General features: G+C 38.1%; 4 long non-coding RNA genes across 10 annotated transcripts; 1 reads left to right on the forward strand and 3 right to left on the reverse strand.

Moving 5' to 3' along the window:
- Positions 1–1,368: 1,368 nt before the first annotated feature.
- LOC135295410 (uncharacterized) lies at positions 1,369–76,894 on the forward strand. The gene is made up of 3 exons (XR_010357492.1): positions 1,369–1,496; positions 11,485–11,570; positions 76,450–76,894. It is a non-coding gene; the product is annotated as an uncharacterized LOC135295410 (long non-coding RNA).
- LOC135293896 (uncharacterized) lies at positions 29,199–43,130 on the reverse strand. Of its 6 annotated transcripts, none has more exons than XR_010356007.1 (5): positions 42,944–43,130; positions 40,325–40,548; positions 33,911–34,125; positions 31,684–31,826; positions 29,199–30,364 (listed from the first exon to the last, which is right to left on the reverse strand). It is a non-coding gene; the product is annotated as an uncharacterized LOC135293896 (long non-coding RNA). The 6 variants fall into 6 exon arrangements; XR_010356008.1 differs by lacking the exon at positions 42,944–43,130 and adding an exon at positions 41,651–41,787; XR_010356004.1 differs by lacking the exon at positions 42,944–43,130 and adding an exon at positions 41,477–41,553.
- Positions 49,318–55,419, reverse strand: LOC135293897 (uncharacterized). Of its 2 annotated transcripts, none has more exons than XR_010356010.1 (7): positions 55,363–55,419; positions 55,054–55,149; positions 54,630–54,692; positions 52,381–52,577; positions 50,577–50,746; positions 49,956–50,059; positions 49,318–49,543 (listed from the first exon to the last, which is right to left on the reverse strand). It is a non-coding gene; the product is annotated as an uncharacterized LOC135293897 (long non-coding RNA). The 2 variants fall into 2 exon arrangements; XR_010356009.1 differs by having other exon boundaries at positions 50,577–50,800.
- On the reverse strand, positions 61,223–64,577 carry LOC135295409 (uncharacterized). The gene is made up of 4 exons (XR_010357491.1): positions 64,338–64,577; positions 63,980–64,083; positions 63,535–63,613; positions 61,223–61,322 (listed from the first exon to the last, which is right to left on the reverse strand). It is a non-coding gene; the product is annotated as an uncharacterized LOC135295409 (long non-coding RNA).
- Positions 76,895–144,179: the final 67,285 nt, after the last annotated feature.

A 144,179-nucleotide genomic window follows, 5' to 3' on the forward strand; every position in this document is an offset into this window, starting at 1 on the left:
AGGACCTGGAATAATCTTAGGAGAGTATTGTAGCCTGTGAGATTGAAAATATCAAAAACAATAACATATGTCTAGAAGAGGAAAAAGAGGGATGTATCTCATCTTACGGTCTTGCTGCCACTCAAGGAAGATTATGATGGCTGATGTGGTGTCTCTACATATCCCTTCCCAAACCCACTCTGCTTCTCTAAAATGGGAGATTCCCACAGCAGTCTCCAATGCCAGCTAAAAGGGATGGTGCAGGAGCATGCTGTGTGTTGGCACCCACATCTACTTGTAGGGACAGAAAAGGGAAAGCAGGAACAGTCCTGAAGCCCTGCGGCAGCATCTCTGTATTTTGGGATCTTCCACTAAGAGACATGTCAAGGAAGTCAGCCTTTTCTTCTGACTTGAGGAGTCACTTGGAAAACAGCCCCCATGGAAGAAATTTTGCTAAGCTTAGGGCCAAAAACTGCAGTATGCTTTGCATTCAGTGGACTGAAGCGGCTCTTGTGCATGTTGTCATGTTGTCTGCCTTCCTTCTTTTCTCTGGATCTTCCAGGACTGTCCAATCTGACAGTAAATTGTTCAGTTCCCTTGATAAGGAAATCCTTAAGATTCTTTTGTGGCTTCCAGTTTAGGTGTCAATACACATCTCCAGGAGAGCTGTGGGATCCTATTTTCTGTCCACAGCTTCTCTATGCTTTATATAGAAATCTTGTAAAGAGCTTGGCTTTACAAGTACAGAAAAGCAGCCCTAGGTACAGTTAGGAAAAGAAAGATTCTAAGCCTGCACTGAGTGACCATGAACATCCATGGTGGTGTGTAGCACAGCTGGAACACTCACCAGGATGCCCTAAAAAACTAGAACTTCAGGCAGAGAAGTTTGTGTAAGAGAATTTTCAAGAAGGGCTTTTACTTAGAAATTCACCACAATGACAGGAAATGTCCTCCAAGTTATACTTTAGGCTTTTGGAAATATTTTTATTTAAATACATATTATCCCTCATAGCTTTTCAATCTTCAGGCATCATTTATCTTGAAGTTTAACTTCCTCCATATGTTTATCATCAGCTAAAGCACCAGAGCTGATGAGCAGCTTGGAAATGTTTTTTCATGCGGTTTATATAAGGTTTTTTGCTTTTCAGCTAAATGTTTTTACATTTAACTTGAACCCCTTCTGAGAAGAGCTAAATATTGAACATTAGTACTGTTATTTCATACTTACATAATAGCTATTCATTTGCTCGATGAGTGAATTTTTCCATTAAGGATTTTCAAGCCCCACATCACAGAAGTCTGGAGCTGCAATTGCAATTTGATGCAATCTTGGATTGCCCATAATTAGTGCAGAATGGTGCATGATGCCACCATCTTCCATATGATGAAAGCTCTGTCTTAGATGGTGCAGAGCACTTCCATTTGACCTAAACAAAATTGACTCAGTTTAGCAAATCAATCTCACTAAAGAGCGTTGTGGGACTTAATAACACGCACAAAGTATGATAAAATGTTTGGTAAGTGCAAGGGTAAACAGGGATCTTATTACAGAAAGCTATTAGATAAATTTGCAAATGGATTTGTTTGTTTATCTAAGTTTATAAAAAATTCTGATGCAGTTCTATAGTTGAATGATCTATCACTATACTTCATAATTATATTCATTTGACTTACATTTTGCTTCTTACTGTTTTAGAATTTTATCAATTAAATCTAGGAAAGCAAAATCAGAAAAAAATTCCAATTTGATTGTATTAAGCATAATTCAGGATAGGGTTAGCACTCAATCAATTCTTTTGACCTCTTATAAAGTCACCAGATAACATTTATAGTCTCTCATTTTTTACCAAAATCTTTTAGAAAGGCATGGGAGTAAGAGAAGAGTAGAAAGGTTGCCTGTGTGATTGTAGCTCAGGACATACACGGGGATTATTTTCTGGTACGAGATTTGTAATTAAAAACCAAAGAAAGTTTGTGTCCCATTAGAAATTTTATTAAATGCATGGCTGTTTGAAAAATAGCAATTGAGAGCACTTTCCAGAAGCCTTCAATTCCCCCTCCAATCTGGAGAAAGGTTCATTTACTTTGGCCAACATTGCTTGCACAAGAGTCATGTAAATTCTCACAGCCTTTCCCTTCTCTATTGATTTGACAAATAGATTTTCAAAATTTTCGTCTTTGCTTTTATAATAATTTCTTGCTATCCCTTCAGGTTTTTCTATGTTATGTGCATTAATAACTCACAACATTTTAAGTGCCCTTTGAATATTTGGTTTTGGTTCTTACTTACATTTAGTTCTTCTTCTCTTGACACCTCTTGTGACAAGCTGTTCTGCCTTTTCTGATACTAACTTGATGTGTTAAAAAACTTTGTCTCCTTTTAATGTGTTTTATTGGAATATATTGGTTATAAAAGGTCATAGATTACTGGTGGCTTGTTTATTCCCTAGAATGGATGTAAGCAGAAGCAGGAGCTCCTTTAGAGTGAATTCTGTCCTGATCCAGAGTGCTCTGCCTCTTAGTAGCAGGGAGACTTCTCCTATTTGTTGCAAAGTTTGGTAAAAACACCATACATTGAATAGGAGCACAAGTCATTTCACAGGAGCTAGAGGTCAGTGCCAACTCTGTTTTTCAAGATGTCCATGCGTTCCAGATCCCAAAGGCTGACAGGGCAGGTAAAATGTTCCATTGCCTATTTCTGAACATTCTCTTGCTTAGCAGGACTGTGTATCACCAGTGATCAAACAAGATTAAACTGGGCTTTCTACTCTGTTTCTAGAACAAACAGATTTTTCAGTCTCCATTCTACAGCTTTTATCATTCACTGCAGCATCAATTGACGTGTGCTCCACAAGTTCAGCAGCCATCCTGCCCAGTCTCTTAGTGCTGCAATCAAGCTTCCAAATGCACTCAACTTCATTTTCCTCTAGATGGGAATTCCCATCAGCTGCTTCTCTGTGGTGTCAAGAGCCCCAGCTGCCCTGCTTGTTGTATGCCATTAATTCATTGAGGCATCCATCCACCAAAATGCTATATCTCATGTCTACTGTAAAATGCAGGAAACCCATGGTGCACCTTTGAATTCAGAGTATTAGGGGAAGCAATTTAGGATTTAGGGAGAAGTGTGAGCAGGGACACAAAGTTTGACAGCTATCCAAATTCACATGAGTTTAACACAAAGCTCTGTGCCAAAGGTAACAGCTCACATGCTCTAACAGTGAACAGTCAGACACATAAATATTAACACATAACTAAATTAATTTAACCAACCAACAACACAGAATAATCAAACAGGGAGACCAGATTACCCTTAGAAACAGGTAAACTGAAGAAATTCCAAAGACTCTACCTAAATATTGCTGTATTGTACCCTCAATTCCTTGAAGCCCTCACAGGAATCCATAGTTCTTAGTCTAAAAACTTGTTAGCAAAGAATGATAGGCTGAAAAGACAGAAGGAAAATCTTAAAATACCATGAATTTAAAAAATCTAAATGAGAAATTATATGCTTATTATCAGCTTCTTTTTTTTTTTCAGCTGCAGTGCTGGACTAAACATAATACTGTGAAAATTTCTGTTTCTTTCCTGGACTAATAAAAATAGGAGCCTCTATAAACGCAGAATATCTATCAAAACCCATCAAACAGACATGATGATTTTTTTTCAGTAGGGGCAGATTAGCTTTTGCAGAGTAATTTCCTAATACTTTCCCTAAAACCATACTTTTGAAAGCAATATCACAGTTTATGAAACTTTTGAAATGAGACATTTCATTTTGTGCTTTGGTGCTTGCAGTTATTTAATGTTGTTTACCAAAGGATGTTTGTAATAAGTGCATTTTGCATTTGAATGGTGCTGTATGATCTATGTTAAAACACACAAGTTTGCAGATATTAGGCTGTATTTCTGACTAAAGCTGTCTAAATCCTTGTCCTTTATTGCCAAATCAGGGCTGGGATAACCTGACATGCTCAGTGAAAAGACTTTTGAGAATCTCAAGTGTTTTGAATCCAGTAAGCACCAGATTACTCATTATTCTGTGGAACATGATATCAAGCATTTTTGTTGGGTTGATTAGGCACGAAAAGTGGAAAATCTTTCATATCAGCAGGAATGATCTCTTCAAGATCTTCATGCCATAGTTCTTCCATTTTCAGGCATGGATCCAGACTCTTCTTTCCATGTGAGTCCCTTGAACAGGAAACAAGAAGTGCCTTCTAATATTCTGGGTTGATATGCTTTTTAAGTACGACCACTTTTTTGCAACATTGAGTGATAAACACCAAGATAGTGTTGCAGACAATACTTTCTCTTCCCTATCTTTAATGAAGGTTTTTACAGCTAGTCTTCTTTGTATTTCTGATACAGCCTGAAAAGTTCAGTAAATTAAATAATGAAGCTTTTTTTATGCAGTATTTAGCATTTTCATTTTTAGTACAGAAGCTCAAAATTGTAAGGCAAGCTCTGCTACCTTTTGCATAATCCATGGAACAAAAGACAGAACAAATCTAATTCCCACCACAATCTTAGCAGATCCTAAATCCTTCAAGGGTACTTGTCCTGGATTTGATTACATCTGGAAAAAACATAATCCAATTTTTTTATTGCCACTGTATAAAATTGTTTGTTGTTTGACTAAACATTGTTTGCCATCCCCAGATCCTCATGTAAATTGAAAACATTGCCCACATCACTGCTATATATGGATGTGTTGCTGCTGGTAGATAAATGACTATGGAGATTTTTACAAAGTTTTTATCAATCATAATTTGCCTCTGAAAATATGTATTTCCATTACCCTAGGAATATATAGGTGTGGTAATATGTGGGAAGGCAGAAAGAAGAGTAAGGCATTATTTTTCTTCTGAGTCTTTTTCAGTGCAGGCTTACACAGAATTCCCAGGACACATTGCATTTGAGACAGCAAAAAATATTCTTGCAAACTTGCAAAAAGTCTACTCTATATTCAGATGGAATAAAGTCAGCATAATGAAAAAGCAGTGTGGGGTTCCTTCTGAACCTCTGGAAAAGGCACAAGTACTGGCTTTTAATTCTCTGTTGCTTTGCTATTCAAACAGACTAAAATATCAGTCATGTGCTTTTTTTATATGTCTGAATGAGCTCTCTTGACATTTCAAGGCTTGGTGGGCAGTGGGCTGGTTACTTGAGTCTTAAATTTCCTGTTCAGCTAAATGATACAACTTTCCATGGTCCCTCTTCTCCAGAAACCCTCTAAACAGTCTTTGAAAGAACTTTATTTTTTACTTTAAGTATATCTTATGCCTCAGTATTTGTTATACAAATTCTTCATAAATTCTCCACTGGCAATAACTTTCACTGGGCCAATAGGCACACAAACATTTGTTAGATTGTGGACAAGGGTGTTTTTGAAGAAACAGTGTTAAATATTTCTCCTTGAAAACAGCTCTAGGCAGCTCTGGTGGATATTATGTCATTCTCTGATACCCAGGGGAACTAACTTTTAGCTCTGACCCCAAAGGAGACCTCAAAGACCTGTCTCAGCAATCAGAAAGCTAACAAGGTTACTTTGCACTTGCTGCAAGACGACAAATTCTGTTTTCAGTGGTGTTAGGAAAAATATTCTTGAAACATTTCTGCTTGCCTCCTACACATGACAAGTGTTTCTGAAAAAATGCTTCTTGGTGGCTACACCTTAGTAGGTAGTAACAAGTCATCTGACGATCTGTTGCTCAGAGAGAAATGTTCTGTTATCTCTCCCCAGACAAGCTGCCAAGACTTCCTCACAAAAAGACTCTTGTTTTCACATCCAAATATTTTTCATATTTCTTTAGTCCTACAAGCAAGTGGCTTCACTGATCCTAGTTAGAAAAAGGAAGCCATGACAGGGCTGCATGTGCTGCTTGTAGCTCTTGAAGGAATCTGTGTGGTTGCTACCTGCTTGAGAAGCTTCCTCACGTACTCCTGCCCTGCTGGAGCAGCGATGATCCCGCTGAGCACCTTGTGGAGCAAGAGCTCCCTGTACACATGGAGGCAGCTTTGCAGCACCTGCATGTCTTCCTTCCCTCTTCAGAGACTGGATGCTCATCATAAGAAATGGATGCCACATGGCAGTCAAAAACCTGCAGACAGCCAAGGCAGGTGTAATCTGGTTTGGGATCTGGAAGCAGCAGGATAAAATTAAGCGTGGGTTAAACACCACCTTGGCACTCACCCAAGGTCTGGGGTAGGTTCTGCTAAGTTTTCTGTTGCCATGGTTACACGGGTGGTTCAAACACACTCAAGGGTTTCCGTCTGAATGGCAGATTGTCTTTGACTGCATTTAGATGTATCTTGTGTTCTGTCACTGGGACCACGAAAACTTTCTGCTGTAATCCTAACCTCCCTCTACCTCAAAACTGCTTTGCAGAAGTAGGTTGTGCACTACTGAATCTCCTTTTAAATAAAAATTAATACAGAAATTCAGGAACCATAAATTTCAGTGCTAATATTAAAATAGTTTTCATTATTTTAGGGAAATACAGTACTCAAATCATTGTTCGGTCTATGCTTTTGAAATGCACAGCTGAGGCTAAACTTTCCTGCATTATATTTTCATACCAAAATTTAGCTCTGAATAACCATTGGGTTTAGTTTTGTACTCACAGAGGCCATTCCAAAAGGGATTTGATTCCTATGTCTTTGGTGAGAATGAAATCTAATGAAGCAAATAATGTTTGCTTCACAAGTGAATTAATTGGTTTATTGAATTGGGTTATCTCACACTTTTGTCCTCAGCCAATTTTCCCTGTCCTGCTAAGTAATAAAAGATTTGGGTCAGATTAAAGTAAGACTATATACACAACGCAATGCAAAATAACTGAAGTCAACCTTAAATTTTTTAGTGCAAATTAATTCACACTGAGACACTGGAATCTGAAAAACTGTCCAAAAGGAAGACTGTCTGAAAACAGATTTATATACTTTTATGGGAGATGGATAACATGTTCTGCTTGGCAAGGAAGTCCAGGCTTTTACAAAGCCCAGCAGCCTTCTTTGAATGCTAACAGTGTGTCTCTGTTTGTGGAAACACAGCATTCTGGTTTTGTCTCCTCCATTTTGAGCTGAGTGCAAGTAACTTTTTCCTATTGGATGTCTTTGTGTTATAAAGGTCAGTGGAGCAGTTTTCACTTGCCTTTGCAGGTAAGAGCCAGGTTACTGATGGCTGCTGTGCTCCAGCATCGCTTCTTAAGCTGTGCTCAGCAAAAGGACTAACAGCATCAGCAGAGGATTTTTCCAGTATAAGGGAATCAGGAGTATGCCCAAGACTAGAGAAAGAATAAACTCTGAGCACTACTTTTCATAGTTACTATCTGGTTTACAACATTAAATAGAAAAAGGCATGAGTTTGCGCTTCTATTTTGATATAGTCATTTCTTTGCATTGACTTTCAAAATCAAATCTTTCAAAAGATGAAATTTCCGACATTCTGAAGCCACAAAAGTGAAGTTAAAATATGCAGACTTCTTACAATCACAGTGACTCCAACACTGAGAATCCATGCTGATATGGAAGAATGTGTAATGATTCTTACAGATGTGGAGCTTAATTCAGAGCAGTTGATGCTGTAGTGGGTGTGACTCTGTGGACACTGGTATGCCTTGAGCACTGGGAATGTTTGTAATATTCTGTGAGATCTGTCATAGTGTCAGCTCCACCTCATTTTCACTTTGTTTTGCTTTCCTTTTCATGGTTGTTTCCAGACATATTGAAAACACATGAGTGAGGTTAACAGCTGGGTACAGAGGAATAGGATCAGGAAATGAAACCCCCACAAGTGTCCTAGGAAGTGGAAGGTTTGAAATGCACTATGGTATATGTCAGGAAATTTTCTCAGCATGTACACAGATAGACAGTAGTTATCCACTTTATCTGACCTTTATTTTCTCCATCTTCAGTGCAATCATGCACAGTTATTTATGCTCTTGGTATTAGAATTTCATGCTGTTATATCCGCATGTGTGTATTTAACCATACATATATCTCATACAAAACACCATTACTACAGCAGAATACACAAAGGTATCTTCTACTATGTCCACACACACTGTTAAGACCTTCAATACTTGACCTGCCAAACTACCTTACATGTTTTCCTCTCTTTCAGAAAAATTCACCTCTTTTATTCTGTGACAGCAGAGGAAAACAAGAAACTGGATATCAGATATGTAATCTTTTGGTTTTCCCTCTTCTGAACTGTTTTTATCTTGTACTCCCGATTGCTGTTGTTGGTCAAGAAAAAGCTTTTGCCTGGCTTTGCAAAACCTCAGAAATAGCATTTTTTGGTTTTCTATTCCTTTTTCTTCTCCCATTGCCAAATAAATATTTCTACATAGAAATAGATATGCAGGCATCAAAGCATAATGGAAAACACAGTAAGTCAAGCATTCACATTTTAGAAAGGAAATAACAGGCAGAACGGGCTAATGTTGCCACCTTTTCGTCATGCAGCTGGTAGCCTACTAACTCTCATATCTTATGGGGACAGATTATTTTAGGTTCCAGAAGCAGAGAGAGAAGGACCAAGCAGAAAATAGATAGTACTCAGCCTTTTCTTTCTGCCACATGAAGACGTGCTGTGTCCTTGCACTGGGGTGTAATTGCTGCTGGAAGTTGCAGTCATTTTCAGTTTCAGCTGGGAACCTTTAGAGCTGAGCTGTCAGGCTGTCCCTTCTCTCCTGACAACAGCCTCATACAAAGAATTTAAGTGTCATGTGGGGGTCAATCCCATCTCTCAGGGTGACACTGGGGCAGCTGCTGCCCTCTTGCCATGCTGCAGGCTGTGAGAATTTTCAGTTCCCGAGTCAAACCTCCATCCTGAAATTGAACAAGCCACAATTTTTAAGGCCTCCTCTGAGTTCCCAGGTAGATAGCAGCAGGGCATATCCCTGCAGATAGCGCAGAGCTGAAAATCTTCAATACGGTTATGGCACTGGAGTGATAAGGCCAACATATGTACTTAAAATAGGAAAGGTTTCACAGATGGCTAAAAAGTGGAATGCTGGCCTTTAGGCTGAAGTTTGAAGTTCTTGTTTCATTCCACTCACCCAGGACTGAAATAGAAACAATTAGTGAGAAAGAGGAAGAGGTAAAGCCCAGCATTCAGGGATGAGCAGTATGTGGCTTGCAGCTCAGCTTGTAGACATTTGTTCCTTGAAATATGGCAAAAGAAAGGAGCTGAGAGAACTGAAGAAAGAACTAATTTTTGTTAGAAAACGTTAGTCAGCTTGTGATTAAAAATAAAACCTTATATTTGTATAAGATTTACAAGCCACCCTCATCTGGGATATTATAACAGGAGATGCCCAAGAATGCAAAATTTGGTAGCTAGGACACAAAAAGCAAAGCCACGACAAGAAGGACTAGGAAATACCTTCTGAAGACTTTTTCTTTAAAGTTTGAAAAGTTACAATGTCTGATGATTTTTTCTCCCAAAATTTTGTGATTAAGTTCATGCACTTTATTACAAAGAAATTTTTTATTCTTGCTTGAAATGCATATCTCTGTAACCCAAACTCTAGTGTTATGATAGTCTGAGCTTACTGTGTAAACTGATTTCCTTTCCTTAATTGCCCTTGCATAATTTCCCATTTTTATGGTGTTATTGTTCTACATAACTAGTATTCTGTATTCTTCTTTTGAGTAGTAGAGGATGCCATAGATTCTTTAGACAGAAGTCACCTGTGAAATTCATTTATTTACATTAATAGAAAACAGTGAAATTGAGTGATGCTTTTGCAGTTATATGTCTAGAATAAATCATTTATTTGTCCTCTGTCTGTGACAGTCTGCAGTTTAAGCAAATTATTTGCTGACACAAAATGTAACCGAAACTGTAGGTTCAGAAGCTTTGCTGTCCTCTTTTATCTGCTCCCATTTCTTCATGGAGCATTTTGATCTCCCCTGCAGAAATACTTTGAAAAATACAAGCCTTTTTTTTAAAATGTGCTGCATGCTGGGTAATAATATGAGGACCATGTTATAATTGAGCAAAAATGACTTCTTCTTAAAAACAAGAATTTTCAAAGTTTTTCCCACAGTGACTAGATTTTCTTCAGCCGTGTGCACAGAGGGATTTTTCCTGGTGCGTGCTTCAAACTCCTCCTTCCCACAGCGTGGCCTCCATCCCCCATTGTATTGTGCTGTTTCCTGTGTGGGCAGTTTTTAGAAAAAGATGCAAAAAGCACTTTTAATTTCTGCCTTTCCAGTAACCAAATAATTAATTGCAAAGCCAGTAGCAGAATGGTCTGATTAGAGCTGACCTGGCACAGCAGCACTCCACCTTATGCAGAGTATCCATTATTTCACTACATGGAATGTTGTTTTTGCTCCTGCTGGAGCCAGTCTTGATGTGACAGAGCAACTCTAACCTTCAGAAAGTGGGAAGTAACACACCAGCATGACTGCCTTCTGCAAGTTCTTACCTCCTGGAGATGGGAAGTCAAGCAGGGCTGCTGCCAGAGAGAGAGATGCCCCCCTCCCCTTCTTTCTCAGTGCTGATCTAAGGTCGGCAGGAGGAGGTGAAGGTTGGGCCATAATGGGTAGGTAGCCCTTCTCTCTCCTTTCACCTGCAACTTTTGGGCTTGGGAAAGAGCAGAGGCAAGTTCTTCAGAGCGTCATGGGCAACACCATGGCCAGATTTAACTTCTAGGGCTGAGATTACAGAATTAAAATTTTTGCTCAAATCCAACATGATTCATTGCCCAGAAATGAGTGGAGGAATGACTCAGAAGTTGCGTGCTCAGTGGGAATTAATATCCAATGACCAGTATACTTGGCTGCAGTGGCAGGATATTCCTGGAATATAGAATTGTCTAGGTCCAGCCTGTTTAGAGTGACTTCACCAATCCCCAGCCTCCTACCTCTTTCTACCCTGCTACCCTGCGCTCCAGTGTTGCATTATTTCCCCCAAAATGATGGCAGAAAACCCTGGACAACTGGAAACGCCTCAAATAGCCTTTAGCTTCATGCAAGTGGTAGATAAAGCTCCAATGCATGGGGCATAGTCCTTATCTACTGAGATAGCAGTTCAGGGAATGTCTTTTTTTGGTACTTCCCCTTCTCCCTCCTTCTTCTACCCAGTGCTACAGCCGGTTAGTGCTTTCTGGCAAAATTAGGGAAGTGTCAACAAATGGAGTGTGTGCAGAAAGCTTCACTTCTGGTGCTGGAGAGGACAAATGTCTGGCTTGTAAGAAAATAAATGTGCTGCTATGTCTGCACCCTTTTGACTCAGACTCTTCCCTTTGTCTGCTATCCATTGTAGTTTAACTTCCTTCTGCATCCAGCAGCACTGCATCATTTCTATCTTTCTCTCTGTATTGAAGCTTCCTGTAGTATTCCTTGTAAATCAGCTTTTATACTCTAGCTTCAAAGTTAGAGGCCTGCTTTGAGTGGGATATGGACCTGATGGCCCCCAGTGGTCCCTTGAATCATAAATGGTTCCCAGGTGTATGATTCTGACTTCACTTTTACATGTTTTCATGGCAGGCCACTTTCAGGGATCTGTGCCAGAAAATGAGGTTGTCTCATTGCACGTTTGTTTGGCGGATTGAACAGCTGCATCTCTTTGAAAGGTAATGTAAACTACAGATTTTGTGTTGTAAACAGAGGTGTCAGACATGAATATCTGTTCACCTGCATGTTACAACTGGAATATGGTTACTGAAATGGAATATGAACAACAGATTTGGAAATTTTACTTAGAATGTGTATTCCAAAAAAGAAGGACATCATCAAATACCTCTCCCATGTTAAAGAGAAGCAGATTTCAGGATGAAATCTTGAGGACACACATGCTATGAACTAAAAGTTGCTCAGCTCATAGGCACAAGGTCTGAAGGTTTTTCAGCCAAAAAGAGAGAAGAGTCCCAGGGCAAAGGAAGTAGAGAAGGAGTCTAACCTCCCAAGAATGAATTCAACAGACATTTTTCTCTTTTCTTTGTTAATGTTTTTATGTGTCCTATAAACATAAGAACTATCATAGAGGAATTAATTTTGTGAAGGAGTTGAGCATCTGGCTGTCTAACAGTGTTTACGGTGCAGATTTGTTGAGCCTGGGTCCCATCATGATGACAAATAATTCTCACTGCTCTCTTTGACTGTCCCTTTCTCTCTGCATGCCTTGTGTGTTTCATAATTTACTTAGATTGATTCAGATTATCAAAACTTTATGACAGAACGGTGATGTCTTGTTCCATGGTTATGAGATACTCGGTACAATTAGGGGAACATTTGTTGGATCACTGCTTTTTAACCTGCACTCGTGCCATGGACAAATGCATCTGGGAATTGTAGCCCTCCTGAAATTTGTCTTTATCCAGCTAGAGAGCAGCTGTGCTACTTTAAGTGACAGAGGAGGAAACAGGAGAGCATTTTGAATTTTAGGAAGCAGAAACTTCTGTGGTCAGTGGGAAAAGACTCATCTTCCGTGTCTCTCTTGGCAAAAATATGGTGACTGTGACTGCTTTTGTAGTATTAACATATCATGAGCACAAGCTGTTCTTGTGGCATTTTTGGCTTGGCTGTCTCATAGGAAAAACAAGAGATGAGAGGGAAGAAAAGGAAATATCAAAAGGACTCTGACTATCTGGTCATGTGTGTGTGTGTGTGTACATGCATGAGGTGGGAAGAGGGATAGAAATAGTAAGGGAGCAAAAATAAAAAGGGTATGAAAGGTGGGAGGGAAATAAGCAGAGGAAAACAAACCTAAAAGAAGCAGATTGCAGAAAGACAGAAATTATGAAGCTGCTGAAAAGGATGCAGGAGAGAAAAACCCCCAAACCACCACCGTGGAAAAGTAAAAAAAGAAAATGAGGAATTCTTGGATTACTTCCATCAGTTTTGTCAGAAATTGAATTAAGCTCTTTACCAGCCATTTGTGTTCTCATCTGATTTAAGTGGTAAACATATTACTGAACTACCACATAGAGCTGGTTAAGCATCTCTGTGAAGTCCTCAGGAGTTAAGACTGAGGAAGAAATGTGAATTTTGTTTTTCTGCTTATGCAGTTATCTAAAGGGTTTGATTATTTTTAGATTTTTGTAAATAAAGTATCTATGAGTTCCTTTACTGTTATGACCAGCTATTGAGGGTTATCTGAGAGAGCAGGCAAGGAGAAACTGCATGAAAGTTTTTTTGTAGCTGCTCCTCTGTCTCTTCCACTTTCTGTCCCATTTCACTAAAGAGAAAGGTTTTATAAATGTGGACTGATATCTTACAACCCATCTTTTGATGATGGTATTTCGAAACACAGTATTCAGCACTGATGTCAGAGTTATTGGCACAGCACTGGGCAAGCTGTGGCTTTTTTGAGCCTTTGTGCCTGTGTGGAAAGAGCAGGCTGCTGAGGGCTTGTGTGAAGAAAAAATCCCTTGTAAATGCTGAGGAGACTGTGCTTAGGTATGCCCTAAAGGGTATCTCCTCACCCTCTATGTCAGCTGTACCTGCCATGACCCACTGGTAGGGTAGAGCTGCTCAGTTGACAAATTGAATCTGCTTTTAACGAGCAAGAAGTCAAGGCAAAATCAAGAACACGTACCAGCAGAAAAACCATCACCTGAGGCTGGAAAATGGAGGATGCAGGAATTTCCAGCAATATTTAAGTCATATCAAGGCTGAGGGGAGCTGAGTATCCCTGACACTCATTGGTATCCTTGGAATAGATGGGTTTATTGGTTTCACATACAATTTTGTGTTTGCTTTTTTATTACCCATTCTATTTCCAATTTCAATACTTAGATTTTTCACTTTTTCGTCTGTGTAATTTTAGTTAAATAATTTAGTTTTTAATTTTGACTCAGTGCCTTGGGACCAACCTATTCTTTCTTGTTGTTATTTCTGTCCATGGCATAAGCTCTGGATGACATATGTAGTCTGTCTAAATATCAAAGGTTTTTGAAAAAGGGACAAAACGAGGGAAATGTCAGGAACAAACATCACAGACTAGCTCTGATTTACATGGAAAAACATTTTTAAAATCAAAGCTGATTGCCAAGATAATGTCTAATATTGAATTCGGACAGAAGTCCCCATTGCTGCAAAAAAATGGATGTGGTTCTTTGAACAAAGCCACCTACACCTAAAAAAAGTGATTTTATCCTGGGAGCAGATGACTGCAGTGCAGCTCTCACAACTTGATTCTTTACCACAGTACTTCCATGGAACAACAAGTTGACACATTTCCTGACTCCATGACAGGGAAAGTATTACAAAATCTAATGCAGCTAATACAAATCTAACCCACATTTCATGTTGACCAAACAGGTGTTATCTGTCCTGTTTGTCTTCTTGCACACTGCTTGTAAAATGGACATAAAGATACCAGTTCTTATGAGATAAAGTCTCATGTGAGAGGTAGGATCTTTCTGTCTCACTCAGGTTAACTCACTAATTAAGCAGATAGCTGTAAAGCCCAAGCCAAAAATCTTATAAGAGAATGTCAGTGAAAATAAACAATATTTCTAGCCCTTGAACTATTGGGGGATAAAAAAAAAAAGTCTATTTTCAGTTAGAGTGAGAAATCACTTAGCATCAATGATTAAGAATTAGTACTTTCAAGAGCAAGAAATTGTCATTTCACTCTTAGTCACTGAAGAGATAGGCAGGGAAAAGACAGGAGCAGTTTTCAAAGAACTTGGGAAGAGAAACACAACTTACAGAAGTCTCCAAGAAAACATGCTGTACTGTATTTAGCTGGAGTGCTCCCTGTGCCTACCAAAAAGGGTTTTCTTATAGAAATAAGTAGGCCTGTTACTTTATAATCCAGCATGTGCTTTATGAGACATATGGTCAGGGGGCTAGTGAAACTCTCAGCAAGGAATAAAATCTAATTAAGAAGCAAACAAAGCTGAGTAAGGCATGTGTGTGGCAGAAGCATCCAGTGGAGTTGTGTGCAAGGATGCAAGCAGTGTCTGACTTGAGAAATGCAGCTACTAGGGATACACTGTGCAACTGAGATGGTACCAACAGGAAAACACAAGTTTCTTGTTCACAACAAAACATTTTTGGAAGTTTTCTAGCTCTTCTATGCATTGCATCATATCACATATTTTACTACAAAGCAAAACTGAGAGGAAAGAGTAGAGTTAATTCAGGTCCTGTTAGGAATTTTCGCAGTGCTGATGTGAACATGATGATGGGGAAGTAATGAGATTACTGGCTAGCCAGCAAAGAAAAGGATTTATACACTGATGAGTGGACGATCAGTCCTATAAATGTAAAGAAAACTTTAAAACTTTTAGAACAGCCAGAGTTTTATATCAGAAGCTGATATTTGCATAAAATTTCTGAACAGAATTCCCACTGTCAAAGACCAAATTTGAATTTAGTGTATGTCCTATGAAACGACCATACTACATGGTGATGCCACAGCAAGGCAGACTGTAACACTGCAAAGCAAATGTTCAGGGTGAATATTGGACCAAACAGGCATACTGAGGCTGAGGAAAACTTAGATCCTCTTAATTAGGAATCTGTTGGCTTCTGAAGAAACTTGGACAGTCCCAGGGAAACCAAAACTTCAAGGGAGTATCTAGATCAAAATAAATGAAAGACCCAGGGATGCTGTGAGAGATCTGACAGATCTTAGGTTTTATTGGAATCTCTCAGATTCTGTTATGTTCTGCTCTAGAAATGTTACTTGATGGCAGCATTGAGACTCAAAACTGCCTTTTTCAATAAAAGCAAAACTAAACAACCTTCTTCACCAAGCTGTGGAGCAGCTGGAGCAAGAGAATAATACATCTGAAAGAGACTTGAAAAAACCAGCTTTGTCATGAAGGCCCTGAAAAAAGGAGAAGAATAAGTTTGGATTTAAAAAGAGGCACTTGTTGCTGGCTTTCCATTATGGAACAATTCTGTCTTTCAATCTTAGCTATTTCAATGGTACAAACCCCTCACAAACCACTGGAAAACATAATGTAGAGGTTATTGGACAAATATTATCCAGGCAACATAGTCCCTATGACAGAAAAGCTGAAGAGGGTGTATTTTCCTGGTTCTTAAATGCCTGGGAAATATAATAACATCATACTTGAATTATTTCACTCTTATGGCAAGAGGCTCTAGGTTGAGGACCATCCCCTTTGGCAAATGAAAGGAAAAGAAAACTGTTTATGCCCACAAACTGTCCAATCCATAAGGAGACAATGTCACAGGGACACAATTCTGTTACTGGTTGGAAGGTAATCAATGTACATTAATGATGAAGCAGTAAATACAGACAATTCATGCCTAGGATATTAAAAGGCATTTGGTGAAATAAACATACTGTGGAGGAATGAACATCCAGTGAACCTTATGAAATGTGTTAAGACTATAACAGTCAAGAAGAACAAAGAATATTTTTGGAACTTCCAGCCCACCTATCAGAAAAAATCAGATAAGTTGGTTTTTACAAGAGAAAAGTGCTGCCAAAAATTATTTCTCTATTCTCTGGAACATGAGCTATCCTAGAGAAGCTGAAGCCAGGAAATAGAAGGCATATGGAAGCTGAAAAGCCCATAAGGATGTGTAATTCTTTCACAATGCTTCAGTATGCTGTAGCAGAATTTAAAAAATTATCTTTGCTGTGTTGTTCTCAATGTCCAGAAAGGTTGAGGAATAAAAGTATTACTTTTCTTAAGGCCTAAAAATAAAATTTACTTGGAATCCAGAAGAATAATTTCTTACACCTGTGAAATGAAAGTTCTTTCACACAGAAATAATTGAGTCCATCTTTTTGCATAAAACTTAATAATACATTAAATGAAAATCATGACCGGAATCATACACTTCCTTTGAGTCTGAAATAAGAAACCAGCAAAGACCATTCAATTTAAATTACTAGCATTGTTTTCCTCAAAACATTACTGCCTCCCAAGGCTCTTACAAAGCCACATAAAAGGAGTGAAAAATAAAAAGAGCCACCAAGGAACAGAGGTTACCCATGCACAGCACTGCTGCTCTGCAGAGAGCAGAGATAGCAGAAGTAAGTCAGAAAATCAAGCCTCTGCTTCCTGGACTCTGTTTCAGCAAAAAGTTGTTTACAAACAGCTCAGACAACACTCAGTGAGCAGAGACCGAGCTGCAGTAAACCAGACAAGACAGAGAGACTGCTGGGCACCACGTTAGTCATCCAAAGCCCACATAAAATAATGGCAAAGGAGGGACCTGAGATCGAGGTCAGATGAGTAGGTTATAAACTCAAGACAACACTGAAGCTGTAAATAAAAGCAGCTTCAAAGTTGGGGCAGACTATAAAAAGTTGATTTTTTTTTTTTAAAATTAAAGAAGACTCCCAAAATTGGGTAAAAAGCCAGCAAGCTCCTTTTCCCTTCCAGCAGCTAGAGGGGAGTGGAGTTTCAATTTTATATATTGGTAACTAATCTGGAGCTAATATAAACTACTAATCTCTTACTTGTGCCCCAGGTCTAACATCTTCCTCAGTCCTGCATTTCAAAGTGTCATTCAAAATGTTCAGGATATTGAAGTTTCAACTTTCCTGGGGAAATGAAGAAATAACTGTAGTTTCTGAGGAATATTTCAAGATTATTTTCTACTTAAAAAGCTGTTGCTACAGCTAAATTTAAAAAAAAAAATTAGGAAAGGATTTCCAAAAAGTCAAGATGTCCAAAATAACACATGATAATTGACTGTCTGGTACATCATCACTGTTTCAGTTATCCCAAATAGTGGAGAATCTCCACATCCATATAATTAGGCTACTGAAACAATCTTGGCTCTGCCCCATAGTCCCATGGTGCAATAGCCATATGATTAAGATTGTGATTGTGATTAAAGCTTCTCAGTCTGAAGTCCCAGGGCACTATAAATTTCTTTTTCATTTTGTGATGTTTTATTTTCAATTCTCTTATGCTAACCTCTCTTACCTTTGCTGCAATGAGTAGAATTTTGAAAAGGTTTAAGACTGCATGCCATTTGCTGCCAAGATTAGCATAGCTAAAAATTCATCTGCATATAACTATTCCCATCAGTGAGGCTATCAAAGAACTCCTCTTTCAAAAAGGTTTCCAATCCTGTTTCTCTAAATGGGACTGAGGGCAAATGTTCCCTCTTGTGCTGTGGTGGTCAGCATCTTGTCCTGCTTCCAACAACATGATGCTGACAGCAAGTTAAACCCCCAGCTAAGCTGCCCCACAGGGGCACCTAATTGGCAGAATGAATTTGCTCCTGCTCCTCTGCTGCCAGCTGATCTAAATCTCCACTTTCTGATGGTGCATTGCTGCTGTGAACTAGTTGAATTTTGTCTACACTCTCAGAAACCTGGAGTCCTTGGTAGGGCAAGGTAGGTCCTGTTCTATGAGGGACATAAATGCATATTTTCTTCAAACTCAGGTAATGGGCCTCATGTTTTTGTAACAGAATTATTTGAGTTCAATTTTCCTTTTGAAAGTCCAAGTATAATGGCAAGGTTGACCACACATTTGTTACATCTCCTGTTTTGGATCATAAAAAATCAGTTCACATCCTTACTGGTAGCTGTGTAAAGTGGTAAAGCTGTCTGTTTGTTTTTGTGCAGGACAGGTTTTAGCTGGCTTGCTTTTCCAAGTTTCTAATAAATTCATTCTTGCTCCTTCCCATTTCTGAGGCTTGTTAGGTTATGAATTTTCTTTCACTTTGTCTGCCTTTGCTAACAAGTGTTCTCATTGCAGCTAAGTCCTTTCTTTCTGTTGCCATGCACAATTTTTTTCCCATTGGGTTGCTAGGTATTATTAAGTTTCTACTTATTTTACTATTCATGTGACTTCTGCTCACTGTCCCCCCAACATTACTTCACACCTTGTATTCATTACCATCTCTGCTCTCACATACAAACCTGAATAAAATTTTAAAAGTGAACACTGTAAGAGGCTTAAATGAAGATTCTTTGCCATGGCTAGTCATAAAATGCAAAAGAAAAAGCAAAATTCAAACTTTAAGGAATGGGATTTCATATTCCCCCTGAAGAATGCCTTTTAATAAAGCCCAAATTTAATGCAAACAATTCTGGTGAAATGAGTAAGTCCTTGGCTGAAATGATCTAATCTATTGTCATGCTCAATAAACATAGCATAAATGATCACTGAAGTTAAGCTACACTTGACTATGTTTGGTTAAAAACACATCATAGACTCTCTCTGGGATCTAATTTATTAAACCCCCTTCAGCAAACAGTGGCATGAAGAAGAAATCAATTAGTTTTCCTCCATCAGGAAGAGGAACTAAACAACTGGTATTCCATACCAGGTATTTCAAATAATAAATTATAGATGTTCTGTCCCAGATGACAGTATGGAAATTACCTTCTAAAACCTGTGAAATATCTAGGGGGTCTTTGAAATTTCCTCCAACTTTGTCTTCCACTGATGGTGCAGCAATGATTATAGTGCTCCCCTACTGAAATTGCTTCTGTCATACAACTTAAGCGTTGGCTTGAGTTCAAAGTGACACAGCATGGAAGGTATGTGTCATTGTCAGAGCCAATAACTCAAGATAAGAGTTTACCACAGCCTCTTCTGCACCTAACTTAATCTTCTTCTATGGAAAGTTGCTCATGTTGTCCTTCTGGAGCCCACTTACTTCTCTTTATTATCCAAACCTCCTATTCTGCAAGTTTCTTTCTGAATTCTCCTCTCCTGTTACTAGAGCCCAAGGACCAGCCCATGCTTGCCAGACTTTGACTTTTCTCCACTCATGATGAAAACCCAGGCTAAAAGAAGTCCTGCCAGTGGTGTTTGTCCATTTTTCCTCTCTACCTTACCCTCCATGCACAGCAGACCTTGCTCTTCACTGCTTCTAGAGATGGAAAGAGCATCCCTTGGCCACAGCTGCCCTTTATGATTGCTCCCTTCATCTGTGGGAAAATCTACAAGGATAAATGGTAGAGTAAAATAATAAACAGAGGTGATACAATAATGTAATGTTAAAAAAAAAAACCAAAAAGCCATAGTAATCTAATAATCTATCTGGTTCAGCCTTATGTGATGATGCCAAGACACCTTTTACCACTCCTCTAAAATGCTGTGCCACAACATGGCCTTTGCTGGGGTTTCATTCAAGCCTGAATGGAGGGTCACACCAACCTGTTCTTTAGGAAGGTTTTACTTTGTTACCCGCAATAGCATCACTGTCAATATCTCTTGGTACAAGAGGAAAATAAAACTGACTTCCTGCTCTTTATTGAATAGAGACCTCTTTTCACCTCTTTTCACCTGCCAGAAAGTTTCAGATCCTCTCACGTATCAGCTCAATAGAAAGAAAAAAAGTCTGTTTCTAGGTATTCCTTGAACAGGTTTTATATTAAAACACTAGTGTAAACTCTCAATCAGTATAGATTAAAGTAATATCTCTGACTGCAGAGCAGATTTGTGGCAGCCAAAATATATGAAAACCTTAAAAACCAAATTGAATGGGCTTCTTTTGTGCCTCTAAATTCCATCTCTAGCAAATGCAGTCTATTTTGCCAAATAACCTATTTCATAAACCAATTACACTGTTTGGTTTTGATATGTGAATATTGCTTGCTTTGTGATAATAAAGCAAGTATTTTCATTTTTATTTTTTGGGGGGAGAGAGGGAGGAAGTGGGGGTTTGCAGGGTGGGGAGAAGCAGAATGTATCTAAAAGAAAGCCATTATTGTGCTGAATATGGAAGAACTCTTTCCTTGCCAAAGTAGTAGGAATGGAAAATGGACTAAAAAATTTCTAAATAATCTAAGGCCTCTTTTCTGAATCTTGCTTCAGCTAGACATGGCTGCCAATAACATAAACTTAAAACTTCGGTACAAGGATGACCTATGCTACAATGTTTGTTTTCTGTACCCTGCATATTGTGCAATTAATGTGGCCCAATGTCCAACACTACCTGAACTGTCTTTCTAGAGTACATACAAAAATTCCATGTGCTTCTGAGTCCTTTCACACACATCAACTCCCATACAAGCTTGATTCAGTAATCTCCATTTCAGGAAATGCTACCAAGTTCAAGTCTTGTAAAATACATGTTCTTTGGCAGGCCCCTCGAGGATCAAAGCACAGTAGTGTCCTTCCTTATAAAGTTAAAACCTAATAGTGAGAAGAGCCAACAACATTGTGCAAGAGTAATGAAGAAAGAGAGTCACAGGTCTCAAAAGTAATACAGCTGTTTCACTGTGATGCCACTTCTGCACCAATAAATGTCAACATTCAGCTGCCTCTCAGTCCAGGACGAGGCAAACCAAGCAGTATCTGCAGACTCCACACTGATGAGGTTACAATGTCCTCAGAGCCCAGCTCTGTCCTGAGGGTCTTGCTGGGAAGGGGGAATACATCCTGCCTCTGCAAGACCTTCCCCACTGTAGTGTGACCCATTTTGTTTTGGAAATTTGAACAAGGCCCAGTATAACCTTGCCTACTTTTTGAAACATATGGGTGGTAAAAGCCACTTCCAAGAGAAGTTATCTAAAATAAACTGTCCTTGGGAAGTTTTAGGAAATTTTGAATTAGCTTTACACCACTAAATGCACCACTAAGCTATTCTGTAATCAAAATAACAGCTTCCTGTTAATCTCTGTTGGTAAAATGCCTCCATTTCAAAATCCTGATGTGTTAGAAGCTAGATCCCATGGAGCTTCCTTTACAAGGCCAGATCTTGATATGGTATGGCTGTGAGATGAGATTGGGGCCTGAAGGATGATGGCAGCTGAAGAAACAGCTGCTGAGTTGCAGGGCAGAGGACCCAGAGGGGAACAGCACTGTCTAAAGTGGCATGGCACAATCCAGACCTTAATTTAAAATATGGGACACTCCCTTAAGCCAAAGGCTTTAAAGATAAAGTAGAAACCGGAGGGAGGTCTGTTTTGTACTAAAATATGTATTTCTAGTTAAACTAGCTATTAACTGAAAATAGAAACCTGTTTGTGAGACTTGGTATCTTTGGTTCCTGTTCCTCTGAGTCTACTATTTTTGGAAAAGGATTTCAAAGAAGTGAAACTCCCCACAAAATCCTGTGATAGTGCAGGAATTTATAACTGTTCCAATGGTTTATGTTATTTCACTTGGAAGGTAGGAGTAATCTACATGTGGTCTCAAGCATGGGCATGTGTGAAAAGGGACTTTTTCTAAGGCTATATCCCTGTATATGTTTAGACATTAAGAACTCCAAGAAGAGTTGAAAGTGACATTTGCTTTCCAAAATGAAGTCTTAGATTATCTACATTTGGTTGGTAGTACTGCCTAGATGTGGAATGAAGCAAAACATGGAAGAAATTGAGGGCTTGAAAAATGAAGGACTTAACTGCATTTGAGAGGAGTTTAAGATGTGACCAAGTGGAGAATTTCATCTACCATGCTCTCTGATAGTGGTTGTTTATCAGCTGGTAAGCAGCATCTTCCTTCATTCATTGTTTTTCCTTTAGCTACTGTTGCATCAGGCTTATGTACATCTGCTGGACCCAAATGATTACATGAACAGTAGTGTTTTTGAACAAGTGTCTCAAATGCATCTTGACAACAAATACCCACTCAATACCAGCAATCATATCATCCCTCAAACCTCTTTAAACTCTAAAGACTTGATGACACAATCAAATGATTTCTTTACAGTGCTGGTGCGTGGAGGTTTAGAAGCATTTTTTTGCTGTCCCGAACCATCCCAAACAAATTCCTATCCAGTCAAATGTTTTTTGTAAACCAGTGGGAAAATTTCAAGTCATCAGGCTGCATTGCATTAAGTCATCATTCGCCAAGAGCTTTGTTGGAAACTACTTTTGCTAAAAGAATTGGTGAAGTATGTGTGTCATTGTACAAAATGCTGTCCTACTGAACGGAAGAGAACTTTGAAACGCCTTCCAAGTGAGAAGGCTATAAGCCAGAGCACCTGGAATGTAGGTTTATACAGTGTATTTTTGGAGGCTGAAAGAAGGAAGACAAGTAATACCAAGCTGATTTTCTTCTTCTAATGACACTGTTAGTGCATTTCATACTAAAGTAGCAAAAGTGCTGGTCCCACCATCTGATGACACCTAGGATAAATTAAAGCTATTGCACTCATATTAAAATAAGGGTGAGTTTTACAATGCAGTGAACCATCTTCACTCGCTGAAAACATTAGTCCAAATTTACAGCTCTCATAAGGAACTACAGCTCAGCTGGGCTCAACAGTCTCACACCCTCTTACATCAGCAGTTAAACTCAGCCAGTGTTTCTCTGAGATATTTTTGTACTCTGTTCCCAAGCACTTACTTGTCTTCCTGGGCCAATGTCATTCTCTTAAACAAACAAAGTGACAACAAGTTAGCCATTTAGGTAATTTTTGTCCAAAGGAAAATACTTCCAGTTCAAATGATCTTTCATAAAAAGCCTTTTTTCAAAGGAAAAGTCTGTGTGATTTGGCTCTTGTTCCTCTCAGTGGGAATAAACTGCATCTGAATATTGAGAAAATCTTAATTCATGTGAGACAATGGTTCTTGCTTGCATTATGAGCATAAGGTCACACCCTCAGCACTCTAAGGGCATGAAGGCAATACAGCTCCTAGATAAGATGTTAGAGTTTTGTGCTGAGGATCTCAGTTTAGTTTTGCTGTGTTGGCTACCATGCCATGCAATAACTGTGACACCAGTCTTCATATAATTCAGGGTCTCTGGCGGTCTGGGCAGGTTGTGATGATGCCTGAAAAAGTATGGAAGTAGAGTGGAAGGGTACTGCGAGTGTGAGTCTGTTTCTGTGCTGCCGTCAGACATCCTCCTGCAGGGGCATAACCTAATTCTGGCTGCAGACTTGCACAGCTCTGGCCAGCAGTGTTTATAAATAGGAGTGTGATCTACTAAAAAGTTTCTAAATTCAATTATTGCTTTTTATTTCCTGTGCCATTGCAACAATGATTTTTTTTTTATTTTGCTTTTGCGTGATACCATTCAGCACAAGCTTTCCTTGTACAGGTTTTCTTTAGGGTCCTTTTCTCCTCTTTTCCCTCCTACCCTCACATTTTGTGTTTCTATTCTGCATTTGTAGATTAATTTGTAACTGGTAACTTAAAACAGATCATCTTCTTTTTCACCAGGTCTAATATTGAAACTTTATCAGGAAGAAAGAAGGATGAGTTCATATGGTGAGGAAAGGGAAGGTTACATTCCTGCTGTGCACAAAACGTAATGTCCACCATCAGTAGCACTGAGTACCTACAGAAAGGGCAAACATTTCACAAGCTAGTCTCCAGTTCATGCTTGTAATAGTTCACTGTTTTCCATAGGCTTCATGTTGCTGTCTCCCAGCTAGGGGCTGAGAACCCCTCTCTCTTCTCCAGTAGCCATGTTTTGCAGGGTCCCAGGGTAGTGCCAAGAGGCTGAATATGGGTTAGAGGCTGAGAACACTCTGTGTGTGTGAGTGTGTGTATTTTTGTGGCAAACCCATCCCAAAGCCCAGCTGGAAGCAGTTCTTAACAGCAGCCTCAGTATACAAAAGCCAGCTGTCGTGCCTTTACAACCTCAGGTGTTGGAGATACCAGCTCCAGATGCCCAGCACTGCCTTCAAGACGCTGATGGGAGCCCTGTGTCACTTTCAGCCTGTGGGCACAGTAGCAGAAGCTCTGAGAGCTGGGACAGATAGTGCTGAGAGGACTTAGCAGGGCCAAAGCCACAGTCCTCCTGCAGGGACCATCCCCATCCCCTGCTGACCTTCGGCTGGAGCTTGGGTGGCTGGTCTCACTGTGCGTCATGGAGGAAAGAGCAGAACAAATGGCAGGCAATAATTTTCCCTGTAGGACTGGCAGAATGAGAAAAAATTTTTCTTCAATATTCTGTTTGCACAATGTGTCCACTGAGCAAGCGCCTCCCAGGAAATTGGTCTCTCCTGCAACATCCTACACCCAGCCCACACAGCAGCCAAAAGTCATAGGACTGCTTGTGCTGGGGCTGAGTTCACATGCCAGAAGAACCCATAAATGCTGCCACTTTGACACATAGACTTTACAACTCACCACAGAACTGTGTGAGAACGTTAAAGCTTTTTCCATCCACAGTTTTGAAATTCACATTGAAAAATTTTCTATATTAGTGTTCTCATTTCACATACTTTCTGAGAAATGGTGCTCATTTAATCCAAATATGCAATATGGATGCATTTATACTAACATAGAGCTGTTCATTCAAACCAACTTCATTTTGCACATATTGCCACAATTGATTTTTTGTGATTTACTAGTGCCCCAAACTCAAAATCAATTGAGCCATTGTGAAAAATCTGCAGATATCCAGGAACTATTTGCCTAGCCCTGGCAATTTAACTTTCATCATCACCAGCTATTTTACTGCAGAGCATTTTGATGGAAGTGCTCACTTGCTCCCACTGTTTTAAGCTTTGCTGGCATTTCAAGTAGTGTAACTATTTGCTGAGGGGGCAGGTGGTTAGAGGTTTATATATGTGCTTCTGGAGGGATAAAATGGGAGTTCATCTTCTCCACACCTATTCACAATCGTTGGTAACAGGGTGTGGTATTAAGAAAGGGAAATGAGGGCACACTTGACACCATTTTGCTGCCTGCTTTGTAGTGTGAAGCCTGAAGAAAATTGACTCTGTAGACTCTAAAGAAAAGAGACTAATTCATTGCTGTGTGCAATATGTATGCATTTTTACTGGTTCCTACTCTGACACCTTTTTTTTTTTCCCTAGTTATTATTATTGTAACTAAAACGCTTGTGTACTTGATGAATCTCCTATTCAACTTAGGAATAGGGAGATGGGAAGAAAAGACACCTGAGCAGCAAAGAAGTCAGATAATGATGGGACAACAGAAGGGATGTGTGCTATGGTAGCTGCCATCAGTGGTCCTGTGTGGGCAAGCAAACCCCAAAGGAAAATTGTTTGTCAAATTTTCCAAGTTAATTTCCAAGTACTATTTTTTTTCCTGAGACATGATGGGAACTTTGACTTTTCATCTCAGCCATGACATACATGGCTTAATCTTCAGTCTTTTTTTGGAGTAGATTCAGATGTTTGGTGCATCGCTGAGATGCTCCTAGGATCACCATAGGAAATCAGGTGCTGGTGCTCGTGCTGAATGGAGATGTCCAGAAACTCGTGGGACAATCTAACCCTGTTTTGCTAGTACAAAGTGTTTCTGTCCTCAGGTGGTGTGAGACAAAACAAAAACCAACAATTTAAATACCTTGATTTAATAAATTTCTTTCACAGACCTTCTTCCTTTAGATTACATGCAAACAGTGTACTAAACAACACAGTAGTTTGCTATTAAAAGGAAGACATCCTTCACGTCCTGCTGCATGTTATGAGCACAGGATCCCAGGAATGTGCTCTGATCAACACACCTACAAAGATCATTTCCAACTTCAGGGTCAGATTTAGCAGCAGGAATGAGAAACAAAACTATCACATAAAGGGAAATATAAAGTAAGATGCAAACAGTTTATGTACTCTAACACAGCATGCATGAAGGTTATATAATTTCTTTTGTTAAAATGACCCAATCAGTAATTTGCAGCCTAAAAAATACCATATATATATATATATATATATATATATATATATATATATATATATATATGATGCCTTTCATCCTGTGCACCCTGAAACTCATCTGAGATACTAGAAGAGATTTTAAATGGGGGCTTTTACTTTTCTTTAGGCAGTTGTGCACTCAGATCTACTCAATATTTGCTCCACTTATACATCCTCACTCTCCTGGGGTTCAGTCTTCAGTCTTCACATGGAAAATGAACTGTATTTAACTACAGTCTATGCCCATTTATGACACTGGTTCCTGAGGTTTGGTAAAATGAGTTGCACTGGGGGTCTGTAAAAGGCAGTATACACTAGCAAATAAATTCCTAGAGTCAAAAGGAGTCCAACACCTTGAACAGGATTTTTTCTTCTAGATCTTCATCACATATGGCAACTGACTTACCACAAGCTCCTGCTTTCCAGCAGTAATCACCCATCTCATCCGTGTGATGATGGACACTATGTAAACCTCTACACTTGGGATTTTTATGTGATTATAGAGGAGATTGTCTGCATCACAGTGCACCTAATAACTGTCCCCTTTGAAAGACTAAGGGACGGTTGCGATCCCTGCATTATTCTGTTTTAAGGAAGAAAATGTAATGAGCTTTAAGCCTCTCCAAAAATCAAATGCATCAGCAACAAAAAAACCAATGAGGTGATGAGTTGGGTAGCTTATCAGGACAAAGAAACCAATAAAAAGCAAAACTACAGTAGGTCATTTTGAATAGTTCTAACCTCACTAATTAAAAGCTCACATCCCTCAGAAATGTCATGTCATACCTTTCTGTTCTTTTATCCTGGATTGTTTTCCAAATGAGACTTCCTTGTTGTAATAGCTCGCTCTGAGGATGTTGGTAATGTAATAGACATCCTAGAGCTAATCTCTGCATACTTCTGCTTGTAATTCTTTACAGAGTAAAAGCTATCGGTTTCTGCTCACCAACTAACTGGTGTTTGAAAACTTGCCAGGAAAAAAAAGTGCACAAATAATTGCAGATATTGCCACACAGAATGAAAACTGACCCCAGCAGGAATGGCAGGTTAGCAGGTCCTAAATTATTTATACATTTTAACAACCATACATGCCAGAAATCTAATAAACTGGCAGCTGCCGGAAAATTGCATCTTAGAAATTGAATACAGAAAAGCTGTTTGCAGATAGTAAAAAGGAAAACAGCAGTCCTAGACTATACTAAATCCTGGGAAATAACTAAGTTTAATACTATTCCTCTTGGCTATGGGTTCCCTGAGTCTTGCTGGTCTTGTGTCAGGATCCATCTCTCTTTTTCAAAGGACTGCAGTCTCTAAGTGATCAATTTGATAGATCCAGCCTGCTGTTGTTATCTATCTTCCCTTCCCAACCTTTCCAGCCCTCCACAGAGAAATTCAGCCCTTGAATGCTGTCTGACATGGTTAATGCCTTCCCTCTCAAGCCACTTCTCTGGCATACCTTTAATATTCCTGATATTTCATATATTCCATGATGTGTCTATCCTTAATCACATTTCCTGACTTGCTTTGTCATGCTCCAACTGGTTTAATTTCTTGCTATTGAGGTTGTCGCTAGAAGAGTTTTCTGATAAGGGGAGGGGAAAAGCCCTAAACACTCCAGTGCCTTTGAATCCAGTCCTCTGGATTTCACAAAACTGGCCCACCTATGGATTTTAGTCTCTTTTATGAAATTGCTTTCATCTGAAATACTTCTACCTTCTTTAAGAAAGGGTCTTACCCTGTGATTGTATAGTACCACCATCCACAATTTCACACTTCACTCCAGTGAACAGTAATGGTTTTTTCTCTGTCCATACACCAATCCGAAGAGATATATTTTATAAACAGTGAGTACTTCGGCACATTTAAATAAGCTTTTGGGAGTACTTAGAAAGAAATAAGCTGATTTATATGGAAAAGAAAAAGATGAGGCCAGTGGTGCAGGCTGAATCCTTAAGCTGTGTAGGCTTATTTTATTTAGCTAAACCACAAAATGTCTAGAATATTTAAGTACATATTGTAAAAATGAGCATAACGTAACATTTGCTAAGAAGTCAGGAATAATAAAAACTGCTACTAGTAGAGAGGATGTTGTTCAAGAGAAATTTTCAAGCAACAAAGCAGATGGACAAATGTATAAATGCCCAATTTTGTCAAGTTGCTTGAACCAAGGAGAACTAATCCTGAAATAATTGCACAAGATTTATACATAGGAAAACCAGAAAAGGGAAGCTAAAAGGAGAAGGGTAGAACTGAAGCAGAAGATGGCTCTATAACACATACAGATTGTGTATTTCACCACTGGATTCAGACAGATGAAAACATCAAGGCAGCCTGAGGACACCCAGATTATCTTGACAGAGCTAAGCTCTGTGCCTCGCCAGGAGCTGATAGAGAAATGATAACAGCCAGTGGGTGGGTACTGATTTAAAGAAAAGCAGTAGCAGTTTGTTTAGAGAGCAGATGAGGTGCGGAAATTATATTTGACATCGGTTCAGTATTTTTTGACCTCACTTGTCTTTGTTTTTTTTAGCATCTCCTGTGCTGGCTGCATCATGTCATACTTGCAGAAGGAAATTCAATAAGCACTACCGGTATTAGTGGGTATTTGTACCTCCTTTATGAGAAAACAGACTCTAGTTTAATGGCAGCCCATGTTTTATGATAAAGTCTGAAAAAGGGCATCAGCCATTTGGAGTTACTTACTAACATGACTAACATTATGCAGACTTTTCAGTGGTGTTTTGCTCATTTTTCTTCAAATGCCTCTTTGAGAATTTAAATGAGCTTCCAGTATTTCTACAGAAATTTGTACTTCCACAGACTAATTACATGAAAATATTTATTAATAACTTGTGTTTCCAGTTCCTTTCTTAATTTTTTTAAATATCCAAGCAAACAAGGATGACTTCATTATAAACAAGACTCGCTTCAAATACAGCTCACATAAGTCTGTACAATTTTCTTGTTTTCTCAGTGAGACTGATCTTTCACATACAGACATATTGGCATTAAATTCGATTTACCATGTTTGAAAATAATTCAGCAGTGGAATTACAGGAGTTGATATTGGGATGTGTCTTTTTTTTTTGTTGCTCCATTCTGACACAAATGTGATTTCCTGCCACGTTTAACAAGATTAAGTGATCTTTGTTCAGTTTCTCTCCTTCCATTCTTTCTGTGCAATTTAGGAGTTATAATTTGAAAGAAAAAGAGGTGGCAATGGTAGCGTATTTGCCTATTTTCCAGCAGCAGTAAGAGGGAGAAGACAAACACAGTGATAATAAGCTCATAAGGGTGGCATCACCATGGTAAATTGTCAGAGTAACTCCTCAGTAGGGCACAGAACTAAATTTAGAAGACTACACTGCTGGTGAGTCATTGATCACTGCACAAGAAGCATGGTCTTCTGTTGTGGATACATCTACTGCATTTTGCAGGCATGGCAATGCGGGTGGGCAGGGATTGAATTATGCAGTTGTACAAGTTATGTCTTAAATTGGCACAGGTGAGATGGAGCAAGCAAAAATGCATGGTGGATCTGGATATTGGGGTTTATTTAAGAACCCCTGGGATTTAAGCTTTTGCTCTGCCTTATTTCCTCACACATTCATCCTCTGCCTCCCCACCAGCACCATGTTCCCCAGGTCTCGGTGTCCCTCTGCACAGGGAGATGTTTTTGCTGGCTAGGAAAGCACAGGCTTTCAGTCAGATGATGCTGTGCCACTGCCCACAGGTACCAGTCTCAGATGTGAGAGGTCTCTGGTCCAGAGTGTCTGCTCATCCCCCAGCACTTGTCACCAGGCAATGATCTGATCTCCAGGGTCTTCTGCAACTTCCAGGATCTTTTCTCCAGTCGTGATCTTCACCGCCTTCTTTTGCAGCCCCCAGATTTCCCCATCTAAATAGTCAATGTGCAGAAGCAAACGCATGATCAGCTCCTAATTGGTGGTTCTGTCTTACATTTTGTTATTAATTGGAGGAATCAGAACATGCCAGACTTATTTAGTCCCAGTGTTATCAAAATTTAGTCAGCCTGTGCCATTTGCAGCTAGCAGGCTGCACACTCACAGCTCGTGCTTGCTTATGAGTTCAAAAGTTCACTTTCAGATGATCACCCACTCACCCACAGACACACAATTATCTTCTGCTCTCAGTGTTCAGTCTAAATTATCTTCACCTACAATAGTTATTTTAAAAAAAAATCAGCTAAATCTTGATGGAAAAATAATTGGAAAATAAAGCATCTCAGTGACTCTGGAGCATCTATGGCAGTGACAGCTATTAGGATTGCTGTCTTAGTGGGATACCAGGTACAAAGGCATGCACTAAAATTAGCTTGTTGTGGTAGCAGTGCAATGACTCTGAACTAGAAAACAGGCTTTTTTTTTTTTTTCTCCTACCACAATATACACTGTCCTGAAACAAATTTCAAATTTTTGTGTTTAGGCTTAGATAAAATCAATAGTAATTTCAGGTAACATTTAGAAGTTGTTCTTTCTTCTGAAATTTGTCATATTAGAGCACAGGTTAGACTTTTCTAACAGACTTCCAGGGACCATGGCTATCTTATATGACTTTTGGAAAAGGGCTTGTGTAGTACATTGGCTTTCTGGAAAGACCAGAAAAGCTGACTGAGCTCATGTCCAGGTGGGGAAGAACTGGAAAGGGCAATGCTTTTTGTACTAACTTTTTTTTTTTTTCCTGATAGCCTTCCTGTGGGACACCCAGAGGAAAAAGAAGGAAAGAGCCAATGTTACTTCTGAAAATGCACAGTGTGCACAGTGGCAGGGTAGATAGCAGGGAGACCACTGCCTAAGGTACATATCACGTACATTAAGAAAGTTTACATATATCTTATACACAGCCAGCAGGGAGCTCAAAAGTGGCCAGTATATCTATTCCATTATATTTTAGCTTTGTGTGTTAAAAATACTATGAAAATAAAAGCTGTTTTACAACAGATCTTTTTTCAAAAACTTCTGCATATAGTCACTATTTCAGTACTGGCTATGTGAAATGATAGAACGAGATGAAAATAGCTAGATTATGCTCTTAGCTCTGCAAATATAAATCTGGAATAGCTCTGCAGAGGTTTGAGGAATTATTTCTGATTTACTGTAGTATAGCTGTAAGACAAATTGGTCTAAGGAGTATAGCTGTCTAATATTTTCTTCTGTATACTGCTTTATTACTTTGAACACAACAGCAGTAGACAACCTTCTGTTACAGGGTGATTCAGTAGTTCCCCAAGACACTGTGATACCATTATAACCACACAGCCAGCCAGCTGCATCAAGCTGACAGCTAAACAGACTCTTCTTTCAATTCCTTGGTGTCGGTTGCCTTCCAGTGATTTACATCTGGAAATGAACATAAAGAAAAATACTTTGTGACAGCCCACCATTTGGATGATGTCTTCATTGATCTAAAACCACCACGTGTTAAAGCAGAAATTAAAAATTTGTCAAGAGAGTAGTCTCTGTGTCCAAAATGTCTGTGATTCTAACAGAACTGACTTTAATTTGTTATTACCTTGAAAAAGGAGGAAAATAAAAACAGTTAGAGATTGCCAGCCACATCACAGATGCCAGGGAGCCATGCAGATAAACATTTCAAAAACAAAAGGTCCAACCACAGTGGAGGTCTAGTAGAATGACTGTTTGCTGCAGAGTCTTGCAGCAAGGACCTTGAGAATTGAAACCATGATTCTGAGCAAAGGAGACAACTCCCACTCTCAATACTGCCGAGATTCATGTTGCCTACAGACTAGCATTGGGAGAGGAAGGATCAGGAAGGAAAGCAAGACTTTGAGGTTCCTTTGCCCAATTGTTGCAAAGATTTACAGGGCTCAAATACTCTAAGAAAAGAATTTGGCTTAGAAAAGTTGGGTAATAAAGATTGTAGGGGTGGTAAGAGTTTCAGCTTCTTCAGAGGGGATGAAAGTTGGCCCAGGAAGTTGGGATAGGAGAGAGTGGTGTAGTTGTTGAGGGAAGAGTCCAGGTGAAGCAAGGGTGTGTGGAAGGTTAAGGAAAACAAAGCTGAGACACAAGCTGGACAGATCTCACACTGATTTACAATGATAAAAAAGCTCTTTTAGCAGAGTTCATAGTGTGTATGCTGTGTATAGTTCATTACTGAGGTTTATAACATTTCATTTGTAAAATTACAGGTTGATTAGCACTGATATCAGCATTGCTAATGCAGTAGTGAAAATCAAAACAGCTGCACTGGTATATGAGACTCGGCTTGTTTGGCCTATGGGTCTCAGGCAAACTCAGTGAAGCTAAAAAAAAAAATTGGAGCTAAAAAAAATTGGACATGAGCTGTGCATCCTCTTTCACAAAGTCTTGTTTGATGCCCTGAATTTACCAGCACCTCAGAATGCATAGTTGGAAAATGCTGCTTGCTGTATGCTTCCAAAAGCCTGATGTAAAAATCTTCTCACTACACACAATTTAGCAAATATGGAAATTTTCACCCAAACAAAGTAAAAGGGTTGATCTGGGAAGGAATGCAGCCATGTACAGAAGCATGCCTATAAATCTTATATTTGAAAAAATGGAAGCACTCAAGCAACTGTGTAATTGTAAGTTTATGTGAAAAAAACCAAAGGTTCAAAGGAGAGGAAAGAGTTGCTTGCCCCAAACCCATGGAATGTTGCTGCTTTGGCAACATCCCTGCATGAATGAGTCAAAGTTTGTAGGGAGAGAAAATGTTTTTAGAAGTGGGAAACCAGACAGGCTTTCAGACGTGTAATCCCTTATTTATATATGACATGGAAACAGAAAACTTTAAACATGGGCTGAGAACAACTACTCTGAACAAAATGATAAATTTTTATAGAATAATCTGATAAAGTAGTTGTAGTCAATGTGAAGAAGGAAAGTTGTTAATTTATTACTTGTCAAAAATGGTGGTATGTGAGAAATGGAATGTGAGAAAAATAGATTGTGTTTCTACAAAAGCCATGATTTCTAATATTTAGTAATTTTAGTTCCCAAGACCATCTTTTGGAGGCACTTTGTAAACAGAAGAGATGTCTCCCTTGGTGTTGATAGCAGGGAAGTTGGCACCCAAGGACCCATAGGGTGAAAAATGTTTTCCTTCTGGTTAACTGGATATTTTGACCTTTTGTCCATTGTCTGTGTGTGTTCTTTTTGGTGTGCAGTGACACCTTAACTTCAGCTATATGTTCACACGTGGGCATCTGGTGCACTTTATCTTCCTGCAAATAGAGGAGCTGGAGATTTTCATGGTACTACTACAGAAGCATTAATTCTAAGATGTGGTAGTATAGTGGTTGGTTCTTTGCTGGTTTATCCATGCTGGTCACAAGAAAAAGCATGTCTTAATGATGTTTTTATGCAGGAGGGACAGACAGATGTCTGAAGATTTTTTCCTATAAAAATTCATAAACAACATTATCCATTTCTAGCAGGCTTACCTTCCTCACACCCTTCTGTTGCAAGGGCTGGACCAGTATTTCCCACATCACTTTTCTTTCTTTCTTTTTCTTTAAAGAATCAGAGAGGAACCAAATGTTGGGTAGGGCCATGCCCAGTTGTGTTTTAGATAAGTCACTGCAAAAGGCACCACTGCCTTGAAGCTCTGCTTCCCTAAATTGCTTGTACCACAACTATTCTGTTCCAGGCAGGTGAGCTGTTGAGATAGAGAGCAGAAGACATATCTCATGCTCATGTTTTCAAAATGGAACTGAATTACAATTCTGCTGAAAAATCTAACATTGCATTATTCTAACAAATAAAATAGTTTTCGCCCCCAGGAAGAAGCTAAGCAAAAATAAGATGATACAGGACAAGAAAACATTCATGAAGCATACAGCTGAGTACTGCTTAAAATTCAGGGTCATGTTCTGCCCTCAGGTACACCAGATCACAAAGCTTGTGGACAACATCATACAAATATATATATATATTTATCTCAAGCCATAAATTTGCCTTCAATTTGGACATACTTATTTTTCCTGCAGCCTGACTGCCTACCCCTTTGAAGTCCTATGTAAATTCCAGATCTGCCCTGTTGTTATTTGCCAGTACAGAAGTGCCTGAAATTGGGAAGAGAATTTATTTAGTTGAAGATTTTTTTGTTTTCAAGAAAATCATTCAGATGTTTAAGGCAAGTCAACCACTGGGCCAGTTTTGCATACCTGTTTGGAAGCATGAAACAGAAGAAAGAATGATTGGAGGGATCCCTTGTCTAACAGTCAGGGGCTATAGCTAAGGATATACCTTATAAGGATATTAGGTAAATGTTCAAAGAGCTTAGAAAAATTACAGGTCAACTCCCATGTTTATAACTGACTTCTGAGTCTGAATGTCAATAGTATGAAATAATTTCAGTGTTTCTCCTAGTATCTGAGGGTACATTTGGAACTAACCTAAATCTACAAAAGGTATTATCTGGAGCAGCACTAGAGACTGCCTATGTTACCTTCTTTCAAACCCCTTTCCCAACCTGTGCTTGACAAAGAATGATGTAGTGGAATCAGCACAGTGAAAGAATTGCATGAAAGTCAGAAGAAAAATGGAGGATTCCTTTCTAGAAGTCATGGGCATTCATAAACATCAGGAATAGACAGAGCATATGTGGGAATCAATTCAGCAGAAGTTTCATTTTCATCTGCTTGTAGGTGTTTTTGGACCGTAGGAGGAATATGTAATAATGGTTTTATAATCGCAAGAAATTTGGCTGTAGGATGATGTATTGATAGAGCAATTTGTTTCTGGTTTTACTCAGATTATTCACTAGTGTAAGCAATATGTTTGCATGAACAGTGAAAATAGAAGACTTATTTTTCCCATTTTTAGTCAAGGAAAACTAAATGTATACTATGTACAATGTCTAAAATAGCTTCACAGTGTGCATCGTGCTTAAAATAGTTACTATTCCTGTCTCACTTGCACAATTTCATTAGCACATTTATGTATAGGGCTTAACTGACAGAAGAGTAGCAGTTCTTATAGAAACCATTTTGATAGAACATTTAATTTTTTAAAAAAATTGTTTGAAAAGAGATAGTAAGTTTGGAAAGATTAATGTATACTGAAAAATGACATGTGATACAATGATGGTTTTATCATTCTTTAACCTTTTTAGCTTCAAGATATACTTGCTGAAATATGAAACAAACCCTCCAAAACCTAAACTGAGTTTTATAGAACTCAGAAAGAAGGAATTATTATAGTTTGGCCTTCTCCTACAATGAGAAATCAAAACAGAGACATAGCTATCTTGAGGAATTTCATGAAATCAAAAAAAGGATGTGAGTTTTGAAGGTAATAAATGATAAGACTGCCAAAGATACACAATGCAAGTAGACTTCTGCCAACTGCAGCTAAGGAGGATGCATCCTAATCTTGTAGGGGTTGTGTTCAATGTTGGAACAAAAAGCTCTGCCAAAATGCTCAGTAAGTTTGTGGGACCAGCTCTGGAAATTTTTGAATGAGCTGTCATTAGACAGACTTCTGATTTTTTGCCTGTCAATGTAAAAGACAAAAATGTGTTGCGAGACATGTTCCAAGGGTCAAAGATCAAGGGAAGTTGCAGCTGGCTCATTTACAAGGAGGCAGCATGACAAGGGGCAGAAAGGTATGACATAGAGAAGGGATGAACATTGATAAAATTACCAATGGTTTGACAAAATGTCAGATGCACAGAAAGATGGTGCTTTGATATTCAGAAAGATATGTTATTATGCTCTGTGCTATTTGAAAAACTAAAAAGCTCCTTACTGTCTTACATTTCCTCAAGTGCTAAAATTCTAGTGGTTAACAAATTCTATTCAAAGTTCTTTTTTCCCCTGTCACCCTGGACATTTGTAAGGAAACTCAGAAAGGCAGTGGATGTGGATTCTTGGGGGTTATGTGGAAGTGAGGAATGACTTGCTTAGCAGAGGCTGTTTCCAGAGTGCTGGTCTGCAGGAAAGCATAAGTAGATACAGTGTGTGTCAGAGTGTTTTCTAGAGATACAGGTTTTGGAACCAACAAGGGATGGGAAATCATATTAAACACTCTCTGAATGCCCTGAATCAATAACCTTTTTGGATATATTGTCATCTCTTTGAGCTCCAGCCCAGAAAGGGTTAATCTGGAACATTATCCTTTCAGTGGGAATTTTATGCTCCTTCCAACATGAGTGAGTCACCATTGCCTGGCTAACAGGCAATGACATTTGTTGATAAGAATGTCACACAGTGCATGTAGAATGAGAGGCGTTGCAAATGGAATTATGTCATGCAGAGATCTCACCAGAACCACAGAGTCTTAGAAGGTAGGTGAGCCTACAAGGGTCCTCTGTAGCTGAAAGAGAAGTACAGGCAAACACAGAACTTGTCTTACTCAGCTGACTTAATATCTGGGTCAACCTCTGAAGATGCCTCTACTGACTCCATAAAGATCCCAGGGGCACTCCTGAATTAGGTCCCTGAACTGCCTAAATATCTGTGTGATCAACTGAACCATCTCTATGATTTCAGGTTAACTTTGCATCTGTTTCTAGTACAGAGTTTTTGTTTAACATCATACATATGATAATAACCTTCTAAGTAAAACTTCAGAAATATTTTTGAGGATTCACCTTCTCTTTGCATCCTCTGCTCAGTTCAGAAGAATTGGAGATAGCTTTCTTTAGGCTTTTTTTATAACTTCGGGAAATGGTATCAGCTTTTGATAAAATCAAAATATCTCTATCATCCTCTATCAGTGACAGTTTCTTAATGAATAGATTGATTTTGTTGTTATGGCAGCTGGGCACAGGCTGAGAATAATTCAGAGGCATTTCAGAGATTTCTGACTAACTGCATGAAGTGACACTGTTTTTAGATGACTTTTTATTTTCTCCTGGTCTTCCCATCTTCTTCTGATGTTTGGAAATTATTTTCTATTTTTTAACTCACTGGACATTAATCTCATTGCACTTCTGCTAAAGTCAATCCAGGAACATTATGGTTCTGCAGAAAAATATAAATGACACAATCCACCCACAAGCATTTCTTTATGCAAAGTATCTCCTTCCTTACCTTGTGACTTGATGGCTAGTAAAAATTTGTAATATTTATTTATGACAAATTGAACAAGGCTCAACTACAAAAAGGTAGGAAGGTCAATACAAAGCACATTATGATATCTCATTTTAATAGGAGTCCCGTCCTTAACTTACGTTGTTGAAATTCTGATCAAAATGTACTCATTTTCTTGCTTCAATTGGCAATTGTAACTATACTTATATTTTTTCTACAGTCAAAATGCTCAAATGTAGTAATTATTTGGGGGTATGGGCTTTTTATATCTTGTGGGTTCCTCAACACTATGAAAATATTTCAGCCTCTAAAACTTATGACAGCACACATTTTTTTGTTTTCAAAAAGTGTGATATGATTACATAGTCATAGTATTTGATGTTCTTTTGTTCCCACCTCAGCTAGAGTAATCATTTTTAATATGAAGTGATATGGTGACAATATTACTTAACATAGTAATTCAGCTTTCTTTAGGCCCGAAAGAATATGATCCATTGTTTGTTATAAACAATTACATTTCAAATTCATAATATTCAGTTTCAAGTAAGAGTAATTTACAGAATGGTGTAATGTAGAAGCATGAGTAATCACGCCTATCTTTCATGTGAACACTTGAAGTGACACTGATTGCAGTGGCATTCTGTATCCCATCTTCCCAAATAAAATGAAACGAGCTACATTTCACAGTGATTCATAGGGGTTTGGGGACTTGGATGCCTATCTCAAACTCACACACCTTTCCAAGGTTGTCATCATGTACTTAATAGAGGAATTCAATACTTTGGTGAACTAAATCTCAGTTACATGCTTGTCTTTTTCTATTGACAGTAAGTAAAGCATTGAACAGCTACATTCCTACATAGGAATCTCAGCTGTCCACCTGAATTTGAATTAATTTAAACATGCAGATAATGTATCTTTTTCCTTTAAGGTATTTTGCAACTGCACAAAGTAAAGCTTCTAAGTTAAATATTAACAGTATGGGAAGGATGCAAAATAGCTTAAAAAACCCCTTATACTAAAATGGAGAGTACTTGCCGTCCACTTCTGAGTTTGTAGATCAAAAAATGAAAAGACACTTTTTAAGTGCAATCTGTCTTCCATAGCCTAATTCAGGAATTATCTCTATTTAAAGCCATTAGTGGATTGGGCTCTATTATAGAATAGTGGAATGGTAAAGGCCTTCTAGGCTATTTTTTTTCTCGAAACTGCAAGAAAGTTGAATCTTCATAAAGCCTAGATGGCAGTCTAGATTAATAAGATGTTTTTGACACAGGATTCTCATCAGGATTGACAGAGATGGGAATTTCCCTAATTTTCTGTTCGATTAAGATTTTCGTATCACATTTACTGCAATTGCTCCCAACACTTTCTACGTTTTTTCCTTGTCCTTTTCCAGAAAATTATTTTCTGGATTCCGTGAAAGAAGGGGGGAACAACACAGGCAGCACTGTCCACAACAAATCTCACCAACTTCCTTCTTTAAATATATTCATTTTGTGGTATCCTTTATGTGACAGAGCAGCTCCCAATACTGGGGACAGGCAGGGATTTAGTGCTGAACATTCTCCTTGGCCCTTTAACTACACTGGGTGAATGCACTCCATGAGTTTAACCCCAGAGTGTGAGTTCCTCTCTAGGTGCATCACTGCTTTCAGAGAAGTCAATAGGACACTTACATGCAGCAAGGCTTACAGCCATCATTCTGATATCTTGCAAGTCAGCATAAATGAGATTGAATTCTGGTTTCCTATTGCCTGGTGATCATTTCCAGGGTAATGAGAAAAGGGAAAAAGAAAAAAAAATCCCCGAAAGAAGAATTATTAGAAATCTGCCCTCTGTAATGCTATTCAAAGGGTTCAGTTATTTGAGAAAAGTTGCCTGGATAAAAATAGATTCCTCATTGATAGTCAGGTCATTGAGACTCCATAAAAGGAGACGCTATTGAAAAAGTTCCTGCAAGCTGGCTTTGTTTAGCATCTGACTGAATTGTGGGAGCCCTGAAGCTACCAGCAGCTTCCTGCCTGCCACTCCTGGAAATCCTTTAGATAGTACAAGCAATAAACACTACCCAGTGGGAAACTGCAGAGTAATGTTTTACACTGATTACATGCTAACAGCAGGGAGAAGCTTGATGTGGACTTTCAGAAGTCAAATATATGAGCTGAATACTCTTTTCTTATAATAAATAATTTATCAAATCTAGGACACTACCCTATTCTCTCAGATAAAGAGGGCTTAAGATTACATTCACACTCCCTTTAAGCCAGTGACAGTGATGTGGCTCTGAAAAGCATGAAATTATTCCTGATTCTCCAGTAAGTCAAACTATATCCATTAAGATTAATGAAAAAAAACCCAATGGGATTTGTATTTAAAATTTCATATGTTTGCCAGGCAGTGCAACTGATTGGATTTTCTTTTTCTTCTTGTTTAATGAAGTAATTGTCATACATATAGTTTAGAATGTATTTTAAAAAATTTATTTCCAAACCCATGGAAACAAAATAAACACAGGTGAATTTAACACAATTTACAAGGGAAAAAAGTTAATTGAATTCTGATTGAAAGGTGTGGTTTGGTGACTGACTAAATCTCCCTATAGCTGTGGGTATTGTCACAAGAGTTGATGTTCTTGCTCCACAGAGAATAAAAAGTTTCGCAGAGTATTTGTAATGCTATAGTATATTTATATGAATGAAAAGTTCAAGACTTGGTAACTAATAATACTTAGTATTTTAAGAATCCATGTGCATAAACTTTATATTGAGGCTAGTGACTTTCTATGTGGGTTTCATTTTTGCTGATATCATTCATTACCTTATATAGCATTTAGTAACAGCAATGGTATCTCAGCTGCATTTCTGTGTGGAAATCTTCTAGCTGACCTTTTTGTGAGTTTGGCAGGTTTTGAGGGTTTTTTTCCAAGTTTCTGGTGTGCTTTTCTTTGGTGCTTTTTTATAGCTTTCTCTCTTCTTTGGACACTGCGTGCCTTTCCGTTGCTTTTCCATTTAATAGTTCTAGTTCCAATTCTTCTGCCAAGTCTGTTAGAAGGAAAGGGGCTGGGTTTAATTTTCCTGATGAAGGAATCATCTTGAACCCTGGCAAGTCCTTCCAAAACTAAGCTATGGGGGAGGCTGCAGTGTTCCCACTGATACAGGAACTACTTTTGATGGATGTTTCAGGACAGGCTGCCCTTAGGAGCTATTCTTACACATAAGCATCAAGTACAAGAGATTGAGAAAATATTTGAAAAGAAAGAATAAGCTATTGAAAACCACTACAACAACGCCTCATAAGATCTGATGAGTACTCTCTTCAGTCCTCATTTAGTGCTGTGCTGCTAACAAAATTATGTGTGAAGTCAGCGGCTCCCGTCCTCCACTTCATATCACTGTGGGCTGCTGAAACACAGTAATTCAGCAGCTCCATCATCTGGTTGTATAAAGCTTTGGTGAAGCTGCTTAAAGTGGGTCCACTTCTGATGCCAAGAGCAGAGGGTATCAGCTGAACCAGGTCAGGCATTTTCAAACACCTCTGAGAATGGCTGTTCTACAATGTTCATGGATTCCAGGTTTTAGAGGGACTAGGACAAACTTGAGGAGAGGGTCCGTGAGAACGTCATGATGTTCAACAAGCCCAAGTGCAAGGTGCTGCACTAGACTTGGACTTCCCCAGATATAAGTACAGATGAGAAGAAGTCATTGAGACTAGCCCTGCCAAGAAAGAAATCCCCATGGATGAAAAGCAGGAGACAGGAGAAAGGGGGGCTCAATGGGGCTGGGCAGGAGGGAGCTGGAGGCAGAGGGAGTGGGGACAGGAGTGCCAAGGACCTGGGAGCAGGTAGGAAAGGGGGTGAGGGAGCTGGGTGGCACTGTGTCCTGCCTGGTCTGGACACCCTCTGGCCCAGGAGCTGGCATTTCTGCCCTGGCCCTTGTCCAGCTGAGCTCCACCACATACCCTGGCACTCACCCCTGCCCAGCCTGCTCTGCCATGCTTTGGTGATCATCCCATTGTGACCTGTCCCCTCTGCTGCCACTGGGGATGGAATCCCAGCAAAGACCTCTTCATCTCTCTCCTTCCTTCTACATTTACTTCTTTTTACTATTCCTTTTTTGTTCTCCTCTTTTGTCTACTCCACTCTACCATTTCCTTTCTTCCCTCTTTTTCAGGGCCTGGTTGCCAGAGTTTCTCAGGAGGCAGTCCTGAAGGGTAAAGTAGTCCAGGAAGGCTGGGAATTCTTCAGGAAGGAAATCAGTTTCTGGGTAAAAAATGCCTGCAAGGCCAGGCTCGGTGGTGAATGGAGTTACATTCAGCTGGCACTGTGTCACCAGTGGTGCTCTTCCCAGGGTTCAGTGTCAGGATCAGTCTTGTTTACTCCCCCTCCAGCAAGATCAGGGAGAGAATAGGAAGGGTAAAAGTGAGAAAATTCTTGGGCAGGGAGAAAGTTTAATAGGGCAAAAGTGCAAACAAGTAAAGCAGAACAAGGAATTCATTCACCCTTTTCCATGGGCAGGCAGGTGTTCAGCCATCTACAGGAGAGCAGGTTCCCATCACATGTAATGGTTACTTGGGAAGACAAACACCAGCACTCCCAACTTTCTCCTTCTTCCCCTCACTTTATATTCTGAGCATGGTGTCATATGATTTGGAATATCCTTTGGATCTGATTGTGTCACCCGTCCTTGCTGTGTCTCCTCCACACACCCCCAACTCCTTCACCAGTGTGGCAGTATAAAAAGCAGAAAAGGCCTTGGCTCTGTGCAAGCCTTGCTCAGCAATAACAAAATATCTCTGTAACATCAACCCTGTGTACAGTACAAAGCCTAAAAACACAGACCTGCATCGGCCACTGTGAAGACTATTGATGCCATACCAACCAAAACCAGTACAAGGCGCAACTCAAATATCTTCTTTAGGATACCACTGAGGGGTTTTTAGGTTAGAAATAGCAGTCCTTGTGGATCCTGCAGTTTGTGACTCTCTGGCATGTTTTGTTCAGACCTTTTCTATGATATTCCACACTTCAGAAGGTAAAAAAAAGATTGATGAGAAATTGACTGAATGGCACAACAGTGAACCATTACTTCTAAATCAATGTTTTCCCTGTCTCCAACAAATATTTAAATTGGAAACAATCTGTGAAAATTGTTACTAACCTTCTTCTCTGTCAACACACAATGCTGAAGCAGACCTTGCATTGGGACCATTACTTGCTATGAAGGTAAAGAAACTGGGGCAAGAGTCTCATGCGGGGCAACTGGAAGTGAAACTGCTGCTTAGAAGTTAAATGACCTCATTAAGGAGTTTAAAACAAATGCAAGAAGAGGCTCAGTTCTAGTAACAATGATAAAGGAGAAAAATGAATTATCAATAAATCTTCAAATAAACAAAGAACAAGAATTATTATTTTGGAATGAAAATGGCTTTGCCACTTACCTTTCTATACAACAAATGCCAAGACTTCTCATTATTCTGTTTCTTTTGGAGCCAAGGGCGGCAGAATCAACATGTTCTTTTCAGTACAATCCCCAGGGGATAACTGAAACATAATTGCATTTTTTATGAGGTGTGTAGATTTAAACTTTATTTTGTTTTTAGATATTTTTACTTTCTAAGAAAAGGAAGAAGTAGTAAAGTCACTAGTAAAGTCACTCAGGTTTATCCTTTTAAATTACTTTTACAGACTTCAATGGAAAAAGTCTTTTTACTCTTTTCCCCTGATATATAGTAATAATGAAAAAAATCACTCTTCTTTTTTTTTTAATTCTCATTTTTTAGGAACAACTGAGACAGTGTCAGTTCTGATTATGGGTAATTATGGAGCTGGCACAGACATTCAAGGATAATTCAACAATAGCCTGAGCAAAATATAAGGAGAGAAGTTCCTTTTCATTTGTGTTAGCTGCATTTTCTCATCATTGGAGAAGAAACAAAAATGGTAGAGGAAAAGTTATTCCTACTTTCCAAACTAGCTCCTGCATAAGGATGTTGACTGTGTAAAATATAGGGTACCTGTGTGGTCAAGGAAACTCTTGAACACATCAGTCAATTGACATAGGCACAGACAGACAGGATGGCTGACTTGTTCCCTGGAGGTGCCAACTGCCCTTGAGCCCCTGGGCAGGGTGGGCCAAGGCACTCTGTCCACCAAGGTGACAGAGATTATGTTGGGTAAAATCCACCCTTAGTTGCTCAGTACAACCAGGTTTGCCAAACTGCAGAAGCAGTCTCATTATTTTATTTATTGTTTCATATTGGATAAGTTAAATGAATGTCAAGGACTTGTTTTTTAATTCAAATATTTCTTCATTTGCTGACATCTGTTATCATCTCTAGTCAGTTATTATAAAAAAAAATTAGCAAACAAGACCTTCAGCTTTCCTTAATTGACAATGGGCAGAACATTTCTAATGAATCAATCATCATCATCATCCACTTTTATTTAGCATCACACTGGCACAGGACATTGACATTCTCTGTTTCAAAGACTGAAATTCCTCATCACCTGTGTAAGAGGAAGAATAAGGTATTTTCCCTTTTCATCTTTGACAGTTTAAATTAAACTGTGTCTCTGGCTGTCTCACAGACAAGGTTCTTTTAAGACAGCAGATAAGGGCCAGTGTTTGAAGAACTTTAATTATAGGTTCAGATGATAAAAACTGGCTGGAGTAGGCTAATTTTTACAAAAGACCTTATCCTGTCGTGTTCTTGGGAAAAGAAAAAAAAAGAAACAAGAAAAAACCAAAAAGTTTCAGTACCCAGGACAGAAAGAATTACATGCAATGCATACAGAAAATGATCCTCTCACATTTGCTCAAAGCTCATTTTATTGACAAATTTGAAATGACAAAAATTACTCTACTCTTGCTATGATAAACATCTAGTTTTTTTTCCTAAGTATAATAATCATCATCAAGTCCCACTACCTGACCACCTCAGGGCTGGCCAAAACTCAAAGCATGTTACCAAGGGCATTGTCCATATGCCTTTTAAACACTGATAGGCTTAGGACTTTCAGAATAAGAGTTTGTTTCCTGTGCATACTATAATAGACTAGGATAAAAGTAAACACAACTGCAAGAAAAGAAAACTTTTCTTGGGCTTTTATCTTTCATTTCCAATTTTTGGTCAAACAGCTCATTCTGGATAATTCCTTTCCTAATGCAATGCTGTATAACCTTGTCCATGGATCCTTGCCTACAGATGTTGCCTCTACATAATAGAGTGTCAGATATGATAAACTTCAAGGTTCTTCTTTCACTTGAGAAGAACACTGTAAGCCACTCATTTTCCCCTGTGTTTCTCTGCTGAGCACCATTTTAGTGTAATCCTGTTTAAAACATGCAGGAAATATAGTAGAGATAAACAGAGATTTGGGACTGAACAAAAAAAAAATTATTAAAAGCACTGAAAATCTCTGCATGAATCCAATCTAAAAAGTATCATTTAAGTAAAGAAGCAATCCATAACATTTCTCAGAAAAAATAAATTGTACAGGAATTGTTGCAATTATTCTCTCCTGTTATATAAAGAACTTGTAAATTCCAGCAATGTTAGAAAGCGAGACATTTAAAACTGTTTTTTTCCCCAGAACAATCAATACAAGAAATTAATCTTCTATGCCTCCCTCTTGATGTATATGGGTTAGTGCATTTTAGAAAGAGACAAAATATACACACAGATACTAAAAAATGAAATTTCAGAGTCAAAAGCTTGGATTGTGTGCCCTTAATACACAGCGTCAACACTGAGTATCAATTAAAAAATTAGCTGGGGAAAAGCTGCCGTATAACTGGCTGTTTAGAGGATTCAGGAGTAGAGTAGAAATTGCAATACTTTGCTACCATTCTGGCCCAGAACAGAATTTTTAATGCATGAGGTGAAATGTTGTAGCCCAAAGGGAGATTAAGGAGTCAGAGGCTTACCTGAATTGATGGCACTTCATTCAGAGAGGAAAACCTTACTTTTGCAGGGATTTTTCAAAGCCTAGATCTTCTACATCCTGATCTATTCATGGAGGCCCAGAGTCCCTTTTGGAAGGCTTGTCAGACTCAGCAGGGTTTCCTGTGATCCACACTGGTACGAGCAAAATGCAAACAGACCAAGGACTGTCATCAGATGTTTTTTACACAAATGACTCTGGCAGATTTCAGGGGTAACTCAGGTTCCCACAGCTCCTCATTGCTTTTTGGCTGTAGGAACCTACCTGACAGCTGAGCTTCCAGAGCAGAGTACCAGAGCACCTGAGCCTTGGGACCCAGCGAAATTTCCAGACTTCCTTCACAAGGTCTAATAGTCTCACTCCAAATATAACAAACTAAAAGAAGGGAAAAAAAACAATCCCCGTCCCCCAAAAGAAAATGAAAACCCACCCCTAATTAATAATTACAAAAAGACATCCTATGCTGGCAGAGCTTATTCCTAGAAAACACTGTAATTTACATGGTAAATGCAGTTTTTTAAAATCCACACATCATTATGTGTGGGTATTCACAAAATTTTTGGATGAAAATGCTGACTTTGAGCAGCTGTATATTATACAGTGGATAGATATGCTGTATACAGACTATGGTAGAAACAGGTTTTAATTGTATTCTTGTTGTTGTCCTCTGGGTTTCTTTTGTTTCCAGAGAAAGTATTTGGAGATAGAGGGGTGCATGTTGAATTTATACTGATTAGAGTTTTGGGAATTTATCAGATTTTTCTTTTCCTTTTTTTTTTTTCCTTTCTTCCCTTGACATTTAGAAGAAGCTAAGCCAGTGCAAGTCTTGGTTTCGATGTGGTGAATTTCACAGCTTCTTAAGTGCTTCCCTCTTCTCCTTGAGACATCTGTGTGTTTTCCAGAGAAAGGGAAAGCTTTGCTTTTTTCTTCCTTCATTCATACATAGTGGTGTTTGTGAAAGGAGACTTGGTTAATGAGAGATGCAATGTGAAAATGTTCTCTGCAATGTTGTACTTGGGCATATGTTTCTACTCACTGAGAAAAAAAAAAAAGGAAAAAAGGGAAAAAAAGAGACTATAATGAAGAAAACAAGTGCTAGCAAAACTGAGGTGTTTCCAGACGTTTCCAAAATTAAAATATTGTTACTTGTTCAACATGGCAATGTTCACACTGAGAAAGACTAAACTGTTCCTTCCTCAGATTAGTCTAAAATTACTATAAGCACATCTAAAGTAAGCTTTCATCCTCCTTCAAGTATGTTATATGCAATTATGTTATTTGACTGAATTATGGGCTTTAAATCTGTGGGGTTTATTCACAAAAAGTACTTTAATGGGTATAAAAAGAGATGGAACTTTTAACATTATTATGAAGATGTTTTAGAAAATATGAATTAGTGAATTTTGCTCATGTTAAGATTTTATTTTACTGACTCACCTCTATATTGCCACAGAATACAATGACAACTCAAAAAGTAGGAAAAATAAAAAAGGCTTGGCTGAATTAGGCAGAAATCTTTGAAAATATGTAGTTCATAGTTCAGAAGAGTGAAATAAATAATGTTTCAAAAAATTCACATGTATCTTCTCATGCATATTTTATATAAAAATTTAAAATTTCTTGTTAAAAAACTCTGTTCTGTATCTCTTGCCCAGACATTCATGCAAGTAGAAAGTGTTGAAATTGGACCCATCCTTTGTTTTTACATTTTTAACTTTCACTGGTATTAAATTTTGTCATTCTGAACATATTCTTTTCAAACTCTAACATTTATGCATAACTTTTTTATAGTTGATAACAAATCTTGGCTACAGGTGCTGTAATTTGATATACTCTAAGCATAAACAGGTGTGTTTCCACAGTACTTTCAGTAATTCTATATATTAAAAATATTCAGGCAAAAAAAAAAAGAACAACAGTCTAAAAATTGTTTTGAAAATTATATTGGTCATTGGACAGACATCCTGTGCACATTTATTTAATTTAACAATGTTCTGTGAGTCTGTAATCTGCATGAATCTTTAGAATAAATCACGTTTTTTCTGCCCTTTAAGAACCTCCTTGTAAAGATGACTAAATGTTATTGAATTTTGAATTTTGTTTCCAAAAATTCTGGTTAGTTTTTCTCTCATCTGGAAATGTGAACAGTGCATCAGTAAGAATTTAGCATGCATATGTTACTCATATGAATGTGTTTTTCATATTATAGGATTTTACAATTGAGAAATACAGTTTTGAAAATGTTTGCCAAACTTTGACTGTTTCCATTACAACTTAGGCGCAGATGTGACATTATTGACACAAGTTTGAATGCTGTGTCTGTGGTGGGCTGACCCCAGCTGTCAACACAGACCCCATTCAGTCACTCTCTTACTCCTTCCCAAGCAGGCTGAAGGAGCATAAAAGTGAGAAAAAACTCTTGGGTTGCAATAAACACCCTAGTAAGCAAAGGGGAGAGGTGGGGGGAGAAGAAAAGAAAAGAAGTCCTGCTAAAATCCATCCATAACCAACATCAATGCAATGCCCTGACAGTCCCCAGGCAATGGTTATTCTCTCTCTATTTTATTGCTGAGCACAGTACAGGGTATAGAGAGCATCCCTTTGGTCAGCTGGGGTCAGCTCTCCTGACTCACCAAATCTCCCTGACTCTGACTGTCAATCCTTGCCCACCTCAGCCTCCTCTCTGGGGCAGCACAGTGAGAAACAGGGATGACCTTGACACCAAGTAGCTAAAACACAGATATGCCATCAGCACTTTCTTGGTCACCAGTCAAAAACCATACAGCTGTGAAGAAAGTTAACTCCATCCCAACCAGACTCAGTGCAGTGTGGATGCAGAGAACACATTTCAGGCATTTGCATGAGTGCAGACCCAATCCTTTAGCAAAATTAGTGATTATTTATTTGTTTTTTAATAGTTTCTAATTCTCTTTGTTTGCAATGGCCTGAGCACGTGCCTGGCTTAGTTAATATGCCGTCTTTTAGAATGTTTGCTACTCTCTCATTGATTCTAGCAAGAGTCAGAACAGACCGGACCATCATCAGTGTCCTTTACAAAAAAAAAAACAAAACAACAAACAGAGGACAAGAGATCTGTCATTCAAAAAATGGATGGAAGAAGAAGTCAAGGAACATCTCTTGAATAATTTGATCTCCTCCTCTACTTGAAAGGAGGTATCAGTGATGCCAAGTAGTATACCTGTCAAATAGTCAAAAGTGCTGAAGAAGATGGGTCAAATTCCTCTTTTCCCACTAAAACAGAATTATTTTGAAACCTCAAATGCAAAGCCCAGGAGTGAAAATGACAGGGTAGCATAGCACCTGTCTGCTCACCTGAAAAAGAAAGTTTGGTTCTACATAACTCAGTGTTAGCAGTCTGCTGATTGAAAAATAGAACTAGTGTTATTTGTTGACAATAATTTTGTGATCTTTTAAATTTTGTTATTTCAATTTATGTGTTTTTCTGTCTTTCTGACCCTTCAGTTTTCTTTTAGTCTTGATAGGAATCTCAAATCACTCATTGTGATTCTTCTTTGGATTCAAGATCTTATAAGAAATGCATAGCATAAAATTGAATTAGAAGATTAACTGATTGTAATAGAAGATTTGCAATTACAGAGTCTGACCTTGTAACACAGCCCATAACATTTTGAATTAATTCCTACTGGAACTGGAGCACATCTTTTAGATAAACATGCAGGCGGTCTCAATTTTAAAAGCAGTCAGTGACGAAGATTTTACCATAGTTTTTCCTCTCAGGTAAAAATTTGCATTTTACTTCTAATAACTCTGTCAGTTTTGAGTTTAATAATGACATTGTGATACTCTATACCTGTCAGTCTCTGTATTTTTCTTTATTATGGGCAGTAGAAGAATGTACTTGTAAGAAGCCTATTTTGTAATGCAAATAGACAGTATGCTCTACCGGAAGAGACACTGAATTTCAGCTTTTACTCTGATCCTCTCCTTGTGCCTCTCAAAATGTCACTAGCTTGAAACTTACCACATCAATTAATTCAGGACTGGAACTTTCCATGCTTAGGGCTGAGCTCCATTGCACACACAGTCCTTGCCAAGCCCATCGTGGAGAATCACTGTAAGCAGACAGGAGGAAATATTTCCTGCTGGCAGATTGATACCACCCTCCCCAAGGATGCAGGCTAAGCCATGGAGCTTTGACATATGAGTGCCATGGACTTGGCACAAGTAAACTGGTTACTGGGTATATCTCCTCTATGTTTGAGCTTAAAAACTAACACCTAGAAAACTGTAATGTGAATTGGACCTCAATCCTTCATTCCAGCAGAGCAATGTTTGTTTCCAAAACAGATTCATATGTTATTTTGGTAGCATATGGTCTTGTTTTATGATGTATGTTGGCATTTCTTGGGATGGGAAATACAATACAAACATGACTGATCAGGAAAATAGTTCATCAAAGAGAGAAACTGGGAGAAGAAAGATTTGGAGTATTTAGCTCACTGTATGAACTTGCTAGGTACTTACTGAAGAGCACAGTCCTTCGCTTAGTTTAGGTGGCCAGTGTCAAGTTCTCAGGTTTTCAGTATTTGTTATTCTTCTAGATATACCTTGTCGGTTTTCTTCTTTACCTTTTTAGTTAGTTTTGGAAAGAAAATTAATACTAATTACTTTTTTTCAGCTGTCCCTTTTTTCTTTTAAATATTGTGGAAGCAGAAGTGTCAAGGAATGAATGCGTCAAACTTCAGTAAGAATATTTGTGAGGACTTTTGTTACCTTTGGGAATCTTGTGTTAAAAGAAAAAAAAAAGTTCAGTAAGTTAAGAATTCACCTTTCTAATACTGGCCCAGACTTTTGGCTGGTTGGGAAATTGCTGGACTATGTCTGCTCCTGGTAGATAGACATCTATTTCATATGGAACAGTTAAAATTGTGCTCCCTGGGACACATCAATCACCAGTCATTCAGATCATATCATGCATCTTTCAACAAGTCATATAATGGAAAATCCCATAGAACTGATGAAAGCTAAGCCAAGCCAAAAATCTGCTTCAAGTAACTGCTTCAGTTTCCAGGAGTTTATATTTCCATACTATTTTTAAAAACAAAGTTATATTCCTTAGCATTTAATCAAAGAAGTTATTAGTACCTTTTAAATTTGAAACTCAGTTTTATAAAAAATTTTTTTAGGTATATACTGTTCAATATTAAGTATGTCAAGCAAATGCTGGTTGTGATCAATCAGTTGCAGATATTCTTGGAACTGACAGCGGAACATTTTTTTGACGCAGAACTCCATGAGTTGCTTATTCCTTCAATCTGTAACAGCAACACCAAAATGAAGAAAAATTGCTTAGCTCTTTCCTTCTGTTTCTGTAGACAAAGCAATCAGATTAACATGTTAGGGTTGATGCCAGAAATGTACAGTTCATAAAACCATCAGAATTTTCCTCTTACCACATGCTCTTTGATTCTCAGTAGTGTGAAATTATCTTTGTGTGCCTTTATTGGTTTTAATGTTTGCAAAGCCTCTGGAAACTCTGGACATTTGTGATCAAAATGTTACTAGTCGAATGCTTTTTAGGAATTCTCTGCAGGTCGTATTCAGACTGTTTAAGTTCCTCCTGAGGTATTATCTGCCATTCACTGTCTTGATCCTGCTCCCCTCTAAGAGCCATTATGTCAGTCCTTCAAAAGCCTTCAAAGTTGCTGTCTGCCTTACCGACTTACCACCAGGAATTTAAGTGAAATTTAAGTGCTGTGAATACTCACTATGAAAAAATAAATTTGGTATTCTAGTGTGGCCTTTGAATTTAAAGTACCTCTGATGTATACTTTTCTTTTTATGTACCCTAAGCCCTGTATTTTCTGTATATTGAGGACATTTGGCTACAAATTTGAAAAATACATTAGATGCACATTAGCTACAAATTAGATCACATTTTAGATTTTTAAAATGAATAGGTTTAAGTGTACTCCAGTGAAAAGTATTTCTGCAAAACTGCATTTTTGGAGATATTTTAATAGTCACACCTGTGACTATTTTATTATGTGGAACAAAATATTAGTAATTATAGCAAATTGTAGAAAGTTTGCATTTTAAAGAAATGCAGTGCTCCTTACACAGCCCAAGAAGCATGTGTGCTACAGCATACAAGTACCTTGGAGGCTGAATATAGTTTTGGCAAAAGTGATTAAACCAATTTTTTTCTGATTCTTTAGATTTTGCTTTTTCAGAGGCTTTTTGAATGATGTGTCCTTATGGTTTAATAGCTGCTCTCCATCTCCACCTGAGCAGGTTGTGAACAATGCTGTGTGCTGCTTGCTTTTGGTCTGCTGCCTACTTTGTGCCATTCAGCACTCTGCTGCCCCTCTGCACAGCACTGCTGGTGGCATGCAGAGGCACCAGCCCCAGTTAGAGACACAGAAGATGATAACTAGCCCAGGGTTAATCACTCCCCCTTAATTCCAATTCCAGAGTTACTCTTTCCAGAAGTACCAGTTCAAGGTATTTCTATATGGTGCAGTATTTTATAGGATGTATATATCTTGAATAAAACTCTATTGGAAAGATTGGCACATGCAATAGAAGACAGCCCTAAGTCTTCATAGCATCAGCACAGCTCAGATGCTTGCATTTATTTTGCTTATGAGCTGTACTAGAGAATGTCATATTCAGTGTTTGTTGCTTTAGACCACATCTATTTGTGCCTGAAGGGCAAAAGGCTTCTTTCCTCGCTGAAGATGATGGTGATAAATAATGACCATAATTACTTTTTAAGTGTTAGAGAGTACACTCATTTGCCTGGAATGCAATAGGACTTATTTTTGCATAGGTCTTGCACACAGCTACAAGAGAGATGGCTTCTGTCCCCCAGAATTAAAAGGGGAGGGGGAGGGAATTAATGTATCATTTTGAAATATCAGACACAAATGTATTTTGTGTGCCTTACCCACAGAATGCTTTGTGGATGTGCAGGAAAAAGCAAGCATGGGTCAAGGTGAAAATTCATTATTTTGAGAGGAGCCAAAGGAGCATGTATATTCATATATGTGTTCAAGCCATGAGGAAGACATCATCTCTGGATACATATCTCCTCCTCTTCTGTCTGCTGTCCAAAGAGGTGTAACGTCCATGGGGCCTGTGCTTCTGTAGAGCAGTAGAACAGATTAAAGTAATTCACTGCCTACTAAGAAAAACAAGGGGTACTTGAATTATTTTGACCAAGTAAAATCTCATTCTCCAAGAGAACGAGGGTAGACCAGAGAACTCCCAGTGGAATGAAAAAATGTAAAGCAGCTTTGCTAGATTCAGAGGTCTTGACTGACATTGTGTGTTAGGGGAGATAGGATGTGTTGTGAGGAAGGAGATATCAGGAAGCAGGATGATTGCTGGCATTTAAAGAAAGCTACTTGACTTTTATCAGATAGGGGGAAAAGATTATTTGGCACTTACGTTAATTACTGAAGAGACGTAGAAGACTAATTTTGAAACTAAGAATGATGGGATACCTCATCAAAGGTGCAGAATAAATTTTAGTTTGTCTAAAAAATGTAAGTATGAGTAAGAGCATTTTTTTTTTGGTTTTGCACCTTAAATTGCAGCAGAACTTTCTTTGAAGCAATTTTGTGTAGCTTCTTGCCTCTGGCTATTAAAGATCAGGATTGCTTCCCAAACTGGCCTAATCTGGCAAACCTTGGGACAAAGGTCAGCAACTACAGGTTGGACAACAATATATCTGGGGTCTTACTTCAATTTCCCAGTGAATACCCATGAATAGTATCCGAAGAAAAATGTTTTCTCATCACAGTAAGTTCCCATTCTCAATGGGAATTAAATATTTAAAATGCAGACATTCATGAATCAGCAGTCTAAAAATGTTCATTAAATATAACTCAACATTTCTTTTAAAAAAATATTTTCACTGTTCTTTTGCATTACTTTGTGACATAATTAATTTGTGGTTTCTTTCAATATGATCCAGTATAGTTGTAAAAAAGAAGATATTTTTAAAATGAAAAAATACTAATGAAAAAATACTAATTTGGGGGCGTGGGGGATTTAAATGTCAAAGCATTTTTCTGTAACATTTTATCAAAAAGACTGACTTTATTTAAATAGATTTCACTTTGAAAACTGGTATTTTATAACAAAATACATCTACAGTGTAAAATTTGCTAGCAAGTTTAATCACAGGTCTATGACATACTAATGTCTCGTATAATTAAAGTTATCCATTGGAGCATTGCAGATAAATCTGTCTTTATGTCAGAGAGCTCCTGTAAATAGAAGCAGACCATTGAATTATCAGAATCAGTGGAAAGCATGGAAAATTGATGCAAGAAGTAATGATATTAAAATATAGGGAGACAATAGGCCTGCATGAAACTTTGTCATTGTCCCTCTAAAAAGTTATCCATTAGTGTTCCATAACCCAAACTTTTGAACTGTAACAAGTCATTGTTTCCTCAATTATTTTTGAAGTCCCTGTGTAATGAGAAATCCTTTCTAAACCTACAGATTCTAATACTTTGTTATGCAAAAACATGAACATATTTTGTCTAGTGGTCAAGTGGCTTTTGCCTGACCATTTGTAGATCATACTGGAAATGCTGCATACGGCAAAGGTCTGTCAAATCTTATCAGACCTTGCCACCACAGGCCAGTTTAAGAGCCTTTTGTGTTATACTGAGCTAAGGGATGGTACTGGAAAAATTTCAAACTTTAACTGAAAGCTGGTCCTTTTAAGAAAATGTAAAAAATTAAACTGAGATGGCCACCAAACCTGAAGAAGAAGAGATCCCACTACCATGGGCATCATACCCTTCCCAACAAATGCTTCAAGGAAGTGATGACATGAGGTAAAATGCACTCATCACTTCTGAAGGAAGAAGATTGGTGCTCTCAACTCAACCCAAAGTGACATTGGAAGAACAAGCATAATTTAATGGGAAAAAGGTAAATAATAGTATATTTTACTGTACAGCAATTATAAGATTATAATTTATGAGGGCTTTTTAAATACTTTTAATGAACGTATAGCATGAAAACTGGACTAATGATTTGGATAAATACATTGCTAAAATCCTAATGGGATAAAAAATAGTGTTCTTAGTACCATACAGTCAGTATATTGGTTTTTTTTCACAAGAAGATTTTGGGTGTGTATCACCATTTGTTTGACCCAGATATTTTTGTTACCTTTTGTTGAAATGAGAAACACTGCTTCCTGGAGCCATTGTTTTCTCAATGTTTTAGTTTGGTCTAAAAGATCAGGAACAGAAAATGAAATTTTATTTTCTTGATTATTTTCTGTGCTCCAAACCAATGGTTTTCTTTGCATAAATCTTGGCAATAGATCCCAAGCACAAGTATTGGCTGGATAGGGAATGGATTGAGACAAACCCTGGAGAAGGACACTTGGAGGTGTTTGTGGATGACAAGCTCAATATGGCTCAATGTGTGTGCTCACAGCCCAAAAAGCCAAAAATGTCCTGGGCTGCATCCAAAGCAGCGTGGCCAGCAGGGCAAGGGAGGGGACTGTGCCCCTCTGCTCTGTTCTGGTGAGACCCCACTGCAGTGCTGCATCCAGCCCTGGGATAATCAGCACAAGAAAGACGTGGACCTGTTGGAGCGAGTCCAGAGGAAGGCATGAAGAGGATCAAAAGGGCTTGAACATCTCTTCTAGGAAGACAGACTGGGAAACTTGGAGCTGTTCATCCTGGAGAAGAGATGGCTGTGGTGAGACCTTTGAGCAGCCTTCCAGTACTTAAAGGGGGCTTGCAAGAACACTGGAGGTGGACTTTTCAGAAGGGTATTTAGTAAGAGAACAAGAGGGAATAGCCTTAATCTGAAACAGAACAGGTTTAGATTAGGGATTTGGAGAAAATTCTGTGAGGGTGGTGGGAAGAGATTTCCCAGAGAGGTGGATTACCTATCCCTGGAGATTTTTAAGACAGGCTGGATGGTGTTCTGAGCAACCTGGTCTAGCTGAACATTCCTTGTCCATAGCAACACTAGAATGAAACTAGATGATCTTTAAGGTCCATTCCAACACAAATCATTCTATGATTCTACAACCAAGATGAATTAATTTAATGAAGACAGTATTTTACAGCTGCTCTGATTCTTAACTTTCTAATTACACAAAAGGCTAATAATTTCTCATGTATCTACTGAACATGTAGATCAACATTATACCCTGAACACAAAGTTACATTCACAGATAAACATGAAAAATTTTGAATGCCCCAGACTGTTTTCTCAAGATATTAGATTTATACAAGAAAATATATCTTGCCAAACCTAATCAGCCTTTTAATTTCTCTGTAGTTATTTTAACTGAACAAGATTAAAAGCCAGCCAAAGAAAATTACAACAGGGACAGTCAAGCCAGCATGTCAAGGGAATCTTGTTTACAAACTATAGCCAACATCAAATTATTTTTGGCTTCAGTTCCTGACCTCTACTTTAAAAGCAATTATTCACAAAAGACAATTCTTATGAAGTCTGAGGACTGGCATGTTATGGATCTTGTAAGTATAATAACCATATATTTACTCATTCTAAAATCTTCATTTGGCACCTCCAAAATGCCAGGCAGATTTAGCAGCCTGTTTATTGAACTGATATATGCAAATAATATTTGTAAGCAGTAAATTGGCATTCTAAGATGATGTCTGTAGGAAAAAAAAAAGGCAAAAATATATTCTAGACTTGCATATACTTTTATTACTTGAGAAACACCATAATCAAGACTATTGTCTCTAGACAAAAGTATTTTTTCCTTTTACTTCTACAAATAATACATTGATGATCCATAAATGCCTTCTCTGCTGGAAGCCCAAAAGTCTCTTAGACTGCAATAGTAAAACAGGACTTGCTTGATTATCCTGTTATTCTTTTCAAATGCACTGATTTTTTTTTTTTCCAAAGCAATCAAATGTTTTCAACTTTCTGAACATTTGCAATTCTTATTATTTTCTGTGGTTTATTCCACAGAAGTTTTAATTCCACCACTGTGCCAATAAAAATGTGGGAAAATAGGTGCAGAATGATAGATATATATTGATCTACATAAGAATAGCAGATGCCATCTCTTCATCAATGTAAATACGTGGTGTAGTTTATCCAGTAAATGTGATACAAATCATTCTTATTTTTGAAGTAACCAACATGAAACACTGCTGTTCAATCCCTTTTGCTGTAGAAAAACTCCTTTTCTAAGAGCTATTGTTTATCTCATTAAAATTCTAGTTAGTGTTTGTGAGAGGCAAGCATCATAGATACTTTTTTCTAATACTGACAACGTTTGGTAGCAATCAGAAAAAGCCTTCAGTTTATTGCACACATTTTGACTTACAAGTAAATTCTCGCTTAGTTAACAGCTTTATTTATCTTGTTGGCATCCATGGAAATTGATGGCTACAAGAGTTTGAAATTAAAATGCAGTCAAACTAAAATATCCTCAGAACAAATAAATTACCTATTACCATTGAAATACTTAATTTCATTGCTGGACATCTTTGAATTATCTAACACAGAATTAACAATAACTTTATATTACAGAGGACCTGTGTAACATTTATTATTGTCATGCCTAAGAGTCTTTTGAAAGTAATTAAATAATATAAGGCATGGTTCACTATTTGTTTAATGATGTATTAAAAAAGAGTTATTTGACTTCTGTTGGTGACTGTGTTCTTGGTATCCTGTTCCTATTGTGTTAGTTTAATCCAACAGGCTTTTGGATGACCTTTGCATGACATATCCCTTGGCCAGGGATATCCCCTGGTGATGCTAAGTCATGACTGGGGTGCTGTGTGACTGTATTTTAATTCACTTTAAGGTGTGTGAAGTGATGTGATGACTGTGAAGCAGCTCATCACAGAGGTGTTGCCATGGCCTGAAGCACAGGGTGAATCTTTTGTGCCCACAGGTGTGGCTAGAGAGAATGTGGAGGCTTCAAAGCTGACTGGGGTAGTACTGACAGGCTGTGAAGGGTGGAGACAGAGAAATTTGATGAAGTCTGATGTTTGCTTTCTGAGGAATCACTGCAGGGAACTGTGTTGAGAAAGCCTGAGATGAGTTAACCAAGTTAACCAAGGTGGAAGCCATCAGCAGCTGGGTAATGGTGGCAATCAGGAGTCCAATGCTGAAGTGATTCCCTGGCCTTCTGCTGTGTAAAGGTATAGATTTATCCTGAAGATCTTGAAAAATAAAAAACAAGGCAAGTACAGGGATATGTTAGAACATTTAAGTGAATTCAGGTGCACAGCAGATATCAGGAAGCACATGAAAGCCTCACCTAACTTACAGATTTTCACATAAAGCATTCTTCCCACTAAAGTAACTTTTAAAATATATCTGTAGGCAAAACTGTGGATTTGGGTTCTGTAAGCGTCCACTAAGTCTTATGTGATGTGGTACTGAGTCAATGAGATGCCTGTGGAACCTTACACAGGTTGAGTTTAAATTGATTAGGACTAGGAAACAGAGAGCAGATAGGACCCCATACTCATTGTTAGCTGGAGTTGCTTCTAGTTCCTAGCAGTTTATTTTCTTTCTTTTTCTCCTGCAAAATAATAGCTTGATGAGTCCATAGATTTATCTAGTTGTATTTATATATATGCATGAAAATGAATTGCTGAACTCTGCACAAATGAATTGCTGAACTCTGAAAAACACTGAAGGAAAACTGAGTTGAAGCAATTGCATTCCATTTGCATGTTTAATGGAATTATGGTCCTCTTGTTTGCAGGAATTAGTCTACAGTGTAGATCAGGAGTATAAACCTGGCCTTCCAGCAAGGGATCTTTCACCAGGGCAATATTTTTTTCCAGTCTTCAGTCTATTTCTTGTTCTTATTTTTCCCTGAAGCTTTCAAGCATGGTTGGGAACCAAGAGGTTTGTTCACGCTCCATTCTGTGACTGAAAGTGCTTTCCCCAAAGGTATATTGCACCAAGTGAATAATGCATATCTATTTCAGTGAGGAGCGTGTAGGCGTTTGGTCATGTTTGTGCCCTGATACACACTTGTTCCTTTGCAGCACCAGAGGTGTCTGTGAGAAGACAGAGGCTGTTTGCATTTTGTACGTGCAATGGATGCATGGGATACCACATGACAAGGAAGAGGCTAAAGAGTCATTCTGTCTTAGGTGAATAAAAGTGGTTCCATCCCCAGTGTATTAGCCCCCAGGGAATCTTCCTGTGCTCTATTTTACCAATCCAGGGCAGGACTCATCATGGAATCTCTTCTGGTGGCAGGACATACTCCCACATGTAGCAAACATCAATCGGCCCTTTAAGTCATTCTGGCATCAGAGAAAACACAACTTCTTTGAACACGGCCCACACTGAACTCAAGCTGGGTATAAGCCCATGAATGGACATGAACAATGGACCAACATGTTCAAGGGAATTTGTATTGGTAAGCAGAGGGGATGATGGATGTTAAACTGTCTGTAGATTTCACTGGGTATATTCCCAGGAATAATTCACATTAGAATTGGTTATGATCCCTCTTATCTCCAACAATGCAAAATAGATTTAGGAACTCATAGGTATCCAGAACCATTGTTCATGAGGATTCCACAGAAATATGTTTGAACTGCAATTGACTTGCTCAGAATATTCTTAGGAACAGGTTTTTCACTTTCTACATACATTTCACTATAAAAAGAAGACCTTTGAATAACCTTAGAGAATGCACAGAATCCAGGAAAACCAGCTTGAATCTTGAAAAGAACACAGCACAGGTAAACATTGAGGTAAGGTTAAACTTCAGGAGAGATGAATTTAACTCACATCTCTGATTTCTTGCCTATTTTATGGCTGTTACTTCATACTTTTTTTTGTCTACACAGTAGATAAAATATTGCATTGTTCATGTTCTCTATTTAAAATATAGTTCATGCCATTCATAGCACTGATGAAAAATGCATTAACTGTGTCATCTCTACACAAACCCTTTGGTGACTCCAGTTTATAGTTCTGCAATCCAAGAACAATCATGAACAACCAAAAGGAAAACCAGAATCTGAGGATACTCAGTGCAAAACAAAAGAGAAATGGTATGGAAATAAAGAGTGATAATCAGAATCCTTTCAAACGACATTGCATACCAGACAAACAAAACCCATAAAGCTCACACTGGTTTTAATAGCAGCTGAATCATCTGTCAGTGGTAAATACATCAACTGGTACCATCAGATGTACTGGAACACCTAAGCTTGTCTATCATATGAGAGCTGAGGTACTGATAAGCATGATGGAGTCAGTAGTCAGATCTTCCTAATTCCTATGCTTCATCATCATCCATCATAGTTAGATAGTTTCTAAGCATTCTGGACATGAACTGATGCAGTTTTGATTAGCATTCAAATGTTATATTGCTCAAGTTTTTATTCTCCCCCCAACAAGTTCCATCTATTGATGAGCTCTGATCCTAGCTACGTGCATTGCTGTAAGCCTCAAGCCTTTCTTTCAGGTACTATTGAGTTACTAGCAGTAACATACAATTTGAGGTTCATTTATTTTGTTCTTTCACTCAAATCCAGCCTAGTATTGTTGTTATTACCTTTCTGATTATTATATCCACTACATATACATGTAAAGCTATACAACCTATTTATTATTGATAATAGGAAGAATCTATAGAGGAAATACCCCATTTTTCAGGGGGAAAAGAAAATAAGAAGAAGTTAGGTACCTGCCTCAAGGACTCAAACTGCAAAGATTTTATCAGATGGCTTTTCTTTGTCTTCAGTGGTCAGTCCTCAAGAGACTCATATCTGTAAAATTAATAAGCTTGTTGCTCAATTGTACTGTCAAAAGGAGAAAACAACTGATGCATTTGAGCTTGTTTATTTTTAGCTTGATGCAAAGCCATGTTAGGTATAATCCCATTTTTCAGAGTGAATGAAGTCCCATGTTATTGGAAAAGCTAGAGCTGTTGTGTCAGATTGATGGAGCTTAACTTGCTTAGCCTGACAGATGCTGCTCAGGATCAAAAGCCTTGGATGTAAACAATGACGTATCTTCAAGGTCAGGAAAACTCTGGGGAAGTTGTCTTGGTGTGATGTAGGATAGAAGGAAGAAGCATGTTAAATGTGTAGATAAACACAGCTGTCTGAAACAGGATGATAGTTTTCATATGGATGAGTCCCAGGACATAAGCCCAGCCAGGGAAGTGCAGCAATACTCCACTGCTCATTCATAAGATCACTACATGATGGCCTTTTATTTTTAGTAAATCCTTAGCTGAAATCCTATTCTTTTTTCTCACTGCTTCTCTGGGACATCACAAGACAGATTCTTTCTCTATTTCCAAGATCTCCTATTGTGCAATATAAAAATGGTACAGTCTTTAAACAATTGTCTTCAGTATTTTGTTATAATCTGGAAGCAAACTATAGTAATTTCTGGACAGAGGCCCTAGTGTTGGGTAGCTAGTGTAGAAATATGGAGTATCTTTCCATTGTGAGCACTGTTATTGTGAGATTTTGAGCTCCCACTCTTTGAAAATTTTATTCCAAGTGAACATGGAAACATCAGAGAAGACTTCGGAATAAGTCTATGTTCCTTTGCCCAGCTTTAAAATGTATTTGACCCCAAAGCTAATAACTGTCTAGTAAAAGTCTGAGTGATATCAAGAAATGAGTGATGTTTACATTCAGATGAATATCTAGTCATTTTATACACACAGTCTAGTGTTTGTGCTAGCATTTCTTTTATAAATAGAATCTCTTCAAGACTTTCCTCTTGGTTATTTAGCTAAAAGTTAACTTACTTTTCTCTCTATTTTTTTCGTAAGCAGAGTGTAAATATGTGAAAGAGCAGAATGTCAATTCTTGTTCCATTTCTGTGTTTGATCTCTTCTTTCTGGAACAGTACCTGGTGGGCACAAAGATGCCAGTCAGTACAGGACTGGAGGCCGGCAAGACAGGCAAAAGCTATGGCAGATAGGTGGATCTCTAAGCAACTAATAAATTTTATGAATACTATCATTGTAGAAGAAAGGAGGGACAACTGCAGACCACTTTATAATCTTCTACAGGTCTTCACACTCAAACATTTTAATAGATAGCCATCCAGTTCTCTGACCCACATAGAACAAATGCAAAATTGTCATAAGCATTCATATTTGACTACATGAAAGTAGCATTATTATAACTAAAAGCACTGAATCCAGTCAGTCCAACTGTGTTACATCTAAGATCTTTCCTGGTTATGAAATATTTATATTCAAACCAGACATTTCTTGTCTGTTTTAAACATGCTGATAATTCTGAAGACTTTTCAAATATTATCACGCAAGTGTCTAGTTGCTTCTAGCAATGGTTTTCTTTCTTCACAAAAGTGAGAAACAGGCCAACTTTTCCCATATCTAGACTGTAATTTAGTCTGCTACAAATGTTGCAAAAACATGAAATTTGACATTTCCAGCTATTGGCTGCAATTTGTAACCCATTGCAGAATTGTGAAGTCACTGAGATGACATTTCTTTGAAGGTCACAGTCATGTTGGTGGAATTAATGACAGCATAAGAAAAAAATGAATTAATAGTATGATCATTAACTGCTACCCGGACTCAGTGTTTTAGGTATCACAGAGACTAAAGTGATATTGCACAACTTCAGAATCGAAAAAAATCATCTGGGACTGGTGTTCAAAATTTGTCTTCTGCTGCTGAGCATGTCATGTTGTAATGCTGGATACACAGCAGAAACTTGAAAACTAAGACATCTAATGATTTCCATATGTTAATTTTGCTACCTACATCAGCACAAACTACACATAAAGCATTGACTGCCAGAATATTCCTGGATGAGGTAATACGTTTCTTTTTATTTAGCCACAAAGAAAGCCTCTTTTTTCCGCCATCATTGTAAACACAAGTTAAGACACTGATTTTTATGATAAATAACAAGAATCCTCTTCAGGTAAAAGGGGAGCTCAAATTTTATATTGCATTTATCTGACATCTCAATGATTAAACATCAATCAAATAATTATCACAGTCGGTACCATCCTCTCTGTATGAATCAATTAAGTATTTGATTAAATTTGCTGTACTTGTCCTTATAATTTCTACTTTCAGAGGAATAAAGAAATTTTTTTTGTCTGAATGTGTAAGTGCGCTACAGAAATCAAAGGAGAGTTGGATATTTTGTTCTTTACAGTAAGGTCATCTGAAGAGGAAAGAAAAGTTTATTTGAAATTTATGTGGGAAAAAGTTTCTGTTTTTTTTTTCCTGCTGACACAATCTGCAAGGAAACTAAGTTCCCAGCTATTGGTTTGAGCTTTCTTCTGGCTATACAAACACTTTAGTTGGTTGATAGTATTTGTGTTTTCAAGCTTTTTTGTGCTACTTTAAATATTGCTATTGTTCTTAGCATGATTCCTAAAGAATCAGGCTTACATGGTCACTGTCTGGTTGTCCTTAGCTTCTGAAAATGAACTTTCTGCTCAGCTGGATTTGCTTTAAAAACACAGGACCCTAGCTGTCAGTAGGACTTTGGGGTGTGTTTTGGGAAGAGAAAGGAAGCCTGTACCATCCCTCACTATGAGAAAGTCTGCTGAATGAGAACATGCATTACTAGGCAGCTGTGAAGCCATGTGGGGAAACAATGTGATTGCTTTAAACAGAAACAAAAATATTTTATCAGAACTTCTATCAACCCTAAGGTTCAAATGCACAGAAAAATAAAGTCTGGTCAATTTTGGTGTTCTCATTACTGTTTTTTGAAGATTTTCCTGTCCATTCTGTTAGAATGGAAGCTGAGACAGTGGGCATTAATGCTCTGGCAAATGGGAAATATAGGCTTCATAACAAAACACACAGACATGGAATCCCAGGTCTCACAAGGCACTAGCAATTATCCCATATGATTACTCCTTAAGTATCAAATATATTTAACCCCCTGTAGGGTCCCTCTTCATGCTGTACTTTCCATGGGTTATAAAAGAGGGAGGATGAGATTCCCAGGTGCTGCTAAGCTTTGGTGTCCAACAGTTTGATTTACCATGAGATGATAAGTAAGAAGTAGAACAAAGAAGGTTCCTTCCAGTTTTCCCTTCTCTTGCTGCATGCAGAAAGGATTACCTGAGGCTCCATGAAACATATTTTGGCTGCTGGATGGCTCTACACATCAGGAAACTGATATTTTGCCTCTTCTGTGAATCTTGAAAAGAATTCCATAGAAAATTTACATATAATTGATTCTTCAAGAAGAGATTTCTTCATCATTTAAGTCTGTTTGACTTCTAATAGATAGCCAAAATAATGGAAAATTCCAATCCAAAATTGCAATTGCAAGTTTTACTGGCAAAGGATTAAGGCTGTAGTTAATGTAACTTGTTTTATGTTCTAACCTTCATTGAGAAAATCTGTAAAATGAGTACATACAATTGCTTATCCATACCTTGTAAACACCATTCAAAACCTTCAAAATGTTAGTGTGAATGCAAATCATCATTTTTTTCCCTCAGGAATAGAAAATGTGTCTGAAGTTCATGCTAGAAATCTCATGTTGCTAAGTTTTTATTACCTGAAATGTAGAACTTGAGACTATTAATTTCCTTAAAATAGTCCAGCAAATGTCATTGCTAAATAGAACATAAAGTTTCAGGGATTAATCCAGCAGTCACCTGTCTGTCAAACAAGAACAGCAACAGTACAAGGGATTAAGAAGTCATTGCAAATAAAACCAATGGGAAAAGTGCAGCTGTAATCATTCTTAGTTATCAGGAAATAACAGTGTGCTGGTTCTTTAAAAGTAAAGAATCAGCAATGTTATGGATTTAAGCTTGTTTCTATATCCACGTGACATAGCAAACTTTCCAAATTCTCTGAGTCAGCCAAAGAGAAGCTGAAGATAGTGCTACAATGCAAGTTAAGATACTTACAAGCTGTTAGTGAAGATATCGTAGCAGAAATTGCATGAAAAGGCCTCTTAGAAACACTGCATTGTCCCATGAACTCAGCACTTCAGAACATCAAAGCACTGTGGAAACATGAGCTAAATGTTAGTCATAGTTCCTTCAACTGGTAAGACAAAAATAAAATCTCCCTCCCTTGCAAATGCTGTAAAGCTGCTGTTTCCCTTGTCACATACAAGGCATTGAAGAGAGCAGGTCATATTGTCATTCAGAGTAAATCAGAAGACTCTGTCTCCAGCTTAGTAGGAGAGTATGAAATATCATTTGGATAGGCCAGAACACGTGATATGTGAGAGAAGATTAAAATAAATTTTAAGTTAAACAGCCTGTTTTTCACAAGCAGATTTTTTTTCAATATTTACTATTTCAGTATTTATTTTTCATGTATGTTGATTCTTTTTCGATCTTCCACCTGCTTCAGTTATGCTGCTTGAAGATCTCTGGTGATATGAGAAGAGCCTGTACAAAGGAAGAGAGTTTGGTGCTTAGCACTACTGAAAAAGGGTTTGAAAGTACACCTGCAATCCAGTCCACCTCTCCAGATGTGTGATGTGGAGCAAACTGAAGCACTGCTTCACCTAAAAAGCCTCCTAAAGCAAACACCTTGTCAAGAGAATGAGAAAGATCTCTCTGATATGTGCAGAGGGAAAACACCACTCACCTATTTTAGGCATCTGTTTTTCTCATGTAGTCTATAAGGAACAGTGTTTGTTTAGTGATGGTGAGTGTCTTGGGCATCAGAGCCCTCCCTAATTCAGAAGGTGAAAGACACAGAGCTCTCCTTCCAGCTCCCAGACACTTCTTGTCTTCATCTACAGTGTGTAATGTCTCATGTATGAAATTTAGAGGGAGCTGCACCTTGAGTTTAGTTTCCCTTGCCCAAGCCTGTGACCAAAACTCTGCATGAAGTTTCCATTTCTCTCTCTCTCTCTGTCACCTTGGAGTTTTTCCTTCCTCACTGTGCAATATTACAGGCTCACCAGGAGGGTGGGAAGGTCCTTCCCAGGATATCCTATAGCTTCATCACTCAGAGGCTCTTCTGAGATATTTTAGCCGTGGCAGCAGCTGCTCTCACACTGGGAAAAGGATGTGAATTTGGGTCTTATGAAATTCATTGCATTTGAGCAGCATCTCCATAACACAGTGTGTAGAAGATGTATTATTTATATGTAGAAGAGCAGACTGATTTCCCAAAGCTAGAAGCAGGGCCAGCATGTTGTGGATAAATTAAACCTACTGCATTTCTACTGTGCTTTGGGACTGTGGCCATTCATTTTCTGCACACCAGGCATGCTGTGTGGATCTGCAGATGCTTGTCCTCCTCTAAGCTTATTGTTGCCTAGAAATCACAGGGAAATGTACCACACTTTGCAGTGTTGTAAGGAGAAGGTCCTCAGGCAAGCTGGTAAACCTGGAACCGAGGATATTTTTGTAGTTCTTGGTCAAGTCTAGCTTTCACTTTTCTCCTTCAGATACTGAAGTCTGAACTAAATACCAACTACTTTTTGTTTCACTAATAGGCAAATTGAGACATATTAATCCCTAATGGTAATCTGTATGACAGTGATATCGAGCCCTAAGATCACCTTTGATTATTTGCCAGGTTGGGCTGAAGTCACTGAGGCTAACATCCTGCTCTCAGAGAGGTTCCATATCTCTGCCGATTAGCTGAAGCTGAGTCAAGACCTGTTAGTTTCTTTTTCTTGGGCCAGGTCTTATAAACCCTCAAAAAGGAACCTAACACACCCAAGGATAGCGTAGCTATTACCTTTGGAGGCAAATAATAAACAGGATGGCTTCTGCTGCAGTGTTGGAAACAAAAAGGTTTAATAAAAGGCAAAATAACGAACAGAAAAACTCGAGCCAGGTACAGGGATCTGCCCCTGGTATAAACACCTCACAAAAGCCTCTTAGTTCTTTTGTTCTCCTCTTTTCTACCTGATGGGCCAGGTGGGACTTTTTGGCTTCTATCCGATTAGATGACCCCGAGTTTTTGGTGAAGTCTCTGAGGTCCTATGAGGTGGCTTTTCACCTAATCGTTGAGAGAAACTTCTGGGCTTCTTTCCTTTTTTGGGGGACAAAGGCTAGCTTTGCCACTCTGTCATTAGGGGGCACACTCCTACAAAGACCTTTTTCTTGAGACTCGAAGTGAGGATTTCCACTGTGCAAAGTGGAATCTTTGTTAGGTCTGAAGTGTTTCTTAATATGATAACAAATAAAACTTACCCTGTCAGTAGATTCAAATAGCCAAAACTTTCAGGATCTTATTGAGAGTGTGGGTGTTTTGGTAGGAGTGTGGAGCAGACCCATGTTGTTGTCTGGTGGGATTCAGCCCACAACAAACTATGTGAAACAAGGACTTTTTTTCAGGAAAGAAGAGGGCCAGGAGTGCCTAATCTGTCCTGGGAGAAGGGAGAAACCAACTGAGTAACATCAGAAGAAGTTATAAAGGCAGATCAAAAATTAGAAGACAAAGGAGTAAAGCCTTTAGAGTGCTAGTAGTCTTCTGCTAGCACTACCAAGTTTACAGATACTGATCCAGCTCCAATTCAACTATCTCTAGCTAATTCCTTTTATCTTAAACAATGCAATAAAGCAGGTGAAGAGGTTTTTTTAAAGTGGTAGTTGTAATAGCAGGATCTGTTTATGCAACATAATATGAGATGCACTCAAACATGGTATAAAGAGATGGATCTGAAATATGGCTGTCAGCTTTTGTCCATTTGTTTCGGGACTGTTAGAGTCTTATTTTTGTAAAATTAGAAAAAAAATAAAGGAAACTGACCTTCAACAGCAAGGACAAGTCTAATTAAAATCTTCAATGAATTTTTTTTTGTGCTTTTCAATGACTTTGGTATGACTTTTCAATGACTTTTCAATGACTGAGATGTACCGACCACTGTACATTTTCATCTGGTTTGAGATCAGTGGTCACATAAGCTAGACTCATTCCCAGCACATTTCAGCCCTGTGAAAGGATCAAAAGCAGAATTCAACAGTTCTGGGAGTCTTGCTAGGTGATTAAATGAACATTCATTTTGTTCCCATTACTGGTGTGATATGTAATGATTTGCTGTCAGATGAGAGGAAGATCTGAGTAGATGGATTACATATAAACCAAGGGATAGAGATGAAAGACAGTAATTGGTTGTTATGTATTACAGAAGAAGGAGTCTGCATGGTCACCCAAATTTCCAGACATGAATTTTTACAAAAAATTGCAGCTGCATCTACTCAGATGCCATCCTATGGTGGGGTGGATAGGAAGAAACATGGTAGGAGGGTAGAGAAAGTTGGGAGGTGGAATAAAGGAGCTGAGCACTGACTAGAGGTAAGGATTGACAATGTTACAGTTTCACAAAAAAGGCAATGCACCTAGAGACTATTGCAGTATTTGATGGAGAACTTAATAGAATTCTGTTATAAATGTAACATTTGAAATTTTCTTATTGTTAATGATGTAGTTGAAGAGAAAACATCTCACCTGGCACTTATATTGAGTGCATTTTCTTTTTTGTCATGTAGAAGATCCAGGGACTTTGAGTTACAGCCACATAATTATGGGTGACAGTTAAAGAAACAAACATGTATGAAGTTTAAATGTATAGTGTTAGAAGATCATATACATTTAAACTATACTTGAGCATTTTTTGAAGCTTGTCTCAAATCAGGTTTTCAGCTTCAATTAATTCCATGGGTCTGTAGGTTAAAGTTCTTGGTGTAAAAGTAGGATTATTTTCAGTTTGCTTTAGGTTTCTCCTTGCAAAGAGATGTGAAAGAGCAGGAGTACTGTTTCTACAGAACATTGATCTTTTACTTTATATTAACAGCAACATCTCTGAAACAGCCATCCTTAGATCTGCTAAATGATACACTTGCTGGTCTGCAATCTACTGGGGTTTAGAGAAACTCAATCTCTTTCAATTTAAAGCTCCATTCTCTTTGGTTTAAGGCTCACATCTGGATTTGATCTTTTGACTTTCACAGTGGAGATGGAAGATATCACAAGGATTTCTAGAGGGTTCCCTGCTGTTCCTTCAGGTTGACAGGGCAAAGCTGTCGGCTGTCAACAGCAAGGGGCCCGAAAAACCTCATGTCTTCACTTAATATTTGACCCTGAGGACCTGACTTCTCAAGTGGTCTGAATGCAGGTATTGACACTGCACCTGCAGTTGCTGTCTTTAATCACAGAAGGTACTGTAAGGAAACCATCCTTTAAACATTCTAGGGGGATTTTCTGATCCACAATGTCTTGTCTCCCATTCCCCTTCATGCTTTTGTAAGGTCATCTCATCACTGTGATATCTCATTAAGGATGAGAACTGCATCAATTCTCTGAAGGTACATTTTCCTTTAGGTGTATTTATCTTTAGTATTTACTTACAAAGACTTAAAGAGGAAAGAGTAGGATTCAATCCCTCTCACCATGACCTTTAGCAATCATTTCACCTATTTATTTACTATTTGATTTCTGGCTCATGTTGTTCCCATTTATTATTTGACTCACTATATTGCCTGATTCTACAAGGTCAGTTAGGGTGATGTTTATTGAAAAGATGTATGTAAAAAAATACTCAAACATCATGTCATTACTTTTAAATTAAGTGCCTCAGAAAAATACAGTTGAGTAGTTAGTGAGTTAGTTAAGTGGTCTAGCGTGTTTACAAGGAAACACAGCATGCCTGGAAGGAACTTCTAATTTTAAAAATTAAAAACCTGGCTTTCCTCAAGGGTGAAGTATCTTCGAGAGCACAAATCTACCATGAAATGCAATAACTCTCTCCTCTGAAACAATGCAGACAGCATTTTTAATGCAGGTTTTTAATTATTTATGTGAGAAACTTCAGCCCTGGGAATTGCAAAATGATTTCAATAGTAGGATGGAAACTGGGACAGTCCTTATCTGACTGTTCAAATAGAGGTGGCTCTTTGTGAAGTCATCAGAGTTACTCCGTTTGGCAGTGGTACCAATATTTCATCTGAGCATCACAGAATCAGAACTTTCTTATCCCATACCATGTTTCTCTGATAGGTTGAGTGTCTTGATGGGAAAAGTAGGAGTACTTTAATCTCTTTCTAATTCTTAATGTTCTCCAAAAGCCTGCCCCTGCTGTCAAAATAAAAGGCCGGCTGCTTTTGGGACTTAGGTAGTTTTATGAGAGAGCCTATGGAGTCATAATTAACACTGTCCCTTTACAGTATCTTACAGTGTATTACACAAATCTGTGTGCATATGTTTCCTGCCGGCTTGATTTTATAAGTTTGCTTTACAGTGCTTTTCTCCTCAGCTAAGCCACTTTTATTTGTCCTTTGTCATTACTTTCAACCTTGATGGAGTTTATCTCTGCATGCTAGTATTGACTTCATTGCTGTCACCTGAAAAATGTGGCATCTTTTCAAACCATTTGTTTGGTAAATCCAATATTAACACCATCGGTTTTGATGACTTTTCAAAATTAGAAGTAAGCAACTAAAATAACTGAATTGATGAACTTAATTACTCAGGAAAAATAAAAGTTTGGATACGAAATGGAGAGCCTGAGAATTAGTACTGTAGGAGCAGGACAGAACTCAGCGTTCCCATTAGTGATCCAATACTGCCAGCAGCCAGGGATTTCAGCAATGAAACACAGCACTAGATGAGGGGAATAATGAGATATTGCCAGAGTACTGAGCTTGCTACACAGGACATAATGCAGCTACTGTGACTGACTCAGGGCAATATGGTTCTGTTCTCATCTATTCCAAGAGTTAATTCGGCTCCTTCAGCAGCAATTGTGTGTGTATGCCTGGACAAAAGGAGATGGCATGAGTAAAAGATATATACTGTTGGTTTTAACCCACAATCTTCCCTCCACTCAGTGCTGTAGTCACAGCACTGCCAAAACAGAGCCTGTCTTCTCCTTGAAAACCTGCTAAAGAGTTTCCTATTTAAAATGTCACTTTTTAGCTTGACATATTGAGCTACAATGATTTCATTTGAGACAGGGTTATAATGATCTGGATATGGTTCAATGAAATAGTGAGATGAATCAATTTACTGAAATGATGGATTCTGTATATACTAGTGCAATCCACCATAGAGAGATTGAATGAGTTCTTTCATGCCAGCTCTAGATATATTCTTCCTTCACACTTGGCACAACTTTTTTTCCCCCGTTCTTCGAGTTCTCAAAACAGTGAAGGTACTTTTATCTTTAGCCCACAAAGATGTTAAGACTTGGGGAAAGGTTGACTGCTTCTCTAGATGATGCTACAACACATCTAAAGCTAAGTAAAAATGTCGATACAAAAATGTTCTTCTACCCCCATTACATTTTTGCCTTCCTTAGTGTGAGGAGAAAGCTGAGACAGAAACTAGCTAATTTATCTGCAGGGGCACCCTTCCTCACAGGAAATACTCACCTGGAAAGAATGTGGGGTACGAATAAAGTTCCAAGGAAAAAACACAATATGAGCCAGAGAGTCATGTTGTAGAATTAAGGTAAGACTCAGTAAAGTTGACCATAAAGTACTGGTAATACCATACATGTAGGGGAAGAAGGGGTCCTTGGGTTGGTTTACATCACCTTCACTGTATTACATAATTTAGTCCAGCCGCATTGGCAGCGGGCTTACAAACCAGTAAAAGAAAGAATTAGGTGATGCAAATGTGCACATTGTAAAGATAAAGTAATGAACTGCACTGATAAAACTCTGTCAAGTGTGCAATGAATGGGAAAAAGAAAAGTATTGGACTTATTTTTATCAGGGATTGGTGCTGATCACCAGATACTCAAATCCAGTGAAGGGCTCTGCTTTTTAGGATTAAAGGTTGTATTTTCTGCAGCTGGTTTCTCCATTACACAGAAAGATTTTAAAAATATGAATTGTTATCCTGTTCTAGATGACTGAAATGCAGAGCACTGACAGAAATGTAAGATGTGGGGAAACAATTTTTTTTTACCACTGAAGTGTTTTCATGGAGTGTTTAAATAGAGAGGAAATAAGAAAATTCATTGCTTTTATTGTTAAATGAAAGGAAGCAGAAAATAATCCATTGTGGCCCAGTCCTTAATACAAAAATCCCAGGAGTTTTCTAGTCACTGTCTCTGTCAGTGGAGCTAATAATCCCTCTTAAAGCTGCCCTGCTAAAGGAAGCTACTCTAAATCTCAGCTTCTGAGGTTTGCAATTGCCAAGTAAGTAATTCCACTCCCAGATTTAGGTAGTTATTTTGGACCATGTTCAAGGTGAGAAGAACAGTGTGAAAGCCAGTGATTACAGAGAGAAGGGTGGGTATGGTGTTATGAATTTCCACTTTGGTTTTCAGTGCCTAGGGAAGATATTTTCTTTGAGTGCCTGCTCAAGGGGAAAGCCTCCTGTGGGGATTCAATCCACCTCAGCCATCAAGCTCACTAGCCACACAGTGGCACCCCTGCAGCCTGCTCGGGTGTGTGAGAAGGCTTTTATGGAGAAGAGAGCACAGGAAGAGATTTCAATGGTTAGACGGGCAGTGAGCTGGTGCCACCTGCCCGGGTGGGCATGTTTGGAGTGTGCCTGCCTGCACACAATGCTGTCCTAGAGCAGTGCCCAGGCAGTGCTGTGCTTGCTCCCCTCTCTCTCTCTCCAGTGTACCTTGGTATAATACACTCACAGATAATCCCACTGCTTAAAATATGCCATTCCTTCTGTGTAAAGGAATTACTCATGCCAACAGATGATTCACCACTGGGGAGGAGTAAACTGGTTTGTGTGCCACGGGAGAAAAAAGGTCTCTTTTACTAGAGAATCTTAGAGGTGGGGATAAAAATATTTTGGCTGATTCTGGTTCAAGGATCCTGTTGTTCTTAGGGTTAAGAAAAGACATATTTTTGGTAAGTATCCATTGTATCAGAGTGTAGCTAATGTGTACTTATTACTTACAATTCTATTTCCTTTTTTTTTGACAGAAAAATCTACAGACTTCTTGGGTGAAAATAAGATAATTTTTCTACCGTAATTTTATGGCTAGGACCTCACATCATAATTTATGTCAGAAACAGAAGCTACTGGAAAAGTCGTATTACCTATGTTTTACTGTTGTTATTTTTGCTGGACAGATCCCAAAGATGAAGTAACACTAAATACCATGTGTCTGTGATCAGGAGTGACATACATGGGATGTGTCCTCTTGACTCTATTGGTTCATCCTGTTTCATTGCTTCAGGTTAGGATGCTTAAAGATGAGTTTCTTCCCACACAGGTAGAAGGGAGGGGAGAAAAGTTTCTTCTCATTTATATGTTCTGTCACCAGGTTATTCTGAATATCTGCAAGATTTAGGATTTTCTTACTACTGTGACATACAAGTCCAAGGAAAACCTATATAAATGAGGATGAAAACATATGAAGAATATTGGTCTTACCTCATATGGCTAAGCAGAAGGTCACACTTGCTATTCTCAGGATACCAGAATATTCCAGATGAGAAAGATGAGAACAGAAAAGCTGTGCTGAAACATAAATGCATTGTTGCTTAGTATCTAGAGATAATTTACATATACATAGCCATAAGGACCCATGCCTAAATGTGCAATTTGTTCTGAAAGCCCTCTCTCCCTTTATCTTTTCATATATATTTTTCAATACTGGAGGATAGTGATTCCAGAATTCTCAACTGGGAGAGAGGAAATTATTGTTATACCTTGCCTCTCAGAGCAAGCTCATACTGCAAATTGTCTTTGAAGTTACTCGATCCCTTAACAAATTAAATTCATTACATTTGTTTCATGGTAATCATGACAGCCAGGTGCAGAAAAGGTGTTTATGCAAGGCTTAGAACTGTCCTTTATTTTCAGTCAAACAGATATTAGAGTGAGATTTAGATTATCACTCCTCCACAGGAAGGTCAAATGTAGGGCATCTTCATATGACATGTAATTTTGTATGGAAAATGTTATGTTATTTGATATGCTGACATCAGAGACAATATTATTTTAGTTAATTCTCATGAGCTGCAAAACCTGATTTCAGTACCTGTTACTGGCAGCAGAAACTAATTAAAAAAAGTATTATACAAGCATAACTGGGTTTTCTACATTGGGAAATTTTACAGTAAATTAGTGGCTTTGCTTTCTCAATGTGGAAACCATAGAGGGAAGGGCCAGCTTATCAATTTAACTTAGCCAGGACTAAAACTGTGCCAGGTATATAGATGGTGCATTTACTTGGCATCGCTATTGAAGGAGGATAAGAGCCACCATCATTAATTTAGGAACACAGGTGCATGTATTCCTTACAGTTTTATTCAGCCACCTGCTATAGGTTCTCTGTCTAGGCAGCAGGAAGTAGTTCAGACACTACAGACAATGCAGAAATGGGGTTATGTTCACACGTGGTGAACAGCTGTGTTGGGATTCCTTTGATATATTGCATTGTGGGGTATCCTCCAGCAGGATGTCTTAGCTGACCTCTGTGTGCTTCTCCAGAAAGCTGCAGGTCTCCTGCAAGCCTTGTGTCCCACCTAGCAGTGCTGCGCACGTGTTATGGACAAGCCTCACACATGGTGCGAGGTGCCCACATTTAGGTAAGGGTCATTCCCCTGAGGTGGGACTGATCTCCCTACTGCAGGCACACAAGGGTCTTGTAAGGTGGGTGAGTCCCAGCCTGTACTGTCCACATGGAAGTGAGGTGTCTAATTTTCTGCTGCTCTTGATTAATTTTTCCAAATAGAAGTCTTTATTTCCGTATTATGTCACAGTTCCCACAGGAGGCTTATGCCTGCTTGAAATGTCTGCCACAGGCCAAGTGGGATAGCCTTGGCACCCCAAGTGGCCAAGCTGCCTATTTATTACAATCAAACTCTATTGATTACAAATGGGGAAATCTCCAAATCTCTATTGATTACAATGGGAACTCAAACAGCTAATTGACAGGTATATGCTCACATACAATTACATAAACTTGATCATATTTTGTGGGTGGATTTTTCTGTTCTGGCTTCTGTGGGGTAATGAGTGAAGTGATGTTTTTCACTTAAAAAATAGTGTACGATCTTCTACTTCCCTGAAAAACAAGACGTCCTGCACCAGGTTTTTCTCCATGGAGAAAAAGTTGAGGAAAATTCTCTTTCAGTACTGAATTTATTTTTGACTGAGGTGTTTAGTGACGGACTCGTAGAAAGTTATAAAAATGTGTAGTCGCTTAGCTTTATGACTGGAATTTCAATAATTAATATTTATTCACAACAAATATTTTGTGGGAAAACAATTTTGTTTGCTTTACTGATTTTGCTCTCTTCTATCCATTTAGCTATTTCTACTTGATTTCTGTTTGTTTTGACATACAAGCATTTACTTTTGACAGTGATTCAAAAAATGTGATATTCCACCTGTAGAATTAGTCAGCTGAGTATCACTGAGTATCCTTTTCACTAGATAGGCCAGTAACTATTTCATTGTCTTCTAAATGGTCAGTCCTTACTCCAGCAACAGTGGAATGGCCAGTTTATTTTAGTGGCAAATAAAAGTTGTACGGACACATTCCTTTTGCATATCTAATGCAATTGAAAGTGCTTCAGTCCAGACTGTTTTTCCATCAGGATGCTGATGGAATGTCTTTAACTTGAAGTACTGGTCTTAGAAAGAGACTTTGTCACAGAGCTACTCTATGAACCACTTCCCTTCCCCCTGAAATGAAAGGTTCAAGTCCAAAATGATGCTGCTTCTCTCAATGTTTTTGATGCCCCAGAGGTACTTGGAGAATTGAGCTCATGAATAAGTGTCAGCAAGCTTCACAAATTGGTAATTTCACTACTTATGTATTACATATTGTTTTCAAACAGGGATCTGTCAGATGGGAACTCTCACAAAAAGTAGCCAGAAGGAGGACTTTTCAAGTTACTGTCATTTCAGTGGACAGAACTTTCTGTTTAGTATTTAAGGAGACTTTGGTCAAAAGGACTACTTAACTTTGTTTTCATTTCTAAAGTAAACCTCTGAGACTGTTAAACAGGAAAAGACTGAACATATTTCCAAGTGCAAAAAACCCCAAGCAGTAATCTGCATTTTTGTAATGGAATAAAAGTCTATGAACACACAATACATTCAAGACAGATTTTCTAGATGCTATATGAGATGGGATTTTTTCAGGATCTATGAGTTTAAAAATAACAGTATTTTCTGATTTGCATTTACATCAGTATCACAGAATTTCAAATGTTTTTATCTTGATTAGTGATCCATCTCTAATTTTAATAAAACATCCCCATGTAGCTGCCAACTGCAGCTACACAGGGGAGTATCTACTTATTGTAAGCATTTGCACTACTTTTCCAGGTATCTAGGCACACACTGACCACATTTCTTTGTTAGAATTACCAGTATAAATTATTTTATCAGGGGGATTTTAATGATTTTCAAGCACTGAGGTTTCAGTGAAAAGCCAGCCATTACAGGTGTCATGAGACATGCAGATGCATTATTCAAAAGGTGTAAGAAAATCTTAGTGCATTGAAGTATTGGCTTTCACAGAAGGCAAGGAACTCCTTGGTCACTCAGATACCAGGTCTGATCTTGGTAAAAGTTGCAGCCTGTGGATTCAAACTGCCTAACATGAAAATAAATAACATTGTGTACATAATTCTGAACAAAAATCCTGGAAAAAAAGTCTTGTGGTATCAAAGTTTGGAATCAAATCCTACCTGGATGTGCAGTATATGTATTTCCAGGAGAGGCATTATGGCCTCTTTTGATTTGGTGCAGTCTACAAGAGCACCAAACAAGATTGCAGTCTCAGCACTTGGAACAACAAGCCAGTATTTGATCTGAGCTCTAGAAATCATATAATTTGGTTAGGAGGGTTTAATTTCTTCCTGTTATTGGCAAAGCCACTGCAATCTTATAGTCTAAAGGGGAATGTATGACTGGCTTGTGTGCTCTGAAAGTCCCACATAAAATTAAAAGGATGCACTTGATATCTGTTCCTTCCTACTGCCATGTTTTGATTTCTGTGCTTTCTACCACTTTCTATGACAATTTGAAACAAAGTCTCATCCTCACCTTTTGGGTTTTTACCAGTCCTGATCTTATTTTTGTCCTGTCTTGCCATTTCTTACTTTTCAGCTTTGACCTTGGGTTGAAAACATCACCTACTTCCCCACACACTCTCAAGAAACAAGGAGTGTCTAAAAGCATTCATGCTTATATGCCCAAAGAAGTGAAGATACGCTTAGGTGCAATCATCTGGAGCTGAGATATATGACACTAGCACAAGTGGTAACTGTTCCTGTTCTGAAGATTTGTGTCTGCATATTTCCTGTTGTACTGCTCAGCCATGGATCTCACATCTTCCTCATGCTGCAGAAGTGCAAACAGAGGAATGCATCCCAAGAAAAACAGCAGAGACAAATTTGATTATCTGCTACACACTATTAACAACTCTCATCTCTCCCTGCTTGAGATCTTCTCTAGTTTAATTAATTGCCTGATCTGAGACAAAGCTTTTGGATAAACACACACTTATGAATATTGCAGATAAATCAGGCAGGGAATTCTAAATGGCATTTATCATTTCTTTCCTTTTGAAGTGTCCTCCAGGCACTAATTTACCTTTTCATTTTATTCTCTTTTATTTTTTTTTTAATAATCTTTTTCATTCTTTAATTGGAGAAAAGTGGGCATGATCCGAATAAACTTGTGGCATTGTTGTACATCTTTCTTTTGTGTTGTTATAATGCCTAGTTTGTAGATGACTTCTAATTACCCTAAAATATTTGGAAGTATTTATTCTATTTATAGGCATGTAAAGCAAGTGAGCATTCCCTCCACCCAAGTGGAGGAAACAAAGGTCAAAAAAGGAGCCAGATCTTTGACTCAGTCATGTAACTCTGATTTAGGAAACTCATGTTCAAGTTCTCATTCAGACACAGAAAGATCTGAAGATAAAGCATTTGAATGCACAAATACATTTTTGCACATAACTTTTCTTGTCAAGTTCTAGGTGTGTTAGGAGAAAAGTCCATAAATACCAATATGGATCTGTGCCTTCATTGTTTTCGGGTTAATTTCCCCATTGTTTAATCAAAATGACCTTTCTTCTGGTAGCTGATGAGTTATGATTATAAATCTTCATAGTTTTAAGAAGCATCCAGATACAGAAAACTGCTGTCATACTTGTATAGAACTGTAGATTGAAACATATTTGGTACCATACTTTGGTACTAAAAGATGCATCTGTGAATTTTTTATTTCTTTCTCAGTCTTATTTCAAATTATTATGTAAAAAAATAGAGTCCGAATCTTGAATACCAATATCATTGCAATTGCAAAGTTTTAGCATTTCAGGAATCTTTGACTGTTGTTAGTAATTTTATTTCGACTTCACACATTTGGAATTTTTTATTGTCCTCCATTTCTGTGCACTGTGCATTCAAATATACATTTTTCCCCCCATATTCGGAATATTGAAGGCGAATCTGCTGGTGATTGAAAGGTAAAGCAAGCCACAGATAAGTGTTGGAGTCAAGAAACACCTCTAGACAGCTGATGTCACTGAAACAGAGATGAAGCGGGCTTTAGTGTTTTGCCTCTTGAAAGGAAAAAGAAAAAAAAAAGAAAAAAAGAAAGAAAGAAGAAAGGAAAATGAAAAAGGAAAGGGCAACCGATAAATAGAAAGAGGAGAGGAATATGAGTTCTTCCTTATCCAATGATTTCTTGAAAAAGTTGTAATACTTAAGAATTTTTTGTGATTTTATAAACATACCTTAGTGAGAAGAAGCCACTCACCATTAAGTGCACTTTGAGCACTTAAGGAAACCAGTGCCAGCTGCATCTCCAAACTATTTGCTTCATAATGGAACAAAATTTACTTGTTTTCTATATTTTTCTAGCAGTAGGAAATACCATATAGCCAGGGAACATCTTGGTTGTCTATATTTTTAAACATCTACTAACTTCCTTGTTTCCAGTAATTTTCTTTTATGGAAAGTGATTTGCTGAAAAACAAAATATTGAAATGTTAAGGCCACTTTGGGAATGGAGGTACATGGTGGTATTGTGAGAAACACCAGCATCTGTAAATACGCAGCTGAATGTTCATGTAATCACCTTTGGTGTCTTCACTTGTAGCTGTTCCTCTTAGGAACAATGAAAGTGTGTATGTGCTCCCCTGGATGTACCTTGCATTACAGTAATAAATCTTAATACACTTTCTCAAAAATAAAAATAAATACAGTGGAGAGGTCTCCGATGTTTTCAGACAAAGCAGAACTCTCCAAATTACACTGTGGCTGGAAGAATAAATTTTACATTGCACTTTGTTATCTAATAGTCACAGACTTAAACAATGAAATGAGATGATGCTGTAATGAAATTCCACTAGTCTCCCTGACACCATGGAAGAATTGAGACTATTAAGTGAACTGCAAGGGAGAGAGAAAAATTATCTATGGACAGACATTTGTATATTAGGTGGTGATTTTTCTACAGATGCACTAATTACAATTTTAATTCATGCATGAAACAAAGGAGAGAGCACACATTACTTCTGTCAAAATAGTTCTGAATGCTGTGAAGCCAGTAATGAGTAATGTTCCCTTGGATGAAATGTTAACATGTCTTTTTCTTCAGTGTTATTTTGCTCTACTCCCTTGTTATCTTGTAGAAAATGTTGATTGGTATTCAAGCTTTAAAATAAGAATATAATGAGTATGTAGGTTTTCAGAAAGAAAACACAAAATGCAAGACAAGCAAAGCCCTTTATCTGAAAGAATTTTTTTATTATTCTTCAAAAGTTCTTCAGCTGTTTAGAAAAGTATCTATAAATCTCTGATTATCTTGATACATACTTAATCATAAGATAATGAACTGTGCTGAGTGGTGACATGCACCAGTAACCCCATTTTAACATACTAATGCAGTGCTATTAGCGCATTTTTCTGCAGTGCAGAACATTACTCCTAATGGAAATAATGTCCTGTAGGCAGATCTATTGTGCCATCTCCCCTAGATTTTGCTGGAGTACTTTAGTACTTAATAGCCTGAGGGAATAGTTGGGTGTGTAACTAAATCAAGATTTCACAGTAAAACAAAGGATGAGAGAACTAGGGGGAATGCTCACCATTTTGTGACAGTTTGCTCCAAATAAAACAGCATTAAGTATCTGAAAGTTTCCTAGAGACTTACAGGAAAGTTATTAGATATTAAATACCTTCCGGTGTTCAAAGAGAAAGAGCAGGGAATTACTGTCTTGTCTGATTAGACATTTATATGTTTTCCTCCCTTCTTATATTAAATGTGTTCTACGGGATTGTACATTAACAGCTTTCAAGAAATAAAACGAACTTGTCATAGTTACTACTATTCTGGTGTTACAGAAGAATCAAAATAAAAATATAGAATAATAAAATCACAGAATGATCTGGATTGGAAGGGAGATTAAATATGATATAGTCCAACTCCCCCACCAGGAACAGGTGATATCTACGGTCATTGCTGCTTCCTGGTAATTCAGACTGTGTGAGATGCTCCGCAGTGGTTGTGACTGAAGAGTACCATGCAGATAAAATGCATGACCTTCCCTGCTACTTCGATGTATCAGCTATTCATCAGCCCGAGCCAGTAAAATATTATTTTCCATCTTGCCTTATTGGACACGCAAGTTTGATGATATTCATCTTTATTTAAAATTTTTGCCATTGGTAATGGAAGAGACTTAAACCCTTCTGTCACATATTGATTTTTATATTAAACTGCTAAAAGAGCAAAAGTTGATTATTCTACTCCTGCATTTTCTCCATAACTCTCATAGTGAAGTTGGCTTGTTTATTTGTTTTACTTGACCCAGCATGACTACAAATGCAGTCAAGTACTTGGTCCTTGTTTCCCAGCAATATTCAGAGTTGACACTGCATTATAGATTCTAAAGCGTAAATGAGAATAGTTTTAGATTCTCCAGGAGCATGAGCTCTAAACTAATTCAGCCCATTTTTATCAGAATAAAACCAATATTTTTATAGGCATCTTTAAGATTTATGCCCCTTTGAAGGAAAATAATGCTTAAAATTAAAGTAAATATAACATTTTCCTATATTCCAGTTTCAAGCAGTAACAAAATTGCTGATGCTGTTTGAATCAGCAAGCAACTGATGAAAATAAACTATCAGAAAATACAATCTTTAAAGAGTATCAGAATATAAATGGCTAAAAATTTGATGCAACAGTGATGTAAATTGGAATTTCTTGGACTGCAACTATTGAAATTATGTTAATTTTAAAAATAAGAACAGGATATGAATTGACCTAGAGAAGACTGAATATATTTTACATTTTGCTTTTGATCCTTTATGCAAGGATTGGGTTTTCTTTTTCCTTATTATTAAAATTTTAATGGTTTTGTCCACAGCATTTAGAGTAGCAAATCCCAGCTACCCAGATAAAGATGAAGAATCATTTAGAAATCCAAGCAAAATTTCTTGTTTGGTTATTGGTAAAGAAAGAAGGGGAAATATACATTAAAGAATGCTGTAATTATGCAGTTCGCATAAATTTTTTGAAACAGTTTACACCATCTTTAAGGCAATGTTTGTCACGAAGCTGTTCCTTAGCTCCTTCAGATTCCAACTTATTTCCATATGACTTAAACTGCTTTTATTTATTTTACATAAATGTATTGTTTATGAACAAACTTGTGACACTGCAAGTTGAATTACTCTCCTTAACTCCTTAACTACAAAGTTGGCACAATGTACATGTCAACACTGCTTAGCTGAAAGACTGCTCATCCAGCCTGAAGAAATCTCCTCTGCTGGAATGTACTGCAGTTCTTGAAAACTCCCCTAATCAAGCTTGAAAAAAATCTGTTTTGTTGGTTAGATGCCAAGATTTCATTTACTTGCTCACACCCTCTTTCCTGCTTCTGAAAACCTTTATTTATGTAGTCACTCTTTAAATATGAACAGTAATCATACAATCTGGAGAGTAGGAAGCAACTCTTTGGGTTTCCAGAGAATATGTATCAATACCCATAGCATACCGCCTGTATTCTTTCCCCCTACTTTCAGCTGAGATACACTCTCCTGCTAGCATATATGTGACCTTTGTGTACCAGATAATAGTACATGACTTTTAATAATATTAAGGTGTTAAAATGTTTTCCTAATACAAAGTAAGTACACAGCACATGACAAAGTAAGAATAGCTTGCTTTTCCTCTCGAAAAAGGCTTCTAAAACATGATAGACTGTCGCTGTGAGGCAATCACATTGGGAACTAACAAAACTATAATTTTCAATATATCTGAATGTACCAAACTTTTGAAAAGATTCTTTCTGTGAAGCACAGTAAAATGAGCACTGTCACATCACTGTAAGCTGATAGAGACTCTGTCAGGCTTTTGAAAGCTAAATTAGAAGCAGATGTCTGCCCACACAAAGAAAATTATCTTATTAGTAAATGTTTTTTTTCTAATGATTACAAAACTGAGACTTCAGCCAAAAGACAAAAGAAGTTGTGGATAGCAGAAGGAGGACTTGAGAATTAGCAGAAATTAAGGGAGCAGTTTTAGTGGCTTAATTAAGGTCAGTTATGTTAAGTATATTTTGAAAAAATTGATGGCAGTTTGAGAAGTTCACTCTCTGTTAAACACACCACATAAATCTTCTATGTTTCCTTCCTAATTTGGGAGGGTGGTCATGCACTGGGACAGGCTCCCAGTGAAGTGGTTGCAGAAACAAAGCTGCCAGAGTTCAAGAAGTGTTTGGGCAGCGCTGTCGGGCTCATGGTGTGACTCTTGGAGTGGTCCTGTGCAGGGACAGGAGCTGGACTTGGTGAAGCTTGTAGGTCCCTTCCAAGTCAGGATAAGTGATGGTATTTGGGTTCCTTGGCAGAACACTGCTGGGAACCTTTTAAAGATTACACAGTGATTGGATATCCTAGAAGTAATGGAAATACTTAATTTTCTTGACACAAAATTACAAGCAATATTCTTGAGCAAAAATAACATGTGCTCCCACAGTTAACAGCCTCAGCTGTTGATATCTTGCTTAGATGTGGTTAGAAACGCTTTGGAAAATAACAATAAGGCATTTTTATTTAGCCATTTTAGTTTTGCTCCAAATACTGTCCCCCATCTAAATTGAATTCAATTTTCATAACAGTAATTATCACAATGTTGTCACAATGGAAAATTCTGTGGCGCTTTTTATCAGTGGCACCCAAAGTGCTTGGTAAGGAGGAGTAGAAGATCACTCACTGCATTTTAGACTCTGTGGCTGGGACTTATTATTATTACTTTGAATTGTGGTTTAGCCCCAGCTGGCAACTAAGCTGGCAAAGCAGCTACTCACTCCCTTTCCTTCCCAAGTGAGGTGACGAAGAGACTCAGAAAAGCAGTAAAACTTGTGGCTTGAGATGAGAACAGTTTAATATTTGAAAAATAAAAAGTAAATAATATTATAATTATGACATAAAGGAAGGAGCAAGAGAGAAAATTAAAACCCTAAAATACAATTGCTCACTTCTTGCTTACCTGTGCCCACCCCATCCCAGAGAATTGATTGGCACATCCCAGACAACTCCATGCAATTTATACACCAAGCATGACTTTCTGTGGTATGGAACATCCCTTTGGCCAGTTTGATCAGGTGTCCTGGTGGAGCTCCTCTCACCTTCTTGTGTCCTTGGCTCAATGGGCAGAGCATGGGGGACTTAAGTCGTGGGAAAACCTCTCAATTTAAGAATAAACATCACTCAGCAACAACTGAAATGTCACTATGTTACCATCATAATTCTCAGAAAAAAAATCAAACAGAGCACTGCACCAGCTCCTAAGAAGAAATTTAACTATCCAAGCCAAACCTGGGACACTTTGAAAGAGAAAAGCCTGTTCTGAACTGGAGTATAAGAAATATTTATTTTTAAGTATAAGTACTAATCTTAAACAATTTGAAATGTTTATTCCACAATGCAAAACCCTGAAAGCCTTTACATATGTTTGAACCCTCAGATGAACTAAGATGAAAGCAGTCCTTGACTTGCCATTTAAAGCACCTGAACCCTTTCTTTTTGAAGTCTTACAGGCTGGTTTAGCTAAATCTGGATCTTCTCCATTATCTTTGAGGAGCTAGTTTTTGGTGTACTTGAAGCTCCTGCCCAAACTAGATGCTTTTTGGCCCTGCTGCTGACATCTCTGTTGAGCTCTAAAAACAAGCTGGTTCAGGGAGAGCCATATCACCCCTTGCAAGGGTTGTAGCAGGGACTGCTGATGCTGCCTCTTACTTCAGGCTCCAGGAAACCTGTTGCATGGCCATGCATTTCCATTGTGGCCTTCAAGCAATAATTAGTAAAACATTGTCTAAACTGTGTTAATACACAGCAGCAAAATCAAAACAACAAAGTATCAACATCAGAAATTGTTACTTTTGAAAGCCTCCCGAGTATCTTGATTACCAAGAGAAGGTTTGGATTTCAATATACATGTAGGCAAACAACAGTAGATACAATATTTTAATAGATTGAATTCCAACACACTGAGGAGAAGCATTTGAGCATTTTGAGGGAAGGAGTGGGCAGAAAAAAAGAAGGAAAAGAGAAACTAATTATAACACCAAATTAAAGCAGAAACATGTCTTTTTAATCTGGTAGTTTCCAATTTATGTCATTTCCCTCACTTTTGTAATATATAGCTGATGTGCTTTGGAACAGAATGGCAAAAAGGATGGGAACAGTCTTCACTTATAAATGCCAAGTTTACTAGCTCAGGTTAGCAATTTAATACATTTATTGCACTAAATTCAGTTATGAATACAAGAAACAGCAGTGCTGGTAGAAAGGCTACAACCTTGTTCTAAAGCTTACAAAATGAACCACTACACCACTAAGTACTTGTTATTCATCTGTCAAAAGGAAAAAGGAAGTTTTAACTGAAACATTGTTCAAAGCTAACTGTGCCTTGGGAGAACATGCTTAGGAATATAATCAGTCTCACTGGGTATTTTCACATCCAGTTTCTTCCTGGAACTGACCAACAGTATTGCACAGTGTGTCAGGAAGAAAAGGTTGTTAAACAGGCAGCTCAGGACTCAAAACTGCACATGGACACCCTGGAACATGGAGCTGAATTTTATTGACTGGCTTACTAGGGGATGGAAAAAGCTTTTTTAGTCCAGCAAATGTTTACCCATAACTCAGAGGCCTACCCTTTTTGACTGGTTTTTCAGCATCAGCAAAAATGTCTATACAGAGGAGTATTGAGAGAACAGTTTGGCACACTTTGTTTTGTTGTGTTTAGAAATAAATTGATTAAGGTGAGTTAAAAATGATACTGACTTGAATTGCCTGGTTAGCTGCAAATGCTGCAAAGGTTCAGGAGGACGAGCAGAAATAAGACTAACTTTTCTCAGGTCAGGAGGAGATAAAAGGTGAAGATCAACCCCTTACAATAACCTGCGGAGGAGAGACCAAGTGAGACTTGGGAGGGACTGGACTCCTGCAGGGATTGTGCAGTTACTTTATGCTGGCTGCCAGTCTCTGGTCCTGAAATAGAGCATCGCTTTCCTGGAAAACAGTTAATCCCATCTGAACTGTCTCAAGAAAACATTCAGAGGAGGTCAGAGAAATTAAATTTAAATGGAAGGGTTGATACTTTATTAGTAATGGAGGAATCTTCAACCAGATTATCCAGCAAGACATTGCTTACTGAGTCATCTTTATTGTCTCCTACCCTTGGCATGCCACATATCACTGTGTCTACATCAGTTTTAGAGGGGATCTTCAGGTTTTTGTTGAGCTTGACAACTTGTCACATCTTCAAATTTAATTTCTAACCTCCCTGCTTTACTCATCTTGCACACTGTTTCCCGCATGGGCATCTGATCCAGAATGGTACGTGGAGGAAGCGTCCAACACAGATAAAATTGAAAAGAGGGGCCATGAGAAACTCATGATGTTCAACAAACCCATGCAAAATGCTGCACATGAGCTTGTGCTTTCTCAGATATCAGTACAGATGGGGAGAAGTCATTGAGACAAGCCCTGCTGAGAAGGACTTGCAAATCCTCATGGATGAAAAGCAGGACATGAGTCATGAGTGTGGCTCACAGACCAGAAAACCAACCGAATCCTGGGCTGCACCAAAAGCAGAGTCTCCAGAAGGCCAAGGGAGGTGATTCTTCCCTCTCTTCTCAGCTCTCATGAGACCCCACCTGGGGTGCTGCATCCAGCTTTGGAGCCCTCAGCACCACAAAGATGTGGACTTGTTAGAACAGGCCACAAATACGATCAGAGGGATGAAGCACCTGTCCTACAAAGACAGGCTGAGAGCTGGGATTGTTCAGCCTGAAGAAGAGAAGGCTCTGGGGAGACTTCATTGCAGCCTTCCTTGCCCTACCTAAAGAGGCTTATTAAAAAGAGGGAGAGGGACTTTTCATATGGGCAGAAGGTGACGTGACAGGGGACAGGATTTTAAACTGAAAGGGAGTAGGGTTACATCAGATATGAAAAAAAATCCTTAGAGAGTGGTGAAGCACTGGAACAGGTTACTCAGGGAAGGTGTGGATGTCTCATCCCTGGAAGTGTTTGGCCCAGGCTGGACAGGGCCCTGAGCAACCTCATCTAGTGGAAGGTGCCCCTACCCACAGCAGGGTGTTTGAATGAGATGGTCTTTAAGGTTTCTTCCAACCCAAACCATTCTATGATTTTATGAAAATTATTTTTAATTGAGCAATAACTTTCATTCATTCATTGTGTCACATACACCACAAGCTCAAATGATACTCTTGATACTACTTTCCACCCCTGGAAAAATTAATTTTTCCAAATTTAATGGAACTTTGAAAGATCATCCATTTTTCTACATGAAATTTTTAAGGTGTAAACACAGAAGCTGCAAGCAATCATTTAATTCATATTTATTTGTGCAGCAGAAAGAGGAGGGAGGGTGGTTTAGCTGTCACAACAGCCAAAATCTTTTAAGCTGAAAGATGAATACCACATTTGTTTTCATCAGCAAACATCTTCTCATCCTCAGTTTAGAACAATAATAATATTTTTTTATTCTGGAATCCCTGTCTGCTTCCAACAAATGTTGTCCCAGAATGTCAGCATTGAGATATAATACCCAGAATGAAAAAAAGCCCAGGACATTCTTCTCTGCTGATAAGACTGACTACTTGGGGACATTACAATTTTTTTCCCATATACAAATAAGTTATCACATCCTTTTATCATGGGATGTGCAGTATTTATCATCATAGACTCTGTGCACAGCTCTTGTTATCATGTCTAACTCTTCCTGCTTGTAAGACAAGGCAGACAGTAAGGCTCTGAATTTGCACCTGACCTTGATCTTGCAGTGTAAGAATCTATGTGGCAGCTGTTGCCTCTGATTGGCTGCCAAAATATGAACACCTGAGGCCATCTCTACACGTTGAGATATCACAGGGCATCTTACACATGGGACTAGTGTTGTGACACGGAGGCTGTAAGAGACTGTGTCCTTCTGGATCAATAGCTGGATGCTGGGCAGGATACCCAAAGGCAGCTCAAAAAGCACTTGTTTTCCATGTCTAATCAAGGGCACTGGGCCCAGTGGAGTCTTCAGAGCTGTTTAGCTGGCTGAATCAGTCTACTTCAGGATAATCTGAATAAATCTCTAGACTCCACTGACTGGATTAGCTGGATTTCCATAGACTATGAGGAGTGAAGACACACTCTTCACTTGTGAAGATAAACTTTACAGACAAATGAATCTACGTGACTGATCTTGGACTTAAATTAAGACCTGAATTACAACTTTTGTTGAGCTGAGTTGGTTCTGGAAATGATTCAGAACACCTGTAAGAGATGGAGAAAGAAGTGGAGGGAGAAAAAGAGAAAAAAGATTGGTGGATTAAGAGACAATGTTTGTGAGGAAAGATTGGAAAAAATAGTTTGGTCTGGAAAAGATCAAAAGGCATAATAATGGTCTTCGAGTAGTTTTGTAGAAAGAGCAGCTGTAAATTATTCCCTGTGAGCATTGAAAATAGAGGGAGTAATTGCAGTAAAGGGAAATGTAGTTCTGACCTTGAAAGAGGAGTTTCTAATCATAGGGATGATGAAGTGCTGATGTGCACAGCCTGGGGAGGTTGTAGACTTGCAATCTCCAGTGTTTTTTACAAACAGGTTGAACAAACATTTCCAGGAATTATTTTGGTGTAATCAAATGTGCTTGAGGGCCATGACCTGAGCCAGGGGAGCTTTCAGTCTCTTCAATAGTATTTTCTCCAATCAAATCTCTTTTAGTTTTTAATCTTGAACAACTCCACACAGAACAGGACACATCAATGAAATATCTGTTATAATTTTAAATTATACTTCCTTTTGTGGTGAGGAAACAGTACGTGTTTAAGATGAGACAACCGTGATGAGGTACTGAGGGAAATAGCTTACAAAATTCCTGTACCACAACCCTTACCTTAGTAGAAGACGAAATAGAGCTGTAAAAAATAATTATCTGTAAGAAGCACACGTCTTTATTTATTTAAATCTATCTTTTCTTTTCCTAGCAAGGAGAAACAGCTGCTGCAGTGTGGGATGTAATACAAAATAAAATATTTTACATGCACTGATAATGCAGTTGCTCTTTGTTCCCCAGGTTCCACAAGATTTGCCTTTGCTCCCCGCTGTGGGGCATTATTGCAGAGAGCTCTGATGGCTAGCTGGGAGTTAATTAGCTGGAGTAGGGAACCAGCCTTCTCTCAAACCAGCCCAGGGGCAAAACTGAAGCAGAAGGTTAGTCTTTGGCAGACCCCAAACCACATTAACACTGTCCATAGTCATCTAAGGAGAAAGGGAGGGATGTGGTGGTCACAGATCTGTTTGTGGCAGTTTGAAAACAAGGGCTGGTATAAAATTTTAGACACTAAACTTCCTGCTGTGCCTTCTTTCACCCTATGTATAAAGACATTTTGAATTTAGATTGGGTTCTGGGTTGTATTTTGCCCTTGGTGGAAATTAGCACACAGAACAAATAATCGTAATACTGAGTGAAGGAGTTTTGCTGGAAGTTTGCTGTGGCCTCCACATAGCTCTCCTGAGCTTAGAGTTGGGAATACTGAATTGAAGAAACTTTTTATAACAGTTAATCTGATTCTTCTGGAAAAGATGTCAAAAAAAAGCTAGACAAGACAACACAGATTTTTGGCTCACTTCCCACTTTAGGTCACCAAGTCCCCTTGAAACTCCCTATGGTTTTTAAAAAAAATTTAAAAATAGTATTCTTTTAACTGTGTGGCACTGTTTGTGTGAGGCAGCTTGTGTCCTCATTATAGTTCATGGTGACAGAATTCTTTAGTTCATTTAACCAAGGCTTGTTTAAAGGCTGGGAAGAGAAAGTGGAAAATTTGCTGTCTGGGATGTAAACTGTCACTGCTATGGGAAGGAGGAGCTGAAAGAAGAAACATTGACGTTAGCTGAGGGGAAACAGGAGAGGACAGCAGAGGAGAAAGTTACTAGGATCCCAAATGGTGAGTGACTGGAAAGTAAGTGAGAGAACAGTGCCAGGAGCAAATAGGCAATTCCCAATTAATCTCCTAGTGAGGGCTTACACTCACAGTTTCTTGTACAATGATGTATGTGCAGCCTGTAGGAGGTTATGGGACACCAGGAATCCAGAGAAGAGCTGTGTCACAAGCAGCCAGGGGCCTTTTTGGCTCATGGGTGGAAGGGAGGAACTGGGGCAGGTGGCTGCATCCTTGATACAGGCATGAATGTTCACACTGCCTTAGGCTGGTACAGCTGGAGAGATAAAAACCAAAATCAGTTTAACTATTAGTGAAGAGTTACTGTACAAGGTTGTGAGAAAGTCACTGGTTAGTACCTGCCCTTGCTGTGCTTTATGCTCCTGGGGAATATCACTGTGAGAATAAATCTAAACTCTTTTAGAAGTAAGCGCTGTGGGGCTCCCTGGATGTTTCAGGGACAGCCTCAGGCCTGGGCAGCTGCATCACATGGAGCAGGCATCTGCAGTGAGGACACGGCACTGAGTCTCTAAATCATCTCAGCAGCCAGCCATCAGTCTCAAGGTAGAGAAAGGCTCCAGTTTCCAAGCCAAGCTTTATTATTAGGCTGGCAGCTGGATCTTTCAATCAAAGTGAGCTGTTACTACTGCTGGCAGCAGAAAGAGCAGACTGACAACAGGACTGAATGGTTTTTGCTACTGAGTGCAAAGTAAGAAGCCTACGGTGGTTTCAGTTTATTTCAAACAAAGGTAGCACATATTTGCTTTGCTGATGTTGTATGCTTTCATCTACTTGTTCATACAATTTGATCATTAAACATACATATTATTCTAAATTTTTTAGTTGAAAATACAAAAAATATCATAGCAAAGCAAAATTGGTACAGTAATATAGAAGTAGAGACACAACCATCTAGAAAACACTCCCCCCCCCCCCCCATCTTAAAGTCTTAGGAGCTACCATTTCTTCATGAGAAACAGTTTATTTTCCATAGTGAAACATAAAATTATTTTAACCTCAGTGGTATAACCTCAGTTGCCACTTCATCCAAATACCCTGCAAGAAGGAATGATATCTTCTGAGCATATGACATGGGAGAAAACATCTTGTTCAGGGTAGTCTCCAATAGCCAGAAATCACAGCAATTTTACAGATGAGCAAGTTATAGGATGTGACACAGCGAGTGTCACTAACTCCACTAGTACATTCATGGAACCAAAAAATCAATTAAGTTAGAAAATGCCTCAGAGGTCATTGACTCCAACCTGAGACCAAACACATTCAGGTGAACTAGACCACAGCACTAAGTGCCATGTCCAATCTCGCGTTAAACAGTTCCAGGGATGGGGACTCCACCACCTCCCTGGACAGTCTATTCCAATGTTTAATCACTCTTTCTATGGAGAAATTCCTCCTAATATCCAACCCATTTTTAAATGACCCTTGGAGTATCTGACTGTTTCTTCTTGTCCTGTCACTTGTTGCCTGGGAGTAGAGGCCGATCCCCATCTGGCTACACTCTGAGGTGGTTGTAGAGAGCAATGAGGTCATCCCTGAGCTTCCTCTTCTCCAGGCTAAACAACTCCAGTTCCCTCAGCTGCTCCTCACAGAACTTTCCCTCTAGAGGCTTTATCAGCTCCATTGCCCTTCTCTAGACTCAAAATTCACTTCTTCACTGAGGGCAGTCACTGGAACAGGCTCCTCTGGGAAGTGGTCAGGGCCTCTGTCAGAGGTCAAAGAGGTTCTGCATGATACCCTTGTCATATGATTTAGTTTTAGGGAGTCCTGCATTGGGCTTGATGATGCTTACAGATCCCTTCCAGCCTGAGATATTCTATGATTCTGTGGTTCAGTAGGGATATTACCAGATGTTCACACATCCATGTAACAGCACAGATCCTTTCAGAGGTTTATGGTTTATCAAGCAACAGGTTCTTTATAGGCATTTAAATTCTCCAGTCCATTGATAGCCCTTCCCCAGGAAACATCTGTAATTATGAATATCAAGCAATATGTGGGAAATTGTTGCTTTATGAGACCTCCACAAGAACTGGCTGTGTTTTGCAGAGAAGCTCTTACTGCACAGCACTTAGAAGTTAGTGCTGGCTATTCTATAGGAATATTACACTAAAGACAGTGCTATGAAAGGCAATTTGGTCAGAGCACGGGTGCTGGTAGGGGCAGCCTCTGTCTGGCTCCCTGCCTGTGCAAGCACTCTGCAACATGAAGCTCTGCTGTATAGAGCCATAGAATCATAAAAAGGCCTGGGCTGGTATGGAGGTTAAAGATCTTCTATTTCCAACATGTTTGGATTTGACTGTCCAGCACCATGCAGCACTAGTTCCTTGGTATGTGACTTGGTCTGACCAGCTCCTTCTGGAGTGCCTTCAACTCTTTCCATCCCAAATAGGTCCACACCCAACTTCAGCAGCAGGTGCAAGGGTTTATCTGCAGCACTGGTTTGGAGTGCAGGCCGCTGCTGGTCAGCATCTGCCTCCACAGCCACAGTACCACCACGCTCTGCTCCTGTACTGCGGTGTTGGCCAATCTGTAGCCAGTCTCTGTGGAGTTTTGCTGCGTCGCTGACTGCCCTCAAGAATAGAACAGCATCACCTCTAAAACATGCCTGTTTTACCCTCAATCTCTCTATGATAGTTTTTCCAGCCTATCTACCGTTCACTCTCCTTTCTTGGGCAGGATTTGAAAGTGATGTGGATCAAGACTCTTCTCTTCCACAAAGCAAAGAACAAAGATGACCTTTTTTTTTTGGTTAGCAAAAGGAGAGGAAGCATGAGATTTCTGTCTAGTCACCCACCCAGCTGGGGCCTGGAGCTACCACACAAGATCTCCCCTCTAAGGAGAGCAACTAATTCAGCACTGCCCACTTAACGCTATGCCAGGACTATCAAACTGCAAGAGAAGGTTAAAATGCTTCTTGCTGATACAGACCCATCTGTTTCTGCAGCCACCAGGAATGATGAATTTCACCTGACTTAAGCCTTCTAGGATCTAGGCATAGACTAGAGTATCTAGGATCTAGGTATAGACTAGGGTATCTAGGGTACTACTGTAGTTAGTGGACTGGAAATATCTGTTACTCCCCATTAAACATAGAAAGAGCCCAGGTAAGCAGCTGCAGAATGCCTGTTTAGTGGGGAAAAATAATCCACACCAGTAACAAAAATGTTGTGACTTCAACTATGCAAAATATTATGTTAGGATTGAATACTGTTGTAGTCACTTTTTATCATCCAAAACCTGCACTGGGCTGGTGCCCAGGGGAGGAAGGATGGAGATTATTGCCCAGTTAGTCACCCTACCCTCATATGAACATACACGACACACAGACTGATAAAAGTTACATCTCTGTGTTAGATTCCCCAAGACCACTCCATTAAAAAAGTTCTTGATAAATACAAATAGCTCTGTTTTTAAATTCTCAGTACTACCTATATTTTGGAAGAAACCTTTCCACTTTCTCAGCTTTGGTAAAAGTGTAAAACATTCACTTTATGGTACCTATATTAAAGAAAGACAAACCTCAGTTTGAAATAATTCCAGAGAAGACCAACAAAAAGAGTCAGAACTAAGACAAATCCAGTGGGAAAACCAAAAGTTGTGGAAGATATTCAAGCATGTCTCCATATGCTCATGTTACCAGGTAAATATGCCTGATTAAAACAGGTTACTAAAACTTTTTAGAATTATTCCAGCCAAGTCAGAGTTTAAAAACAGAAGGCTGAAAAGTGTTTCTATTGAATTTTCTTTTACTCTTTTTAAGATTAGGAAATTTAGAGGGATTAATAATTCCCTCTAGGTCTCACTGAGCTCTTGCTGAGTGTATATTCCCACATTTGTTTATAAGTCATAATAAACATGGCAAATAACCAAGTTCCTGTAGTTCATGTGCAGGAATGTTATTTGAACACATATGTCATATACCAGGAAATTGGTACATTTTCCCCATTCTTATGATATTTCCCTCTCCTGTTCCTGATTCCAGCTGGAATCAAGAGTATTGGGCAAGCCCATTTTGAGACATGGTAATAGACAGGAAAGCTTAATCTAACAAGTAATATGTATGTTGAAGTCTATGGTGTTTTGTGATTTATTTCATTGACTTGATTAATTTCAGAGTGAAGAAACTATTAAGTAGAAGATCTGATAATCACATAAGGATAGGGCTATCAAGTGCCTTTTGATTTACTCACAGAATGAACCTGTGAATGAGTTTGCTGATCAGTACTTAGTTTTCTCCAAGAATTTATCTCTGAAGAACTTAGAATTATTACATCTGCCTCACTGTAACTACTGCCACATGTGTAATTTTCTGGGCTTTTTCTTGACAACTTTTCACCAACCAAAGAAACTAAAAGCAGAAACTAGTTTGTTAGAAGAAATGAGATCATGGGCTTTAAGAAATAACTTTGATCATGGTTAGCAAGAGTGAGTAGCTCCATGAAACTGTGTAGTTGGCAGACCTTATAATTTTCTCTGGTATTGTTGTCACAGTGCTAAGGGCATCAGCAAGACAAGGTTTCTAGGCAGAGATAATACTTGGGTTATTTTTTTCCGATTCCCTTTGAAATGTTTCAATTTATTGACACCAGTGTTACAAGCTCTTGCTACGATCACAGAATATATCCAGGGAGATACAAGCAGTCAAATATTAAGTATTCAAAACTGGACTACCAAAATTTGGAGGATTTTCAGACATGAATCACTGGACTGATGAAAAAAAGAAAGAGGTGGTGGAAGAGACAGACAAATTAACAGCTGTGTAAGCTGGTGTTTAAGAAGCCAAAATGGATGTGTGAACCCATCTCGCTAATATCCTGGATCTGATGAATACTTGATATTTCAGTTGTTACTGCAAAAGGGAAGAGCTTCTATGAAGAAAGACCCTGAAAATTATTTCCTGATTATTCCCTCAGGGAAAGGCCTCAGCCCCTACTTAATTTTTGCACCCTGACTACTCACACTATATAAACCTGATTTCACAAAACTCAAGTGCAGTTCTTGGTGCACCTTGTTAAAGTCTGCTCCCAAAAAGCACAGATTACATTATGTCACTTTTGGGTCCCTCAAGCCAACATAACCTTCCTATCACTATCTTACCTGGCTGTGCCACCTCCAGTTGGCATATTCCACCAACCTGGAATTTTCTCAGCAGCATGCTCTAAGACTCTTTGGTGGGTTGTGACAGATGTCTGGCATGGCAACTGTTGTTTTGAACTGAAAAACCACACAAAAATAATCTAGATGACAGGTTTAGTGCTATGCAATGCATTTATACCCAGTTTGCCTTGGAAGGTAACAATTTGGGAACACAATTACCACTGGGCCCTGGAGCAGAAGCATTCAGCAGTGCAGATGTAGTTAGCATTAGAGGGGAATGCCAAAAGGAATAAACATAATGATACTACAGCCCCTGTCTAATCTGGTTCCATTTTTGGCCTCTATCAAGGCCATCAAAAATCAGCCACCAAAATGTACTCTGTTAGTTGTGATTTTATGAAAAAAATAAAACAAAAACAACAACAACAACAACAACAAAAAACCAACAAGCAAGCCCCAAAACAACAAACAGACAAACAAACAAAATCAAACAATATCAAATCAATTATTGGTTGATATAGTCACAGAATGTGTAATATTAGTTGGGTCTCTGAGTCATCACTCCAGATCTTCACTACCATTGACTTCTCTCTCTCATCACCCAAACCAGCAGAAGGAAGACCTGGAGATGAGCAGTGGTTCCATTTCCCACCCCCATGGTCAGCAGCACCCCACCTTGCTCCAGACCTGGCAGAGAAGGTCTTGTCTGCAGTTTGTGCAAACAAGGCAGAAAAAGTGGTGCTATATTCAATCTAGATTTAAAGGGATAAAGAATCCACTGTGCCCCTTGGCAAACAGTTTGGTTGATTGGATAGCTACTCAACCATGTTCACATGATTTTTAATTTTACTTTGTTTGGCTTCAAATTCCAAATTTTTGGATTTTATTATACTTTAACCCTCGCCCCTAGGACTGGATTGACCAAAAATCCACCAGTGAAAATAGTATTCATCAGGTTAATTCTCACATAGGAGAAGTCATAACTTGATCTTAAAAAAGTTTGAGTGCCCAAAGTTTTTCACTAAAAAGAAACTTGTGGATTTTTTTTCTAGCTCTTTTTTGAGGACAGACAAGTTCAATGCCCTCCTTCCACTATATTTTCCAGAACCAAATTCATTATTCTCAACATGATTTCATCAATGACAGACACAGAGGTAGGGTAACAAATACAATGTGATCATGACTTGACCTTTTTGCCTTTTAAGCTTCCACAGACTTTGCTAGTCCTTTCTGAAAAAAAAACATGAGCTGATAATTCCCAGCTGCCAGAAAAACTCTATCCATCTTTTATGTGATACAGTTTCTTCCAAGAAGGGTAGTAGGGAAAGTATGTAGAGTAGTTTGTAATTACCTTACATTTGTATGACATTCCTGCAGTTTAACCAATAGCAGGGGCTGTCATAGGGCTCTGGCCTTATGATCTAAGCCCACAATGGATTTTGTGTTAAGTGAAGTAGTGATGAGAGCCCAAATATCTTATTTTCCAGGTATGCTGCCTTGAGTTCTCCCCTTATAAACTTATGATCACTTTTGTTTTGTGTCTCTGCTAACAGAGAAACCCTTCAGTTACTAGGAGCTGGAGGCACTTTCATCTATGTTCCTAATGTAAGAATAATTTTGGTGTTATTGTTCAAGAGAAAGATTGATTGTATTGAATTTTTTATGTGTATGCAAATACAGAAGTGAGTGAAATGGAAAAAAAAGAAGATATGTGACTGGCATACTGCACTAGTAGTAAAAACCAGAAGTAACCCACTGTGATTAGCTTTGGTAGCTGCAGGCACTTGAAACTGTCTATAACATATAGAAACTGAATTTTGCTTATTATTTATTGAAGCAACGGAATACTACTTAGAGGGTCAAGAAAACAGAATTTGACTGAGTCTTCAGGAAATTGTAGAAGCACTGAAACCTCAGCAGTTCTATATGATTAGAGATTAGAGAAAAATTATCCCCTTTTTCTTGGTGGAAGTTGTAATTGTGAGGTAATGTAAATTCTTTAAAGCTGTGCACAAATCCTCATGCAGCTCTGGACCAACAATATTGGAATTCTCCCAAGCACAGGGAGAAACAGCAGGCTCTCACAGGGCGCCAGTTTTTTGCCTGATTAGTCTGGTCCCTGCCTGCTTCTTTCAGCAAACACCTCCAGTGCACTAGCAGGGATTTCAGCTGGATTTGACCTTTGCATCTCTCTTTGATCTGCATGAGAGGCAAGTCTCCCAGCACAACATGTACACAATACAAGACAAAACACTGCAGACATTACAGTGTTCATCATTTTCTCTGTCCCAGGCCACAGACATTATGCCTTTTTCCATTTCCCAGATGCTGTGTGGTTTTATGCTCACCAAAAAATGGATTATACACTCAGTTTGAATAGTCCTTTTTTAAAGCAAAGATTTAGAAATCTTCTTGTCTCTGTCACAGCTGTAACCTCAGATTGACAACCAAGAATTCAGAGTGATAATACTGAAGAACAGACTTCTAAGGAATCTGTTTTAATAATAAGTATCCTGAAGCCAGAAACTGTAGAGCTGTAAAAAAGTCTACATAACAAACCTCCAAAGAGTATATAAACCCAGTGTATTTTACTACATCTGTGCTGTGTGGTAAAAAAGAAACATTTTCAACTTTTTAAATTATGAAGATCAATTCCTATTTGACTTTATAATAGTGATAATGCAGACATAAAACATCCCTAATAAAGAAAATTATTCTATATCAGTAAATTTATTCTGAAGTCATTAAGAACAAAATAAGGAATAAAAAAAATTACAATAGCTTTACAGCAATCTTTATATCATGTGACAGTAAGACATATCACAGGTGTGTTCTTAGTCCAGAACAAAATACAAGTATCTTAACAAATAACATGAAAATGCTTTAATGAATGTAATGTGTCACTTCAAAGACATGAGGCTGTCTTGAGGCTAAAAGTGAAAACTGTGTATCCCATCCTAAAAATCCAGATTCAGAGGTAAAAATGTCTTTTTGCTAATATAAAAAGTCACAAAATATCAAACTGGAATTGAATGCTGACTTACTCCATGAAAGAAAATAAAATTGTCATGGAAGGGAGACTGGCAGAAAAGTAATAGTTGAAGGAAAAATCTCCTATCATAACATACCAAGAGGAATATTTTAGGCTTTCTCTTTGAATGGTCAAAATAAGTTTTGTTTGTGATGGATTACAGCATAGATATTAGTGCACAGATTGGTTTCTCATATGGCTCTGCAATTAATCACATAATTATCTCCTCTACATGACACACAGGCACTAAGATACTGCTGTCCCTCTGCTTAAGCATCATCATCAATTTCGAGGGCGTGTGAATCAGCTTCTCTTTAGAGGGGAAACAAGAAGGATTCTCCCTGCATAACTCCTCAAATCACATGTGTAAAAGTGTCATACATTTATCCAGATTATTTGCCACCCTCGGAAAAGAGGTGGGCATGACCAAGTCACAGCCAAGCTGGTGTTCCATGAGCTCAGCTGACAGCAGCTCCTGGCTTCAGGCAGTGGCTCTGCCTCCATAAATAATCCTGCTGCATTAGCAAACATAAGAAAACCAGTTCCATTGCCTTTTAAGCCCTTGCTTTGCCACTCACCCACTATCACCACCAAACAGGCAGAGCGACTGCCTGCTGCTCGCCCACAATAGGCTGTGAAAGCCCTTGAGATAGTGCCACCTAGTGCCACCTGCCGCAGAAATACAATTACAAACACCCCTGGCATCCCCAAAATCCTGGAACACACTCACTAATGCATCAGGCAAACCATGATGACAATTTGTATCCAGGGAGCACAGGGATAAATGAATGCATCAATATGTTGTCCAAGTTTTCCCACAGATGACCTCTTCCCAGTCCTAGGTCTCCTTCCCTTCTGTCTCGCTGCTCCTACCCTCATCTGGAGCAATTATTCCTGGATCTAAGTACTTTGGTATCATCCACTAAGAAAAAAAGTTCCCTTATTTATTCTACTTCTCCTACCTGTGAAGCTTAACATGTTCAAAATATACATTTTCACACTGTAATATATACATATATTTATAGTGTATTTATTAGACTGGCTGTGAATACCAGATATTTGTATTGAACATTGAAATACTGCATTTAAAAATACAGAAAGTATTGAATATTGTGCCAAACACAGTGCCATTAAAGAAAAGCCTTGTTAGCCTCCAGCACAGGATAATTATGGTCCCTGGATGAGCACAGTCACTGGACAACCTCTGCCAGTCACCTCAATAAGTGATCCAGCATAAGGTGACGGGACAGATGCTCCTGGCACTGAGGATTAAGAAGGTACATTAGATTTCAAACAGTTTCAATTTCTTTAGGTCTATGAAAATACAAATGTTCTATAAGGAACAACTGCTCAAAATGATTAACAGCTTGTTAAAAAACCAAAAATAATAAAAGAAGAAAACAAAAAGAATATGTTTCAAATATTAATATTTAATGGTTTCCTAGAGCTGGTTGCCCAGGTTTAATATCTTGGACCTCAAGATGCTGGCTTGCCTATAGAGGATGGCAGGATTACCACGAAGTGAATGAGATGGATTAATTCTTTAGTCTTTGAGAGGCCTAACATGATTTTTGGAATATTATTTTCTGAGGGCTCTTTTTATATGGCACATCTAAAGAGTTTATGTTAGCCTTCATATTAGATATGTCTTTAAAGTCAGATGTGGAGCAGGCAGACAGTACCTCTTTTTGAAAAAATTTTTTTCTTTGATTTGTATGTCATGTCGCATTTTCAGCAATCTCAGTGAGTACAGAGTCCTTAAATAAGAGCATATATTAGGACTGCACATCTGAACCTTTCTATATGTCACCAGAACTCTACTGTGTGCAGACACACTACTGGTAGAAATAGGAATGGTTGAGGTTTTCCAACACATTTTAACATCAAGAATTTCTTCATACATAATACATACCACATTATTTCCACAAGACTTTTGTCTAGTTGAATGTTATTGAATATTGGTGAAAAAGTTTGAACAAAGCAAAGCAAATATTTTTCATGGGATACATTCTTCTAAGTTATTACTGGAAATTGGAATCTGCTTCCTTTTTTTATATTCCTTTGTCATCCTAAGCAAGTAATTACATAACTGAGCTAGTTTTACCCTCTAGTTTAAGAGATTTTTGCTCTCTCTCCCCACATTAGCTCCTTAACTGGAAATATGTGGTAGTTCTATTTCTCTGTTGCTCAAAATTAGCATAAAAGTTGAGTCATTTATTTTGCTTATTGTGGACACGGTGGGGTTAGAGTAAGAATCACAGCAATGCCTACATTTGGCATGCTACACAGTAGGCATAGCAATCCACTAAATATGACACCTCAGTCAACATTGTCTTTCAAATGTACAGCATCCTAAGGAAAAAGGACCTTATAATTGTGCATATAATAATTACATAATCAATATGCATATAAGAGTGATGAAGACTTAGTCTTACCATGAGTAAAAATTGGTTTTCTGTGGCCCAACATGGCTGTACTACACACAGGGGCTGTATCTGTGGCATCTGCCCATTTCCCAGGTCACAGTTTCTGGTCTGAGAGCATTCCAGATTAATTAAATATTTTCCTGGTGAATGGTGGAACCCCTTTAAATGACTGAAAATATTTCATAACATTCAAGGAGCAAACATTGTCTGGTGTCTTTTTGAAAAGAATTGTCACTGGAAAATCAAGAATAAGAAATATTTATATTGAAACAAAACTGGTTTGACGCCTTGGAAGTTTTTCAAAAATATTAAAAGAAGGTTATTGGGTACCTGCATAACCACACATTCTTCTAACATCTTCCAAGAAAATTTGTAGGGCCATTAAGCAAAAGGAGATTGTCAGGAGCTTTCACAACTTAAAAAGAAGAAAATGCTCCTTAATAAATTCTGAAACATTTAAATAACACTGACTACACAAAAATATATGTTCAACAGGTAGCTCTTGAGTTCGTGAAATGTGGACTGGATCTAGTTCTCAGGTCAACCCTTTGTTACTCAATAAATACCTCGCAGTAGGTCACAGTGAAACCACAGCAGTTGATAATTTCAGTGTGGTTACATTTGTCTGGGGTACAGTTTGGATATGCACTGTATCAGTTATTGGTACTGCTTGAGAAGTGTAGCCTTAATACAAGCACAAATAGTTTTGTGTCCATCTCAGAATTCTCAAACAGAATTTAGTGAAGAAAGCTCTCAGAAATGGCAACTCAAGAATGACAGGATTGTTGGGTTGCAAGTGACATCTGGAGCTCATCTGGTCTAATTCCCTTGTTCAGGTTGGGACACGTCTCCAAGGATGGAGACTCCAAAGTCTCTCTGGGCATCCTGTGCTAGTGACCGATCACTTCCACAGTAAAAAAAGGATTCTTTAGTGGGCTCAGATGTTAATTTGTGTTCACTGCCTCTTTTACTGTCACTGAGCATTACTGAGAAAATTTCATTCATTGCCTCCCTTCAGGTACTTATAAACAGGGGAAAGATCACCCCAAGCCTATTCTTCTTGAGGCTAAACAATCCCAGGTCTCTCAGCCTTTTCTCGTAGAAGGGAGATTCCAGTCCTTCCATCTTTATGGACCCTCATTGAACTGTCTCTGTTGTGTCCGTGTATCTCTTCTCCTGGGGAGCTCAGAACTGGACACAGCACTGCCAGTGAAGTCTCACCAGGCTGAGTAGAAGGGAATATTTACCTCCCTCAGCCTGCTGGCAACACTTTTCCCAGTGCACTCCAGGACACTGGAGGTCTTGTTTTCCTACACGAGTGCATTGAAAGATCCTGTTTAGCTTATTGTCCATCAGGACCCCAAGGCTCTCCTTGCCAAAGCTGCTTTTAGTCCAGCTGACCCTCCAGCATATCCTGATGTGTGGGATGGTTCCTGACTAGATGTTTCCAGCTCTCCTGCTTGAAGTTCATGTGGTTCCCATCAGGCACTTTCTGAAGCCACTCAACATCCCTCTGAATGACAGTAAAACCCTCTGGTGTATCAGCCCTTCCCCCAAGTTGAGGTCTTTGGATATTAGAAAATGTTTAGTACTTTCCAGTGTAAATAAACAAGAACCTGACTATTTGAATGTGTCCAAATATTAACAGAAGATTACTTGAAACAGCAGTTAATGGTTTTACTGCCAAAGACACAATCTGTTCTTCAGCTTCCTTATCTTTGCTTTGACCCATCTGTAGAACAAGACCTTTGTCTGGTCTCTGCTGCATTTTCACATCTTATCTCCTTTTGATTTTAGAAATCTAGAGAGAGCAAGAGCTATAGCTCAGAAAAAAGGTTGTTGGGTTTTTTTAATTTTTTTTTCATTCTTCACTGGAATAAAGCCAGGATAGTTCCATATTCTTCATCAGGGAAAATACAACAGGAAACAAAACCACCAAAAGATAACCCACCATGACATTGTGGATAAAATATTCACCTGATCCACAGGAGATCATGTGTCAGTTCCCACTTCTGACCGACTCAGGGCTGACACTTCTCTTCCCCATCGAGTGCCCTAGTGCACAGGTTACAGCCTTAGTTTCTTTATTGAGAACAATAAATAATGAAAAACAGCTTCAAAAGGAGAGACTGAGAAGGATTAGCTACTCCTCATCGATCCAAAACAGTGGGGGATTTGCATATAATTCTTCAACACCTTCAGGACATTTCCGTAGCATTTTCCTGATAGTATGTTTGTGAAGCTGTTTTTTATTTTTCTCTGCAACTTTTGCCCTTTAGCTACACAAAGTTTGCAATGAGGGTTTGTTTAAAATGACACATTTGCATGAAGAGATTAGGGTTGTCAAACTGCTGTATTCCATTAAAAACTGTTCTCGCTGAAGATAACCCTTATCAGCACTCCTTTTGACCTTCCCCATTATGATTTCTCTTCTGTTGTGATCTCTTTTTTACTTTAGTAGAGAGCAAGAAAAATATGTATTCACCAAAAAATCACAAAACATTAACTTTAAAGAATATGATTTAAATAAAAGCAAGTAAAGTGTTTTGTTTTCAGTTCTAAAGAAAGAGAGTACATAACCAATTACATGGGTTTTGTTATTTTGTCTGATTTACCTTCAACACCTCTATCTTTATTGGGATTGATGCAAACATAATTAAGCCTATGGAGTCCAGTGCAAAGCCACAACTGTTATTATGTATCTTCTGTTTTTTTGACTTGTAATTCTCTGCTAACTATATCTACAAAGAAATAAGTTCCAAAGCACTATATAAAGTTATTTTAAGGAAATCAGGACCACTGAAGCATATTGGCTGGGCTGGGGAGCCCTAACATTAGTCTCTTCTGGCTTTTGTCTTGCTTCCATGGTTACCTGTTGCAAGTACTGCAACGTGCTAACTACAGAGAATGGCAGAGAAAACTAAACAGTGACTTTAGCAGATATGTTAAATATATTTCCATTAATTATCTACAAAGCTAATTCTTCTTGCCAAACCTGTGAAGCATCTAAGCTTTTACACTACTTTGCCAGGGCGCTGTACTGCATCTATCAGTTCCACCAGCTCTGGTTCCACTCTCGTTTTCTTCCACAAGTTTCTTTACAGGAAACAGAATTTAGAAATGACTGCCAAGTTTACTTTTACAGACTTCTCAAATTTACCTTCAGGATTGCACTGCAGTTTTATGAAAAAGCAAAAGAGACAATGAAAGACATAAGACTATTGAGTTTAAATCACATATTTTCTTCAATATAAACCATTTTTTGGAACAAAAATCTCATCTGAAAAATTAGGTATTCACTAGAAGAGACAGGTACATTTGTATGTCTCATGGGCAAACTCCAAAATGAGACTCTTTTGCATTATAATTTCAGAATAAAGTTAAAAAAAATAAAAAGAAAGAGAGAAAAGGAGAATGCAATTTTCAGAACAAAATTCCCAAGACAGAATGAAATTCATTAGAATATGAAAGATCTGTGCTATAATAACTGACATTCCATAAGAGGCTGAAATATAGCTCACTATAATAAAACAATAATAAAGTAATAATAGAAAAAATTATTCCATTTAGGTCAATAGCCTCTTTGGGGAAGAGAGACAGATATAACATTTAACTGCTTTGTTTAATCTTTTTATAAGTGAAGAGCATGTTTTCTTTATTTGCAGTTTCCATGATACTTCTGAGTGTTCCTTATAGCTGGTTTTATAAAATTTAAATACAAGTTCTCACTGGTAACATTGCATTACACACTTCTTTCTAAAATTTGGTGGTATGCAAAGATATTGCTTATCAACTGTATCACCATTGACTAGAATTGAAATCAGCCTAATATATGAGCAAAAATTACACACAATGACAAGGCAGGCAGACAAAGTAATGATGAAATTGGAGCAAGATGACTCCTGGTGCTGAGCCCCTCAATAAAGATTTCTGTGGACACTTAAATGGAGCAGGGAGTAAGACAGTTAAATATATTTTCGTTAATGTGCATGTCAATTTACTTTTGTGATATTATCCTAAAGGCAAGGAAGTAAATCAGAGGAGACTGCTGGAGGAAACAAACAGAAGATAAATCAATGGGGACAATGCTACTTGGTTCTGACTAAAAGGATAAGATTTATGCTTCAGTGGATTTTTCAGCAGCAGCTGAAATAAGCCTTTCAAAGAAAGGCGCACACAAATTGCAGAAAGTCCCTATCTCTCTTAAGCTAGAGATTAGAAATTGAAAGTCCAGGAGTATTATAAATTACAAAGTAGATAAGACCTTTGCCAATGGTGGCTTTATTTTCAGTATTAACCCTACCTGCTCTCTGGTTCTGGATAACTAGAGTATTGAAAAGACTGGGTTTTTTAATTCCCTTAACTGTTTTTGCAGTCTCAACAATCTCTGCAATTCCATTCCCTGTACCTATTAACAGATAATAATGACTGATAGAGCAAGGGGCTGTGAACTTTTACAAAAATCAATCCACTTGAAGATAAAGGTCAATTTTTTTCTGATGGTTTATTTCTGAGAAATTGTGATGTATCAACAAACCTAAGTGATGAATTTCAACATGTAAAAAAAGAGCACATTAACCAGATACAAATTCGTAGATGAGATTTTATTATGTTTTAGTTAAAATCAAGTGGAATTTTTGCCATGACGCTTTCTGAACTCTTGTCTATAAGATGCTTTTGTCTTACATGTTACTAAAATCCTTAGGGATCATTATCTTATGATGCCATATGTAATTTACATTGTGTGAGAAATTATGGAACAGGGACAGGCTTAAGATTACAAAGTATGCCAAAATTTAGAGCTAATCATTTAGATGTTGTTGGATACACTCAATTGTTATTTTATGCTTGTTTGAGTTTGAAGAAATGAAGTTGAGGAAAAAATAACAGCCAGAAATATCTTCATCTATGTAATGGAAACACTTGGTTTAATCTTCATGATGAATGTAAGAGTAGTTAGAGCATGTTTTAGAGTTTTCAATTGACTTTCAGTTACAGACAAGTCAAATATCAATACTTGCATTTTTTAGATCATTTTATAATGAGAAACAAATGGGTTTTTTTCTGCCTCATGAAAACAAAATTATTCTTTCTTGAACGTGGCAAAGTTGAAAATGTTTTTCTTCATTTTACAAAGTTTATTCACTATTGAAAAGAGTCTAAGAGTGGAAATGTGTTAGCATGGTAAAAATATTCTGGTTTAATGAGAGAACACTCAAATACATGCTAGCAATTGCAAAATTGGCAGCACTTTTGATATATCAGAATATACTGAGGAAAATCGTGCAAGGTGCATTACTACCCATTTGTATGTACAGTTATCTTCTGTAGAGAGATGACACAGAAGTCCTAAAGCAGCCCACGATGAGCCAGTTTGAATCTAGGGTCAGAACTTGTAGCTTTGCTTCTAAGCTGAGAAAATTGGTCTCTCAAATAGCCTGATGATAGATATGGTGTTTAGCCTGTCTTTTTAGAAATGGCTTCTGGTGGAAACAGCAACTCAAAGAACTTATCTAGAGAGGGAAAATAGCTCTAAGATACTATGAAAACCTGCAGTGGAACAGAAAGTTGATGTAATTTAAAGAACTGGAGGGGTTATTTTGTTGGCTTTTTAGGTTTGGGTTTTTGGGTTTTTTTTTAATTTTATGAGATAGAAAGGAAGATCTCATTTGATTACTTTCTTCATAAAACAGTCCAGTTTTCATGAAAAGTCATAATTGTCTCACAGTTAGATTTGGATTAGATTTGCTGGGGCTTTTTCTTTTCCAAGTACCTAGAACCAAAAAGAGCAGCAGGAGAGGACAGGCAGTCATATCTCCTTTGAGTTCCCCTCTTTCATCCGTAATAATCCAAGAGACCACAGCCTCCACTGATCTCTTGCCTTAGGAATCTGCTTTGTACTTCCTGAAACATGGAGAAAGCAGTTATTATGCAATATATCTGCCCCTGAGATCAAACTAAAATTAGGTTATCTGCTCATGGATCTTTTCCAGATACCTCTAAACAATAATGCCAATTACTGGCATAATTGTAAGTGAATCAGAATAAGCACCAGCAAACAAATCAAACTGGGAGTTGTACAGTTTGTCTTGCTAATTATGTTCCTCATTTAATAGCTGTCACGAGGCGTCTGCTACCTGCTGACTGGAGAATGTGGGGAGTTTTTAATCCTAATTTTGAACACTATTAATAAATAGGATATTAAAATGGAAAAATATGAATAGCTTCAGAGAGTGATCAAGAGTTGTTATTTTAACATATGGAACATTCCCAAATCTCTAGATTTGGAAACCTGTCATTGGTGAGTAAACCTCTGTAGTGTGTTAGCAGAAAGTACAGATGCTTTTCTCCTTAGTTTAAACTCTCTGAAATCAGCTCCAAACGACTTTTTCTTTTGAGCTTCCAGCCTCCAAGACAAGCAAGTTTTAGTGTGACAGACTGAAGAAATATAAATGCAGGCCATTGTTGACAATTTTTTTTATGCCTAGTTAAAATAAGCAGATTCTTGTGGTTTCTGTCGTTTTACTGTCTTCCCCTCCTTAGAGTATTTCACACTTTTTGTTGCTTCTGCAATCATACAAATAAATGTTTCAAGTTATTTCCAATGAAGTTTTATTGCCATAATTTACAAAAGAACTCATAAAAAACAAGCAATATTGACAGCTAATAATACCCAGATTTATGTTATACACATCAGAATCACCTTCATTTTGCAATTGACCCTTTCAATTGGGCTGATACTTGACTGAAGTTATGAGGTGTCCCTTCTCCCCCACTGCCAGCTGGTTCAGTCCCACACAAGATGACAGCAAAGGCTGGTGAGGGGGAAGCAGCAGAGAGGAAGCAGAGACTAAAGCTCTCATTACCTCTCCTTTGCCATTGCTTGCTTAGCTGTGCAGCTCAGCGGCAGCAGAAGTGCCTTGCAGATGCCTCTTCAGTCACCTGTGGAAGTGTGGATGTGTTCTCTCCACTCCCAGGAGTCAGGGAAATCAGCACATCTGTACCACCTTGCTGCCAAACCTACAGCTCAAATGAGACACTTACTGTGTTAGCAACAATAAGGGGTGTGAGGCTCATCATTCTCTCTTTTGCCTTCTGTACTTTGTTTCTTCTCAAAAGATTGGGGATTACAGCATGCACAGAGTAAGAGCAGAAGTAGAAGCAGCCACATGTCTATGAATGGCTGCAAAATTTTGCTGGTTCAGAGCAGAGCAAAGCAAAGCTGGCAGAATTCTGGGTGGAATACAGTTTATAGTCCACTTTTATCACTGTAGTTATCCAGAAATTAATCTGGCCAATGGCTTTTTCCACTGTGAAGCTTTGATAGTAGAGAGGTGATAGAATACATAAAGAGGTTCAAAAAGAAGAGGAAATGCTGAAATGAATGTAATTTTCTTACTAACAATGCATGAAGAAGTAAAGAGAACTAAATTTGTGTGGACAGTTGGAATGTAGGAGAATAGAGATAGTGATGAAGGTAATCTCACCTCTAAAGAGTTACAGCTGCACTAATTACCAAGAATTAGGGACTGCCCTGCCCTTAATAGGCCACAGCTAGGTCCAGTTAGAATGGGCATTGTAAAAGAGTAGTTTGGCTGATCCACAAGTCAGTTAGAATTTGTTGATTGTGCTGTGAGGAAGAAGGATTCAGTACTGTGAGGAGCTGCCTATGAGAAACCACTAAGAATGTATGGAGCTTTTGTAATAAGATGATAACAAATTTGGTTCTTACCTTCCAGTGTCCATCTCAAGATGGCTCACAAACATTGACACCAGGGAGATAATTGATATTATTGGTTACCTGCTTAGGATTATCAGCACATAGGAGCACTTTGCACCCAGAGCTGTAGTCACACATTGACATCTCTACTAGAAGTGTGAAATTTTTCTTGGAGAGCTTGTTATGCAATCAGATAATTTAGAACCAGAATCTAGCATCTGAGAAACTTTTTGTTAGATCCCCAGGTATACCTCTCCACAGGACCTGTCCAATAAACCAAGTCTCCCTCATTTTTACATTTCATACATCTCTTTTATATCTCTTCAAATTAAAAACTTTTAGCCTACTAACAAAGTTTCAGAAACACCTACACTCTGCAATATCATGTTTCAGAGAGTAAAATATCTTTAATCAAAGGTTTCCATTTTTGCTTTTATTCTTGTACTGTTGTGGAAGCTGAGCTCTGCTCAGAGAAACCAATATAGAAAGCATCTTGAGCAAAAAATAATGTGTCTGATAAAGGTTTGTACTTTTTGGCATATGCGTTATGCTCATTTTTATAAACAGTTGTGCACAGGTTTGTCACCTTGATATGGATATCTGTGCTTTAGTGGCACTTCTCTCTGCTCTGCAATACTGCCTCTGATTTTCACATACTGCAGAGCTGTGCTTTGAAAGTAACTTGCAAAGCAGGAGAAGAAAGAATCTACTTGGAGATTAAGCGTGTTCTAAAAAAGAAAAAAAAAAAGGTGGAAGGAAATTAAACTCCAGCTCAGATAGAAGAGGCTGTAAAATACTCAGTTTTAGACAGGATCTTGGACCTCAGAATCAGTGGCAAAATTCTTGTCCTAGTTGCAGTCGATCATGGATTTCACTGCTTTTATATTTTTGACCAGAGGGAAAAGTGCTGTTCAGGAATAAAATCATGACTACATGAATATTCTTCTGCATTCTGTCATGTAAACTGTGACCACCTGCTGCTTAAGAGCTTTTGCTCACCATTCTGAAAAAAATTAAGTAAGTTGAATGCTACAGACAAACTGTTCTGCTACAGATGACTTGAAAGATGATGAAGGTGAGCCAAGGTGGTACTTATAGAGAACCATCTGCCTTTTGTTACTGATGATCACGTGTGTGTGGCTATCCATTATGATGTGATGCCTGATGTGTGTTAAGTATTGCATTACTGGGGAAAAACATTCAAAATCACCAGAAAGGAGTTTGCCATTTATATTTCTGGCTATCAAAAGTCAAGGAAATGTCATCTTCCTCTTCTGAAAATATCAGAAGAAAACAAAATAAAAAGGAAAAAATAAAGGGTAGAAATTATTGGTCTAAAGAAAAATTCTTTGGATGAAGCATGAGAGAAGCAATGAAGGAGTTTCTAGGTGATAAATTGAACACAGTAGAAAAGCTTGAGAAGAAAGGAAAAAGTTAAGAGGGAAAACTTTTGGGTGGTAAAGGCTGAGGTGAGGGGGAGTAGAACTCATGGTAGACAACAGCAGAGACAAAAAAGAATAGGAAACAGAGCTGAAAAGAAATGCAAAATATATTGAATGGAAAAGGGACTGTGAATGTCTCAGTGAAGGGAAGTGTACAAACTGAGAACAAAGAAATGAAACCTTGGGATTTCTGGAAAGAGAAAAATAAGAAGATATTAGAAGCAGCAGACAGAATAAGAAATAACTGGGAAATCTAGTGTAAATGCTGGCCTGGAAGAATTCTGCCAGGATGAGTGGCTGGGGAGATGGGCTATTTCTGAACAGATGATTTTCAGGAAAGAGCAGTTCTGAAATAAGGAAGTAGAAATATTGAAGAAATACATCATCTCCAGTAGCTCCTCCCACTCCTAATCCTTTCTTCATGCAACTTAGCATCATTTTCAGTTAAGGATCCTTGAACCAAAATCTATCATATGCTTCCCCCCTTCTTTGGAAGCCGTCAATAATTTCTCTTCCCACCAGCTCTCTCCCTTGGCTCCTATCAGCTGAGGAGAACACAGTTCGTTCTACCTTTTCAGAAAAAAAAATAATTTGTACTGCCTCCTGGAAAAGGGCAAATGTAACCTCATCAGTTATAGCATAAAATCATAGAATGGTTTGGGTTAGAAGGGATGTAAAGATCATGTAATTCCAAGCCCCTTTCCCTGGGCCCCCAGATATATTTCATTAGACCAGGTTGCACAAAGCCCCATCTGGCCCAGCCTTGAACACTTCAGGGATGGGACATTCACAACTTGTCTGGGCACCCTGTTCCAGTGCTTCCCATCCTTTAGAATAAATAATTTATTCCTAATCTCTAATCTAACCCTAACTACTGTCAATGTAAAGCCATTCCCCATTCTCTTGTCCATTCAGACCAAAGTCCCTCTTGCTTTCTTTCAGGGACAAGGCTGGTCTAAGTTCTTCCTGGTGCCTTCTCTTGTCCAGGCTAAACAACCCCAAATCTCTCAGCCTTTTCTTATAGGAGCAATGCTTCATCCCTCTGATAATTTTGGTGTCCCTCCTCTGGACTCACTCCCACAGGTCCATGTCCCTCCTGTGCTGGGACCCCAGAGCTGGATGCAGGGTTCCAGGTGGGGTCTCGGCAGAGCTGAGGGGTAGAATTCCCTCCCTGTCCCTGCTGCCCACACTGCTTTGGATGCAGCCCAGGACATGTTTGGTTTCTGGGCTGTGAGTGCCCATGGCTGGGTCATGTCCAGCCTCTCAGCCACCAGCACCCCCAAGCCCTTCTCTGCAGGGCTGGACTTGATCCATTATCTCTTCACACTTCTCACAGTAAATGATGAAAAGAAGGAGTCAGAGCCCTCAGCACCGCCACTTGCAGTACTGCTGCCTTCAGGATCTCTGTCTGTAACAGTCTCAAATCCAGAGAGACATGAGACAAAGAGGAAGTCAACAATCAGATCATAATAAGCATCTTTCACTGCTGAAGAGCAGAAAACTGAAGTAAGAGTTTTGACAGTGGACAAGCACTTTCTCTTGCAATGTTTCTGCATTCCTAATGGAGAAAAACCCCTGTAGCTTCCCCTCTTAGCTTCTACAGTTTTTTGCCATGGTCCTAGGGCCCTCACAGCTTACAAAATGTGAACTGAAATCAACAGATTTTCCCCATTTGTCATTTCATTTTATTGACATATTTTGCTTAAGGATGGTTGTGCCAAATCTCTTGCTTCACCTTTAAATAAATACCATTAACATTTTAAGCCAAAAGTAAAGATAGAAAGCACATGCTGGTAGTAAAGGAACAAAGAATTTTTTGCTGTATATACACAAAGAGAGCATTTTACCCAGTGTTTATTAAGTATAGTAGTTACAAAGTCAGACTGGGAGACACAATATCCTACATAACTGAACCCAATAGACTTGACTTTTAACTATTTGTTTTCAGTCAGGTAAAGTAAAATATTAGTGGCTTCAGCTAAACTTGACATTTCATGCGATGTTTCTGAATGATGTGGAAAGTGAAGCCTGAAACCAGCTAACCAAAAGAATAGGGTTGAAAAAGAGTCTGCAGACAACTGAGAGTATTTTTAAATTCCTAACCACAGCCTAAATTCCATTAGCATGAGACTTGGAAGGACACATCTGTTATTCTTTAAGGAACTAAAGCAGTTGGCTGGCCTCCTAGCTCTTGAACAAAGTGTTCAAGGCTCACATGGAAACACTGCGCTGCACATAACAAATCTGTTTAATTTAAATTATTTTTCTAACGGAAAAAAGAAAGGAAGAAGTAATGATTGAGAAGCATCTGTGAAGGATCTGCTATACCTGTTTTTTTTTTTTTTCCAAAATCCGTTTTCATATCTTGATTCATCCATCTTCTGGAGTTGCTGGAAGAAACACAAACATGGAAGCATTGTAGATAAAAAGTACAATGTCTGAAGATTGCTGTCTGAAGCTTCCTGTTTTACTGTCTTGTATATGAATGGGAAGTTTATAGAACAGGTATGAAAAAAGCTCTGAGTTCATTTTATTCACAACAAATTGATTCATAACACTGGCCAGCCTCTTTTCTCTCCTCCTCTCTTCCTCTCTCCTTTTTGCCTTTTCCTTTATATTTTTTTTTTTCCTTTTTCTTTTATTTCTTCCTCCTGGAGTAGGTGTAAGACCTCCTTATACAAGACTTTGATGCAAAAATCTAGGTTTGAAAATTTAATAAAATTCAGACTTGTAGAATGGGGGGGAAAAGTAAAGGGTGGAAGAAAGATAAGGAGAGTAATATTATTTATAGAGATAAAACAAAGGTTAGGTGAAAACAGATGAACTATCCGTGATGTACTCTACCAAGAAAACTACAAAAATAAATTATAAACAGGGAAAAGTTTCCATTCAATCTTTAAGTTAAGGAATTGAAGTCCTCATGTCTGAATGACTATCAAAGAGACTGAGAGGCCATAGACATATGCGTTTATGTATGTTATCTAGAGAGGTGCAGTAGGTTAAGAACAAAAATTTACCAGAAATTACATTTACAAGAAATTAATACAGGAAAGATTTTGTGCCTCAGTGTGTAAACTTTATCCACTGCCTTTGAAACCCTTTAGTACTCAAGTTTTATAGTATCCTGTAAGCATAACATATAAAGGCTAAACAAGGAAAACATTAATATGAACTGAGTCTTTAATGTAAAATGCACCTGTAATCCTTGAAACCACTTTCATGAACTGTGTACAAAGCATAGTATTTTCATGTCCTTCATTGCTAGTTGATAAACTTGATAGGAAAAGCCAATCTACAGAGTCAAAATTGTAAGTCTGAATTTCTAATTTGTGGTTTTCTTTTTCTATCAACTGTCATACAACTAAGCCTACTATAGATGTGAGGATTCTGCTTTTTTAAAGTATTCTCTTCACATTTGTCTGATTTCTTTGTTATAGAGGGGAAAAAAAAGAAAATAAAATAAATATTAGAAATTTGTAAGTATTTGAGAAGACAAGCTGTTTCCAGTACTAAACAAAGGGAAGAACAGCAGTACTTTTATAAGTGCACAAGCCCACAGTAATGTGGCCATAGCACTCTTGATGGGAGATTGTCTTTATGTCTGATCATCCCTTGCCTAGAGTGGATAGCTTTATTGATATTTTATGGTGTTTATTTCTTCATTCAAAGGACTTAAAAACCCACAAGAGTGCTGTTTGCTGGCCAGCCAAGTTCCACATGCCTCATAATGCATGCTGGTCACTGAAGTATGTCAAACACTACTTCAAGCAAAACCCTCCAATTATAAAAAAGCACTATAATTGTACATCTAGGAACATATGTTTAAACTGGCCTCATCTATTTTAAGCAGAACAAAGGCCAACTGAAAAGTTTCAAGGGAGATAACAGTGCTTTGTATAGAGGCACTAACTGGGCTTTTTGGGGTGAGAAACTTGTGATTTAAAGCTGAAAATTAAAATAAATGTATTGTGGAAAAATGGAATTTCAGCATGCAGGAACTTACAGATGATTGTGAGGAAAGCTCTCCCACTTACACCAATAGCAATTCTGTCAATGATTTGCAGCATAATCTGAAATTAAGAGGGATAAAGCTTCTATAAACAAATAATTTGTAATAGCCCATATAAAATTGAAAATATTGGAGAAACTTGCAGACCTCTCAAATCTTTCAGTTATAGAATACCTCTGTTCCACTGTTACCTGTCTGTAAGTTAATACACAGATTCAACTTCATATACTGGCTGATCCATCTGAGTTCTGCCACTGAGAAAACCAAGCATGCTTGTGCTCTCCTGGAAACCAGTTTAGTACCTGTTCAGCAGGGGTACTGAACTATGTCAGGCTTCATGTTCATACCCAATTTTGGTCCAAGGAATCCTGGCCCCATACTCAGAGTACTGCCATGCATCAGACCATGCAAGGTATAATTTCAGAATGCAGCCTTAAATGTGGCACAGATGCAAGACTGCCTTCAACCCCACAGCTCTGCCCAGGCAGTTCAGTCAGCACCATTCGTTTCCCAGATGTTTTGCTATACGACACACAAGATATCATCCAGTGTATGTCAGGGAAAAAGTCAATAAATAGTATAAGTCTAATTTCACCACCCACTTTTAGCAGTGAAAGAATAGGAAGCAGCATGTAGGGAAAATCTTGAGAGGCTTTAAATAATTTCATTACATTGTGCTACACTGGGGATTTCATAGTTTAGAATGAGATGAGCAAGCACTTGTTCAAAATATGGAATGATTGACCTTCAAGGTCACCAGAATTGGTGGCAGTGCACAGCATGACTACTTGCCAAACAGTAGAAAGAGAATGAATCAAATGCTATCAATGCATTCTTCATCTTCAGACTCATCCTGTGTGCCACATGGAAGAACAGAAATGATGCCACTGAGGACAAAATAGTATGAAACTAATAACATTTCCTGTCTTGCATTTGTTTTCTCCATCTGCTCACATTTCCTGGGTGACAGGTTCATCTCATCATTTTTTAGTTGAGGATCCATTCAGAATGCAAGATCTTACAACTTATATTTTCAACAGTACACAGAAAGTCTGAGTGGTTTGCAGTGATTTCCTGTGTGAATGTTTACTTTAGTAGCAGCAAGAATTTCTGCTCTGTTAGCCTTATATGAAGTGTGCCCTGCCCTTTTTGCTCAACAGCAGAGAAAGAGAGGAGGTGGTGTTGAAAGTTCTGCTTACCTAGAGGAGAGCTCTTTCCCCTGTCCTCAAAGGTGTAGATCCTCACATAGCCTGAGCATGCTTTTTTTGATGTCAGTTTAACATTCTTGCACCACTGGCTTCCCTTTTAGAGAGGGTCTATTCTCCCGTTCTTCAAAATAAATTATGACATCAGCATTTTAAAGGTTTTCCATTTTGCTTTTAAACCAATATATTGAGAAGTGGATTCATTTTCCATGGATCTGAGAAATATTTAGCAGAGGAGAAAAAATGCAGAATCCAACACACACAGAGATAATTGGGTAATCAGATAAGGATTTAGTGTTTTCCAATAAGGCTGTGGAGACTACTGAATCAAGATGCCATTCACTAATTATATTTACATGTCTAAATAAAATGTAAAACCTAAATGAGAGATGGAGTTTGTAACTCAGGCTCTCACCTAACTCACGGAAAAATAGGCAAGAATTTGACAGTCTTTCACATGACAGCTGTATCCTTCTATCACTGGATTACAGGTTATTTTGGCATAAATAAATTTTGTTTGAAAACAAAGCATACCCTGAAATGTTTCTCATTTACATGGTTTTATTCATATTGGATTTGAGAAATTTTGCCCACTGTAGAGAAGCTTCCAGTGAACTACAGCTACCATACTGTCCCTGTGACCTTTTATTTCTCCTTTGAATCCTTTGCTTCATTTGCAGCCTAGCAGATGAAATGTGACTCTGGAGTTGAGGAGAGCTTTGCACTGTCATTCTTTCCTCTCTGTCCTTACCTTTCCCTAAGAGACATACTGAGACTTCCCTCCTTTAAAAAGTCCCTCAAAATCTGCTGCTGGCAATCATTCCATGAAGGTTGACTATTTTATTTAATCCCTATATCCTTCTTCTCTCACCCTTGTTTTGATTCCTACCACTTTTTGCAGCAACGCAAAATTTCTGTCTGCTCCTATTCGTTCAAGGCCTCTTAATTCTTTCAAAGCCACTTAGTTCCTATATTATATTATTGAGGAGCTTTGTCTCACACTGTCAAAGAAATGTGATTAAACTCCAAGATTGCTTTTCAAAAACTAACCTCTGTGTTTATAGCAAATCAAAACAGAATGTAATCAACTCAGTTTGCTTTTGACAGATGTTTAAAGCAATTTTATGCTACACAGCTTTCTTCTATCTGGTTTCTGCAGGACCAGGATACATCAGTTATAATTTAGGTTCACAGAAAATGGGGTGGATTGTTTAGCATTAGATAGTTGTTTTCTGTATAATACTATACCTTTTCTTTTAGCATTTATGTTGTTACTTTAATGCTTGCAAAACATGGTGCTCTGGCAGAACTGAAAAGTAAAGTCCTCTGTTTATAAACCAGGAAAAGCACACTAACTTCCTCTACTGCCTCACTGAAGTGCCTTAACAGCAACATGGCTACAGCTGCAAAACTAAAATATCCTTGAGGATATGCTTAGCTTTAAACAAGTGAGTGGCCCCATTAAATGTCTTGAAATCAATTATACTAATTCTGGTCTAAATTAAGTAGCTGAGCTGCTCTATCAAACTGATGCTCTACTGCCCACTCCTGGGCATAGGAAAGTAATTCATCCTCAAAATCTGCAGCTTGGCTTTCCTCCTGAGCCCTTGAAGTTGACTCTGAAGCAAACACTTGTCTCACCAAGAGCCAGAGTCCACAAGATAATCATGATCTGAATGCAGAAATATTCTGGAATGGATTTGAGCCAGTTACCTGAAAGACTCCATATTTCCCCAGTGACTGGTGAATTCCCTTTCCCTTCCTACTATTACCATAAAAAGAATTTCAATATTCCTCATCTTCATCAGACTACAAGTAACAGGAAAGGAAAGCATGCAACATGCATCCATCTGTCAATCACCCTACAAAAACTGGTTTTCTTCTCAAGCTTAAATGCAGAAAGAATCAACCATAAGTTGAGATATCCCATGAAGAGGGAACTTCTAAGAAATGCACCTTTAGTTATTATATGGGAAACATTATTAAAATAAAATATAATATCTTAAAAGGGGATGTAAGCATGAGTAGGGTCCTTAACACAGCATTTAAGTAAATCACTCCCCCAAGTGAGAATAAAGGTTATTTAGAACAGACTCTGTAATGCACAAAATAAATCCTTTTATCCCCAGCACTGGCTTTGAAGACATGCCCTGCCTGTTAAGAATGCCAGGGCTTTGGGCCTAAAGCAGTTCTTTGCATTATCCTTCCCTTTGCCCTTTGAAACGTCAAATGGGTCCTGCCAATTATTGTTCTAGTAGTAATCACTATGGGGTGATAAGCTAACACTGTTACTAAAAATTAAGCATAAATAATAAAACTATGACCATATCAACGTGAAAATTTGTAGGAGGACTCCAGTTCAGGTGTCACTGGTAACAGTCTGTGCCTGTAATGCAGGGGAAGAAGAAATATCATGAATTCAGGGAAGGCATAAACAGTCATAAACACCTTGATACGACTAAACTGGCTCATACAGCTACTTACACTTTGTACATGCTGAGCTTTAGATCTTCCCTGAAGACTCATGCACTTGGGGACAGTGTGTTTATCCGAAGGATACTCCAGTTAATTTTTAGCTTGCTCTCTGTTTAGGACCTTAATATATTTTTCCAAGAGAAATCCATGGTGGAGACAGTTTCCCCTGAGCAGTGTAGATACAAAACTAGTTGTTAATGTGTTCTCATTTCTCATTGTACATATGTCCTTGGAGTTCCTTGGTGCCAACTGTTTTCTGTCTTTTCCTCACTTCAAAGGCATCCACAGAAATTTTTTCTTCAATGCTCAAGAATTTAACAGAGATACTGGCAGTATGTGGGAATTTAATTGTTTTTGATAGTATCAGCAGCCAGCATTCACATTTGGGAGAAGCAGTTATATGATTTGTATGGGACCTGTTTCCCTAAAAAAGCTCTACAGTACTGCACAGAACTGGCAACCGCCACAAGCATGAATATGCAACAGCAGTATTATTCAAGAATCACAGTTAATGGTAATAACCTTTTTCCCCCAAAATTAATCAGAAAATATGTAAGTCAGCATATTTAAATAATGCATTGAAATCAGAGCACAGCATGAATAATATTTAAATTAAATCTGACAACATGAGAAACACAAAAAAAAAAAAGAATATTCATAGTAATGGAAATAAGAAATTTTGAAAAATGCATTTTCTGAAGGAGCAAATAATTAAAAGACCTACTTCAGTACAATAATTTATGGAATGACCTTATCAGCAAATAAAAATTGTAGTTAGACTAAATGAGGCTTCCATAAAATGAAAAGGAGAATAAATGAAAGCAAGACTGATATATACCTACTGCTCTGCAGGAAAGCACAGAAACTAAAAGAGGTAGGATTTTTCCATGAAAGATAGCTCATTTTTGCAGCTGAAACCTCTGTGTCACTAAAAGTGCTTTAAGGAAAGAAAGCCTTTTAAAAGCATGTTTATGAACTTAGGCACATCTGAAACCAAGGACCTGGATAACAAGGACCTCTAGTTCACATTTCTGGGTGCTGGAGAGTGGGAGAGTACACAAAAGCAAATGCTTGAGGAACACTCTTTGTCCATGACAGTACCTTGCTTTAGGCCAGAGATAAGGAGTAAGCAATACTTTGGAGAAAGTATTTGTGGTTTTGTATTTCACTGCTGATGTTGAAGTATAGTCAGGATACCAGGATGTTGCACTCTGCAAGCCAAATTCCTCAGTTCTGACTTTAATACCATTTAATGCCTTTAAAAGTCCATTTGCCAGTGCCCTTCCTCTCCTTCTCTCCTCATGTGACATAGGTCATTACATATTGTCTTTAACTGAACATCGTGGTCTTTGGGCAACAGTGTAACACCTTGCTTAATAAAAAGTCCCTTACATCGCTGCCAGATCAAGAGCATCTACTTCTAATTTAGCTGTTTGTGGGTGTTACTGCTCAACACTGTCAGAAATGGTCCTCAGTGGTTTAGTATGCTTCCTGGCTCCCAATTCTCTTCTGGATCTGCACACAGGGAGCTTTCAGAAAGCCCTTTTTTTATGTTCACACCGAAATTCCCCACCTTCGGCTGCAGTACCAATGTGTCTTTTTGGCAGCCAGCAGTCATTGTGAATAGTGACTGATTCCCTCCATTCTGCTGTTCAGGGTTACACAGATATATGTGACAGCAGGGATGAGGAAGGTGTCACCACAGCTTCATCTGGCACACGAGAGGATGGCAGGGAAGTAACAGCATTTTCGTTCCAATATTGGCTGCTCAATTAAACCAATCGCTGATTGTAGACAAAGGCACTCTGAACTCACAGATGGGAACAACGCCATCCTCACAGATGGGCATGAGCATCCAGCACCAAGGAACATTGCACCACCACTGAATATCTGCCTTGATGCCTGGCCAGAAATGTCAAAAAAACAGGTGCTGATCCTCATCTTCTATGCCCACAATACCAGGGAATGCAGCACCTGTCATTAATCCAACCCGGAGTGAATTTTCAGAAGTTCCTGGGAGAAAATAAGGAGAATGAAATCAGTGGGTTTAAAACAAGCTGAGTGTTTTTGAAATGCACTTCTATATTTAGAAATCTTAGAGCAAAAAAATGTTTGATATCTGATCTGAGTGACACCTTGATTTCCTGAAAAGATTGGAATAGTCTTCCAGGAAAACAGGAGTTCCCCTGAAGCCATTCATCTTATTGCCTGCTGTAGGATTCTGAATATTTTAAGGGAACAGGGGCTATGTATCACCAAATGCAACTCCACTTTTAGCACTACTGGATTCACAAATGTAATATTTTGATAGCGGACACTGAAGAAAGAAGGAACATGTCAAAAAGACAGTCATGAACAGACAGGCAAGATTGAATGATGTTTCTCTTTAAGTGAATGGCCAAGATATGAGTAAAAAATCAGAGATTTGCTTGACAGCATTCACTGTAATCAAGGGACAGCACTGCTCAGAGCTCTGTCTGAACACTCTGCATCTCTAATAGAAATGTATTTCCAGCTGCTTTAAAAGGCATAGGCAGCCCAGAGTTCATTTTTTCACTGGAGTCTCTCTTCATGTCTGCCTACTGCATGAACATCTGCCTAATGAAAGCAGAAGGGGCTCACATTAATATGAGCACTTTGGGAGAGGGATCATCATTTTGGCTTCCTTCAAGTGAGAAAAGAAGGTAGGTAGAAACTAAAAGGTGTTACAAGTATGAGGAAATAAAGAAAAGTTGAAAAATGTAAAAGTAGTGCGTAGGAAAATCTTGAGAGGCTTTAAATAATTTCATTACATTGTGCTACACTGGGGATTTCATCGTTTAGAATGAGATGAGCAAGCACTTGTTCAAAATATGGAATGATTGACCTTCAAGGTCACCAGAATTGGTGGCAGTGCACAGCATGACTACTTGCCAAACAGTAGAAAGAGAATGAATCAAATGCTATCAATGCATTTTTCATCTTCAAACTCATCCTGTGTGCCACATGGAAGAACAGAAATGATGCCACTGAGGACAAAATAGTATGAAACTAATAACATTTCCCGTCTTGCATTTGCTTTCTCCATCTGCTCACATTTCCTGGGTGACAGGTTCATCTCAGCATTGTTTAATTGAAAATCCATCCAGACTGCATTAATGTGTGAATGTTGACCTCATCAGCAGAAAAAAATCCTGCTTTTTAAGCCTTACTAAAACTGTGTTTTTTCCTTTTTGCTCAACAGCAGAGAGAGAGATAGGAAGCTGTGTTGAAAGCTCTGCTTACCTAGAGGAGAGCTCTTTCCCTCATCCTCAAGGCTATAGGCTCTTACAGAGAGTAAAAGTCTAGCCTGAGAGTGCTTTTCTTACATCATGTCAGTGTGCCATTGTGAAGCAGGAGTCTTGTTTGTTTGGTTTCCTCTTTAGAGAGAGACTATTCTCCCATTCTTCAAAACATACTTTACTTTGTGGAAGAAGGAAACAGTACTTAGGAAATGTGAAAATCAATGATCAAAAAGGAAAAAAAAAAAAAGTAGACATATAGGAAAGTGCATTTTTTTGTGAAAAAAATAAAAGGGCAGAAGATTTTACTCTACCTCATCTAGACTTCTAAGTTTCACATCATGTCAGTTGCTATCAGATTTACCTTCCTCTGTCTAGACAAGAAAGTTGACAATACATTATTCTGCAGAGTAGAAGGAAAAAATGACCAGTTGTGCTAACTCTTTGTTTGTGGACAATGAGTCTACCTTTTTATAATTCAGATGGATAAAATAGCTATGTGAGCCTTCATGGGGATTGTATGAACAGTGACATAGTTAAGCTTACCCTAAACTGAGATTTCTATACTCTGTGTTTAAAGAAACACATTGCCTCCCTTACAGATCTTTTTCTTTCTTCTTCCTTGTTTATAATCATTACACAACCCTTGTCTGCATTTTGGTGTTTACTTTAGGAAAGTAGCTTTCCCTGTGGACAAATGAACATGATGAGACACTATGAAAGCTCTACCCTATACAAAATTAGTTACCTGTCTTTGAGAGAACTCCTTAGAAGTTTATATGCTGGCCTGTATTAGGAATAAATGTATGCTTTATTAATTTCAGAAAGTCTTAGCCATTTCAAAGCTTAGCTCTACAGCATTCACAGTTAGCAAGAGGAATTACCATCCACGTTCTTCTAGGCATAAACGAGGTATGGATTATAAACAGTTTTTCTTGAGAGGAGATACAGTCACATGGCAGTCTCTTTGAACAGAAATTCAACATTTCTTTTCTGTTTGCAAGCACTTTGTGGATGCCCTGTTTTCATACCAGTCAAAATCCCCCTAAGGCAAACAAACTTCCTGATTAATTGCCTAAGTGTTTGGATCCAATTGTTAATACAGCAAATTTCTTTGTTTCGGGCTCTGGATAAGATATTGATAGCTTTCACAGAAAGCTGAGCTGAGATGTGGTGACATTTAATAATAATTTTCTGAAAAGGTTTTTATTCCTATTTTACACAAAACGGTCAATTTGTTTGTACTCAAATATTCTCAGTTTTGAAAGCAAGCCTTTTTATTTTTTTCTGTCAATTATACAAACCAAGAAGCACTCGATACAAGAATAATTTTAAGAAACATCATTTGGAACAAATCAGAACCAGTAAACAGGTGAATCACAAAAAGACAAAAGGTTTGTAAAAGAAATGGAATCAACAGTGATATGCATGCTTTGGAAAATTGCCATTTGAAGGACAGCAGGATATACAGTTACCCAGTTTATGAGGACTGCTCTTTTTGTGCCATAACCACTATTTTTGTCTGTGTTTTGAAAAAAATAAATGCTCTTAAGTTAGCTAATCAACCTTTATCACATACTCAATTATTTTTATTATTTTTTCCATGAAAGCTTATATTATTATAAAACTACAGTGGTTACTATTGTAAAACAGGAGTTTTCTGTGAAATGTTTTTCATAAGAATAGTTCTTTCATATTTTTTCAGAATTTTGACCCTTCCCACTCAACTTTCAATTCTGTCGTCATAATTGCCAAGTGGTAAAAATGAGGAACCATGTCATCTTCCTGCATTGGGAGAGATGTTTACATCTCTGTGGGTGTTATTCTTGTTAACCTGCACAAACTATGAGTTTAATTCTGGTACAAACCACCTGTCTTAGCATTTCCAGTGGTCAGTAGAGAGCCATGAACACTCCTCAGAGAAACTCATTAAATCTGTCTTACATGTTTATTTTGGGCCCTTTTTTAAAATTGAGGGGTTTTCCTCCCATGATCTGTTAAACAAGGTTATACCAACTAACTTTGCATGATGTGTTTTTTAGATAGTTGAAGGTAGCTGTGAGCAGTTAACTGTGTGTGCATAACAGGTCAGACAATAAAAGATCTTAGAGTATGGACAGGCAGATGTCCCAAAAATAAGTAGTTCACACACAATAGGAATGATGGCTTCAACTTGAGCTAGTTTGACTTCATATATTGCCAAAAAATAGTAAAATAAATAATGCTGATTTTAAGATTTAATAGAAAAAGCTAACCACCCTGAACCAGAGAAGGAATAGAGACTTGTAAATCTGGAGACTTTTTCGTTATTGAATTATACAGAGGTTTTGGCCAGCATCTCTTTGAGTTCACCAGTATATATGCTACAAAGGTTTTTATTTAACTATAAGCATATTTTTATCAGGTCCTTACCAGGTTTGCATCATTTTATCAGGTCCTTACCACGTTTGTCCCTCATACTGTTGCAATTATACCACACATGCAATGAATAGCCACTGATATGGAATTGTTATATATATATATGTGATGTATATGTTTATTTATATGTGTGATGTATATATGCAGATATGTAATCACTTTGAGATGGAATGGTTATTAGGCAGAATTCAGTCTAATAAAGCACATGTTTAAATAAGAGATTGATTTCTCTTATAACTTAGTTGTGAATTTCTGTCATGTCCCCTCTACACTGGGAATCTACTGCATATGTTCTGCCCTCTTATCATCTGTTAAAAGATTTGATTTTTTGAATCTTTTTGAAAAGATTTGATTTTTTACTTTCCTAAAGTAAAAAAGAAATGGAATCAACAGTGATATGCATGCTTTGGAAAATTGCCATTTGAAGGACAGCAGGATATACAGTTACCCAGTTTATGAGGACTGCTCTTTTTGTGCCATGACCAGTATTTTTGTCTGTGTTTTGAAAAAAATAAATGCTCTTAAGAGATTGATTTCTCTTATAACTTAGTTGTGAATTTCTGTCATGGACCGTTCCATACCCAGGAATAGTAAGAAGAGCTAGGGAGGATATTTTAACTATGACTCTATATTCTGATTTAGTACCTCCTGCAAATCAATTTCAGGACCCAGGAGTAGGGTATCATCCATGCCATTTTGGTCAGGAAAGATCTGCCAAATCTAGTCTGCCGTATTTCTAATGTGCACACCCTCAGAGGGTTTAATGGCCCCACTTAGAGCAATTTACAAGGAGTGAGGAGGAAACCCCTCATTAAAACTGTAGGTGGTAGAAAGTTTAGTAAGCAATGTATGCTACAGTGTTTCACAGGTAGATTTCTACTCTTCATTTAATCAGATACACTGGGAATCTACTTAACAGTGCATGATCCCAGGGAATCGGTTTGGCCTAAGGTAGTGAATGGCATTGACTGCTGAGTTATGAGGATACTTCTGACAAACATTTATGTTTAACAGGTAAGGTCCAGCACTTTAGGTTGTGTTTAAGTATATGACAAATGAGCACAATATTCTACACATTCATTTTCCTAATACAGAGCTAGCCAAATAAAAAAGTAAAAGTATGTAATTAAGGTAGGATAAAATAATTTGGTCTGTCTATGTTTATACATTACCCTATCTTATTTTGAGTCATTCACAGCTTTAAATTGCATCCTGGCTTGTAATAGACCATTGAAACATTATTTACTGCTGGATGCCAGCTATATCTGTCAGCACTTCAAAAATGTACAGTTGACAATGAGTCATAAATATGAGATTAATTAGTGTGGTAGTTGGAAATTATGTTGCTGATTCAGTTATTTAGCATCCACTTCACTAAGATAATTTGCATATGTTCTGCCCTCTTATCATCTGTTAAAAGATTTGATTAGAAAAAGGAGTCTAAGGATGCTAAGGGACAAGAGGGACACATGGGAAGGGCACATGATGGTGTTTGGCTAAAACAGAACAGAAGACAGTCCTTAGTGTTGGCATGAAAAAGGCTGAAGAGTCAGCAAAGTTGACAGGATTGGTGCCTTTTGAAACAGAACAATAGGCATTAATTATATTTAGAAGTTCAAAGAGCAAACATGAAAATACCTAATTGGTTTATACTCTTGATTTAAACCCTGTTCCTTTGTTCTGCATTTTATTGTTTTTTATTCAAGCCACTGGGAATTTTGCCAGTGCTCCCAGTGGGAGAATTAGGAATACATTTTCAGATATTAACACAATTTACAGCAGTATAAAATGCTGCATTCATATTACAGATTAATCAGGCATCACATATTGAATGTGACATATATGTGCCAAACTACAGAGCTATAGAAAAATTAATTCATTAAAAGCCTTATCTTCACCTAGCTCTATCCTCTTGCTCCCCCTTTGGCTTTAACAGCCTAAATAAATGTTCAATCCTTCTCTAACATCCTATATCCTAGAGAATGTTGTGACGCTTCTGAAGGTTAGCCATCTTTTTCAGGGCAAATATGAAATTCCTGAAGATACAGTCACCTATTTCTCTGTAAGTATGCATGGGAAATCAATAAAAGTCTCCCCTAGGCTGTTTCTTCTAAACATATGATTCTATAGGTTCCGAATACTGATTGTAGGCAATTGCACTCTGAGTTGCTTACCTCCAGACTTCATACAGTTCAATAAAAATAATAGGCTCTTTTAGGTGTTTTTTCATGTTTCTTTTAGATCTGATTTCCTTTTAATTCTCAAACAGATGTAGACATCTTCTGTGTGACTGAAGTCCTACTTCGAAACTACCTGTTTCCCTTACCCAAGTGAGCTAGGGAGACAAGACAGATTTAACTATCTACATTGGTCAGATGAATGCAAATTTCTAGTGACCCCAAATTTCTAGTGAAGCTACTGATATATGTTAATGCTGATGAAGGTGTAAATTGAATGAAATACTAAAGCAGTCCCTCCATAACATTCAGAACCACTGAAAGGTGGGTCTGCGTGATCAGGAAAGTTATGGGCCAATTCTGGTGTCTTGTCCTGGGAAGTCTCATGAATAACTGGAAGTCTTTTAAATGGGACCTTTAACAAAATGTGACAAAAGGAGTTTGGCTTAGTGTAGCAATGAAAAGCATGAGGGAAAATACAAAATTATACTGTGTGTAATTCTTGGATCTGTTAAGAGGCAGACCAATTTGTGTTCATGTCCCCTGAGAATAGGGCAGGAAATAAAAGAATACTTCAGTGAGGAAAATTTACATTAGATATTAGAGAAAATTCTAAGGGAAAGGATCCTTCAGTGAAGGAACAGTTTGCTGAAAGAGAATACGGAACCTTTTAAATAAAGATGTTTTTTAAATTTCAGGCCAGTATCCACTGGGTACATTTATAAGTTAGGACATGGAAACCTTCAAGCCTCCTTTTTCCCTTGACTCCCTTACTTTTCTGTAGTTTTAACTTTTTCTTTCACTCATCTCTCTCTCTCTCTTACTTTCTTAATGGTCTGTATTGCAGAGGAGAGACTCACAGCCTCCAACAGTAGCCCCAGTTTTATTATTACTTCTGGATTCCAAACAAGTAAACTCTTTTTATATCACCTGAAGTTTCTTAGGTCACTCTGAGCTTTACGGCCTTGTAGCTGGCCTCAGAGAAAACAAGTTACAAGTGAAGAAATAATTGCTATGTATTCTACCCTTTGAAAAGAAAACTAAACGGGCAGGAGCTAGCTAGAGCAGAGAAACATACATCATTTACAGAATAATCCTTTCTGTCTGAAACTGTGCTGAACATAGGGGACAGCCTCAGAAGAGCATGTGGAAGAAAGGAATGCCTGCAGAAACCCCCACAGTACCTGTCCCACTACCTGCTGGCTTAGCCTTCAAAAACACCATGTCTGACAGCCTGAAAAAGAACAAGCTGGGGATTTATTTCTGCCTACACATTTTTATCATATTTCCCTTTATGAAGCAGAATAATTTCCACAGACTGGGATTTCTTCATTGCTTCTGCAGAGCAATGGCTACTAGCCAGGGTACTAGCCTACATTTAAATACTATATAGCTAAAATCAGCAATATTAAATTTTCAAAGAAGATTATAAATAGGATAGGAAAAAAGCCTTAGAATCCTTATTTTCCTACACTACATGGACACAAGAAAGGGATTAAAAATGTGACAGAACAAAAGGAAAAATAATTTAGCACATTATCCCATTACTTTTCAGATCATCACTGGATTCGTGTCATTTGAATAATTTTGGCTTCTGTGATTACTAATAAAAAAATCCCTGAAAGAAAACCTCTAACTATTGTGTTTCTAACTGAAATTGCATTAAGCTGATCTTCCCTCTACCCTGTTCCTCCCTTCACCAGTTAAAGATGTGTTTGCCTATTAAAAAGATCATACATTTGCCTTCTTTACAAATAATAGACAGCATTTTGCTATGCATTAGATATTAAATAGTGGGAAAAAACCACATTCCCATAATGTAATGTTCCCATGTTCTTTCAGAAGATCACTACCTTTTTTTTTTTCTCTTCAACTTTCAAAAAAGTCCAGGATTGATAGACTGCAGTCCAGAGGTTTTTCAGAGAATATTCAGAAAGAAAATCCCACCATATTTTAAGGGCAGCAAAAATGGTTTTATAATGGCCATACATGCAAATTTTAAATTATAACAACATGTAACAAGAATGTGTCTTTGGCTTATTTATGGACCTTGAGTTCAATTCAGTGTCCAACTAAGACTTCCATAGCACATAAGGAATGCAATTTCAGTCTAAGAGGTGACATGCAGAGTAATGTGAGGGTTTGCCCCTAGGTATTCTTCTGATCACCCAGTGGTCTAAATTACACAACAAACTTCCACATTAAATATAATTGGATCCCCAACAATCCTACCAGTAAAACACGGGAACAGGTAGATTTTTGTGCTTGAGCCCTTCAATGAATCTACTTCTGAGACTTGAAATCTGTTCCAGTTCCTACCTCTCCCACACTAATACCAGTGTTTAAATTTGCCTTTCCCAAAAACTTCTCCAGACACTTTCTACTCTGTCTCTTTATTGTATTAAAGCGTCTCCTGCAAATTTTTTTGTGTTACTATCAGCAAGTAGAAACATTATTGGTCTGTGTGCCAAATGAGATAAAATCACAAGTGAAGAAGAGCTGCCAAGGCTCTACTCATTTTAAATCAGAAGTGGTGGCAATGGGCAATCATGACAGCTATGGGGAGTTTGCAGCCATGCTGCTGCCATCTCCTTTGGCACCAGGACTGTTGTTAGGATGGCTATAGCTATTTTTCTGGGTGGGACTTACTGATGCTATAGCCCACTGAAGTGTCCAGAATCTCTGAGGTAGCAGATGTTGGTAGCAACTCAATGACTGCTCAGTGGGTGGTGTCTAAAGGACTGAGGACAGAACAGAAATCAGAATACAGGCCATTTCCATCCCCTTGGTGACCTCAGCCCTCCTGTCCCTATTAGGAAGAATTGTATTGCCCTTTCAGTTGCTTTCTTCTGGTCTTGGCATTGTGCATTTCATTCCACAGATGCAACAGGAAAAATGAAGATATATTTTGCTTGTTTCACACCTTCGTGTCACCCTTATGGGAGTTGGAAAGAGAGAGTCCAAACCCCACCAAAATGAGAAGAGCTGAGATGTGAAGCTATCCTCCATCTCCTACTTCACTCCTCTAATATCTAGGGCTTCTGTGGATTTGTCCTCAGAAACACATTTCCTTCACCTCAAAACGCAAGAGGCTCCGGGTGCTCCCACAGATATGTTTGCAGATGCCTAGGCAAAACAGAGAACCATATGGTTGGAGGCATACCCAGAATTAGGCAGCATTTGAAGAGGATTTAAGGACAATTTTGAGGACTAAATTTTTGAATGTAACTATGTGCAGATTTGCAGAAAGATAAAATCTATTCAGTTGAAATATGGAAAACTTTTGGCAAAAAATCTCTTCCTCGAGTGTAAGACAAAAGACTACAAAGCCAAACACAAAAGTTTGTGTTTGTATGGTAACAACCTACCACCGTAACATAAATGTTATTCACCAAGACACTTGGTTTGGCTCATATGACTTAGTTCATGACTGTAGATTTGGACATCCAAATACCTTGAAGATTCTGGGCCTTTCTTCCCTCTGTAAAACTGCAGAAAAAGAAAAAGGAAAATACCACGAGTTTACATTTATTTTAATAGCAAGTTAAATTAGTTTTTTTTTTCTTCTATATATACCTTAAAATATGACTCTCTTTGTTGCCAGCTACTGCTGTAGCAGTATTGTTTGTCTCTTGTAAGTACATTTTAACTGTGTCTTCATAACACTTTGTGGAAAATGGAAAATATTTGGGCTATGGGGATACCGACATTCAGGATAAAATTACTGCTGCAAGGGCTTTTGAGAAATAAGACTAAACTTTTCCCAATTGATAAAAATACATGAAATGAAGATCCCTCAGTACATCAAACACTTTATTTTCCACAATATTTTTGTTTACTCTTTCCCAAAACCACAGAGATATAAAATTACCGGCAAAACAGCGTTAACACCACTCTGTTATGTTGTAAAGAATTCAAAACCCACATAAGAATGGTTGGCAAATCTCATGCCACATCCCACTTGAGTTCAATGGCTACTAGAGGTCATAGGAAAAATCCACAACACAGTTCGGAAAATGCAAAGTGTGAGTGTGAGCACCATGCACAGAGACAAGAAACCCTTTTGACTATCCCACCAACAGTCTTTTACTCTAAGGCAATGGGCTTCTTGTACTCCAAATCTCAGCCAAAAATTCTCAGAAGGGCAATTAAACATGGCTTCATGAAAAACAATCAAACAAAAAAACCACCATGAAATATGTGGGAGGAGTTTCAAAATTTTTTCTAAGTGGTGCAACGGTGCCTTAAGTTTTAGCTTTCGTATTTTCAGATTCTGTACTGCATTAGTATGTAACTCTGAACTTCATATAAAGTGTTAGCAAGTTCTCTTCACAGTTCAGTTAGACAAAACGATCCTTTTCCAGCCTGAGAACCAAGGACACTGCTGCAGCTTCAGGCCCAAAAAGTATAAACAGCAGTGAACTGAGGAGAGCAAACTGGGAGGATGGGACTTCACAACCTGAAGCTGAAATTGGACAATTAACCCCAATGTGGAAATGGACCAAAACTTGTACAAATGTGAAAACTCATGACTGGTCATCCATCTTGCATCCATCTTGGGTGGAGCCACAGCTCTTGTGCTGCCCAAGCTTTATCCTTTGACGGCCTTTTAATAAATACCTATGTTATTCCTTTAACACAGTCTAGCCTCTGTTCCAGGTAGCCTCTCTAAGTGGAGGTGTCATATGTCTGTTTAGAGTCAAGCTATTAAATGAGCTCAAGAAAGGAGGTTATAACCCAGTATTATGCCCAGAAAAGCTGTGATTTAAAACAAAATATATATTTTTACCCAAATATTTATTTTTTGCAAAGTATTCACTTTGTGATATGATGAACTATAAGAAATAAGAAAAGAGTCCCTGTTTGTTACATTATTCAAGGAAAAAAATCCCTATCTCCTTGCTCCAGCAAGGTTTCACTGTCCGCCTGTTTCCTGTGAAGCACAGTCTTATAATTTTTAAGAGCAGGTTCTTCTGTTCTTTTGAAAGATAAACAAAGTTCCATTTTAGTAAAAGCAAATAACTTTGGAATAAGACCAAGTACTGACAATTTCAATCTAAAAAGTAACAATTTGAATAAAAACTACACGGTGGTAGAAGCAGAATTACCAATTTAGCCATATTATGCCATATTAATGGAAATTACAATTAGTGAAAATTAGACTTGAGAAAAATATGCAAGAAAAACCTATTTAAATCAGATAGAACAAGGGAAGGAAAAATAAATGACTTTTTTTAAAGAAGAAATGTAGTCTTGGGCTTGAATAGCCTGAGATGAAACCTTCAGTGGCCTTCAAATGATGTTTTACGAAGAGGTGATGCCTGGTTATATTTTCCATCTCCAAAAAGAAATGAATTATCATTGTATTTCACAAATAAGGAAGTATCTGAAATGCTGCCAATAGTTCTTCAAGCAGCATCTCAGCAAAAAGATAGGAATTATCACTGACACCAAAGCAGAAAATGAATACTTAAGAATTATTTCTACAGACAGAAGTACAAGATAAATATCTTGACACAGACTAGAGCCATATTTTAGAGACCATTGGACTGAAACATGACAAAGAGATAAAGGGTGGTCTTGCAAGTGTAAAACAGCCAAGATAAAATTAGCACAAAAGGCAGAGCCGTTACCATTGTAGAAGTTAAGAAATGGAATTTAGATTCTAGAATGATGAGGCACTCCTGGGGTGTTGATATGTTTGGGTATCCCTGTGGGGTACTCCCTCCCAGGAAACATGGGAAATTTCACTGCTTTTTGTTTTTCATGCAAGCAATGCTTAACATTTTCTTTTTCTCTTTTTCCTTCTTTCCTTTTTTTTTCTGGTTTTGTTTGTTTTCTTGTTTGTTTTGTTTCAAATGGCTGTGACCTAATAACTGATAGGGAAGTGAAATGTCAATGTGTATGTTAAGATGAGAAAAGGTAAGGCTCTGAGAGACACATCCATTCATCTCTAGGCTGCTAGAAGCTGACCATGATGACAATGATGATATCCCATGAAACGTGCTCTTTTGTTCAAAATGAGCACCATACTTTATTGATTCACAGTGAAATTGCTCTGAGATGAATCAAAATACCAGCTGCCCCATTTATTGAGCTGTGAAATATTTCTATTCGCTGTGCAGCTGTGTGAACCTGAACTAATCTAAAGGGCAGATCATCTAGAAGAGAGCTCAAAATAGTTTTATTGCAGGCAGTTTGCCTAAGTATTAAATATACCCTGTTCACACAGGATTCTGAGCAAGGACTTTTACTGAAGGAAAACCAATGCTACGTACTCGTTAATGTACAGATTGATGCATGTTTACCATAGATGCTTGGAGATTAAAGAGAACTATTATACACATCCAATTTTGACCAGGGCAAAGAAATTCCATGGCCAAATACCCTGCCATGGTGCTCTCCACCTTGCATGTGCAGAACTAGAAGGCTGGGTGATGATTCAAGTGTTCCTGATAAAAGCATGTGTCTCCAGTGAGCGTTCTCTCTGTGAGAGGTGAGAAGGGAACAGAATAGCCTACTGGTCTGTTTTCTGACAGATGGAAAATGATAGAGCACCATTAAAATCAGCCAACCAGCCTAAAGTTTTCATTTCAGTGCCAGCACATATGTATGTTGCTTGGGGAATTATGCTCTAATTAACCTAAAGCATGTAGTGTTGCTCTTTCACACATAATGGGAGGATTAAGTGAGTGTAGCAGATTTTATGGTCATTATAAAAAAACCCCTGGCAATATGAATTCTAGAAAAAAAAATAGAAATACTCTAAGAGAAAAACTGAAATCTCTGTTCTTGGTAACAGATTTTTCATGCCATATTTTGAATTTTTTGGCAAAAACAAGGATGCCCAGGCAGTATGTGATTCAGCAAATTCTGAAACCAATTTTCTATGGTGAATAGCTAAACTCTACTTAGTTACAAACTGAGTCATGTGGCTTGACAGAAAGGAAAAAGCAATGGGAAAGAAATTAATTTAGTTGCATCTTTGAAGTGCATGGCTATAACAAGCAGTATGAAAAAAAAAGATGAATTTGAGAAAAGCTGAAAATACTATCAGGATAGCCCTAGTTGTGCTATTTTGGGAGCTTCCAGTAATTTAAAGAAAAATCTCTCAGTTTGTCTACTACTTTACTTGTGAAGTAGTAGGCAAATCTTAGAAAGATTGTATTCCATCACATCCAGGTTTTAGGGACCATTCTAATAATTTATAGGTAGAAAACTCCAGAATTTGACAAAGCCAAGTGGAAAGGGATGTGTGGGCATTCTTTGCCATCCCTACAGTACAGCCCCTGGTTTAGGAACTTCTGTAAGTGACTTTCCAACCATTAACAGTTTCACACTTGATAAGACCATCAAAAATACAAAGTACTTCCTGGCACTCAAGAGCACTTAATGGATTGATAACACACTTTGAAAACAAATGATGATATGGAATATGAATAGGATATGACCTGGTGAAAGAAAAACTGGAGTTGCCCCTTGGATAGAAAGGAGAGGAGTGGATGAATGTGGGATAGGAGGAATGGGACAAAGCAATACTTATGGCACCTGTTCTGAAAAGAGAATAAGGAATGCTGCCACTGGGCATAAAAGAGTTTGGACAAGATGACCCAGCAGATAAAACATTTGGTAGGAGTTCACAAACCAGCTGAGTTGACAAAATAATCTATTCTGGTTTTAATGGAACAAGAAGAGTGACAGAGCCCATGACAGATGCCCCTACTACTCAGCAGGAGGTGTTGGGGGCCTGAGCAGGATTTTAATCCAGAGAAACAGAAAGACATAAGGGAAGACAGGATGAAATAGCACAAAGAGTTACTCATAAGAGGGTCCTTGACAGAGAGAGAGAACAGTTATTGTGAAATAAGCACTAGCCTTGCCAGGAGGAAAATGTAGAGGGACAGGAAGATAGCAGATAGGACATAGTGACAAAATAAAAGGAGGCATGGTATTAGCTCACAATAAGCTTAACTGACAATAGCTTGAAATGTGCTTCCTTGCTGCTGCAGCTTCCCCGTGCTTTTTAAATACCTCCTTTTACTGCTGGCAGAATGCAGTAATGCTTTCAGTTGTGCAGACAGAGGGGATTGTGAAAAACCTGATTATTTGCTGTCTATGTGGATCCTGGTAAAGCTTTCCTGCAGCTTGGTAATGTAGGAATGTTTTCATGGCTGAAATATAGTTAGAATCTGTTGATAATAGTGCAAGTCCTGCAAGGAATGCAAGGCCCAGGTGCACTTACTTAAAGATATTATTTGAGCACTGCACCTCTAAAAGAAGGATCAGTGTGATCCACAATTTTGCCAAGAATGGGCAAGCAGGAAAAACCATGACATGAATACATAAATATATAAATATGCATACATACAGTGTTTCTTTGCTGACATATTTCTGTGGGAGGAAAAAAAAAAAGAAAACAACCAAAATTAAAATCACTTACACAAAAATGGCTGCAAATAGGACTGAATTTTTGATTGATAAATAACCATGTGAAATTTGAGGAACTATTCAGAGACAGATTATGTAATGTTAATTTATGGAAGAAAGATTTCTCATTGTTGCTAGAATTAAGTTGGCTAGAATTTATTTTCATCTCTGAAAATAATGATTCAATTCAAACACTTCTAAAGGCGAAGTTAAGTCTGCTATGGCAATGAGTCCAAGAATATGGATCAGGGGACGCCAGATCCAGGGCATCCAGAGAGATGCTCTGGGTTCCGACACATATTCATAAGATCAAATAATTTACATTTTGAAACACTCATTTTCAATATAATTTTAAAATAATGTAACAGTCCATATATTCCAGGCTAGCCCAGGAGTTGTCTGGGAGAATGCCAATTCTCCCAGGTCTGAAGCACACCGATTTAGTACTGTATATAAGGTAATCCAGGGACTGAGTGAACACCCAATTTACCTGTATGGATATAGCATCTTCATCTTTAGCAACAATCCAAAGAATCTTCTTTCACAAGCTCAGGGAAAAAAAAAAGGCATAAATAAGAGATATTCCATAGTGTAGCTCTTCTCAATGCCTTTTAACCACGTAGTCCTCATTGAAGTCTTAATATGGGAAAGATTTGTGCTCATGCTCAATATTTAGCTTTGAGAGAGTGTAACTGGACAACCATATGCTTTCCTGGGTCTAGGCATTCATCTGCTCATAACTTCATGGAATGGTATTAGTAAACAACATACTACCACAGTAGCATTTCAACAGAGAAAAACCCCAAACATTAATAAATATATTACTTTAAAGTTTTCCCATTAAAATATCCTTGGGAAAACTTAGCATTTAAGATATGGTATTTTAAATATTTTAAATTTTAATTCTTCTGTATTTTAGGAATAATGAAACAAAAGCAATTCCAATAATAAATTCCGTTTGCAATACAGGCTTCTCTAAAAAATAAGTTCTAAGGAAGGATGGAAAAAACAAATGTAACAGAAAACCATGATTTGCTTATCCCCAGAGTGCTAATTTCCTAGCCCATTTTCTAAGCATACATAAGACCATGTATCAGGAATAAAGAGAAATGGGGACAGAGCAGAAATAAACTAATTGCATGAGGGAATATGAGTGAAATAAAGTAGTTTTTTGGTTTGCTTTGGGTCTGGTTTTTTTTGGGTTTTTTTTTTTTTTTAGCTAGTTTGGTAAATGGCATGAAACACTTAGGGTTCAGAAATATATAAAAGTGAAAAATGCTACAAAAAGCCACATGATGAGTGGCAAACCCTCAGTGAATGAACATGATTTTATAATATGAGTATGTGCAAACTGCATCCAAGAACTGGGCAAATCCTGCCTGTTGAGCTATAGTCCAAATATCAGGATCAATGTCTGTGGCACAGGGGTGGCTCATGGCAGGCAGAAATGTCTCTCTTGTAATAATTACCATGAAACTGCTCTTTCAGTACAGCAAATTCCTGAGGATAGAATTATTTAAGGCAAAAGCTCCTAGCCCCACCTGGGAGATCTTTAACTGCATATCACTTAAATCCTGCAGGAATGCAGAAATTCAACCAGTGTCTACATTTGTATTTCCAGGTTCAAAGCCAACCATGACAGGGCTGGTGGGATGTGAAATGGGAGGGTGGGAGAGAACCTCTTCTTCTGTGGGCTGTGCATGAGCTTAGAATTTGATACCTTGGTTTGTGGGACTGGGGCAAATGAGGGAGGGATCTGGATTAATCGATACCAGTGTTTGGAGGAGGCAAAGCTGTGTGGTTACAGAAGGGACAAAAGGATGATTCTGTTCTGAGTCTATGTTTGCAGCTGAGAGAAATGTAGATGGGAAATGCAGGATGATGTGTAGGTGTGAAAGGTGGTGGACTTTGATGGTAGAAAATTCTTAATGCTATTTTGTCCTGTTAAAAAGAGCCTTTTCTGGTAAGGAGAAACAACATTAGGTATGTGTTCATGCATATCAGAAAAGGCTTTTAAACACTTTACCTTTCTTAAAAACTTGTGCATTCTTCAGCCATTTTGCACCATCAGGGTTTTTTCATGAGTTGGAGATGTTTGAAATGTGCAGCAATTCCATGTTCCTTACATACAAAGGTTTTTAATTTGCTACAGCATGGGGCCTGGTGTTCATTTAAGAATTATGCATGGCAGAAACAAAAAAGGGAAAAAAAGGTAACTTTGGCTTCAGATCCATCTGGGTATTTTTGAAGCCAGAAGATTGCCTCAATATGAACAGCTATTTTATGTTTATAAATAGAAGCATATAAAATATGTTTTAAAAGGAAAATCATAATTGACCTACTACTTAGGGCTTTTGATCTTTTAATTAATTGATCCCCTAATTATTGAAAACTGTAGCAGAACAAATGATAAACAAGTTAGTTTGAATATTTTTGATAAAGGTTTTAGTAACACAGCACTATGTGTATGCAGGAAAGCTTTCTACAGGATTACACAATATATTGCTTTTTAAATACAACACAGCTCTGAAGATTAATGTTTTCTGAATAACCAAGTACATATTTTGGAACTGTCATTCTCTTGTGCCATTAATCTGTGGATTAAAGTCCCTACCAGTGTACACAATAAAGTACAATGACATCAAAAGAATATCTCATAAAAACTGGGTTACAGACGAAGGGAAAGCCTGAGATATAAACTTTGGTTTATGATTCCAGCTCACATTACATATTAAACACAGTAGTTAAGAGTTATTATTTTTAAATAAATTTAGAGACCCAGTTAAATGTATTGCATAGGCTTTAATTTTATCTTTCTTTAGGCAAAATATATCCTTCTATACATTAAATTAGTTTTATTTCAATAAGATAACATTAATCCTTCTTAACCTCCCATGAGATTATCCCTCAACACTTTCTGTGAGATTATCCTCCCTTTTTCTTTAGCAAATGCATAAATCAGAGCCATTTACAGGATAAGAGATCAACAGCACAAGGAGACATGGTGGTGGCCATTGTATGTGGTAGTAATTTCCAATGTTCACAGCTTTGCAACAGGGGAAAACACACTCAGGGAAGAACAAGAGAATTAGGAGAAAATCGCCAAAGTTTTAGCAATTCCTTAGAAAACATTGTGAAGAACTCAGTTGCCAGAAGAGGTTCTCTCTTGCAAGCAATGGATTGTGTATCATGCTAAGAATACAGACATCCAGGTTCTGATATGAGTCATTTGGTGACATCTTTAATAAAAACCTACTCCAGAAGCCAAGTTAGAAGGGATTAATTCTTTTTTTTAAAATTTAACTGTCATTATTTATGGCATCTGATTCAAGGAGTTGTGCCTATTATGAAAAACCACTAAAGGCATTTAAACCTGGCACAAATTAAGATTATTTCTTTTTTTTTCTTTAAATGGTTTACATCCACAAACTCTTTTTTGCTGTTGTAAATAAGCTGACATTTTCATGTCAACCAGAAAATCAGTTTTATTTCTAGTCTACTCTTTGTTTCATAATGAACCAAATGCATAAGTATCTACATGAGCACATTTAAGTAAGAGGCTCTACTATGACTCACTCCACCATTGTAGAAAGAAAATATTTCTCTGAGCTGATTATGAAAAGTGAAAATTACTAGAAAGATACTATACAAGAGAACTGATGGTTTCTGCAGTGAATGCTACAAGTTGAACTATGTATTTGTAGCAGATCCAAAACAATAAATGCCATTGGCAGCACTTCTGCTGTTGTTGGTCAAGACATGCTGAAAGTTAGTAACCTGTCAACTAGAGGAAAACACAATCTGAGACACTTCAAAACTCTTCTCCACCCACTCTATTACATCTGGAACAAATCAAGATGCTGAAGGTTGTTTTTTTTCCCACTGTCAATGAACTTAAACAAGAATGAACAAGCTTCAGGCCCTGCCAGCTGATTGCCTCAGCCCAGCTGTATACAGCCCTCACAGCCTCTTGCACACTCTCCTGCTCACCTATGCATGGAAGCATCACTTTTACCAGCCTCATGCCAGCCTCTAGAGTGCTGACAGAACCCCCTTCACACGCTGTAGATGTGGATTAAAAAGCTCTTTCATGATCAGCAGGTAGATCACAGAACATATCCACTTTATGAATAGATTCCTACCCACTGAATACCTGCACAAAAATGGGCAAGTCTTCCTTCATTAAAAAACCCCAAAAAACAAAAATCCCCAACCAACCAGCCAACTAACCAACTGACAAAAAAAAAAAAAAAACCAACAAAAACCCCCCCCCCAAAAAAAACCAAAACCCCAAACAAAACCAGGAGGAAAGCTGCAGCTGCCACCATATTTTTGCAGGACCCATTTCTGCCACCACACGTCACATGTTTCTGTTACTCCAGCCATGCCAAGCCCCAGCTGATTCTGTATTAGCTACATACGAGTTGCTTGATGCTTATGGGACACACAGTGACCCATGGCCCTTGACCACTCACTGCCCAGTGTTGCTTTCCCACCCTGCTGGGACCAGCTCTCCCCAGAGGATGTTGGTGGTATCCACACTGGAAGGAACTGCCACCTTCTGTCCTGGTCTTTTCTGCTGGAAAGCACATGAGGTACAACTTTGCATTTGACCCTGAAAAATCTGCTTGTCATTATACCAAGCTAGAGGTGGCTTCTTTAAAAAGTGTTAGCAAAATATTGCTCTCCAATTTGGTCCTTTCATTTTGAAACCAGAACATTACACATGAAGCTTTGGGAATTCACTGCTTTCCCATTACACTTAGGACTTACCGTTCCCTGTAACTCAGCAACCAGAGCAAATAAACGCCTTCAGTTTTTCATTTTCAGTCATTATTCTGACAAACCTGGAATAAGACTTCATCAGAAACGATCTTTCTAGCAGTTATGTTCAACTAGTAAATGATAAATATTTTTCAAGAAATTTTAGCTCATATTTCCCAGTGGCCCTTCAGTTTTACTCTCTCTGTGAATGGAAAACTGTGATACCTAGAGTGGGTCTACAAACTACACAGATAATCTGGCTTAACAGATACCAGGTCCAGCAGCCTTGGCTCAAAGTAAGCAAGTATGATACCATAAGAATGGGTCAGATTCAAACCTAAACAGAGAACCTCAGCCAACCCCTCTGAAGCACAGTTGCACCCATATCATTGGCTAGGTGGAGTTGAAAACTTTAACCAACCATGTCAGTGAGTGAGGGGAATTTTAAAGCCCTATAAAAGGAGCTGCTCCACAAAAACTGAAGGTGTTGTGTGCGCCTGTTGCTTTGCCTGTCTCTGAAACAGTAACAGAAACCAGTAAATCAATGATATATTTTCTCTAAATGTCAATAACTGTCACACTGATAAAGCATCACAAAATTAGTATCTGCTAGGGATAGGCAAAAACATGGAAACATAGTATTCAAATGGGGAAATTGCAGTGGCCCATCACCAGCACCAAACAAACCCATGCTATCTAAATTCCTTGCAGTGATTCTTATTATGAGACTATTCTTTTGGGTACAAAATACTTGAAAGTGCTTTTTTCCCCCTATTAATATGCCAACAGGCTGCATTGGGTATCTAGCTATCTAGTTGTTATGCAGTTTGTGTTGCCTATCTTTAGAATTTATGCAGGATCAAAAAGCTTTCTGGAAGAGATTTATGCCACTGTCTTTTCCACCGACCTCTTCCCATCTCATTTTTTATGAAAATAGCTTGCAGTGGCCAAAGAGCCTTTTTGCCAACCAAGCTTAAAATGTTGCCTTGGAGAGGCACTGAAATGATGCACCAAGAACAGGAATTTTCTTTTGTCCATGTGTAATGGACAAATTGTAAAAATTAATTTAAGTTCACATATAAGTTATTTGCCTTGACTTGCTGTACATAAAGTGGGTTTATTTGCATGCTATTCATGTGACCTTTTTTGCTAGCTACTTTAGCACAAGTTAATTGGACCTTAATAATGTTCTCCCCCTTCCTCAGCTGTCACTGTGGAGTTGCTTGAATCTCTAGCTTATACCTAAGTATCTCAGGACTTTCAGACTAGGTCTTTGAAATCAGCATTGAGAACCAGCTTCTGATCTCACTACTGCTCCTGTGACTTAAAGATTTCTTTAAAACTTCAATGAATTTATTGAGAAATATATAAATAGAGTAGAATCTGTTATATCTGTCACTCCTTGCCCCAGAATAGCTTAATGAATACATCCCCATCAGTAAATGAACAGGAACAGGGTAGATTGGAGTTCTTGCACACACTTATCCATATTGTTAAGTTTTCAGCAAATTCAGAATAATTTGTCCTGTCAGCTGGAGAAAGTTCTGCAAATGATGAGGTATAGAGTAAGGCCAGAAATTATCCAAATAAATGTGTGAAGAAAGCAGCTTTCCAGGAGGAGAGAAAGTTTATACATTGGTTGTGCTATGCTATTTGTCCTCAGTCAGAAATCTGCCCTTTTTCAGTATCAAATTGGTCAATATTGATGGAAAGTCCAGGACTCCAACTCTTGACAAGGAAAATGCTGGTGCTGCTTTACAGAGCTCAAGGCAAATGGCAGCATCTGGCAACTAACAGTAGTAGTAGTGGTCTCACCTAAATTCCTTATTCAGTTCCCAGTTAATGCTGCAAGCATATGTCACTGAAAGCACTTCTATCTTCCCAGGTGTTTATAGTAATTAATCCTGATCTCATTTAGCTCATTATGTTGTGGAATACTATTGAGAGTATATGAAAATTACTGTTATTGAAATCCATTTCCTCAAGCATGTTTGAAGGGAAAAGATTTATCCAGGATGTATCTTTCCCTTTGTAGAGTATAGCTAGCTATATATATAGTCCATTATCATGAGGAATTGTTTAATCAATTTTTACACATTTGGTACATTCTTAATCTCCACCATAATTTCTTTTCCTGCTTTGAGTGCAAACTACAAGTAACTGTGATTTTGTTTGGTGTAGATACACATGAGGTTGCAACAGGTTGCAGTTTGCACACTGACAGAATTTGAAGCTCTGACAATCACTTATTGAAATATTTTTCCAAAACAGTCTACAAATTTTTAAAAATTTTTTCTCATAGAGATATTTTAATACTTATGGCAACATCATCCAAGGAAAAGCTGTGAAGGACACCTTCTAATTTAGATAGGTGGAAAATCAAATAATGTTAAGCATATGCTGCCAGATAAATCTAAAGATTTCCTTTAGAAAGATATAACACACTTAATGTTACAAATTACTTTGATGGTACAAGTTTAACTGGGCTAGTGCTCCCTGTGTGTTGTCCCCTCTCCTCTCAATGTCAATAATCCCTTCTTATGGTGGTCCTGCCTCGTTACTCAGCACTGGACTTACAGGACTTGTGCATGAATTTTTGAGTGGAGGAGAAAATAAGGCCTTAGTGAGGAGAGACTTTAAACCTGGCTTGTTTTTTCAGCACACAGACACACATGCACATACACAGAGCAGCCATAAAAACGTGGACCAAAACCAGCAGCAAGTGAATCTCCCTCCCGGGAATAATATCATTAAAAAACTCCTGGTATGCAGAGAACTTCTTTGTTTTGAGCATTTACTCAAATTTGAAAGAAGGGAGGAAACTGCCTTCCCTCTTGCAAAGCACTTTCCAAAGACTGCAGTCTCAGCCAGAGCACAGCTTAATGTAAGACTCATGGAACAATGTCTTCTCCCTGAAGCTCTGAGGTTTTATTTGCAGGCTATGTGTAATAATGCCACCTACTGCCACCTCAGAAATATAATTTGTTTAGCTGCAAAGCAATGTGGTGATTATCTTTGTACAAAATCCTCATATTTGTAGATTCATTACCTTAATTTTGAGAAAAAAAGGGAATTTTTCAAGCCATATTGAAATAAACACTGTTCATTAACTTGTGTTTCAAGACAAATCCTGATTAAACTGTCACACACATATTCATAATGCATAAACTCATGCTTTATTGTATTGAAACAGATTCCTCACCAAAAATAAATACAGTATCAAATCTCAACCATCTGACTAGAGTTTTGAAAATATATTATGATTCAAATGTTAAATTTTCAAACTAAGAAGAGGGAAATATGATTTAACCGCAGGTCAATATGTCAGGATTTTCAGCAGTACTTAAATCACACATTGAATAAAGTGATTTACCTAGAAGAAACATGTAAGAAGTTACCAGCAAAGTAATAATCTTCATATTTATAAGATTATAAGCACATATATAAATCCTCCTTTTTTATTTACTAATTAAAGGACTACAACTTCATCTTTAATAATTCATAATATTTATTACTCTGTTTTACATTCCTTTAATTCTGAATTTATAAGAAAGAGGACTTCTTAAAATTAATGTGGGCCTGTCCTGAAAATATGTATTTTACAAATCAGACCTGAGTGAACAAAAATGCAAATGAATTTTTATTTAGAACGTTGATTTTACTAAAAAACAAATTATATACTAGCCTCCTTTTATTCAGGAGGTGAATATGAATAATGTGCATGCACGGACACAGAGGAACTGGATTCATTTCCACATTTTACAAGAGAAAATTTAAACCCTGGTATCTTTCTGAGAGACACTGGCCGACTATTCTGAGCTGAAGTGGACTCTATTTCCTGCTGTTTATTTAGCATAAATTTTGATTGAGACACATAGAAGGACTCAGATTTTCAGCATCCTAGCTGGCTGACAACATGCTGGTCACCAGGACTCTTTTTAACCAATTCCATTTTGTTTAAAGTAATCCAACAACTCCTGAGAGGATGAGCAAAATTTGTATACACAAGAAGCAGGATCATGAGAAAAGGAAAACATGAAACAAAAAGGAGTAAGAACTTGCCAAAGACCTTCCCTTCCCTTCCCTTCCCTTCCCTTCCCTTCCCTTCCCTTCCCTTCCCTTCCCTTCCCTTCCCTTCCCTTCCCTTCCCTTCCCTTCCCTTCCCTTCCCTTCCCTTCCCTTCCCTTCCCTTCCCTTCCCTTCCCTTCCCTTCCCTTCCCTTCCCTTCCCTTCCCTTCCCTTCCCTTCCCTTCCCTTCCCTTCCCTTCCCTTCCCTTCCCTTCCCTCAAAAATCAACTTGTAACGTATAATGGTTCTGTTCCTTGATGATTCTTGTGGGTTTATGTTTGCTTTTCTAAGCCACAAGGCATTTGAGTTTTCCAGCACTTGTAAAAGGAAGTTTCACTGATAGGGCAGCAAAACTCAGTAATTACTTTGCCAAATCAGATCCATTGTGAGATTTGCTTTATATAAATTTTATTTCATAGATGTCCTGGTGGCATGAAGCAATTTTACACACATCATGGAATTTTAATTTGGTTACAAAAGAGATTAGAGACAGCTGTACCTTAGAAAGCCATACCTAGTTATTTTTGCTCCAAGAGGGTAAGCTGGAGTTTGGGTGTGGCTTTGACTGACATTACATGAACTTTCATATTTTTTCTAAAATACATGTCATTTAGCTGCTGACATGTTTTTCATGCTTCCTCCTTCTGAATTGAAAATTAACATATCCACTAAATAATTCATAGTAACAGACCCTTATCATGTAACTAGCTTATTCAGCACAAAGGTCTTGAAGGGTATTTCACTAAAAGGCAACACATTCAAAAATGGAATTTCCACCTTTTTAATTAACTCTAGCATTGTTAGTTCCAGAAGAAATCGCAGAAGGATCCAGAGGCTGACTTGGCATACTTACAAGTTTTATCTCTATCAATCTTGAAGACACAGCAAGAGTGAGGGCCTCCAGGCTGTGCTCCACTGGAATTTCTGAGCCCATCTCTCTGAGATGCTGATAAGAATGCTGCAGAAGTTTGCTTGCTAGTGCTATCTATGAGGCACCCTTTCAGTTAAAGCCTTTTCTTAAAAAGAAATTTTGGGATTTATTTTTTCTCTTAATTTAGAGGGCTACCTGTAATATATATATATATATATATATATATATATATATATATATATATTTATTTATTTATTTATATTTATATATAAAATGACAAATATTTTTCAACTGAATAGAGTATTTTAAAAATAAAGTCTACATACCAATAAAAAACCAGACTTTTTAATCTGAACACCAGTTTTATAAAGCATGTAATCAATTTTGTTGATCATAATCTACTAAAAAATTAGCTGAAGAGTTAAAGAGTGGTTTCGGCAAAACCATATTTTAATACTATAATTTTTAAACCAATGTCCAAATATCAGAGACTACAGAGTGTACACAGAGTGAAAAACAGACATTATACCATTTCCAAAAATATTCTGGATCTAAAAGAACCCTGGTTCTCCTTGGAGAATTGTAAAGTTGAACTTGACAGCAATTTCCATTTCCAAACTGCCTTACTTATCTCTGGGATATAATATTAAATAGTTGGAAAATGCGAAAGAAAAAAAAAGTCAGTATGAAATAAATGTAATTGAGTAATTGATCACTTAATTAACTACTGCCAAGTTCTATGTTAAATTAATTCCTGCTTACTGGTTTTAAAACAAGATTAGAAATGTTTACAAGGTTACAGACGTGTACTTCCACATGTAATTGAACTCAATAGCTCAATTGACAGCAAAGAGAAATAGTTTCCTCTTCAGAGGCTTTTTAATGATGCACTCTTTTTTCATTTCCCACAAAACACCTGGAGAGCATCATACTCCTAACTCACTTGCTTGTGAGGACTTAATTCTCTTTAGATTTCTGTGCTCTGTTTGCAAATTACTAAGGCAAAACAGTTCAGCTATAAATGACCTGAGAGCTACTCAGACAGGTAACACAATGTTTTTGGAAAAGGGAAGATGAGTGTTTCAAAGACACTGTCTAGAAAATGGATGTGTATATGCATACACATGAACTTCCTGAGAACTACTCAACCTCATAGCTCCATCTCATTTTATTACAGTATTGCACTGTGTATCAACTACTATTAATAATAAACAGATATTTGCAGCCATGGACTGTGTTCAAATCTAGGTGACAAAAATTCCCCTACAAATTTCAAAAACATAAGAAGCTTTGACTTTGACTGTCTTGTACTTTCTGGAAAATCAAAATATGTTTCAAAATATTTTACCACTTTTTTTCGCTACTGAGTAACATATGGGCACAATGAACCATCTTGAGTTGAACTTGAAAACGAACATGAAAAGCATTGCATATATTTACATTTCTTTTTATTATTTAGCCCTCTTTTGCATCATCCTTGTTATTTGTACAATCCTTGGTACAAATTTAACAGTGGAAGCATGTTTCTGCAAGAGTCTGAAAAGTCCTAGTTCAGGGGAAAAAAGTAGTCCAAGTTCTGTTTAAGGATTTCTGTCCTCAAATTTCAGGCCAGATAAATAGAAAACTGTAAATCTCCATATTTTGAGAGAGAAATAAAAGAGTTTTAAAAAAGCAATGGTAAGGACAGTTAAAATAAGTAGGATGACAGACTGAACGCCTTGTGAGGACAGACTGAAAGGGCTGAGACTTCAGAAGGGAGAAGCCTAAGGAAATGTGACTGAAATGTTTGAAAAGTCATGAAAGGGTCAGCTGAGTGCAAAACCTTGTCTGCTAAATCTTGCAATACAGGAAGTAAGAATCAATTACTGAAAATAAAAAAAATTGGTTTAACATAGAGGTAGATACAAAATGTTTCTTCACAGAGCAAAATGGTGGTATGAAATTTGCTT

The sequence above is a fragment of the Passer domesticus genome, chromosome 2 (assembly GCF_036417665.1).
Source record: "Passer domesticus isolate bPasDom1 chromosome 2, bPasDom1.hap1, whole genome shotgun sequence".
NCBI lineage: Eukaryota > Metazoa > Chordata > Aves > Passeriformes > Passeridae > Passer > Passer domesticus.